We start from the raw sequence: 107039 nt of genomic DNA on the forward strand, positions 1-107039 counted from the left end.
TTTGCAGTGCATTTACACACACGCAACCACACACAAACACACAGACAGGCAGACAGGCAGACAGGCAGACAGGCAGACAGACAGACAGACAGACAGACAGACAGACAGACAGACAGACAGACAGACAGACAGACAGACAGACAGACGAACCCTCAGAAGGACACAGATAAAATCTGGGAGTCTTGCAGAGACTCTGGAGGCAGGAAAATTCTTCTTTTTATTTGTTTGCTTATATATTCTTTCATAAATTCATTATGGTTTTAGTGGCTGTTGAGATATTTTCCAAACCTTTAAAGAAACTGACACAGGTTTTTCAGCCATCGGGTCTTTTCCTGCCAACCAGGCCTTTAGCAGATAATAGCCCTCATAACTCACCACCAGTAGGGAGAAGGCACCATCGAGTGCTGGATCATTTTCTATCTCGACTATAAACTGCACCTTTTCATGTTAACCCTTTGGTATGTTATCAGAGAAATGCAAAAATATCTAAGGCCTTGGGTTCATTCAGGAGGTGAGAATCAAAGTCTGGGAATACTTGTTGGATTTCACATTGGATCAACTGGAACTCATTTCAAAAACATGTATTTGCCCTAAAAAAAAGAGAAAAACTTATGTTAAATTAAACCATAACATCAAACACAAGTGGTGTTGGGCGTTATTGCTTAAAGCAGAAGTAAGCGGAATGTTTGTGTTAATATAAGTCTTAAATAGTTATATCTTCCGACAGCAATCACTTATATAGAGTGTTTGGTCTGAAACACGGGTCTGTCAGTCACTCTGCTCTGCTGTAAGCCGAGGAGAAAACTTTCCTTGTATCCTACAACCTTTATCCAATGAGGAGAGAGAACGGCATAAAGGGGCGGTCCTCTCTGTGTGTGCAGCCAAGGGATGCGTGTGAATGTGGTGACATAGGGACGAGGGCAGGGACTGCTAACTCCATCGGCTGACAAGAAGTTAGCCAAAACGACTGGATCGCTTACCTCTGCTTTAAAGAAGCTACAGTATATGTAAGAAATGTATGGCAAGTAATCATAAAATTACCCAATATGTCACCAGGAATCATGTTCATTTGAAATACTGATCTAAGTAACAACAATAGTACAGCCAGAATATTCGCTTTTTAAATTTAATTTGCAGCATGCAAATTATGTTTATGTTTTGATTGCGTGTTTTGGCTTGTTGCGCCACCCACCGCTTTCTCCCAATCACTAACTCAGTAGCATTTTGGCATCCAGGTTGCCAGTTACCACTGAGCTGCAGCTACAAGCATTGAGGATTATGTCTGATGTTACAAACATTAAAAGACCTTGCTATGACTCTCAAAAACACAGACAGGACAATGTGCTGCAGTATTTTGAATTTGACTGCAGCAACAGTTTTGGCCACATACTCTAGCTCCTTTTATTAGACTAATAATTTACAACACAGATGTTATGTTTATGGCTTCATAAAGATGAAAGGATGATTATTAGTTATTGTACGTCCATCCATCCGTTCATTGTCTATGCTGCATATCTGTGCAGGGTCGCGGGGGGGTGGAGCCACTCCCAGTTGACATTAGGATGAGGGCAGGGTTCACCCTGGACCAGTCTCCAGTCTATGACAGGCCCACATATAAACAAACAACCTCACACGCTTACAGTCACACACTACAGGCAATTTTGAGGCAGCAGTTGTCTTTCTGTGCACGTCTACTGTGCAAGCTTCAAACCTGAAGTGGCACAGGCACAGGGAGAACACGTGAACTCCACCCACAAAGTGGGATCAAACCCTAAACCTTCTTGCTGAGAGGCAACAGTGCTAACCACTTTGCCTCGTGTGGGACTTGACATTATTCTTTGTCAATTTTAAGATGTACATGATAACAATGCTGCCGTGGCTGGTGGTTAATCCCTAAGTGACCGCTGCCACAATATGGTAAAACAAGGACACACTGTTTGTGTTTCATGCATCGTTGCTGTCTGCATTCATTCTTTTAATGTAACATGTGCCCCCTGTTCAGTTAAATGAGGCTGAGCCCATCGTGTCGGATCATCACGTCATGGTCAGTTTGGGTAAATATATACACTCATGAGTGAAAGTGTCAATGCACCATTTCCCATTTCAGTGACTGAGACACACACACACAGACACACACACTGGGCACGTGGTCTCTGGGATTGATTGCTGTCCTTGTTCACCACCACCATCTCTCCCTCCTCCACACACATCTCCTCCCATGCTCTGTCTGCAGCCATGCAGGTGGAGGCTTGACCTAAAATCTTGGGTGATGCATGACTCCATTTTTGCTGACGCTGGCAACTTAAAGGATGTGTGTGTGTGTGTGTGTGTGTGTGTGTGTGTGTGTGCTTCTGAATCTCAGCCCAGCCCTCCTCTGCTGCTTCCTCTCTGCGGTTATAGTCTTTAGCTTTTACATCCAGATTTTTAAGACCATGTTGAAAATGGATACCTTGAATGCAACTTTGGTTTTAGGGTTATTTAAATTCTTCTAATATGGCTTTATTTTACCTACAAGCTGCCAGCATGTTGCAGTATTAAAGAGTCTCTCTGGTGGAAACATTGTTAGCATGTCCATATACTGTAATGTTTTTTTTTTCTTAATACAAGAGATGAAGCAAAGCAAAATGAATACCAAAACAACCAAACAGGAAGATTTTACATGAATTAGCACAATGTGCTAACACCATATTAGCCATGTCCACTTACAAACATACAAAGCTGACCTTTATGACACGCCCTCCGTCCTTTGGTCACAACAAACTCCTAAATACATCTGACTCTGGGTCTAACTGAGGCTCAAATTTGTGGCTGAGTCTCTTGATGATTCCTCTGCTGATCAATCATATTGATACTTTGCTATTTCACCTGTCAATCAGTCGGAAGCGGGGCACAAGACCTGATGTAGATTTTATAATAATTTTCTCACTCAAGCAAAATGTTAATATTGGCAAAGTATTTAACATAGTAGAGAACATATGTGAGGAGAACTTTAAATCTCAGTATGAAAAAAACAAAACAATAGGTTGACAATGTAGAGTTGATAAACTTCATGCACAGCCTAAATGTAGATTTCATATCACAAATGGCCTCTGTCTATATTGAGTGCCACATACTTAGGCCTATACTTGAAATCTAAATGTACTTAACTATCATTAAATAATCTACAATCATGAAAAAAGCCAACACATTTTATTTTCTAAATTAATATAAGCCTCACATCCAAAAATGATTAATATTATCATTCTGTAGTCGCCTAGATATAAAATTATAATCTAAAACACAAAATTGTACATGGGGACTGCAGCTTTGTGAAATTTGTGTTGTATTCTCCTAAATCATGTCACAATATTAAGTGTTCACCAGGAAGGAGAAGATTAATTATGTGGCTAATGAGACACATCCATGCATAATGCGCCATGCTGACTTAAACTCCTCTTTTGATCGTGCCTGGTGCGCCCCTTTGTCTCAAACTCTACTTCCACTGAGCGGAGCTGGGGGGCACCAGAGTCTGCTCTGCAGCCTCCGCTCTCCACTCACTGCCTACTGTATTCCACTGCTCCCTCTCCTCCGTCCCCCCTTTTGTGTAGCTACCCGAATAAATTAGCAGCCCGATCCAGTGAGGGGAGGAGGAGGAGGAGGAGGAGGGTACTGAGAAGAGTAAGGGGAGGGGGGGCTGGGCCTTGTGGCGGAGGAGTCGGCTTTCAGTCTGTGAGGTGCACGGTGCCCTGAAGCGGCGGCTCTGTCTTTAGCGCTTACACACATACACACACACTTCCACACACACACTGTGGCTGAGTGACTGGATGCTGAGGGAAGGAGAAGGAGAAGGAGAGCAGCGTTTAAGCTCAGCGACAGCCAGGCAGGGCAGAGCACTGCAGGGCTGGAGACGGCTCTTTTCTCCCGCAGACACCATTGAGCTCTCCAGCTGATCCAGACGCGCTCACCTGACGCGGGGACGAGGACGCGAGGAGGTCCCTTCTTCATCACTGGAGGAGTGATCCAGTCTAGTGGAGGTCTCTACCGGGGGTTGGAAAAATCTGTGGAATTGACTCTACTGTCATCTTTGTGGATACTATGTGAAAAAAGCCCAGTCCAGCTGGCCAGCGGGGCTCCATTCAACATTTTTGTCCTGGTGGCTTGTCTGTCGTTGAGGGGGGGAATTGGAAAAACCGTTTGCATACTAATCAGGTTTTGGAAGGGATATCTACAAGCGCACATCCAGAGCAACGGACTGGGTCAGATGAATGTAAGTGACAGCATCTTTTTTTTTTTTTTTTAATTTCCATCTGTGTGTGTGTGATTGTGTATGTGTGTGTGTGTGTTCTCGTTCACTGGTGCATCTGATCATGTAAAAAGCACTAAAGCGCAGAAATGAGCCCCGATGGGTGGAAGCTTCTGGTCCCTGCACCCTGCATCTGCACCTTGCATGATGAGCTGGTAGCTGGCCGGGCTACTGTGAAAGACGTGGGGAGACCCTGCCAGAGGGACTACAATGGCTTTGCAAAAGAAATCAATCATTGTGATGCAGCACAGCTTCATATTGATTATTGATTACCATTCACAACCAAACTGGTTGAAGAGCCAGGCTGGGGGGAAAAAAAAGAAGGAAAAGAGTGAATTCTCATTTAAATCCTATGTTAAACATGAATAGGATGTTAGTCAAAGAGTATATAGGCTTATTATGACTTATGGAACTATTTTATAACAGCGAGTCAGTGATTTCTTCCCCAGGGTCTGGAAACTTAGAGCGAATACACTTTGTTTTGGAGGGAGGACAGAACCACTAAAAGGGAAACACCATCTTGAAGCGCACAAAGTGGGCCAACGCAGTTTGAACTATTTCCCGGAGAGACCGACTGATGTGACAGTGTGGGGTTTGAGAATGAGCGCAAGGCACAAAGTATTGTTGTGTGTGCCAACGAGCAAGGCACTATTGGACTGGGCTATTATAGCTACAACAGTTGGTGTCCTCTTTACTGTACGTATGATTAGGAAAACAGAGCAGAGATTGCAGAGGGACTATCCCAAATACAAAGTCCAAGAGGATTTTCGGGTAGTTTTGCTATTCAGCAAATAGATTCTGACACAGCTATATGGTTTTTCCTAACATGAGGTGTATTTATAGCTGCCACTTCTGTCTGTATATGTTTACATGGCCAGAATCTAAAAAAGGGAACCCAGGGGCATATTTAAGCACCTCGCCACAATAGTTATTCTAGTCATATCTGGTGTCCGCTGGCGTCCACAGCTCCTGGTTTTGTGCTGTTAGGAGGGATACGGATCTTTGCATTATTACACTATCCACTTACATGGTCCCGTGCTCCAGCTCTGCAGTATATATACTAGCCTCAGCAGCAGCCTCAGCCTTTGGTTTGCATACAACCAGTAAGAGTTTGGTTTCTTGCAGAGTGATGAGGCGTGCAGCAAGACATTTTCTAACAGGAACCATATGGATATCTGCTGGTGCGCCTGCAACTGAGTAGAGCTCATGTTTGTACAAACAACTTATAATTTACATCAGCTGGGTATAGGAACAGGTTCTCTGTTACAGGAGCAGGACTAACAAACCAAAGATACTTTCATGGTTGTGGCAATAAAAACATTTTGTCATATTTAGATATTTATCTGGGATCAATTCATGACCTCCCAGTATTTTTTTTCTTTCTTTTTTTTTTTTTAGATTTAGCTGAGGGACATTAATCTGAATTTGGGGATGCTGTGTTGAAGTGTGGCAGCTGAGGTGTCCACCTTGACCTCTGACCTCCCTTTACTCATCTTGATTTATTTGTCAATAAGGCTCCATCATGATAAATGCTTTTATTGCTATTTCTGTTTGTGCTGTTAACATTAGAAATGATAAGTGTGTCAAGGCAGAGAAGATGTTCATTCACTTCAGTGCCAAGTCTTTTTCGTCTAGCTTATCAACTAAGTAAACAGAGCTGTTAACCTTGCACTTCAAGTGGTTATATACAGCTGAATGGTTGAGTGTGATACTGACTCTCCCAGGGTCACACGTGCTCTTCTTTGACTACAGCATCTGCTCAATGACTTTATATTGGGGGAGGTGACTGAATAATACCCATTACCCTCCAACCCCCATTCCCTTTATTGTATATCAGCTTATTCGGGGGAGAATGTTGGCACAGCATTTCCCTTTGTTTCTGCATCTTATTCTTCCATTGGAATCATGAAAACTTCCATCAGATGTTTGTAAATCTCAGCTCTAAGCTTCCATCATTTTTTTTTTCAAGATGAAATATAATATCACCATCCACAGTCTTGAGGGACTTTTTTGTTGTTTGTTCTAATGGTATTACTGTAGGGAATGTCCACGCTGACGCTTTATTCCTTTGCAAATCTCAAGCAATCTTGAGAGTTTACTTTAAACTCTGCAGATACACAGTGTAATCAAATTGCGTATTTGCCACCCACATTGACACTGAAATTCAGCTTGCAGTGTATACACCGTTGTCCGCGCTGTGGCTCCCACCAAACCCACATGAGAGGAAAAATTTGTCTTTTTCAGTCATCTTATATTACGTGCATGATTTTTATCCTCTAACTGCCTCGTCATATGATTCAGAATCGTTAATTGTGAACACGAAGGCACCGCACGTGAAATAAATGTGTTGTTGTGATGTTTTTATGTCAAACCATGGAGTGCCGCCAATAGAGGAAGAGAGTGAGGGCCGGGGAGAAAACAGAAAGCATCTTCCCACCCAAATGTTGCAGCTCAAAGAAAAATCTCCCTAATTGTATCCCAGAACTGTTTCTTCCTGGGTTTTGTTTCTTATGCATGGGAAATAAGCGTCTGAGTACAAATATCGGAAAGTGACTCACTGACCAACCCCCCCCTCCTTCTCTCACACTCACACACATGCACACACTAACACACACACATGCCTGACTTTACCTCACTCACTCAGTCATATTCTTAACAATAACCTGTGTCCCAACCAAAGCCAAATCCTGACTCTTTACACCTAGCCTACTGTATAAATGCTAAATGAACATCTTAAGAATAAAGTGCAGTGACCTTTTGTCCTCACTCGTATAGAAATACATCACACGCACATACGGCAGTGTTGAATGGCTAGCAGATGACAGCCAACTAAAAAAACTCAAGTAACATAAATAAGATTGTTTTCCTCTTCCCTGGCTCCACAAGTAGCTAGTGGAAATATTTACACTAACTCCATCCTTCACTCACTGCACGCTGTTGATGCCTGGGATCTATGTTGGTGTTTTTATTTACCTCCCAGACCACCATCTGAGACGTAAAGTAAACCAAATAGTCGATATTTGAGGGGGATTTTATTGGGTTTCAGTTTATAAGCCGGCATGTAAACCGTAACCTGGGCGACGGCGCAGCGGTGCGTGAGGGGAGTAGCGTTGGTTTCCTGGAAAGCCACTTGTATTTTGCATCATCCATCCACAGGAAGGCCTGGCAGTTATTAATAGCGTTAGTAGTAGAGTCTGAGAATAAGATTCCCATTGATAAGGATTCCCCCCCTTCTTTATCCTGATTGCTCCACATTTCATTAACTACACCCTGAGGGTCCCTTGGTTGCCATGACAGCCACAATCACAGAGTCTGCCATCTTGCTGTGATTATAATCGTGAAATTTAATTACATCGCTGTAAAATTGAAGTCGTGTGTGCTTACATGCAAAAAAAAAGTGTCACCTAATATCACACTGGGATTAAAAAGCAGCTGCGTCAGGTAGGTTTCAGTGATACACCATGTATAAAAGAGCTTTTAGCCTACCCAGAATTCCTACCTTCTAAGCATTTACCACCATTACTTGCTGTTTTTTTTTCTTCATTCCTGCTGGAGCCACACGAGCAGATACTGTTTGAGTTATGAGGCACAATGTCATACTTTGCAATGTGTGGTCATAGAAACATGTTTATGTTAAAATAAATTCTAGCAGACCCTGATACATAATCATCCAAAGTCATACCTCATCTTTTAGCTCAGGCTGAAGTCTTTCCCGTGGGGAAATACACATCTCCACTTCTCATGTACACTACGAAGAGCCATGTATGTGCGGCTCTGGAGAAGATATTACCACATGATTGACTCGCCCAATCAAAGAAAATGACTGTACTCTGCTGTCAGATGCGGAGTGATTGACTAGCTGGAGCTCTGAGTCGGTGCAATTCCAAATTTTTGTTTGTTCTGAGGCCCAGATCTGAAGTAACCGCCTTCATCCTTAGTCGTAGTCTTTATCCAGGCAGCAGGGATCCTGATAGTGTAATGATCAGGTCAGCTGGATGGAAAAGACTACAGACACTGGCCAAATTGAAAAAAAAGGAGCTCATTACGATGCATGACAATAGGTACTAGCTGTAAGGCTGGAGGGAGGCTCAAAGGGCTCAGACGTGCTGCAGTGCAATCTTCAAATTTGACAACATATGTTGATCCAAACTGGCGGGCGTAGCCAGACCAGGCTCTTTAGCATGGCTCATGATTAAGATGAGGGATAACGATGGTTGGAAAGCGGGGTTGTTATATTACTGTAGGAAACTGCAGATGGAAGTCCTCTAAAGCCTGGTGTTGTCTCGGGTTCCCCTCCTCCTCTATCCTGTGCTTCTCCGCCGCGGGTTGGACCCGGGACGCCGGCTCCCCTGGTGCCAAAGTGTGGCTAGGTCGTTGGAACTCTGGCTTTCTCGTTACTGCAGCAGAAGCGTGTCTGTTTCTCTCGCATGAAACGTGTGCACGCGAGCAAATGTGTGGCCTGCGCCGTTGATAGAGATATGTCAGTGGAGCTGCAGCTAATGACAGTTTCCAACGGCGATTAATCTCTCGCTGAGTTTCTTGACTGATAGATTAACTGTTTAGACTATAAAATACCAGAAACCAGTGAAAGCTGCTACTCATCGTGTCCCAAACTCAAATTTATTCAATGTACAACCACCTAAAACATATAAAATCTTCAGATTTGCAAAGCTAGACCCAACAGGTGTGTGACATTTTGGCTTGATGAGTGTAGTAATCGTCGCTGATGCATTTTCACTGCATAGAGTGAGCATTCCTGTTCTTTCAGATGCCAGCAGATCTTATTTTCACCCCCCACTGAGTACAGATGACTGGCACGGACACATGTGCGCCGTCCACGCTCATGTTTCTAAATGAAGTGATGTATTAATTTCTTCACACACATGAAGATATAAATGTGGGAAAAAGGCTCTGAGCAAAAGATGAATGAATCGCGGTTACTCCTGCCCATCTGGGCGTTTGATGGATGAGAGGGCGTCTGAGCTCTAAAAAGGCGAGTCAAGAGAGAGAGCGAGAGAGGAAGAGAGGGAGAGAGAGAGCGAGGCAGTCTGTGTAGTGTCTCATGTGTTTTTAATGAAGTAAGCGAGATGATCTGAGCTTCTGGTAACTTCAAACACTCGCACAGAGCTGAGAGCTGCATGTAGGGCACCGCGGCTCAGGTAGAGCAACGTGTTATGCAAGTTAAGGGATTCGGAGGCTGGATGTGTGTGGGTGGTGTGAGACGAAACCAGGAAGGGGGAAAAGAAAAAGTGAAAAAGAGAAGAAAGTTTTTCTCCTTGATATTTTCAAGACTGAAACGAGTGACCTTTACTCACATCAAAAAACAAAACAAAAAAGATCCTTCAATTGATCATCTCTGCTGCGGTAAATTCTTCATTTGGAGCCTCAAACCCATGGAACTTCTATCACGTCTCTGACTTCTTCTTTTAAATTCATGCTTTCATTTGATTGGTGTTAACTGATGAGTATTGACATTCTGTTTGACTCTGCAGAACAAATTAAAACAAAGACAGACAGACTTAATTCCCAGGCTTACCACAAGAAATATAATGGCGTAACGTGATACTAAGGCATTCTCCTGGAGAACAGCTGTCGACGCGCCACTAACCCCGAGAGCTGATCGAGGCTTTATTAACTAATAAGCCAAGTCATTGTCCCATACTCAGATGGAGCTGGAGATGAGTAATTACAGATTTTTGACAGTTTGTCAAATCTGTCTGCCAAAGGGAAAAAAAAACAATAAGACAAAGTCCCAGTATCTCCCAAATCAATCCTGTGTGTTTCTCTTAGGAAGACACCGACCTCCTTCCTGTCTAAATGAATTGTTCTGTCTTCTGGCAAACTCTTCAACAAAACATTTGATCACTTTGATTAATATTTATCTGTTTTATGAAACAATAACATGACCTGATACAGCTTTGTGCCAGTCATAAGTGTGTTCTTCCCCGTACGAGTGTGTAAGTGACAAGACAGATCTTTGGTTTCTCTTCTCCCGACCCTGTTTTGGCTATCAGCGAAGTGTTTTGTCTTTGAACTTTTCCTCTGTTAGATCATTAATGAACGCTGTGACTCTTATGACTCTATGGCTCTGTGTGTGTGTGTGTGTGTGTGTGTGTGTGTGTGTGCGTGTTCACGCACATGGGAACCAAAACCCAATCCCCACAGCGCTAAAACATTCACTTTAGAGTTTTCAGTTTAGAGTTATGGCTGGGTTAAGGTTAGGGTAAAGGTGGGAGCTAGGCATTTAAGGTCAGGATAACTCTCCAGGGGATTCATGTAAGTCAATACACTGTCATCACTGACAAGTGTAAGTGCTACAAAACCATGAAGAGAAGCCGTGCAAGTAATTTAATGAATATTGAAATTGAGATTCCAATGATAATCTAATTATAATTTCATATAATTCAATCAAAATATGGCTAATGACTTTTCTGTGAATTCAAATGTCATCACTTATAGCAAATACCAACCTAATAAATAAGCATAAATGGTATGTCTGCAGCACATTATAGCACAGTATAGAGCCAAATGGAGCCAATAAAAGTTTTTTTTCACATTTCCACACTGACAAGAATATTTCCTCACTTCTAATTTCCTTGCATTAATATTCTGGTTTTCACCGCTGAGTGAAAGATGGAGCTCAGACTCAAACAATGAATAGAAGACCGGTTTGTTTGAGCCACCACGAGGATATTTATCTCAGTTTCACCAGTGAGGTAATGATGTTTGACAGAGAGGCACGGACATGGCTCTGGCTCGACAACATGCCCTTGTGGGATATTAAACATGCCCTGATGGGGAGGGGCGCTGAGTGATGGTGGGTGGCAGCTGACGCTTCACCTTCGGGGACATCTCACCACTCCATCCTTTTATTTAGTTGCATTATCTCACTCTTTCTTGTCCTATTCTTTAAAAAAAAATTACTTTCTAAAAATTTTCCTTTCAGAATAAAAGCTCCTGCACGCACACACTTGAACACACACAGACTCGTTTAAAACACAAAAGTCCCTGCACATTGACTTGGCAGCATGGCCTTGGAGGTTAAGAGGTCAGTGAATCGCCTCCGGTTGTGTTTTCACTTGCCCTGTAATGGTCCACAGGGTACGTTATTTATGTGCTCCAGCACTCATCCGGAGTTTAGGTCTAACTTAGTGTTTTTTGTCTCTGTACCAGTTTTTTGTCTGTTTTTTTTTAAGGAAACCTCATTCATAATCAAACTTTCCAGTAGTTCCACTTCTTCCCTCTGCTCCCTCCATCCATCCCTCCCTGTATTGTTCTCTGTCTCCCTCCGGTCTGCCGGGCAGTAAAAAATCTGGGACGTTTTGTCACAGGGGACCCGGTGCAGTTTGTAAGTGTGCGTGACTATTCCAGCTTGACAGCCACTGTTTGGGTAAATAAACAAATCTGAGTCATCACACCGGCTTTGAATTGTTATGCCGCCGCTGCGACAGAGTTTCAGAGTCTTCGTTGTTGTTTTTCCGCAGCTAATATCCCAATGGAATCTGACAGACTGTTCGCGGAGAGATACAAGAAATATAGTTTGGTCACAGTTCTTTTGCTGCAGCATGGTGAATTGGGACTGATGTGTTAATTTAAAGCATTCATGATGGAGCTACCAAGTATGTGTATGTGTATTTTTTATTGAAAAATAGCACTGACCCTAAAGTGAGGACACGTAACGTACAACTATGACTGTTCTTTTATGACTGAGAGTAAAGCAAAATTTAAACATCAAGTCGGCGCTTAAGCCTCTTTCTCACTGCATCGTTTCCCATCCAAATGAGAGTGTGGAGCCAAACCATGCAAAAAAAAGAAAGAAATCTCACGTTCCAGACACCTTTGGATCGGAACAAAACTTTGATCCGAGAGTGATGTGAGTGTGAGTGTCTTCCATTTTCTTCTCCTGGATCTGAGCTCTTTCCGACTCGGAAGAACAGAAAACTAAAACTGTAATACGAAAAACAAAGTGTGGACCTGAGCCTCAGACTCTTGGTCTCGGTAGGCTCCTGGCACAGATGCTCGCTCTCACTGTGAACTGACTAGTCTCTGCGATGACGTGGTCTCACCTCCCTCCCCCCCCTCCAGCCCTTTAACACACACATTTTCTGCAGCCTCACTGATGTCACTGACATGGACGTTTATGTAGGAAATAAGTAATAAAGTAAAACCCCAGAGCAGTGTTTCATGGACAGAATTAAAAACAAAAGCTTTCACAGCGTTGAGGTAAACTGGGAAAAATGTTACAGCTCAGCTCCTCTGTACCAGAGTTAATAATCTTAGGTATAGTCTTGAATTAGCTTTAAGAAAAAGAACAGATTAGAAAATAATGAGCTTCAAAGCCTGCAGTCAGGCTGGATGACTTGTCACTCCGTGTCAGATCAGCCATTTGAGCCACAGGAAGGAGCGGCCGAGGAACCGCTCCTCACCTCATAATTAATTCACACTCACTTTCTTAGATTGTACCAGTCTCCTCGCACCAGATTGGTTGGGTTTTCACGGGTTGTGAGAGCTTTTACCTCTGTGGGCTTCTGGGTGACACAGTCTTGAACTCTTTCTTCATGTAGTGGTATTAATATTGATTGTGCTTTGGCGCAACACATCCATGTATATTTCAGCGCGAGTGAAACCGTCCAGACGGCGGTCGTCTGGCTGTCTGAGGGGCTGGTGCTGTGATACTTTATATACTCCAACCACGGGGTTTTAATTGAGTCAGTTAGGGCAATAAATTGAAACTGATACCCATCTTTAGTGTAGACTCCTAAATTGACGTGAAAGTAAAAGAGGAACTGAGGAAACAGATGTATATGTGCATAGATGGAGACACAAATATACACTCTGACAACACACACACACACACATAGGCATATGCTCACTGTGCTGCATGGTGACAGCTGGGGTTAGAAGTGGGACGTCTATATCCAGAGATCCGGGGAAAGGCAATTCAAGGGGAGACAGGGGTCATAGTTGTCGTCCCCCTAAACACACACAACCCAAACGACATGAAAACTGAGATGCAAAGCATTCCTCCATCCTCTAACCCCCACCAGGACTCGTGGCGCTCCCTCCCTCTTCACACAAAGCTCTTTTACCACCACAGCCTGTTTCACCACAACCTGCCCAAACCTTTAATTCTCACTCATTTAAAAGATATGGCGTTGCTTCAGCCTCTCTGTGATTATACACTTGCTGAGAACAGTCTTAAAAAAGATTTTTTTTTTTTTACCGCTTCTAAATGACATCAAAACTACAACAGTTAAACGTTTTAACACCGTATAGAGGATATGCATGACACGGATTACAAGAAAGCTGTTGCAGGATCCTCCTGAAATGAGATTTTTGCTGTTGAATATGGAAATGCAAAGTTGCACCCAGTGTGTGTCTTTGGGTGTCTTTTTGACAGCCTTCACCCCCCCGTTGGACTTAAACTGTCAATCACAGGATCTGGCCAGTCTTTGCTCTGGGTGACACAGAAGCTGTTTGCAGGGCAGAATGAGTGGCTGTCAACTGTCTGCAGACAACGCCAGACCTCTCGACCGCCGAGGAGCTAGCTGACTGCAACCTCGTGCTGTTCTGTCAAAACACAAGAAACATAGCTGAGATAGAGGCGAAATGGAGTAGCAGCCCTTTTTTTTTTATTTCTCTAACTTGGAACTTCGTGACTTTGGGTCTTGTTTAGCTTGGCCACGGGTAGCTATGGCGTGCCCAACCAGATCTGCTAAAGCCATTAGAGGGGATGGAGTGAGGGAAGGTGGGAGGAGGGGACATGGGAGGGATACGGAGATAGGGAGGCCTGTTAAGAATTGGCACTGCATGAGGAAAAGCTATTCCTCACTACTGCGATACGGCAGCATAAACACACTCGCACGCATCTTCAGACACACACACACACACTCTACTACTACTGCTCTAAATGGTCACATCCTATAGAAAACACTATGGTTTCCTATTATATGGTAACAGCACTTAAGAGCGGAGGCCCATGTATTTGAGGCTTTGAGGCTTGTGTGCAGCGGAGGCAGATTATGGGGGTGCAATGCCAGATATAATGTGGCTGAGACTGCATGGAGCCCTCTGGGTCCGTCCTGCCTGTCAATGCGGTCGCACAGAGATGATGTCACTTTTTGCATGCACATGTGTTGTGCAGCCGTGCAAAGACACGGATACGTAAAAACACATGTAAGCAGACAGACAGGTTGAAATCTGTTTTCTTTGCAATAGTTCACATACGCTAAGTGCGTCTCTTGCATTTCGGATGAAATTACATACATTTTCACGAGTCGAAAAACCTAATTCATCATAATTAGCAGAATGTTATAAAGAGTGCCACTAGGGGGCGTGTCTCTTTTACTCCACTGACCATCTGTTCGAGCCAGGATCCTTTCAGCAAGCGCTGGATTTTAGCCCCTGCTCTCCCCCCATTCTTCATCAGCTAGCGTTATCCAGGACAAACACAAGTGTGTTGCAGAACACGTCGAAAGGGAGATGATGTCATACGCCGACCGCTCACTGACAGTGACAGATCGCAGCCGTGAGATCAGTTCATCAATATAACCTCTCACTGACACTCGACCAAAGCAATGAGGGAGTGAGGACGTGCACATACGCACACACACTTTGGAAAACGTCCTCTGTGACTTTATTTTTTCAATCAAAAGGTTCACCTACACAGCTCCGTAATCTCTAAAGACAATAAGGCCCTGAAGCCAAATCAAACTGTAATCACGCCTCATAATGTAACTTCTTCTATTGTGTCCTAAATCCACTCTTTCCATTTGTCTCCTTTGTTCTTTTTTTCTGCTCTCAATGGCTTCATTATAGTACTGGGCTCTGGTGCTCATGTAGACGGAGCGGGTTCTCAAAAGGGCCGAGCTCCGTCTCCGAAATCCCCTTTTCAGCACAAGAAGGTCTTCTTTTCATCCTCACACCCTCAATTATCTCAACCAGACCTCTTCCTTTTACTTCTCTGCCTTTCCTCCTCTCCTCCAGCTCTATTTGAAGATCGCCCCGTAGACAAACACTGTGCAACTACGCAGCACAAACACAACAAAAGAAGGGTGTGTACGCCAGCCTGTGCTCGGTCTATAGCTCTGCTTCCCCCTTTGTGTAGGAGTGCAAGCAACTGTCCAGAGCAGCCGTCTGGACCAGATGTAGAGGTCAGTGACTGTAGCAGAGGGCCCAGTATCCGTGTCCCGCTCTCTGTCCCAGTGGAGCTATAGACTTTATTAATCTCTCCTCCTCTGAGGCCTCAGAAACTACCGCAGGAGGTCAGGGTCAGCAGGAAGACTGAGGGGTTGGGTGATTGCAGTAGGATTCATTAGCTATAAAATGATATTTTTAAAATGTGCTCTGTGTTTTATAAAAGAGTGGAATTTGCTCAGCATGTGAACGAGCGCTGTGTGTTAGAAAAGAGGCGCTTTCAATTCTTTTATTTTGTAAGGGCCTGGTTCGCAAGTAGAAGGTATATATTTTATGAGTGAGCGTGAATGCCTCAATTCAATGTATGTGCAAATGCTGCAGCCGGCAGCAGCCTGGTTTTCCCTCTAGAGGTGGCAGACATTCCTAAAGTTAACTGTCCAGATTATACATGCACTGTGGGAGTGATTGTCTGGGTGAATATGGCTGGACAGCAAGGGCCAACACCCTCCACTGACAAGCCACCTCCTCTCTGCTACTGGCTGTCTGTCTGCGTCGCACATTTGTACATTTGATCAATTGTCCCAATTTGTGTAGGCTAATGGAGGCAGGACTCATTCAGATCAATGCAGGAGACTGGTGCACATGCAGCATCCTCCTGGTCTCCATGTGCTGTGGATGACTTATATCAGCGCTGGATGGTTCTGCTCATTGCAGGATGTTTTGCGGAGTTATACGCTCCATAAATCTTCCCTTATAAATACTAGTGGAACATGCATAAACAATTGGTCTCATTTTTGAACATAATGTAAATATTTGCAGACCTCATCAAGGGGGTAAAAATGAGCATCTATCTCGTGAGAGTTTAGCGCAGCCACACAGGTTATAGCCTTGCCAGAACAGTTATGAGTGTATTTTCAGAATTTTATGGTTGTGCACAAAAGTATGTGTGTCAAACCTGGGTCAAATACCATTTGCAAATAATTATTGGTGTTTGTTTTAACTTGGTGGAAGTACCAGATGGTGGTTTTGCTGTAGCATAGCTCAGGCAGTGTCAGGTGAGTTTTTCAGATTGACTTTTTAAACACCTGCGATCGCCAGTGTGCCATCCTCTGAAGCGTCTCCAAGTGACACGCCGGGTTAACTGGCAAACATCAACACATTTTGGAAAGAAATGTTTAACCCTGGACTGGTGTAGGACTATGTGGATAGTTACAGTATGTGTATCTGTTCATGATTATATTCAGCCGTTGACTGATAAGATTGATTTAGCATTAGCATGAGGAGGGTATTATCTTTATGGATCTGTGCATGATTTAGAGTTTGGGGAACATCGAGGCTAAGCTTACAGTCTTAAATGACTGCTTTTCCCCATGAAGCCCCAGCTGAAGCAGCTATATACTTACTTTCCCATGCATTCCATGCGTTTGTGTGTGTGTATGTGTGTGTAGGCATTTGCTATCGTTATCTGCATTGGATTTAAAAATCCTTACATAGGATCTTGATGCTCATTTCAGTGTCTTTAATGTGTTTTCTGTTGGGATTTCGCCGTGTGACCACTCTGGACACTTGAAAATGTTCTCACCCAGCAAATAAAACTTGTGATCCCTCAGATAAATATAGTTTATGGTGCTGTCCTCAATGTGGTTCAAGCCAATGTGGATTCTGGACAGACTTCGGCTCCCATTTTTTATGTTTTTTTCAGATCTCCTCATTCTAGCTGAGGAGTTCTTTCCAAATATTATGTATAGGCATTTTATGGGGAAAAAGCTGAAATTCATCAGGCAGTGTCTTTAATACAGGTTCTGCATTGTAAAAGTGTTAGCACATTGTCATGCAAGGATTTAAGATACAGGCTCCACAAAAGAACAGTTTGTTTCCATTTTGTGCTACGAGAGGAACTGAATTTTCAAGATGTTTTCAGGGAGAGAGTGAAAAAAGTGCTTCAGCTGCTCCATTCACATAACTTAAAATACATCTCTTGTCATTTCTCTTCCTCTTTTCCTTTCTCCCAGGTGTAGCACAACCCAGCCATGCCGATAACAAGTAAAGGGTCAAGACGGAGGCCTTGGGTCAGCGGACCCTGTGTGTGTCTCTGGAGGTGGAAGCCACTCTTTTATTCCTGCATCATCCTTGTCCTTCTTCAGTCCACATCTGTCCTCGGGGCGCTGGAGCTGCAGCTGAATGAAGAGCAGCCTGCGGGGACCATCGTCGGGGACATCAGCGCCGGGTTACCGCCCGGCGAAACCGCAAGTCTTTACTTCATCTCGGACCATGAAGGCACCGGCGTCGGCAGCGACCTCAACATCGACGAAACCACCGGCATCATAACCACCGCGCGCCGTCTGGACCGCGAGCAGAGGGACCACTACAGCTTCATCGCCGTGACAATGACGGGAGTCACCATCGAGGTGTCGATCACCGTCAACGACATCAACGACCACGCGCCCGTGTTCCCCAAAAAGAAAGCTGCCCTGAAGATCCCCGAGCACACGGCGGTGGGGACGAGGTTTTCCCTGGAGCCGGCGACCGATGCGGACAAGGACCAGCTGACCACCCAAGGCTACGCCATCAGAGAGGGCAACGTGGGCCAGGCGTTCAAACTGGAGACCAAGAGAGGCGCTAACAAGGTCCTGTATCTGGACCTGGTGGTCAATGGACAGCTGGACCGGGAGAAACGCTCTTCGTACTCCCTTGTCCTCGAGGCCTTTGACGGGGGCTCGCCTAAGAAGATGGGATCCATGAGCCTGGAAGTGACGGTGACTGACATCAACGATCACGCACCGGCCTTCAATCAGAGCAGATACCACGCTATCATCTCTGAAAGCCTTCCACAGGGGAGCAGCATCCTACAGGTTAGCCAAGTGCTGTCAGTAGTTTGTGTAGCTTCTTATGACTCCACCTGGATCCATTTAACTTCTGTGACCTTTCTTATCTTCTGTAGGTGTTTGCAACGGACGAGGATGAGGGCGATAACGGGCTGGTGCTTTATGAAATCAACCGTCGCCAGAGTGACCCAGACCGCTACTTTGTTATGGATATTAAGTCAGGGGTCATCACCCTGAATAGACCCCTGGACTATGAGCTTAAGAGGGTCCATGAACTGGTGGTCCAGGCCAGGGATAACGCCAGCCACCCAGAGGTAATTGCATTATTACACTACATTAGGCACAATCATTTTCCAAAATGAAACACAAAACAAGAGTCCTCCGCTATAAAGAAACACAATTTGACTTGAGCGGAAACTAAGTAATAAATCATGCATCATTATCTTTTCCCAGGTGACCAACGCGTTCGTGACTATCCACGTCCGCGACTACAATGACAACCAGCCCACCATGACCATCATCTTCCTCAGTGAGGACGGCTCTCCAAGAATCTCAGAGGGAGCCCAGCCGGGACAGTACGTAGCCCGGATATCTGTCACCGACCCAGACTACGGAGAGTACGCCAACGTGAATGTGTCCCTGGAGGGGGGTGATGGGAAGTTTGCTCTTACGACCAAGGACAGCATCATTTACCTGATATATGTAGACCAGGTCTTGGATAGGGAGGAGCGGGATTCGTACGACCTCAGGGTGATGGCCACAGACTCCGGCACGCCGCCCCTCAGGGCGGAGTCATCATTCACCATCCAGGTGATGGATGTAAACGACAACCCCCCTCTGTTCGACCAGCAGTCCTACAGACAGACTATTCCTGAGGTAGTCTATCCCGGCTCCTTTGTTCTTCAGGTCACTGCCAGGGACAAGGACCAGGGCCCCAACGGGGACGTCCGATACAGCCTCCTCAAAGGCAAAAACTCTCACTCTGATTGGTTTTCCATTGACCCAGTCACGGGGATCATTACCACGGCGGCCGCTCTGGATTTCGAATCAGAGCCGGCTCCCAGTGTGACTGTTGTTGCGACGGATAGCGGCCGCCCGCCTCTGTCGTCCACAGCAAAGGTGGACATTGTGCTGCAGGATGTTAACGATAACACGCCCACGTTCTCCAGCAGCTTCTACAACGCCTCCATCAAGGAGAACACCCCAGCCGGGACCTGCTTCCTCGAGGTAAGAGAAACCCTGAAAAACCTTACTCTGTCTTCATTTATCTTCCTCCTTTTTCTCCCTCTCCACTCTTCCTGTCTTCATTTCGTAGGGAAACTGCCGTCTCTAATTCTCAGGGTGTTCAATCTTGCTGCATGTTGGCCACAATACTACTGTCCTACTTACGCAGCCAAAACCAAGTTTTCACTGTCTCCCTCCTTCTCCCATCTCTTTATTCACTCTCTCTTTTCACTCACACCCTCCCCTTAAACCCCCTCTGATTACTCCCCTGGCAAAAGCCTGATTTATACCTCAATATAAATGAGTCTGGAAATCAAAGTCGCGTCTGAAGTGAAAAGCGGTCTCAAAGTCCTACTTCAGAACGGGATGGGTGCACTCAGATGCACTGACACGTTGTGATGTGATTCATAAAAGGAGAGAAGGAGGAGTAAAGAGGACCAGATCCAGTAGAGAGGCAGGGAGTGAGACTTCACCTGCATTCCTGAAGCTACTGTGAGGAGATTTACTCTGGTGCTGGTATGTCCTCTCTCTCACCTCCTAGGGTTGCCACGGCAACTCAGCCAGCAGCATAGGGTGAACCCTCGGTATCTCGCGGCAGCTTGACTGATCTCGCTTTTATCTTAATACCAGCAACTCTTCTACTTAAAATGAAAAAAATAAAAAAAGGACGAGCATCTGTCCGTCCTCCAGGCACCATGACTCGGCACCATGCACCGTTTAGACTAACTGTTTTTACAGGCTGGTTTTTACACCACTGCTGTGGAGCAGATGAGCAGAATAAACGCTTTTCATTTTCTCAGCACTTTTTTTTTTATAAAGCCGCTGCCTAAACTTAAAAATACAGCCTTTACTAATAAAAGGGTTTCGACTCTCCAATCGTGCCAACCGAAGTGGAATTAGATAAATAGTTGAATTTCACATTCTTGCAGGTTCATTTAACATGTCTTTGGAAGGGATGGCTGGTTGGTATTCAATGGAAACTGGCATATGGGCTGCTACTCTGGGAGGATGAGGGATGGGAGAAGTAAGGGAATTAAACGAAGTGATACAGTATGAGACGCAAATAAAGTAAAAAGTAGAGCTTAAGAGCAGTGGAAGGAGTGAGAAAGGAGAAAAAAGAGAGGCCTTAACATGATTTATTGTTTCTTTTTCTATAGATACAGCCTGTCCGTTGCTGAATTCTTGAACCCTGTAATTTGCTCCCAATTAAACTGCTCTGTTAAATTATTATATCCCTCAACCAACTAAATGACCCCCGCGGACCTCGATTCCAGTTGTTGCAGCAGTTGTAATCAAATGTTAGTGTGCTTTTTTTCTAATCCTAGCCAGCAGTGATTCTGGCACTAGGTGCAGGCGTAATCCCGTGCCAGACATCACGGGTGGTTTTCCAGTTTGCCAGAGCGGAGTGAATAAGGCTTGATTTGCTCATTCCGGCACGTTCCTCAAGACTCGCTTGGAAAAGGAGTCAGAACTCTCCAAGCAGGGGCTGTGATTTTGCAGGATAATGGTAGATGGAGTACACTTTTTTCTGGTCAGTGACATATGTGTGGCCTCTAAGACAGGACACACACACACACACACACACACACACACACAAACACATAGATAGTGTGTTAGACCGTAGTCTAATGGATGTTGTTCAAGCTTTGCTCTGTATTTCCTCCGTGTGCCTGCCAACCCACTGTCGAGGTTGAGGAGCAGTTTTTTATTCCACTCTGTCAAGATAGTGACGAAGTGAAGAATTGGGTCAGCTGGTCCAGTGAGCCCAGTTTACATTTTTGAGTGATGTTATTTGGCACCGACGTCTAGGTAGTGAGATTTTGTCACGTTCCTAACGGAGTCGAGACGAAGAATGTTCTCAGAATTGTGCTAATATTTACAATAGATAACAATCGCTTTTGGCTTTTGGAGCTATTATACTGGCCCGCGCTGGCTGATTTCGGACACTTTGTATAAAAACGAGGGAAAATTAGCAAATGTTTAATATCTAAACAAGGAAATGAGCATGAAGCATTGGGTCATATATGCACAGAAGGTAAGGCTTGGTCATTCTCTGTCTCTCTGTAACTGTATGTTTTTCATCAATCTCTTTTTCTCTTTCTTTGTATCTATCTCTTCATGTCTCTTTTTCTTTCTCTCTGTCTCCACTCACACATACACACACATTATGTACATGTAGTGATAGTGTAGGAAGCTTATCAGTTTGAGCCACTATAGTAATCTGTAATGTGCTGCACTGTTTATGTAGCCGCGACACAAAGGAGTTATTTATTTCTTGGTTTCCCCGCTTTCCTCTTCCCCTGCTTCCTTAAAGTATTTCCCAGGCAAGAGAGGTTATGGTGCCTCTGTGTGTGTGTGTGTGTGCACATTCTTCTGATTCATATCCTGAGAAGGTAGAGGTCATGAGAACACTGTGTATTGTGGCTGGTGATGAAAAGCGATGGGCATATCTAGAGTGGATCATGGTATTTGCTTAAAGAAAATCTTATTAGCATGTAAAGGTTGTTTAAATCTGCTCATCTGCATGGGGCCTGTGCATATGAGCAGTAATGTTACTGAGCTGATATAACCACTGTCAGACCTCGTGCTCCTTTTTTTGGGTATAATCTGTATGTTGCAGAGTCTTTTCCCTGTGTGGGTTGTGCCTCGCAGAGTTTTTGTCAAATCCAATGACATGCTCACTTTAAGCATGACCTGGCTGCTGGGAACCCACCGCTGATCTCACAAGCATCAACATCTTTGCTCATGCCAGCGCTCAAACGGCAGCACCAACTGACATCAACAGACAATCTGCTCACTGGAAAAAAAACAAAAAAAAAAACAGAATAAAAATAAATTACAAATAAAAAAGGAAATTGCATTTTTGAGGACACGTCATCGGACCAGAAAGCAGAAGTTTGCACGTGTGCTCACATGTACATGTGCATGCCTGTATGTCATGCTGTACATCTGTGTATGTGTACTTGTGTACACCGTTGAAGCCAAAGGCTTACTGGTGAGCAGGTGATGCATCTCCCCTGTGATGTTCAGCATGTGGTTTCCTGGTCAAGCCTGTTAAACGGCACTCAATCATCTCGACAGACACACACAGATGTGTTCAGCTGGGAGACATACAGAGGGGCGGAGAATGGCCTGCTGGCATTGTATAATGGTAATGCAATGTCTGTTCTAAGAGTACAGTTTCATACTGTGCTTTAAAAAAGAAGTTTTTTTTTCATTGTTAAATAGACATAAGTTGAAACACGAGTAAAAACAGAATCATAGAGGCGTCAAATTTGATGATACTCATGATTTTGCTGTGAAATTGCTAAAACTTGAGATAGGATTTCTTAATTATGAGGGTCATGCTAGTGGAAAAGAGCCATTAAAAGGATTTCAGGTTATTTGACATTGGGGTTTTGCGAGGTAGTTATGAATAGTCAATGTGTTACCCACAGATATTCGGAAATAAAGAGCTTTAGACATTTTAAAACAACGCCCAACAAAACAATCCAATATCCATTTAAATATACGATGCGCTTTATTGGCCCATCAAAACAAGTTGAGCTCTTTCCGATTCACTCAGCCAACCTGCGACTGTGGTGTAATACACAAGTTTATGTTTGGGAATATTGTAGTTCAATAGTTGAAAAAAAAAAAAAAGTAAAACTCAAGGAAAGTGCTGTTTTTACGAGAAGATAAAGAGCAGCAACTCTTCTACATGCAGCGAAACATTAACAGATATTGGATTGTTTTGGCGGGCATCTTTCAAAAGTGCGTGCAACACTATTTTTCCATCTGGTGCATATAGCTCTCTGCTGCCTGTGCTAAATGACAGCACACCGCTCTGATCCAAATCTGCTGAAGGTAACACACCGACTACCTCACACAACCCCGCGTCAGATGACTCAAAATATCCCTGTAAACCTGCGGTTTTTATCCCTGAACACAAATGTGCCACAAATATGACATGGAAGTTGACAATCTTGTGTAAGAGGAGTATCCAGAATAGAAATGAAATGGTTCATCCTCTGGGGAGCGCTGCGGTTGAACCATGCAGAGTTTAACATTGTGAAGCTGATTGCCGCTGATACTATTCCAGCAGAAAGACATAGAAACTGTGCAGGAAATGTAAAAGAAATCTGCCCATTAAATTAGAGCTTCCCACTTGGAGACCACGACTCTCCACAGCTAATTTCATGGAAATTTGGGATAGTTGGTCATGCAGCAAACTGCTGGTCAAGGGGAAATTTTGACCCTGGTGATTCTAGTTCAACCTCACACAGTCAAATGTGGTGAACTCACCTACAGCTGCGATTTCACCTGCAGGCCTTGTAGGCGAAGAAAAAATAGATAACAAAACGAGATGTGAAAGTCACATGTGCGTGTGGTGTGAAGATGGAAATACATATAGAGACAGGTTTCTTTTGACAGGTGGACTTAGTCCTCCTGAACTTCCCACAAAACCACTTGGATAAACAGAGCACGTCTGTCTGTCAGAGCAATCAGGCCTTTTAGTGTGAAGTCCAAAGTTGGGGACGCTGTGGCTGACGTCTATACGTCTCTATAAGGAAAGACTAATCATATTTAAAACGTACACACATGCGTGCACACTGAGACTAATCACATTTGATAAACCAATAGAGCCAGAGACATATGGTGTCACACTCGACGCAGGAAGGTGTTCAGTTCACGCTTCCTGTTACTGCCGACCGGCCTCCTGCTGGTGTTGCGCTGAATACGACCCCTGTGGAAACCAGAGCCAGACCCAAACCACAGCTTCCACTTGGAGCTTGCACGCTCCCCTCCAGCCCAGACTCACAACACACACACTCTAGTTTTTATTAAGCTTGAAAAGTGTGCGGGGAGGATGAAATTTATTGTCCGCTTGATGTCTTCCCTCCTGCTTGCTCTCGTAAGGTGGCAGCTGCGCATTAACGCGGCCCTGCTCTGTTGAAACTCCATTTTGTGTTGTTTTAATTAATCTGTCAGTGGTGTTTAATCCGTCAGGATCGATATAGCTGGGCGAAGGAGAGGCTGCAGGTTGGGAGCGGTCACTGTCACCGTCACCGCAGGCCTCGGCTGGGCCTTAACAGGTGATCAGCGGTGACGAATGGTTGGTTTCACACGCAAAAGGGACGCCAGCGAGATTGAAAATTCCCGTGAATCGTTTCATGCTGTTAACAGCTGGCCTCCGTTCGGATACACGCTCGCTCTCTCATCTCCTCCCTCTCAGCGACTCACACTCCTCTCAGCTGCCGGCGTTGTTGACAGGATGTGTGTGACGAGGGATCGGGATGGTGTGTCTGCTATGTGAGCTATTCTCATAACATCCATCAACGCTTGCTGTGAATTCATCACCTGCTTGCTACTGGAGGATCCAGTGAAAAACCATCTTAAGCCCTAAACCTCCTAGATAATGAGATGGGCTCTGTTTGTTAACATTATGTTGGTAATAATGGAGAGAAGGTCTGACCCTGTGAGAGTGTTTTCTGAGATGGTTATAATCTTTCAGCTTTTCACTGCGTGAACTGTATTGCTTGTGTCTGTCAGTCAGCTGCTTTGATCCAGACTCTCATATCTCAACAGGTATGGGATGGATTGCATGAAATCCTCTACAGACGTGTATTATGTCTAGATGATAAATCCCTCCGACTTTGGAGATCTTCTGACTTTTCCTTTTTTTTCCCACCATCATTTTAACATTTTTTTTGTTAGTTTTGGTTTTAGTCCCTGGATGAAAGATGTGTTGCAATAACTTCAGCAATATCATGGTTTTTCCTGTAGCTGCGTTTATTCAATCTACTGTTTGATGACCTGATGACCCTCCACTTCTGTTGAATACCCGTCCAAGTAATTTCTCAAGGTGTGCTTGCTAGTATTTGGAAACATTATCATTATTAATAAAACATACAATACATCTTTATACTGTATCCCTAGTGCAAACCTTTTTTTTAAAATTTAATTCATTTTTTGGTGGTGGCACCAGTTCAGAGCACAGAGTCTCTACTGATCTTGACTATATCTCATTCTGCTGGAATATTTTCAGTAGCAATCAAAATGTTTCAAAGCCTCAAAATGTCAACCTCTTATCAGACAGATTTCTCTTTGCATTTTTCAACTCTTTGGTGGCTGCTGGGATGTGGCCCCGGGCTGAGTAAATCAATGTTGTTTCTTTTCTTTTTCCCCTCAGAAGCTGTAGTTTGGTTCCATATCACTAGCTGTTGGCATATGCTGTGTTTTAAACCTATCAGAGTGTTCATTCATGTGTGATCTGACTGGCTGATGCCTCTGTGGAGAGGATGGCCTCACGCCTCATTAAGCCCAATACTCTGTACCATATGGCAGTAAGGGGTTTTCTTCTCTTACTCTCTTTCTATCTCTCTCTGGGTTTTACTGATTTCTGTTCCATTTCTCCATCTCATCTGCTAGTGAGTACCTCGCTCACCCTTCTTTTTTTCTTTTTTCTTTGTAAGTTTTCACCTCATGTCTCAGGCCTTTCACCGTTATGGCTGCTCTTTGCATGGTCTTGGCAACCCAATCTTTCCCAAGGAATCAATCTTCCATCAGTGAGTGAAACCATCAAGTATGGAAAGTATTTTCTTCTTTGTAGCTACTTGGCTGTGTGTTGTTGTTGCTCAATTCTAAACACTAGAGCAGTAAGCACCAAACCATACGTTAAGTAGGAATGTATAATGTGATACCCAAAGACACTGTCCAGATCTGAAATGGACTTAAAGCTGGAGATAGGGCAGGACTTTTTGAGGGAGTTTAATTCCTCTAAACAAAATTAATTGTGACATTTATTATTGCCCTATGACCGTCCGTCAAAGTTTGTGCGCATTTGTGGAACGCGCACTCGCAGACACCTATTTTCAGACAGCAACAAGAAATACTATTTTCCGATTGGCTGATGGGTCGCTAATTCAAGACAGCTGTATGGATGGACTAAGCAGAAAACTGCCTTCACATCATCCAATCATAGATTAAATTTATGTGCAGCGAGTTTTATCACTTCTCAGCGTGAGAGATGTCATGTGTGGTGTGTGAGCATGTGAACTTGTCAGTTCAGCATCAAACTTCATTCCTTTATTAACCAAGAGCTGTCTCCATTGGTGGAAACCAACCTCCTTGTTTTCCTTGTTGTTCCTATTTCTCACTTCTTAGCATTCAGTCCTAAGTTAGCACCAGCTAGCACTGGCCTTGCTAGCTCATCTCATCACTTTTCCATAACAAATAGACTCCCCTGAAGAAGCAGAACTGCTTAGAGGACATATTACAACCTCTTGTGTGGTAAATGCAACAATAGCTGAAGCATCTTGGCAAGACTGTGGCTGCTAATGCTAAAGTTGGACATGAAACAATAGCAAAAACATTCTCAGCTCATTTAAAAGTTAATGTTTGTGGGACAGGGAGCTGGTGCAGGTTTCTGCAGGTCAGGGTATGATGTGGTCATGGGAGCGGGAGCACAGCTCTGAATGTACTGGAGTTTATTAAGGACTTCGCTTGATGTCTGGTAGAAAATGCCGTTGCGGTAGTTGAGTCTGGATGTGATGAAAGCATGGATCAGTCTTTCAGCAGCAGAGAAGGAGAGTTATGGGGAGAGACCAGTTATGTTTATTAGATGGGGGGGGGGAAGGCAGTTCAGTAAATTTGATTAACGTGGTGTCCAAAATAACTTAAATGAACTGAAATGATGAATTGTCTTGGACTACTGGAGATCTAATCAGGGAACATTGTTGGATTCATCTGTCTTTTCTCTCCTGCTTATCGCTCTGCTCCAGTTGTCCTGGGCTGCTTTACATTGTGTCTATCTGCCGTCCACACCAGACGTCCGTCTTCTCTATCTCTGTCTGGTCCTCCATTTTGTCACTGTCTCATGTCTTTTTGTCCGATTCCTCTTTCTCATTCAGACAAAGGAACCACACACCACCACCACCACACACGAGCGGCAGGTGATCCTGGGACTCTTCAGAGTTCATCAGGTCACGCTAATCTAATTTCATGACACACTGAGTTAAGTTGGTGTAAATTAGTATGCTTCCCGTGTTTCTCTGGGTCGTATTTGTTTTGGGAGGGGTTCTCCAGTGTGGAGCAGCAGGTGGTCAATAAGTTTGGGGTGAAGGGTGGTACAAGAACTTGTTTCCCAGTGTATCAGATTCAGCAATTTTGGCTTTACGGAGAGTTCAATGTCAGGTTTGAAGTCACAGTTGGATGCGGCTGAGACATTTCGTTCAGAGAGACAGATATGAGTGATTCAAATCATTTGAATCATTTTTCTTTGTTGTCTTTTATTTCTCCAGAACTCGAGGTCATGACTTTCAGTTGTTGTTGGTGTGTGTACGTGTGTGTGTGTGTGTGTGTGGGTGAGTGAGTGTGAGCAGCAGCAGGCTCGGAGCTGTTATCTGGCTGACTCCACTCCTCTGGTGTTGTGTCTGAGTCCCAGCTCGCTCCACACTATTTATTTTCCTCTCAGGGGTCAAAGACAGTGCAGCTACAGATATTTGTGTTCTCAAATGAATCATTCATTTAATCATCTCGCTTGTCCTCTTCTTTTTTCTTCTCACCTCTGGAGCTTCAGACGTGGCGAGAGATGCTGAGAGAGACACGGAGGCAGACGGAGGGGGGGGCATACATTACTTCTCCAGACCGTTGCATCTAATCGTGCCAAAAGACACAATATTAAACAATACCGCCGATCTCGCCTGCTCTATATGAGATCACAGAAATGGCACTGACCAAGTTAAAAGCATTTTATATTCAATATGGTCCACATCACGCCTCTCTCTTTCTTTACATCTCCCAGATGCATTTCTGTCATGCGTGCACCTCATATTGTCTTTTCTTTGGACTTCAGCTTTTTTATAAGGATAGTTCTCACCATGAGATGTCTATTAAAGGTTAGAGCAACATCAGAAAGAGGGATAGAGAATTTCCATTCCCCTATAGTGGAATCTTTTACGAGAGAATCTCTTACTACTTCCCACCTGCCCACACTAACCTCCGCTTCCTTTACTCCCTCCTGTTTGATTACAGCCTGGTGTCGCTGAGTGGTACTGCGGGGCATTGCGCTGTATATGTACTGTTAGATGACATTAACATGTACAGTTGATATTTAAATCCAAATCAATGTATGCACAGAGGAGAGACGAAGCACAGGATGAAACCATGGAGCATGGGCTTCTGGGATAAAACCACAGAAAAGAGACTTATTTTCACTGTGGGCCGGGGGTGCATGTGAGCGTGCGTGTGTGTTTGTGGTTGCTGGCTGTGGTCTGTCAGACAGGGTTTGGATGGACTACAGGAGTGGAAATAACTTTACTGTTTGCATGGGCAACTGCTGTGATTTGTTTCGATGAACTGTACAAATCTCGAACCACGAGAGGCGGGAGGAGGAAAGATTGAAAGAGCGATGACAACGAATGGAGATGTGATCGGAAGAAGATTAAGAAAAAAGTTTGGAGGCAAAATTAATCGACACATGAAGAATTTATTCATAGAGTGAGAATATTAACTTTTCCTTTTCCCTTAACACAGGCAGTTCCATCTTCGTCTTGTGGAGATTCCTCTGCTCTGTCTGGACCCAGTGACCCCGTACATGCAGGACAAGCTGAATATTAATTTAATAAGCAGCTTTCCGATGCAGAATAAACCTCAATGTGTTTTTCCTTTAAACTGAAAACCAGCTATCACTGTGTTTATTGCACTCTTGTATATTCTTTCTCTGAATTTATACCTACTGGGCCAAGGTCTAATTTATCAATCATTTCAGCACAAACCACTATTATATCCATTTGAATGAACACTTGCTGTAATATTTGTAAAGCTCCACTGACATTAACACTAATAATAGACTTATAAATACAGTGAGCCATTCATCAATAATGGCTTTGATTATTTCTCTAAGCTCTTGAGTTTTAACATTCTTGACAAGCCGGACCGGTTTCCGAGTCGAAATTTTGCTTCGAGCGACTTTCGGCTGCTTCAGGGTGGTCTATCCTTTTCTGACCAACCACACTGTAACTTGTTATTAGGGAAAAGAGATTCTTCATCTCTCCTGTCACTGTGACTTACAGGATTCCCACACTGCAGTCTGAACAAAGCTCTAGTAGGGACTACGACAGAGACAGTTTCTTTTTTTTTTAATAGATGCATGTCTCTCAGTCGGATCACGAACGAGGTGTTTGTTTTGGAGTCGCGCGAGGACGCCAAGATGAATTAAGATGAAACAGTAGCCGCTATGTGTTGTTTCAGCCTCACACTGAGTACATTCACAGGCGTTTGGCCTGGGTGATAGGCGTTTGGCGGAGGTTAAGTAAATTAAGACAGATTTAGTCTGTCTTGCTGTTATAAGTGATTTAAGTTTTACTCTGAGGATGAGTCAGATTTAATGTCAATTTAGGAGAACCAACATTTGTGGTGCGCGTGGCCCAAATTCAGCTCTGTGGTTTTGGCCCAAATTTACTGCGGCCTAACACACCCTGGTGTGCAGTTTAGGAAGTTCTTTGTACTGCTTGGAATAAATCTCTTGGTTTTGAAATAACACGTCCATCTCGCAGAATTTAGGAGTAAAAGTGCTACTAGATGATGTTTTCAAGCCAAAGTGCACAGGCGGTGGAGAAGGGAAAAAAAAGCAGGTGTAGGCAACGTTAATGCAGACAGAGGAGCGCTCTGCTAAAGCTCATGACAGAGACGCATTATTGCCATCAAAAGCTCTAGAAGCTGCCGTCGCTTGAAGACGTCGCTCTGTTCCTCCTGGAGGGATCAAAGGAACTGACAACAGGAAAAGTAGCGGGGAGTTGCGCGAGCCGTCGTTAAATGTCAACATCTGGAGTCCTCGCTGCTGTCACTCAGGGCGGCTTAATGTTTTCACATCATGGCTCAGCAGAGCGGGACTGTTGTGGAAAGAGGGAGCAGTCGGTTGGTCGGAAGATGAAAAGAGAGGCGCTTTTTTATTGAATCTGATCTCCTACTCATTCATTTTCCAACTGAGGGCCATCTTGTTATAATGGAGGCACAAGGAGGGGATTTCCTTCAGTCATTCCCCTCGTCAGCCAATAAACCTCATGTCTCTGTGGGTATACGTATTAGTACGAGTGATACTCATGAGGCTTTACCTCAAAAAAGAATGAATGCATCTCAACACAGTGTGTGTGAAACATCCTCTGAATTATTATGTAGAGCAACTGAATAGGAAGACCCAGTGTAAACACAAGTGAACAAATGATTGTAAAAAGTTTCCTCTAAACACCATGGAACCTTGCATGGCGTATCTACAGTACATCTGTGTTTTCTAAATTGCTTTCTACACATACGTACAGTATATTCAGACATAGACATTTATGCATACTCATGCATGGACACACCCACAGACACGTCCACACCGGTGCCCCCCACAACACTGGCGGGCTGGTTGAAAGTATTTAGTGTCTTGCTCCGGGGGATGATTATGGGGGAGCTGCTTGATTGCAAGAATCTCAGAGTGCCGGATCTGCTGCTCTAATACCGGATACGAGGGGCTAATGTGAATCCATGGAAGGATATTTTCTCCTTTCAAAAGCCTTTGTTTCTTATCTAAATAATGGTTCTTTCAAGCTGTGCAGATGGAGAAAGTCAGATCAAAGTGCTGAACAGATGATACTGTTTATTCTGAACGTGTAACGCAGTGAGTCTACACTATGCTGTGTGGTGATGCTAAATGAATTGCAAAAGTCTAATGCTGAGTCATTGACATCATTGCTCTTTAATCTTACTAGGTTTGTATTTCATTTCATTTGAAGGTGCAAATGGGAGATTTGAGAAACAGGTGGAGATCAGTGAATAGTGAACCTACATGTGTGCCCAAGGTTTCCATTTTTGACCAAATATATGAAGCTTTTATATTCTCTTCTTCCATTTGAAGCTTCACATCATATCAACCTTTTTCTTTTTTTATTTACACTCATTTTTCTGCCAGGTGCAGGAATCCATTCATACACAGTGTATATGTACCATTTTATCATGTCATATAAATAAATCATAGCGCACCATAGTGGGCGTACAGTAATAGCCTTATTGCATTGCATAATATACAGGGTGATACGCTTAATTACAGGATTAAAAAGAGCTAAAAGAGCTCATATTGAAATCACACGTCACTCGGTGAACACTGACTGATACAGCAGCAGACATAGGAGGAGGGGTCAGTGTGGTAGGTAGCTGCTATTACAGCTTCTCAGTTAGACTGAACCTGCATTATCATATTACAAAACCCCATTGTGGTGCGTATATATACTGTATGGTACAAAGTGAATAGGGAATTTCTCACTTGAAGGTTTTAATATTTCATAATGTAGAGCTGAAGCTGTTGAATATATGTAGTGAAGAAATGAAGCTCTAGAAAGACCAGGACTCAGCGTATTTTAGTCAGCGAGCGGGGGTTTGAAAGAAAAAAAAAGGAGAGGGAAGTGATGAAAAGACTGGCTGCTCGTGGTGTGAAAGCATGAATGCAGGATGCAGCAGAGGCGCTGATGGTTACCATGACAATGAGAGAGACAGTCGAGGGAGGATGGAGGAGGTGTGGCCAGACCAATTCATCACCACTTACTCCTGTGTGTGTGTAAGCGTGTGCGTTTGTGTGCATGACTTCACCTCTATCTGTCTGAGTACGCCCTTGAAACGGGCTTTTTCCCTCCTGCACACCTTGCCTGCCAACGCATTTACACACACACATTTGTTAAAAGAAGTGGAGCAGTGCAGTGGAGACTGGTGGAGAGAGCAGAGCAGCTGTGCAGCTCCACTAACGCCGAATTTTCCATTGAGAAAGAGAGAAGAGAGAGAGAGAGAGAGAGAGACATTTCTTTCTGGTTTTCTTCTGCCTGTAAGCAGCCTGTCACTCTCTCTATTGTTTACAAGACATTATCTGTGACAACACACAGGCTGAGAGTGGTATCACAAAATGCCACCAGGCTGCACTAGAAATGCTTTTGATTAGATGATAATGGCTGCAACGAGGGGATGCTATCTGTCTTTGCAAATTAGAATAACCAAATGGCTTCAGATTAGACTGTGAGAGAAAGAGAGAGGAAGAGAGGGAGAGAGGGAGAGAGAGGGAGGAATCTTCCTTCCAAAGGTATTTTTCATTGCTGTCAGGGGGAGAGTGGGGTCATGTTATTGTAACTGGGCACAGAGAGGAGCAGGCAGACAGTCTTCATATGAACACTCAGCCACGTGAAGGATGACGGCCATTACTTCATACAGATAGCATGTACGTGTGTGTGTGTGTGTGTGTGTGTATGTGGTGGGGCGAAGCATGATGGGTTTTTCGAAGGGTTGGAGCCATCGTTCAGCGGTAACCATGGTAACAGGACTCTTAGGACCACAGGGAGCGAAAAGAGAAGAGAAGAGAGGAGGAGGGGTGGGGTGGAGGAGTAGGGGGGGAGAGGGGAGAGAAAGAGAGAGAGGGAATTATGGGGAGTGGGGTTGGCGTCTGTATCTTATGATAAGCGGTGATGGAGATCTGGGCCTCGCCGATCCACAATGGAAAGCGTTTTTTTTTGTGCTTTTATTCCCGACAAATCAAAGTGAAACTGAGGGAAGACTTCACAAAAAACAACATGTTTCAGAATAAGTGAAGTAACAGAGTGAGTGTGGGATTACACAGAAAACAGCAGCACACACACACACACACGACTCAAGTGATGCTGGTTGGGTCATAAATAACACAGGGAGATAAAAACAGTCACTTCAGATTAGTTTCCACTTGCAAAAGCGTTTACTCACAGAGCAACATATGCAATTGTTTCAGAAATAGCTTAATATCTTTTTAACAGTTCCCATAGTTCCCTTTAAGTGGACTACAGGAGTGGATTCTATAGGCCAAAAACCCATAAACTTGTTTATTTACCTCACAGGAAACAGGCCGCAATCCTGCACCGCTCTCCTCGTGTAGGAAACGTGCTTTGTTTGGCGTGCGTAGTGCGTGTGCAGTTTACGCTTGTGTACGTGCGAGAGCGCTCAGACTGCTTTTCCAACACCTGAAGTGTGACTTAATGCGAGGTTAACGATCCTCAGCCAGCTGAAAAAGAAACACCATGTGTGCGCTTTATTTGCATCACCTTTAAGTCCCTGTGGTCCGCCGCCGCTTTGAGGTAAACTGAGGTAATGCTTAAAGCCGGCTTTTTAACCCTCGCTTTCCAACAACTGTAAACGCTCGGCGTAAGAGCCAAAACGACTGGCACAGCAGTATAGGTTCGGCCTAGTGGTTTGAATTAGCAGAAAAGTAAATTCCCCCCCCCCCCGTTTAAGGTTTACTCTGCTGCTCTTGCCTGCTTTTGCTCACAGCTTCTTTTCTCCCCTGGCTTATCTAAACTGACGGTTCAGGTTTGCTCCAGCTTTTTAGGCTTCTCCATCCACAAAAAACTTCCCAGTCTGACTCCCTCGATTCAGCGCAGACTCTCCTGACAAGCACACACACTTACACAATATGCACAGCCTCCCAACTGTGGCTCTAAATGGACTCCTTTGTTTTCTTAATTGTCAAATTAAACATGTCACTCTATTTGAATGGGACACACATATGCCAGCTGCCAGCTTCATCCAATGGAGAAATTGGAAGTTGGGGTAGGGGGGGGTTAGCTCTTATTCATTAAACACACCCCGCTAAAAAAACTACTTGAGCATGCTTGTAAAATCTCTTTCTCACTCTTACACACACATATGTGCCTGCTCACACACACATACACACACACAAGCGCACAATGAGGAGAGGATGAAGAAAAGTCGGTGCAGCCTTTTGTCTGTCACAGAGTGCGGCTGGATGGACGACCCCCCCCATCTGGTAACAATCACCTCACAGGCTGCCTCACTGTGTGTGTGTGTGTATAAGCATGTGTAGCTGTCGTGAGCGGGTAGATGTTCAGACAAGCGTGTGTGTGTGTGTGCCCTTGTTGTGTGTTTCTAATTCCCGAGTGCCACTAGGAACCCCATCCATCGCAGACCTGTCTGTGAAATATGAAGGAAGAGGAGGGAGAGACCCGCTTCCAAAATGGAAAACTACAACAGCGAACGGGCACTTTCATTCTTTCTGTCCTTCTTTTTTTTTTTCTTTCTCAGAGGGTGATTATTCTTTTATATTTATTTGCTCAGCGGACGTCTTGTTCTCCGTCCAATCACACATCCTCCATTTTACACATTAGTCTGGCCTTTTCCTCCAGCTGCCCCTCTCGCTCTCTTTTCTTTTTCACAGTGGAGTGGATGTGAACCCTGTCGTGCTGTCCAGACTGCCCACGGCTCCATACAACTCACACCTATATTTCACGCAGCGGGAGCACTTCTCTCCGCTTGTTCCGTGATGAATGCTGCGAGATGTTTTGTAGAGGAAGGATCATTTAGCTTAATTAATGTCCTCCTGCTGCACGGCCCCGAAGACCCATCATTAAGGCTCCCCGATTCAGAGCCGTCTTTATTGGTTTAGGATTCAAAAGAGCCAGGACTTGAACCTTGGCTTGAGGTCCAATCAGTGGCTCGTTTTCTGAGGCAGGTGGAGTTTCTCTGTTGGAACGGTTTCACAGGGAAGTTAAAGAAAGTCTTTTTTAAAAAAAGAACAAATAAATCACAGAGTCTGGCAAATGTAATTTCTCAATGAGCGACTGAGTTTAAGCCATATCCCTCAGTTAGATTTACATTTATTCTAAAAACAAAACAGGTTTCTTATTTTCCCAACCACACTTTTTCACATCGTCTCTTTTTGGGTTTCGGTCGCAGCTCCAATACCACTCAGCCTGTGCAATGTGTAATAAAGTGATTTGGCTGCTTCTTCCCCCTGCCATTTCATTCGCAGTGATTTAGAGGACTGCAGTCAGGTCCATACATTCTCACAAGGTTAGGTTTGATGAATAAGACTTCTTCTGGCACAGCTCTCCTGAGTGTCTGAGAGAGTGAATGTGTGTGTGTATGTGTGTGTGTGTGCGTGTTAGAGAGAGCTTTGCCTCTCTCTCTTTCTTTTTTTTTCGGCTTACATCAGCGAGGCATGATATACACCAGAGAATATCTGGCTGAAATCCTTAATGAGATGCATTGAATCACCGGGGTAACAGATAAATGCCTGAGTCTCTAAAGTGTGAAAAAAGAGAGAGTGTGAAAAAAAAAAAAAAAACGTAAGAAAAGTAACTTTTGAGGTTTTAAAATATTCTGCCGGGATGAAAAGCCTACACTTTGTGCACAAAGGGAAGAGAAGGAGATGAGGACTGAAGGAGGAAAATGAGATGGACAGGCGTGCAGGTGGACGGGCAGAAAGGCTCATATTCAGCCCTACACGCACAATTTCATGCTCTCTCTGTCTCAGTATCTCGGTGTACGAGGTTAATGCAATGCTGGTGGTCTGCGTGGACTTAGCGTGCTGAGTGTTCCATTAATCCTGCTATGTTGCACACTGCCCGCTCCAACACACACACACATGCACGCGCGGGCAAACACACACACACACACGCTGAACATCCAACAAAGATCTGCAGCCAAGATAGAGGAGAGCTGTGGCAATTATACACCTAATAAATCAGTCATTCACTCATTTTTGTATGTATGCCTTCACTGTGCAACCCCCTCCACCTCAACACCGCTGACCTTTACACACACATTCATACACTCTCACACACACACACACATATATGCAGTCTCAAAAATACAGAGGATTGTATAATCACGTTCATTCAGAAATCACCTCGGCTAGAGTGCAGTGCATGCACACACACATTATTTCATGGCTGACAGCTGACTAGCTTATGAAGTGACTGAGCTGTGGAACCAAAAATGTCACAGTTCAGACTTGGTCCACTGTCGGGGGGCGGGGGATTGTCCCCAGGCCGAGCCAGACTCTCCTTAGATTCCAGAGTGGGTATCGCAGACCTGGATCAGGGGCATAAACACACTTTCTGCTTTAGTCATCAAGTCTCCCCCACCTTTTGGAAACCATAGAGTAGAGAGGAGGGGTGGGGTTCTTGTGTCCGAAAACTAAGCCAAAGGTGGGGGCGAGTGGAGGGTGTTTGGCTCAGCAGGGCAAAAACAGGATGACTGTGTCAGATGTACTCGGGTTTCTCAGGTGTGAGAGACAAAGGTACATTTACATCCCAACACGTTTGAGAGAATTACAGCTGACAGCTCCGTCCCCGAGGCTCGGCCACATGCTCCCACCAAATTCATATTCATGGTGAACAAACGGGTCTGTGCTGCGGTGTAGGTGAAAAGGACAGGGAGCAACGTTTTTTTTGACTGACACGCAGCAGTTGCCAGGTTTAATGTCAAGTCGTATTAACACAGAGATTGGAGAGTTAAGGCAGGTAGCTCAGAAGTGTGGAAAATCATCGTAACAAGAAAGTTAGGTACAATAACTTCTCTTGTGATCATCCCACTTTAAATGAATCATAATTCTTGGTTCTCAGCTCGGGCCTCATCAATATTTCCATGCATTACAGTAAAAACGGTTCACTAGCAAGATCTGGGCATCTTAAGGACTTTGTTAAAGGACCTATTTTCTCAGATTTTGATGGGACAAAGTAATTTTCTTAATGTCGCAGATTTTCTTCCATTGTTTAACAGCTGTTGCTTTTGTAATTATAGCGTTTGGGAAAACAGTGTTTTGGGCATGAGTGAATCAAATGGCCTGTACTGTAATTCCCTCGGCACCAATTACTATTCACCAAAAGGAGGGTCAGGAATCAGGTGGAAAGATAATAGTACTGAGACCACAACAAAAGCAAGGAGTAGTTTTTTTTCTTATATACAGTAATGTGTCATTGTTGTCCCTTAGTTGCCCCTTAAGGTACCCTCTAGGAGTCTGGACCCAGGTTTGGGAGCCCCAGGTCTAGGCTTATGCTACCTTGAAGCAACATCGGAGCCAGGAGTCAGGTTTGGTTAGCCAGCAGACCACAGAGCCAGGACAGAGGTAACGTGAGCTGCAGACTATAGCAGACGTATGGAAACAGGGAGACGTTCGTTTATAGTCCAGCTATAGAGATTTAATCTGTACTATTAAGCCGGCCAGCACCGTCCCCTCTGCTGCTCCTCTCTTATGGGAATTTTTTTAAAGAGAACTATTACTTTGATTTACTGTGGACGGGTCTCAAATAGTCCACACTCATCGTCCGTGTCTCTGCGTCTGTTCTTTTTTTTCTTCCCCTCTTACTTTGTCTTATCGTACCTGTGCGCCGAGCCAGACGCACACATGCCTGAGCGCGACCCTGAAACCGTCATATATGGTACAGTGCGTGGTGTGTTTATACGTGCAGTAAAGCTCAGAGTCTCTGTGTTCACACATGGGTCTGTGTAGTAGATCCCTGCAGGGTCTCTGAGGTTAGGGTCAGGATCTCATGTAACTTACCACTCCCTGGTTTTAACTTCAGCCCCCCTCCTTGACCTCACTTCAATGTCCTGATCAATTACAGTTACTATAATCACATCAGGCAACCTCCTCCTCCTCCTCCTCCTCCTCCTCCTCCTCCTCCTCCCCCACCTTCCTCACTCAGCCTCCCTCCGACCCCACCTCCTCGCTCCATCCCCTCAGACCGTTTTGGTCATGGTAAAGTTGGCCGTGCAGCACAGTTGCTTGCCTAATTTCCCTGCGATGAAGGATCTGGACAGGAGTGTAGTTGAATGTTGGCTGCCTGTCAGCTGAGTGCGCTGCGTATCTGCAGTGCCACTGGTTTTGCAATATCGGTATTTAACCATTCTGCTAATCATTTCCATACATGATGTTCATTTTTCCACCCGTTGTCATCTGAATTAGTCATTTTCTGTGCATCGGCGGTTTATTATTCCACGAGAAGACATTCCTTTTAAGTCAAAAAACTAATTTGTGATAAGTAGTTGAATATTTTGGCCATCTTTGCCCCATTTTCTCTTTTGCTTTTTGACTTGCACACTTGGAAGCAATCACACACACGGCCGAACTAACACTCCCACATGTTCCATCGCTCGCCCGTTCCTGTTCGTTTGTTGAATGGTGGGAAAAAGTGAATTATCAACAATGATCTCAGCTCAGTGTAGCACTGTATTCTCCATCTGGCATACAGTTTAATACTGACCGCCTCCGGGGTGAGTCAGCTGTGAGGAAATTAGTCTAATTATTGGTCTGAATTTGCCGCAACTAAATGCCGCAGAGAGCCGGAGGACAGAAGAGGGGACGAGGACAAGGAGAGGACTTTGATCAGGTTTTGGGATGGTCCAAACCCTGAGCGAGACACTCCTTACAAAATTAGATACTCCGCCATTTTCTTTGGTCTTTGTTCCACCCCTGTGTCAATCTAATTGTCTGCCCGTCTCATCCTTTCAGTCCCCTCTCTGCTAAGGGATAGGTTTCACAGACGTATGTAAATATCCACATGTGTGTGTCTGGTTTATCCATCTCTCTGATTGGGTTATAGCCTGGGCCCGGGCGGAGACTGGGGTGAAAACAGGGGCCTGCTACTCATGTGAGGTGGTGAGTTGGGACCCTAAGCCATCTGTCAACCCTGTCGTTCTCACATAATGTACACACGGATGCAAAAGGAAAGTGAGGGCGACTCAAACCTTGAGGCAAAGTTTATGTTACATAATGCTGCCATTTTCTGGAGAGAGAGAGAAAAAAATTTGTCTTGAGTCTAGTCTTTTTCTTGGATTGAAACATCATGAGCTGATTGTGTTTCACAGCCATGATGTCTGTGTAAACTCATTTCATAGAGGATGTCATGCACTGGCATCAGTGATTTTTTTTTTACTCTCTTGAGTCCAAGATGCTGGCTTTCATCTGTCATCAGCGTTATGATGAACATGTAGTTCACTGAAGGCTGCTCTTGTGAGAGGAAGAACAAGAGCAAATCTCAAAGAAAAGGAAAAAAAACAAGCAGAAAGGTAAAGGAAATTTACAACTAGAGCAGAGCTTTTGACACTTTGGATGAAGTGTCTCATGTGCTTTGAGAAGATGAACATGTGCTTGTGTTTCTGCGTCCCTGCTGGAGGCCGTCACAGTGTCAAGTGGGTTAAGAGGTTCGCAGCAAAGTTCATATATTGGGAAATACTGAATGTGCGCTGGGATTTGAGAAGCAAAAAGGGATTTCGCACAGTCACTTGTCTGCTCGTTCATTCACCCTAAAAATCCCCTGCGTGGTTAAAGGCCCCATATTGTATTGTGAAATGTCCATGTCTATTTATGAAGCAGGTTTTAGGTTCTGTATTGGCACTGTGAAAGTATCACAGAAAAATGCATTTGGCCTATATTCAGAAACTGAGCCTTAAAACGAGCCCGACGGACTTCTGTAACTTTGTGATGTCACAAAAAAGCTATTGTTTATATGGTTTTTGGATTCTTAACTACAACTTTATATTTTTATGGCTCAGCACTTCAAACCAAACACCATAAAAGTGCGAAATATAGGACTGTTTAGAGAAATCCTGGTTTATTACAACTTTGGTATTATTTTTACTGCCACTCATGTTCTTTCAAAGATACTTCATTATGGTTGATGGAAAGAGTCAAATTTTAATCTCCTCATGTCCCTGTGTCCAGCTTCCTGTTGAACTGATATCAGTTTCCTTTGTCATAAATGCAGCCTATCGTGTTGCCCCTGTCATAAAGGTAGTCTCACACAGAGGCCCAACTTCCACTCCTGTTGTCATTCAACACCCACAGTAACCTGAGGTCAGCCTTACTTCCACGCACTTGCGTTGCATTTGTATTTAGGCTACTCCTACACTATGTGTGTATGTTTAGTGCATACAGTAAGTGTGTGAGTGGGTCTGTTTGGGTTTGAGTTCATTTTGTGTGCGTGTGTGTGCACTTATATATAGATCCAAGTAAATCATGTGGAGCCTGGCCTGAGTGCAGTGTTTGTGAGTGTGTGGGACCGAGGGAACGGGAGCGGTTGAAGGTGATCGCTCATGTCTGCGGTTGCTGAATGGGAAGCCAGAGTCTGAGCTATGTAATGGTTTATATGTAAACAAATTATACATAATCTCCTCCACTAAGTTTGTGTGTGTGTCTGTGTACAGCCATGTGAGGATGGACATCTTGACCTCTGATTGCCCGTGAATGAAATACGGTGCATCTTCTTGTCAGGGGACAAATCCCTCGCCAACTCAGAGATCAATGTAAACTGGTCGAGAAAACATTTTAGGCTAAATTGCTCATGACATTTACAATCTCTCCTGCCTGTCTCTTTTACTCTCTTCATACAAACACTGGTGTAGAGTGACTGATAGGCTGGTTTATAATGCTGACTGGCTTTCTAGGGTTACCCCTCACCCCCTCCCCTCCCCGCAAACCCACAATCCCTCCTTCATCCCATGAGGTTGTGTTTCACTCTGTTGCTTCAATATTTTATGCCCCTGGTTGCGCCAGCGCCTAAAACATTTACTGGCCTATTGATCATGTGCATGATGGTGCAGTTTGGAGGGACCACCCTCCCAAAACCAGACGCAAAGGCATCAAAGCTCTGACCCTGGATGTTTATACTATGTCTCCTCTTGCTGTGGCATCTGTCTGTGTTATTCAGAGTGCATGGACGTCACATGCACAGCTCTAACCTTGGCAGTGCAAGTAGCCTACCAGGATTATTCACCATCCCTCTGAAGTTATAACCACTCTGGAAGTCATTACATGGAACCATTCCCTTCAGAGATTTCATTTGCTCCAAAAGTGTGATGACAAGTCGGCCTGTTTAATTTCTCCTGGCTCTGTGTGTGTTGCCTGAGCTGATAGGATGCGGTAGACTGTGTGTTTTGAGGAGAGTTTTCTGTCATAAAACCTAAAGATACAGATGGCACAGAAACAAACAGAGCTCAGTCTTTACCTGGGCGGGATTGTTTGCTCTGAGTTTCCAAATCATCCGAATGACAAAGTCAAAGTTGTGTTACGCTTCTGTTTCATGTCTCGCTCCGTCACTTGTAAGCCAGCGAGCTGAGGGAGGCCCTATGATTTGTGAGCTTCAGCACCACAGAGGATCATCCTCAGACATCCTTAGTTCCTTTGAATGACCATGGGGTGTCAAAGATGTAGAGAAAAGATGTTGTTGTCTTGCAGGAATTTCCCCAAGAGGACGAGGAGCTCATAGAAAGAAGGGATTCAAAGCAAAATTATATCCTACAGTCGGCCACCTCTGCGGTTTCCTTACATAACAAGCCCACAGTGATATGGAGAGATTCACAATCTAACGGCTTCTAAAGCTAACGCTAACCATGTAGCATTAGCGGAGCTAGCTCGTCAAAACCCCAGCGGTAAATGAGATAAAACAAACAACCAAAGGAAATGAAATTTATTTGCTAATGGTATCTGACCCACTTCTCTCCCATGGCTGCCTCCTCTGTGTGACTATCGCGTTGCCATAGTAACGCACAAGGAGATGCATGGCCTCATCAGGGAGTCCTCTCTACTGTAAAGCTGACGACCACTTTTTTTCACAGTCATAAGTACTGTAGTTATACCGGATAAAATTCTGTAAGAAGCGCACGTGCACAACCTCTCACAATGACGCACATTAACTTGGTAGTCTCCTTGTGAAACCAGTGGTGCTCTCAGCCAGCTGTTTGATTAAGGCTGTATGAGTAATCCAGATGTGTTCTCTTGTGACTCAGTTCCATAATGAACCCATGAAAAGCCCATTTCGTCTCAGCCTCTGTCTGCGAAGCTTTTCTTCTTTATTATTTCACAGGGCTTTGGTCACGGTTGTTGGGGATTGGTTTTTGTACCAATAATCCCCAACGCCTCTTACCGTCTCGCTGTCACTGCTGGGTGCTCGCTCGTGTCTCCTGCACATGTAGGCCTATACGTTTGAGCACGTGCTCGTACACATTCTCCCACTGTCTGCCGCTGTGGGCAGTATGTACAAATCCCATGTAATTATGATTTGAGTGACAAGCAGACTTTTTTGTCCTTGTTTGTAATGAGGTTGTCCTGGTAAATTGAAATGGCAGATCTGTCAGAAGTAGAGTTAAAGTGGAGCTAAAGAGAAACAAGCACAAAAAGAGCAGATTTAACATTTGCTTGCTTGAAGCCATTTCAAGGCCCCATGATGCGTGTGCTGTCGTATCCTCTACGTGTCTGTCTTTCTGTCCGTGGAAAAGAATACGGGGTGTTGATAAGGAGGTTAAGCAAAGCTTAGATGTGAAAATCAATGCCGTGCAACACAGACACTTGGACGCAAGAGAGAAAACATTTCTGTCACCAATCCTTTTATGTGTGTTGCAAGGGGGGATGTGCGTGCTGCTCCTGAGGCGATACTGTAAAAAGGTTTAATTGAATCTGTCGAGGAGAGGTGTGAAATATGTGTCAGCAAACTGTAGCGATTGTCGAGTCAGACGAGAATAACTGCCCATCCTGTCACCCTGGATCTGGAGGTTTTTTAAAAAGCAAACAAAGACCCAGTTGTTTGTCTGCATGTGTAAGGAGAAATCTAATTTATTACAGACCTGCTTGTCACCTGCTCATCGGGGTTTCCCTTCTTATTAGCTAAAGTACAATAATCCCTCAGGTCAACAAGCACAGCATTGCTTCACAATCACTGTTCAGCCATGTTTATTAGCCAGACCATAGGCTGAAAAACAAGAAATTATTTCTTATAGCTCTGTAAATGTTCTATTGTTCTTTAGCCAGATATAATTTACGCCTTTCTCTTTCACATGTGAATCTGTGCTTCATAGTGTTTTAATGAAAGTTGTTGTCATTGTTTAGAGGTATGTTAGCTTATGACCTCAGTGTTTCCACTTCATAGGAATGTCAATCATTCGCTCCGTCATAGGTGTGGCAACGTTTTGGTTTTTTAGTAGGCCTATATGTCTTCATCAGTTAGACAGATCTAAAAACAACTGTAGACTTGGTAGATGTGTATTCAAATGAAAAATATGAAGTTTTTAGAAGTTAATTAGGGGAAATGAGGCTGAGAAAGAGTGTGTGAAGGCATGTGTGTGTTTTTTCTCCTTGTGCTTTCTTGTGTGATTCCTGCATGATCCAGCTCCTGAGCATATCGTCCTGAGCAGAACTTCCGCTCTTGGTCCTAACAATAGTGGCAGCTTCCTGGTTTATCGCATCATTTCCTGTCTCGGCTCTAATACCGTCTCACGCCGCTCATGTGTCTCGTCCAAGAGACTGGAAGTCCACTGTAACTCGCTAAGTATAATCAAAGACAAGTTGAAGGACAAGGCAGAGCTAATTTCATTCAGTTTGTGATTTTATTCACTGTAAATCTTTTCTTCTGTTTCCTCAATGAACTGTAGGAAAACATGAACTCATGAACTTGTTCCCATTAAACACATCTTGAGAGTGTTAGCTCCCCATAAAATTCAAATGTTACACTGATGCTGCAACATATTCCCCTGTATCTCACATTTAAATGGCATGGTACAGTGTCGAATTGGGTTGTAATTCATTGATTTAGTTCAGATATTTATAGTAAACGGATAAATAGGATGATGAGGATCACATTTAGGTTAGGGTATGGGTATAGCACAGGTACTGTGGTGTTTTATTTGATCTCTAATATGAAAATTCCCATTGTTTATCATACTAGTCCACTGTTAGCCATAAAATATGTACCTGCATACATGGAAGTGCTCTTGGACTCATCTACACACATATGACAAGACTGGATAATGTAATGTTCAGTTATCCCTGTGTCGAAATGACCAGATAAGGTTTGTGTTCTGCTTGCGTATGTATGTTTTGTATGTGTGCGAGTGTGTCTGTGTGTAGAGGAGGGATCTCAAAAGGCTTTCAGAGGGATTATCAGCCATCTTCTCGTTCTTGTGGAACAAAGGCCGCTGCTCGGGTGGTCTGGTCTCAGCGCGTCCAGCAGAACGCGTCAGTCTTCCAGTCGTCAACTCTTAACAGCTTTACTCCTTCTCCCTCATCTATGGTTTTATTTCAAAGCCCATGTAAGGCAAGCGTTCAGAAGTACTCAACAATGACAAAACCACGGTGCTCTGCTTAGCTGCACGTTTCATCATTGTTGAATTAAGTCATGCCAGTAAGGCTGAATCCCTCTGTAGGGTTTCACTGGGAAGTCACTGGATATACCTGGCCCCGAGCCTTGTTTATAGCAGCTGCGGAGTGTGATGAAGCCGGCAAAGACTGCGCTGTGTGCTGCGGGACATAATGCAGGCAGGTCAGAGTAGGACAGGACCTAACTAACACAGTGCTGACAATTTAATCTAGCATCGCTCTTCATCCAACACTCACTCCCATGCCAGCGGGGTATGGAGGGAACTGAACCCGGGGGTAATGACGTGGACTTCCACATTAAACTTGAGCTGGAGTTGCTGCGCTGCTCGCCACAACCTTTATAGTACTACTTTTTGTCATACATTTCATCTTGCTCGGGGACCCGATCTAATGAAAACATTGTCATATTGCCATGTAGCGATGATGCACTGATTGTGTGTAATCTCCCTTGCTGATTTTAGTCCCCATCATATATAATCATAACGACTTTGGCATAATGTAAACGTAGAATCACTTCATTGTATTGAGAGCGTTTGGCTCCATGGTGTAAGAGCTCATCAGAGTCAAGTGAAGGTTTCTCATACCAAAACGGCTCATATAGGATGACAAAAAAAATCAGTGTAAATTAAATGTATCTGTTCCTATAATACTCCAAAAGAGGGGAGTTTAGCAAGTAAAGACCTCAAAAGCTCTTTTTACTTCCAGACTTACAACACTGGGCTCCAGTTTAGGTCAGCCAAGTACATGATTTACAATCTGCTGCTTGCAATGATTTTTGATATCTCCTGCACCTGTCCGCCAAAGAGAGAATCAGACCATTAAGACCTGAACTGAAGATGTCATCAGATGACTCTTTTCGTGTCCATTTGCCCCGAAAAAGTGACTCACGGAGCTCTCATAGTCTCTTGTTCAGAAAACTCCATTTTGCTTCCAGCTGTGGAAATTTTCCCCCCCATGTTCCAGTAAAACCTGAGCAGTCACACTGCTGCGTAGTCTCATTGTGATGGTTGCATTATTCAGAAAGATATTAATTGTGTTTCTTTTAGCCAGGATATAAGTGTTTTCAAATGGTGGGTATATCACATTTTTGATTATTGTATACAGTTATGTATAAATCTCACATTGGCCCAATCAGAAATAAAAATAATAACGTTGATGATGATGATGATGATGATGATGATGATGATGATGATGATGATGATGATGATGGGTAACTTTAAGCAAAGTAATCAACTGCATTTGCATGTGTGTGTGTGTCTCCACTCAGCCTTTATTCATTGTGTCTGAATCTGACACTGCTCAGTCTGCTGCTCTGGCGAAAACACTGACAGAGGGAAACACAGTATCTACTGATGAAGCCAGTTCCTTAATGAAAGGTGCACTGCAGCTGGTGTTCTGCTGCGCTAAGCCTCAATATGACTTCTCATTATGCATTGTGCTGATGGGAAGATTTGCTTTTGCTTCATTGGTTTGCACAGAAATCGTTCACCGATGTCTTGTCGACTGATGTGACTGTGTGTTTAGTCTTACCGTCCGTACTGTAGCCTGACTCTGTTGCTCAGACTTGTACTGTAGTGCCTGTGCACAGGCTTGTGTGTGTGTGTGCATGTGTGCAGCTCTGTGTGCCAGTATGTGCCACAGAGAGGCCTGGAGATTAGCCGGAGCACCGAAGCTGTGAATCAGTGGAGCGGGGCTACAACATGCAGTGGCTGAGTTTACTGCCCCCTAGCCTTCTGTCATCGGCCACACCTAGCGGAGAACAAAGAGAGCGGAGGCTGGCACAGACTGGAGTGTGGAGGAGAGAGCGAGAGAGGAGGAGAGCGGGAAGGGGAACAGTAGAGATTAAAAACTCTGGGGATGAAAAAGGACTTTGAAAGGAATGAAGGCTTAACTGGGTTTTTCTTGTTTTAAACGGGTTTCTTTGGCAGTTCTTTTGTCTAACAGGGCCAGATGATATCGCATGCAAATTTTCATATTTGTTTTGGCCTTAGCTTCACCTGAGTTGGGTTTTGAGCTTCATAAAGGTAAATCTAAGACTTTGCAAAACCTTGTTAATGTCTCATAGATTCAATTATAACACCAGTTTTGCCATGAGATTGAAACAGGATTCACACATGAAATCAAGCTCTTTTTTTTAAGGGAAAAGCTGCCAAAACCACATGCTTTAACCGCCGTGAGCTGTTAACTTTAATAGTTATGAGACTGAAGCTACTGCAGAGTGTTCCTCTGAGCAGCTTTTCTTGAAGAAGACATTCAAAATAAGGCCCAAATTTGTGGAAAAATCCTGAGCGAAAGCGAACATTTCCATCTGCTCATCAGTAAAATCCATTGTTTACACAATGTGAGTGTGTGTGTGTCTATGTGTGAGCGTGTGTGCGTTTTCTCTGTTTTGGAACAGCAGGGGTTGGAGTCAGTTTTAGTTTTGCGGTCCATTTGCAAACCACATCACTTTCGGAGCTGGTTGCAGTTCAGAAACATATTTAAATGTTTATTACGATTAAAGTAAACACACTCGCACACAAGTGCTCTTGCATGTGTTTGTGGGAGGACAATGACTCTGAAGATGATACAGTTTAGATTATTTTCCAATGATGCAGTGCCACCGCTGTGAAATGAATCTGCTGCAGAGGACACACAATGCGCCCTGAAGTAAGTGAAGTCGAATAAAAATCAACCACAAATATTCCAGGGCTCTCTTCTTTGGTCGAAACCAAAATCAGAATGGACTGTAGAGAAAAAAATAACATGTCCAGAGTGGGACACACCCTGTCTGTGAAGTAATGGACAGTAAAACTGTGACCAAAACTGAAAACAGAAAATAAAATGCAAATAAAAAGAAGTACATACCTGAAATGCAGAAGCATGGATGAAGATGGAATTGGACTTCAGGGTTTAAATTCCAAAGTAGCGATGGATTGCAACCAAATTAAATAACAGAAAGGAGAAAAGGGAAAATAGCTCAGCGCAGTTCAGTCATCCAGGATTTCAGGACTGAAAATTGCACATGTTGAGCTCAAGCAAGTGAGAGCAAATCATCAATAAAAGAGTCAGGAGACAGATTTAGGTGACGGGGATAGAACGAGGGGGACACACAGAGGACAGGAGGAAGTGGAAATGTCAAAAGGAAGTAGGCTTTAAGGGTATTACCATGTCTGAGCAGAGATGGGCAAATTAGAGGAACCTAGCGGACGTTTGGCTTGGCCCACCACACATAAGGCGCCATTGTGCATCCACATTGGGTTTGACGAGGCTGTTTTGACTGGCCCCTCGGGGAGCAATGTGTTTAAGATAGAAATTTACAGGGGCATGTTGTTTCTACATGGTCCAAGAAGCTGATCTCCTTTCATGCTTCACTCACAAGAGACACAGGAGGGATATTTAACCTTTTGTCTCACGGAGGCAAAGCTGGAGGTTTGCTACCAAGAAGAACATCCGGTCCACGTTAACGTTCTGCTGCCGAAACAAGTAGTTTTTATCGTATTTGTCTTTATAGATTTAAAAAAAAGAAGCTAACCTATGGTTGAGTTAAGGCTTCGTTATGTGTGTGTGTGTGGGAGGGGGGTCAAGGCGAGCAGTGTGCAGAGTCAACACTGTCTCTGTAATGAAAGTGAAAACCAATAAGACTTAAAAGACAACAGGGACCTCCTCCCCCCTTACACCCCCCCTCCTCCTCTGCCGTTCCCATCCCTCCGTCTCCGCCGCATTCCGTCCCACTTTTCTCTTGCAGTTGTATCAGTTGTCCCTCCATCATCCTTCTTCGTAAGTGCTGATCTTGGCTGAATGTGACACCCAGAGATGGGGAGCTTTGCTGGCTAAGGTGCGATTGCAGCTATCCGAGCACTGGGGGTGGGGGGTGGGGTTGTTGTGGAGGGGGAAAAGCATGTGTGCATGTTGGGGGGATTTTAGGGGGGCGAGAAAAAACACCATCATATGGATCCCTCTTGGAGGTCAAGTAAGTACATTATAGGGTAAGCAAACAGAGAGGAAGCGTGGGCAGGAGCTGGTTTTGGCAGGAGTGCAGTAAAGTGGGGGTGGGGAAAGATGGGGGGTGGGATGCAAATCTGTCATAGCAGGTGCATCATGAAGGGAAATGGTGAATGCCGAGTGCTTAGGGGGTGTAACTGCAGAGGAAACGGTCACAGTTTTAGCCCTCATTACCGGGTTGGAGGTTCTTTATGTTTTGAAGGCAACTCTACCCTCACTGTTCTGTGGATCTTCAGATCTCTGACCCCCCCACTCTGCCCCCGTTTTCCTCCCGTTTCTGAAACCCAAATCCACTCAAACTTGCCTTTGATCTGAGTAATAATCTACGCCAACCCCCCCTCAACTTCCAAGTCCATCCGTCCACCACCACCGCCCCCACGTCTCACCTCTCTCCCAGGCAGCCCTTGGTGTGACCGGCCATGTGATAGCTGGGACCCCATCATTTCCCATTACCGTGTGGCTTAGTGCATCTTAGTCAGCGCCTCCTACCTTGAACCCCCCCGGCTTATGCTGTGCTGGAGGTCTGTTTACCCCGTGACTTCCAGCTAATCCCCCCCCCCCCTCTCTCTGACTCCCAGCTAAACCTCTCAACCTTCATCACCTGTCCTCCCTTCATTTATGGGTGAAAAAAAAGCCACCCCTGGATAGGTTAGGGACAGATGTAGAAGATTCACAGGAAGAGAATTCATTCACACTTCATATAAAGCCGTGAATTTTACACTGTTCTGTCATCGTCTTTATTGCTCAAAGGATTTGGCTTTCAGTGTGTCCCTTTTTTTTAGACTTCCTTTACTCTCCTTCCTCACACCACATCACTTCAACTCTTCCTCCCTTATATATATATAAGCTTCCCCCACACACACTCTCCTTATCCTAACATTTTCCACTCCTCCCAACACATGCTCTGTACCCGACACTCTCCCAGCACATCTCTCAGTACCGTACCCATTAGCGTAATCTCTCTTTCATCCCTTTAACTCCTGACTTCTGTTGACACCTCCTCCGTTCTTCCTCGCTCCGCTATGTGGGATGGAAATGACAGGTGCAGCGTGATCTACGCAGCAGAGAGCGCAGCTGATCACGTCCGCCGGGATGCAGACTCCGACCGGAGAAGTTGGAAGTAGCATCTCTTCTTGCTGCTGGCCGACTCTCCCCGTTTTTTCGCTCTGCCAAAGACGTTGAAAAGTCTGCTCCAACTTTTTTCTTTTTTTTTTCCACTCTCCATCTTTTTTAGAGGGTGACGACATCTTTTTCTATCTCCTGTGAACGTAAATTAGCTCAAACTTTCTGCATGAGAGATGAGGTAATCAGAGCTTCTTCTTTTTTTATTTATTTTTTGCCTTTCTCGTCTCTCTGCTGTGGCTAATCACGTCAGAGATGCTGCAGTAATGATTCAGCACAGTGAGAGATACAGATAGCAGCGCAGATGAAGTGATGAAGCTAGAAAAGGCCCCCTCAATTAATCAGTCACTGGAGCCTCATTAATTCTTTCTTTTGAAGCCAAAGTCTCTATGCTGAGACGATTCAGCTTTAAATTAATCTTCATTCCCACTTATCTCAGCTGCTTCGCCTCTGTTTAAGCAATTAGGACTTTCGGTTTCCCAACATTCAGATAAAGCGACTGTCTAAGTATTCAACATTCTTTTCAGTACCTGTGGTATGTTGTTCTAGTTCTTTTATTGGAGACAATAGAGTAATCTGCGGCTCTGGGGCCTCTGTCTGCCCAGTTCATGTCTGCTGTGTTTGTGTTTGAACCTACTACCGTGCTGCACTGTGCTCGCACTGTGTCGTTGTGTTGAGAAGTCATTTCCCGGTGAACTGACTGATGAAGTGCGGACACGCAGCTGATTTAAGAGCTCTTTCAGCACGTCTGTAGGTGTGCAAGGCTAACCTTCCCTCTCCCTCTTCTTCTTTTTTTTTGACTCACACACTCTCTCTCTCTCTCTCTCTCTCTCTCTCTCTCTCTCTGTCTTTCCCCCCGTTTCCCCTCATCCCGGCCTGATTCTCTCCCTGCAGGAGTTGGCTGTGTCTCTGACCCCAGGGCTGCATCATGCATAGCCAACCTGTTTTTCTTGGAAATTCCACTTGGCTGAGCTAACCGTGGAGGATGGGATGATAATGGCGGGAGGAGGGGATATGCACATGTGTTCTTGTATACCTCTGTGCACACCAATGTGTCTTTAATAGATGCACTAAATCACTGACAACCTGGATTATCAAGTGTGTTTTGGGTTGTTGTTTCTTTCTTTCGCTCTTTTTTTTGTAGTGCTCGCTTTAATCCGATAGGTTCCCCGCTGTCCCGCTGAGCCGTCACCGTCTGCAGTGACTGTCTTTTGTTAGCAGCGAAATCAGAGGGACAGAGAGACAAATGAGAGAGAAAGTTGCCGACCCAAAGGAACAATTAACTTTAATCCTCTCTGAAGGAACCGATGAGAGGAGATAAAAAAAGGGGGAAGTGAATAAAGGGAAGAACAGAGAAAGTGGAGAAAGACAAAGATGATTTAAGCAGCCAAGGTAGCTTTAGACAGAACAGTTTATCCCCAGAATAACTTGGCCGCCGCTTCTAAGCGCGGTCAAAAAGATTCTGGGGATCAGGCTTTTGGTCCTGCATGAAGTGTTATTTAACAGGTGCTTTATAGGAATCACTGATGTGTTTCTCACCACTTCCTCACATTCACCTCGCATATGCAGAGTCAGGAAATTAATTTAACAAGGATAAGCTAGTTTTTCGCCCCCTTAGGCTGTGTATGAATATGTAATCGCAGTGTCTAATATCCTTCCCCCCACACATGCACATGGAGGCTTCTCGTGTCTCTGTGGGTCAATTAAATGCGTGTGTGTGTGTGTAGAGCAGACAAGGGTTTGGCTCCTGAACCTTCAGCAGGATAAAGTTAATCAATAGTGTTCATTAAGATGTAATAGCTTTGAGTACAAGCAGGCCATTCAGCAGTTTGTTTGACAGTATGCCCACAGCGCACGTGTCAGTGTGTGTCTCTGCTTTAATGAGAGTTCTAAGTTTGAACAGTACCTATCAGTCTTGGTATCGTCAGCGCACATCATGCGTATGGCTGCTGCAGTTCGTGACCTGCAGGGTGGTGCACGGGACCCGGAGAGTTCAACACTCTCAACATTGAATTTGCTAACTGCGTTAGGTTTCATCTCTCCGTCGACCCCGATGCTAATGAGTGTTAACATGCACATAAGAACCTCTTTATGTTTCCCTCAACATCCACTGCCTGGGTGACCCATCTCTGACTCCCTGGCTCCTCGGGCCCTGGTCAGACCCGGGTCACTCAGAGGCTAATTCATTTATCACAGCTGCCTAACTGCACAATCAACTTAGCTCTATTGTCAGTCCGAGGTCTAATATTAGCAGCTGTTTAGCTTCGGAGCTGTTGTTGTTCCACCTTTCTCATGCACGCATGACTGCAGAAAATGCACAAGGTCACGGTCATGTGAAGTAATGCACATATTTTTATCCCCCTGCAAAAATGATCACATATACACCTGTAATGCACACGAGTTTTGGTTTTATAAATATTACTGTAAGCTGGTGGAGATGTTGTCTAGATTTAACAGATGTAACATCCGCAGGGAGGCAACAACACTGAGGGAGCATCAGCAGCAGCAGCAGGCAGGAACATCTTCAGAAAATGTCAGTTTACTGTGCAGAGAAACATTTGGCTGAGACTTGTTACCGGCTGCAGCTACAGAGCGTCTGGTTATATGTCACACAGCTCTGCATATAACTTCATTAGCCGATGCTTTCCAAGCAGTTCCATATGAAAGCTGCAACAACTGTCTGTTGTAGAAGTGTTCTGGTTGAAGTTTCTCAAAACTTAGATCCCATTTCAATGTTGACATGAAGTCCAACAAAATTAGACTTGTTTTTGTTTTTTGGTGTTTTTACTTTGATTTGTTGGCCAAGCTACCAACCAATTTAATTGCCTTGTTTGATTAGCCTTCATTACACAAAACTGTTTGTGCTGTAGCTCGTTGGGCTTCATTAAATTAACCGCCTTGATGTAATTGCGCCTGTTTTCAAGTATGGGGCTCTCAATTTGTAGGAAAATCTGTGTATTTAGGCCAAAACACATGTGCACACCTGCAGTAAACATGTGTGTACATTGTTGTTTGTGAATGTGAGAGAAGTCCCTCTTTATCCTGAACTGTGTATATCCTTTTTACGAGAGGATGGGTTTTATACTGTATACTGTAAGACAGTAAAGGGTCATGAGTTCACATTGGTGTGCTGTTTCACTATAAAACTGTGCACAGACACACACAGGGATATCATGATTTTGGAGTTGCGGCGCTTCTCTGCAGTCAACAACAATCAGAGTAACCCAACACCACATGTAAGCTCAGGGCTCAGGGGGTGCTGCTGCTATCTTTTACTATTATCACCTCCCCCAAGGAGGAGGTCGCTAACTGTTTGACCTCAGGAAGAATCAGGGAAAGAGAGAGACTGACATGGAGAAACCACAGGCATGGATGAAAACTGAGACAAAAACCAAAGAAAACTCACACAGCTGTTGAAATCCATTCACTGTGCAGATCTGCCATTTCTCAAAAAGAAAAAAAAAGACTAGTGAGATTAACCCTCCTGTCACATCACACAGGTTTTTGATCACAAACCTCTTCCTCCGTGACCTTTCTCTTCACGACAGACTGAGTTTACAAATAGATTCCCTATAATCAAGGCTGCCGCACTCCTTCCTCTTGTATAAAGATAACAGGTGTTCCCTTCTATTGTGTCAATGACAACATTCACGGACTGTCATGGGTGACCTGTTACTCACACACACACACACACAAACACTCATCTTTAGGGGTCAAGGAAAGAGAGGCGCAGCTGGAAGTTTGTTTCACCTCTGACCCTCAAGACTCACATTGATTTAATCACACACACACATGTCACACATGTGCACAGACTCACAGTTTGTAATGACCCCTCATGTCTGAAGCTAATATTATCAGATGACTATTGGACTCTTTGTGGGACCATATCTGGAAGGCAGAGGAGACCTGGTTTAGTCTGTCCCCCGTAAAGCCCAGCCTACTTAACGATGATAAACACACTCTGCTTTATTAGTGTGAACCTCCCACATAGCTGCGTTTTTTAGTTTACAGGTTGAGAAATAAAATGACACTGGAACATAAATGTTTATCTGGAGAAATTCAGGCTTCAACGAGACTGGAAGCCTGTATGCATTTAAAAAGCCTGCTGCTCCACAGAGGGGGAATTGGTTTCAATCAGATTTACTTTATAAACCCGTGATTTAGTTTGAATTGGAAACATGTCAGGGCAGAATCCTTTAACTCAAGTTTGGCTAGATTTATTGTATTCTTAGCCCCTGGGCAGAGATAATAATAGATAAATAATGTAATAAGTCTTTGAGTTAAAGGCTTCCATCTGGCAAAGTTTGACAATGCCCTAACCACGGCATGGCCGTAGGCGTAGCATACGAGGAATCATTGTGGCATGGACAAATGATTTTTGGACTTTACCTCTGTGTTTGCATGAGGTCAGCCATTTTTATCTGCCATGTTTTGAGCTTTTCGTGGAAGCGCAGGGAGAGGTGGAGAAACGTCTGTGGTTTTTCAATGAGTCATGTTTGGGTTCTCAGCTTGAAGAAACAAGTCCGTTTGTTGTTTTTCAAATGTCCGCAGTCAATTGATACGTCCAAAGATTCCCAAGTTGCTTTGACGTTTCATCGGCTACTTACATTTTCAAAATAGCTCAGCAGTAGGGGTGGGCGATACGGTTGGAAATCACTGTATAACAGTCTTCTAACTGTGATACACCGATATTATTGTTTTTGAAGTGGTTAGAAACAATATGAGGATACACTGTCTTCAAAATGTGATATCATTTAAGTGAAAAAATGATCATATTGAATTACTGCCCAGTCCTAATGTCTAAATGTCCCTGTAACCTGTTGGAAAAATGCCGCAATCACAACTAAAATTCATCATTATTTAGCTGGAGTCTGGTGTTAATTAATGTTCCCCCACTGTCCTTAGCGTCAGAACGCTGTTGACATGGCGACTGACGAGACCATGATGAAACTGCCCCCCGGCCTCGGGGATCACGTCCAGGAAGCTGGACCGAACGGGTGGAGGGCTCCAGAGGCTTAGAGACACTATTTTGGTTTAGTGGAGCGAAGCCGTGCAATCAAAAGGGATAAAGCCTGAACCTTTTGTGTAACGTGTTTAGAAGGTATTGTGTGTATCTCTATTTGCGTATGAACTTGAACCATATTATTGAGAGGGCAGGAGTTTTTCCCGTTGGCCCCAGATTAGAAAAGTTTGTCTAAACACTTCAGACTAATATGGTGATGGTGGTCATACAGTTTATGTAAAGACTGTAAAACATCAGCTTTTATCAGGAAAAACTCGCCCACAGAACATAAACATGAAGATAACAGAGTATTTTCTCAGCAGCGTTTACCTGATTTACTGCTCATTCAAAGTAACATTTTGTCTTCCCTTTGATAAGATTTTTAAAACTTGCTGATGACAGAATCTTATTTGGCATATTTTAGCTCTTAGCAGCTGTCTTCATGATGGATTGTTTAAATCACATCTATTGATCTCATCCTCTCTGAGCTTTTTGCTTTCACAGATGGACTAATCAATACCCATAATCAGAACTGCTGCCCTTGTCTGCCCATATAATACACACACACACACACACACACACACACACACAGAGGCTGGATATCACAGCACATTTGCCAATTTGCAAACCCCACAAACTTTTTCCAGAGAGTTTATTCTTGTGCATGGACCATCTTCCAGCTCCCTGTGTTTCCATGCAGCCATGCTTAACGACATAAAATACAAATTGGAAACAATAACCGTCAACAAGATGCTAACCCTCAAATTCCGAGTGCCCGCTCCCAATGATATCCTCTAAAATTGGTCAAAGAGTCTCACACATACTCGTCAGAAGACAAAATAAAAATCCTGTGGTGTCCCAGCGGAGGGAAAAAGGAACAGATTCCACACTCTCCCCATCTCTTTGTCATGTTTTTATTGGATAAACCACTAAAATGCCCCAAAATTTATATATACACGCTCACATGTCTGCTCCCATTCCTGGAGTAGTGCTGCAGCAGAAACACAGATGCATCCTCCTAAACACACACTGCTGTTTTAGGTAGTTAGAGGATTTCAAATTACCCGGAGTGGTGTCCCCAAGGCAACAGCAGGCCGCTCACCCCCTCAGTCGCTCACCGTCTCGTTGCATCCAACAAACCCGACAGCTCAGACGGCCTCAGACAGCAGCGCCCTCAGTCTGAGCTCCAGCTCCAGCCCGCCTTTGTGCTCTCTGGCTGCTTAATTACTGTTTTCCCTTCATCTCTGTTTGCAAAATTGCAACTGCAAGACAATAAGTGATAATCATCGCTCACTTTATATTACAGAGCTCTCTGTGTAAATCAAAGATGATGGCCCCTGGAGGAAACTTTGCTTTCATGCGTTGCGTTTTCTCCTCCTTTAGCAGCGTTTTGACGTCTTCAGGAAAACATAAAACAGAGGAGCTGCACCGCTGTCAACAGTGCAACAACGTTGAGCCTCATTAAGCTCACAAATGCTTGAATTTGATTGCTGACCAAGGATCACTTACGATGTCGATTTCCCTAATTATGCTTCATGAAAAAAAAAAAAAAAAAAACCTCCCAATGCTCCTGTTACTTCTATTGTATCCAGACTTAAGGCTATTTAATAACCACAACTGTGAATATACGGCGACAATTTTTATCCATCTCCGTGGGTGGTAAACGTGCACACTCACCCTTTAGCTTTGACACCTGACCTCCACCTCCTCATTAGCTTCCCCCGTTAGCAGACAGCGACACTAAAAATCTCCTGGTATTTCACAGATATGTAGATCTGTGGCTAGCAGCTGCTGCGCCAGCCACCAGCGGGTCTTTGCCGAGGCCTCGGACACAGACAGAGAGACGGGCTTGGTTTAAACGGCTATAAATATTTAACAGTAAGTAAAAAAATAGGGTTGATTTCCGCGCTGATTAGGCCAGCTGTCAGTCAGGGCCCACAGGATTCACTTTGAAAGGAATCTTTACAAGGAGGGGAGGGAGGGAGGCACCGGCACACACATTACAGTAGACAGGCACATGCACAATTGCACACCAGGGTTAAGAGTTGCCACATTGCGGGGCTTTGCACAAGATAGGATCACTACCATCTAAATCCCCTGCGTCCCTTATCACTCCTCAGAGTCCAGTAAGGTGATGTCATCCCTCATTGTGCTGCTGCAGCTCTCTGTCCCTCCCTCTAACCAGCTTTTTATCTCCCACTGACCTCTCAGCTCAGAGACCCCCCTCTCTTTTCATTCCCTACCTGTTTTCAGAAGAGATAACAGGTTGTTCTCAGTCTACAGAGTCATCGCACCTCAAATAATTTGATTTGTCATGTACGGATTTAAATCTAAAGGACTGTCCTGTGAGGATAAAATGGTAAATATTAGGCAGTTAATCAATCATCTGAAGACTTAACAGAAAATTGAACTTCCAGCAATTAAGATAATCTCATCTTGAGTTTAATAATTACTAGTTCCAGCTTCCCTAATGGCAGAAATTACTGCTTTTAGAGCTGTATAAAGTAACAACATAGTTCATGCTTGGTCTTTGGAAACTTTTGATGATCTCAGGCCTAATCTCGACTCCCCCGTGACTCAGATTTAACTTGTTACGAAACAGAATCCCGCTCCCCTTATATTTTTTTAAGCTGTTTTTTTTTCTTCTTTTACCAGCAAAACAACATGCACGCTCTGCCACTTGCTGCTGGTCGACCGGCAAAGCAAGTTCCCTGCAATCAGAGTATCGGATTGCTGCCGAGGTCCATCTTTTGTTTTGTTGCTAAGCCTCGAGTATAAGCAGATGCAGAGAGTGACAGCATGTTGTTAAACCAACGTGGGCGAACCGAGCCTTGTGTTCTTTAACATGAGATGCAGCCCAAAGATAAACTCCCTAACACACACCACATGTCTGCATGTTAAACCCCACGGGCTAAAGCTGTAACTCTACGGTATAGTTTACCGTTTAGCTTTGAGTGCGGACCATCCTGCTGCGTCAGTGTGTTTGTGTGCATGTGTGTGTGCAATTATGCACATTTGCGAGAGGCAGAATGAGTGAAAGAGAGTTGCAGTGGCCATCAGCCTTTATTATGATCATTAATGATATTAGCATTCTTTCTTCCAAATATAGAAGTCAATCCCTCTCACTCCGTCTCTTTCACCTCACTCTCCTTCTCTTCCCCTCAGTGGTTTGATGTTCCTAATCATTCCCAGCCGTGAACTCCACATGAAAGACAACAAGCACTTGCCATAATAGGGTGCTGAAAGAACGAGCGAGGGAGAGGATAGAAAAGAGGGGAGACGCTAAAAAAAAAGAAAAAAAAGGGGGAGGTCAAGGAAGGAATGGAGATGGAATAAGAAGCGAGATGAAGCCTTGGTCCTCATCGTTCCCATTTCAAGGTCTCATGTTATCATTAGCCCTGCCTTTTGTTCCTCTGCCAAGCCCACCCCCCATCCCTCCTTTTTTCATTCCCTCTCCCACCTTCCCCTCCCTTCTCTCCCTTCCTGCCATATATCTTAATTGTACCCATAGTGCCTCAACTCATTGGCAACACTGAAGCAGAAATTGATTTGGAGACTTGAGAATGCCTAAAACGAGGAATGCATGCTCACTGGAGAGCGAAGGAATGTGTCAGTGGAAAAAGAGCAGCGGAGTTAAATGAGTGTTTTAGCTCTATACAACACCCCGACACCCGTTACTACTTTCACATCCAGACTCCAAACAATTTCAGTTTGTTGTAAATAACTTCAGCTTGTGTGCAATTATCCAACAGGGATGAATGTGGTTCACAGTTCTCATGCTCTTTTATGGTCATTGCCGCTGCTTTAAAGGATCAGTCAGGTTGTTTATTACAGTTTGGATCTAATTTGCATAGTTTCTACCATTTTTTATATTGATAATAATAAAAATTGTACTTATCAAGTTATTTCCTGGGATTGTAGTGACATCCTTAAGAATTAGTCAGATGGAAGAATAAACACACACAGCTGTGATAAACAAAGTTTTAATCAAACCCACAGATCAGCAATACTTATAAAATGGCAAAATCGTGTTTTAAAAGGGGAAACTGATCAGGTCGATTGAGATACAGATTCAGAGCAAGCATTCAGTATAATTTCAAATACAAGTGAGTTTCAATATGATGGAAGAAACTACAAAAGTGAGTCGTACCTACATTTGCATTTATTAGGGTTTCCTGTGCTTGGCCTGTTTGACCTTGGAGATGATGATTACATTCTAAACATAAGGCCTGGCAGCAGTCAGAAGGAAGAGGTGGATTAATTTTGTATAACTCTTCGTGTTTTACAGGTTTCACTGTGAAAGCCTATAGACTGTCTCCCTCCCTCTCTTTCATGAGAAGCCATAAAAGTCCAGAAGTGCAGCTGCCTTTGCGAATCTCTGCGCAATCTCCCTCTGACACTAACTGATGTTTTACAGAGACAAACTGCAGGGAACAGCGGGGTCTATCTGGAGCAGCGCCCACATCTGGAGAAGATGAGAATAGAGGGGAGGATAGGGGAGCCGAGACAGAGAGAGAGAGAGAGAGAAAGAGAGGAGGGATAAAATCAAGAGTATAATGGAACAGGAGGAGGAAATAGAAAGGAAAAGGGGTAATAAAGTAAACAATCAGAAAACAGGAAAAGTACAGTGCAATATAGTAAAAGCAAATAAAAGCTGACGAGTGGTAGCGGTATAATACATGCAAGCCCACTGGTATCATTAGACAATACCTACTAATCTGCAGCATATCACCAACAGGAGACCACTCCTTGTGTGTGCAGCATTAAACCACTGATGGATGAGTGTGGTCGAGTGTTGAGTTCCAGATAGGAAAGGGTTAGGTGTGTGTCTTGAGATCTTAGTAGACCCTTGGAGAGATATCCACTCTATCCCAGAGCAAATGAGAGCGACAGTGGGAGCCTACGACAGCAAAAAAGGCTAAGTGGAAAGGTAGAGAGACAAAGACACGGAAGGAGAGAGAGCGTTTGTGAGGCAAATGAGTGATGAGGTCTGGATCTTTGCTAATGCTCCAGTGAGTGATTGCTCCTCTTCTGTCCCAGCCAGGGATGAATGGCTCTCTATGGGCGAAAAACTCCAGGCCTAAGTTCTGGCTGAATCCGATACTCTGCACGCTCTTCCTGACTGTTTTTCACATAGTCCTTTACTGGGCTGACCCACTGTGTATAGGACTTACACTACGTCTCTTCACAGATATATAGTAGCTGGTCAATGAACTGCACTATGTGTAAATCAAGGTACTGTATGAAAATCTAAAGCTGAAGGCATGCTGGATGAATTTATGTTGCATGTATTACAAGTTCAGATGGTTGGCAGACGTTAAACCGGAGCAGTGGATTTTAAAGGCGGGCCGGGTTCTGATGATTTTTCCACTGATAAAAGCTCAGAAAAGGCCAGCGCACATGATCAAAGTTCAAAAAGAAACGTCACAGCTGGTTCCACAGATACTACTGCAAAATGATGATCAACTCTAAAGGTGCTATACTGTATGTAAGTTTTGCTATTGCTAGCTACCGTTAGCATTAATAGTGATTTACTTAACAGTTTAGAAGAAACGCATCACCTACTGTAACTTAAGTCCTGCTCGCCAAGAGTTGTCTCCAGTGATGGAAAGGAAAATCGTTTTATCTCTTATCTCTATCACAAGTTAGCCTGCAGGGAAGACATGTTTTTACCATGTCCCTGCCAAAAAACAAAACAAAACTGGAAAATAGCTAAGTGGAATACGTATGTTCATGTTGGATTATTGGATCATTGATCATAGATCATGGATTTCAACAAACTGACATGGATATGACCTCACGTTGACGTTTCATAGCAACAGCTGATTTCCCTGGAGAGAATTAACTGATGGTTCCAGTAACCTTAATCACTTTGTTACCTCTGGTCTGCTCCACGCTGTGTTTACCAGATGTTTTCTCCACACACTTCTAAATTTAGTGGCGTCAGGTGAGATATCAACTTCTCCCACACAAAAGAACCGCTTTGCCCGTTATGCAAGTTTTTTTTTAGCCCATTAACTATAAATGATGTAGCATTGCTACATTTGCCACCTTCCAGACAGCCATTAGTTTCAGTCTATTCCAATAACACATGGAAACCAACTTGCAAAACCACCATTATGGCACTTTAATATAATATTGACCACAACAGGATAAGGATTTCTTTTTATCTTCTGCGGCTTATATCTGTAAATGTTGCGTCATCCAACACAACTTACGGTGGGTAATGAGGCACTTAAGAGGTTCGGTGTCTTGCTCTAGAGCATTACAAAATCAGACCAAACTTTTGACCTTTCATCTAAAAAACAGACCTTCTAACAATCAGACCACCCTGCTACCGACAGCGCACCCTCCTCCAAGAATCTGTGTAAATATTGAAGAGCCATATGGCTTTATAACCACAAATATCACAAGCACAATGCATGCATGGGGTACGCTTAAGAGCTATAGAGACTTAGATGTTGACAGGTATGGGCTGCGGTCTGTGTTTGTGTTGCTATGTAGTGTGTTTATCACAGCGTGATACCTCCGGAGGAGTACGATGAGGAATAGGTGTGCAGAGCCGAGGCTGGCTGGCCCGTCATGGATGAGAGAACAGGAACCAGTGTGGGAGGAATTTCTCCCTGGCAAACACCCTCATCTGGCCCAGATCTCTTGATTTAAGGAGACACAGTCATGTGTGTGTACGTGTATGTGTGTGTGTTTACTAGATTACCTCGTTGGCTTCGAAACTGCTTCTTTTTTATTTTATAGCCGAGATGTGTGCTGTAAGTACAGAATAGGACAACAAACTGCAAGAGGAGTTTTTGGTATCAAAACCAGCATGTCAGTTTGATCCCACCGGCTGGCCCGAGCGGTGGAAACTGAACATTGGTGCTTTACTGTCAGATGGATTGACAGGTGGGAAGTGTACCGATGACAGAGTTGATTCTTATAAGCTCCTGTGTTCAGGAGGTTTGATGTAGTTTTCTTCTGCTTCACGTTTCAAACTCTTGTACTCTGACAAAATCTGTCATGTATTTCATCCACGGAGTTTTGTCTGTTTTGTCACTTTGCCTGTTTTTGACTTGAACCACATAACCTCTGTGCTGTGTGGCGTATGTTGCAGCAGGAAAACCCAAATCATTGCATCTTGTATTTTATAGCCCCGAATGTTTCCAAGTAGACATTTTCTTACAGTAAACCCTCCTTGTGTTTGTATTGCATATTTTCCAGCATGAAGAATCCATACCGCTGAGCGTTTTTGAATTTTTAGAGCGCGTGGAGAATCGATGTCCTGCCGTTCTTCTTGTTCCCAGCCCTTATACAAGACCTTTCCAGTCCAAGCCTCCACTTCAAACTACATATACATACTTTGTTCGAGGCCTGTATTTCACATAAAACTAACAAACACAGCCATGTCTCGTTTGCTTCCTCATCCATAGGAGAAAAATATCTGCTGTGGCTTCGTTTGTGATCTAAAGACTTTAGTGTCGATGAAGTCACCCTGTGACCAGGTGGGCGGTCATGGAGCTTTAAATCGCCTTAATTAGATTTAGTGAAAAGGATGGGGTCATCATATATGCAAGTCTGTGTGACGGAGAGAGAGAGATCATGTACGCGTTCATCCAGCTCTCATCACCACAGGTGGCTAATCCATCACAGATATGAGGAACACCCAGACGTGAGCCCAGATCCTAAAGATAGTGTCAGTCTCAACACTGTACTCTATAGGAAGTCCCAGCAATGACCTAAAACCCCCAGCTGTAAACACTGACCAAATGCAGGCCGTACAGTTTGACCTCCCTCCCCCTCCCCAAACGACCACGACCACAACCGTCGAGCCAGAGCAACAATGTGACTGAAAAACCCAGAACGTGCCGCTCTAATAATCTCATGTTTTAATGTCCTATAGGACCAAGAGAGTGAGTCAAGGTGGTGGTATTTCTGACTGTCTATAGTCAGTAGGTAAATGTAATGGTGAAGACATGTGCTGGTGGGACGGAAGGAAGGTTGTTGCCGGATGTCTGCGATGGTGGTCCTGTGCTCTGTGGGGTTCAAGGGGATGAGTTCAGATGAAAGATTCAGACGTATGATGAAATCATTAACTGACGAGCATAGACTGGAGAAATGTATGTTTTTACCTCTGTCCTTTTTAATTGAAACTCTTATCTTAAAGGGATAGTTCAACATTTTGGCAAATTCGCCTATTGCCATAAGCCCTATAGTCATAGGGGTAGGTTCATTACCTTTAATTATCGGTGCAAGCTGTTTTGAGATCTGTGGGGCAGAGACGCAAGCTGCTCAGCTAACACAATGTAGGTGAATGGTACAGGTCCCCTGTCTCTCAAAACTCATCAAATACACAATTCAACAACTCTAAAACGCTCTCATGTAGAAGTTGCTACACTATTAAATAATCTTTCATTTGGACGCGAAAGAACACGCCTGAAATGTCCTTCGTCATTGTGAAATCAAACGATTCAGATGTTTCCTTCTGAGAAGAGGCTGTATGACAGGGGAGGGGGCTGATATCACGAGCCCCCCTGGATCTTGGCTCGCCTTCAAGGTTTTTGCAGATCTGAGGTAGACTGCTACTTAAAACAAGCACCATAAACGCCACCAAACAATGTTATGGACCTGTGTAAAACTTCAGTCAGAGGCAGGAGCTCAGAGCACCAGAGGACATTTCCCTTTTGTGTTTTACAAGGACATTTTACAGTGTTATTATACATTGTATATTTGTGTGGGTGTGTTTTTGTGTATGTGCAGTAGAAATAAGAATGTTGAGATGAGACGTAATGGGTCAGAGATTAAGGTCAGGAACTCTGACTGTTGTGTAAAGGGTTTGAAGTCAGTTGTAAGAGGAAAATGGAGGCTTATGGCTCTAACAGTCTGTATATGATAAGTCTGCATCTCATTTAGATGTCAGGGGAAAGGCAGGTCGTCTCTCTTGACCTTCCAACATTCATTAAAGTGCCTCTGTTGACCCCTGACCCCAACTTACAACCTGTCAGTGCTCTCCTCTCTCCTCCCCTCCCCTCCTCTCCTCTCCTCTCCTCTCCTCTCCTCTCCTCTCCTCTCCTCTCCTCTCCTCTCCTCTCCTCTCCTCTCCTCTCCTCGCCTCTCCTCTCCTCGCCTCTCCTCTCCTCCTGGTGTATCCATGGTAACACCGCCCCACCTGTTCCTTTGCCAGTTTTACAAACACACCACAGGGGAGATCCATCTTTTTTCTTTTTTCTTTTACACACTCACTATATATGATCTAAAGGAGTGAATTGCTCTCACAGATGCTTGTCTTTTTTCTTTCTTTTCTTTCTTTTTTATAGTGCTCTGGAAATCATAACAAGTAGTGCTATGGTGTGTGATATTTGGACAAGTGCAGATGTATGGGCTTATGAGGTGACTGTATTATGGGACATTATTGTGATAACAGAAAGGCCCTTAGCTCGTATATAATAATCATGACATGTGTAGGTTTTCCTTCACGCAGATTTGGGAACCAGCTCGGTGTGTTTATGTGATCCTTATGGCTCACAGTTCTGGATGGTTCACTGACCTCATGCCTCTTTTCCCTCAGGTGTCAGCCACAGATGAGGACCGGGGTTCCTTTGGTGCCATATCCTACACCCTGGGCTCGGGCTCCGGTAGTGCGGTGCCGACATACTTCACCCTGGACAAGGAGACGGGTCAACTGTGCACAAGTACAACTCTAGACCGGGATGAAGGACTGGACAAGTTTGACTTGACTGTCACTGCAACAGATGGAGTAAGAACACTTCTATCCTTAACCATGAGGAATAACGTGTTTTGTAGTTCTGTACCTTTTAACTTTCCCAAACAAATTCAGTTTGTATTTTTAGGAAATATAACTCACTTTTTTGGCAGGTGTTATGAGAACATCAATACCCCTCTTACGTCTGAGCGATAAATAAGGTACAGTCAGTAGACTAGCTTAGCACGAAGACTGTAACCGAGGGGAAACAGCTAGCGCACCAAGATAACAACCCCCCATAAAACCACATTGTATTGTTTTCTACTTGGGGTTTTGTACAGATTGAGAAAGCAAGATATAAGGTGTTAATTAGTGAGCTTTCAACGTTGTGGTTGGTAGATTGTGTTACTTTTGGAGAGGACGAACTGTTTTGTGGTGGTAGCTTCATAACAAAGCAGTAAGTCTGTTTCCCTAAAAAACATCCCTACAAGGCAATTTATCATAACTGAAATGAGTCAACCTAGACTAAAGTCACTTCTTTGTGTTGCTCCATGACCAAACACTTTAGCCACTGAGTGTGTAATGCTCTTGGATCAAAGCCTCAGGCTGAAAGCAAATTAAAGATGTATACAGCTGCAGGAAAATAAATCTGATCAAAGACACATTCGGGATATGTTTGAAGAAGACAGCATCCTGTCCTGTACCCAGTGTCTTCACAAAAAAAAAAAAATCAAGGGGAACCGCAACAGCATGGCAAAGCAATCAGAGGAAAACAGAGAGCGCACTGGAGGGGAAAAAAGTAAAGAAGTAGGGAAACAGATCCATTTAAACAGTCTATTTCAATTAGCTCCTGCTATCGGATAATATAATTCAAGTTAAATATATCCTTACCTGATCACATTTATACTCTATTTGCTCAAGCATCATCCCAATAGACAAATGCACATTCATAGCATAAATTAATCACATTTGATGAACTTAAGTCTGATAAAGCCTTCTTTCTCTTGTGTGTAGTTGCGTCACGTAACTACATAGCCATTGTTATACTGTTATTTCGTTACAATGTTCTTGTTGTCTCACTTCAGGTAAAGATTGAATTCAGGCTTATAATTCACCACCCAACCCCTGCAATGCATCTTCCCCTGCAGCCGCAGCACATTCCGCGCTTGAGCCAGCTGGTGTCTGTTCCCTTCGTCTCGGCTATCCCTGTTTTTAATGGTCTTGTAAAACTAAAGCCCACAGATGCAGTGTAATGAGTGCAAACTCTTCAACTCGGGGACAAATGCATAGAGCGTTTGGTTGGCTCCACATTTCAGGGATCTTCACCCGAGAACTCATCTCTCTGTCTTCCGTTACAGCTGCTTCGTCTTTACAGTGCGACATAAATCTATTGTCATGGTTCCACAACATGAAAGTCCTGGACTGTCGCCGTCACCGAGGGATAGGAAACAAACTGAATGTTGTCTTTAGGGAAATGCTGTGTGGGAAGGGAGAAAGGATGTGATTTTAATGTCCAGTCTTATGATCTGGCCTCCTTTTATTTCAATAGACTATAGTCTAAAGGTCCATGACATCATTTGAATATTAGCCAGCTGTAGTGACCACTGCTGACATTTCCTGGTATGAAAATCTTGACTCTAATCTAATTCAAATAAATGTTCTTTCTCTTTTCAGGGTGGTCTGAGCTCAGTAGCCCGAGTGCATGTCTCAGTGGTGGACATTAATGACAACCGGCCCACCTTTTATCCAGTCCTCTACACGGTCAGTCTCAGTACTCATAGCGCCCCAGGAACTTCCGTTGTCAAGGTAACAGCCAATGACCCAGATGCTGGGGAAAACGGCAGGGTGACCTACCGCGCAGTACCTGGAGGAGCCTCCACTTTCTTTACCCTCAACAAGGACACAGGTGTGTGTGTGTGTGTGTGTGTGTGTGTGTGTGTGTGTGTGTGTAGCCTATGTGTGTGTATTATGACACAATAACCGGTGAAAAAAGCTTGTATCCCACATGCCTAACAAATATAGATTAAGCTATTCTGCCCTACAAAGCCAAAACATAGTAAGTGCTCATATGGTTGAAATTGTGTTATTACCACATTTTTACATTACACCATTGGAATGTGTCAAAATAACAAAACAAACAAACAAAAAGAAAGTTAGAAACTAAATTGCAGTAATTAGCCAGTTGTGGCTAGCTACTTGAGGTTAGATGATTACAGCTAGCTTCAGCTAAACCATATTTATCACATTTTTCATGTTTCACGGAATTGAAAGATCAGTTTTGCTGTTGTAGTAACTGAGTTTCTTATACCACATGAATCACATAACATGAACCCGTGACTAAAGACATAGATAATACTGGTGAGACAAAAAGCTCACTAGTGATTATTCATGTGATTTCATGTGGTTTCATTTTAATCACATGTTTTAAAGCAGAAGTAAGCAGAATGTTTGTGTTAATATAAGTCTTAAATAGTTATATTTTCCGACAGCAATCACTTACATAGAGTGTTTGGTCCGAAACACGGGTCTGTCAGTCACTCTGCTCTGCTGTAAGCCGAGGAGAAAACTTTCCTTGTATCCTACAACCTTTATCCAATGAGGAGAGAGAACGGCATAAAGGGGCGGTCCTCTCTGTGTGTGCAGCCAAGGGATGCGCGTGAATGTGGTGACGTAGGGACGAGGGCGGGGACTGCTAACTCCATCGGCTGACAGGAAGTTAGCCAAAACCACCGGATCACTTACTTCTGCTTTAACTGAAAAAAGTAGCTTCTAACTTGGTAAAAATTAAGAGGTTCTTTGATTTCATGCACTCTTAAGAAGGTCCAGACAGATTTTCTTAGGTCTAATGAAGTTTTACAATCGTTGTGTCTGTTATCCAATTTAGCTAAAACCTTTAAACCTCAAACTGTTTTTTTTTTCTGTAATTAGCGTTCTCTGTTTTTGTGTCCTAAAAAAAATCAATGGATATGGAGTAACTTTCCATCTCTATTTATTTTTCCTCCTCTGCAGGTGTGATTTCTCTCTCCCGCTCGCTCCATGGCAAAGCCAACACCGTTATCTCCATGGTGATATCAGCCGAGGATGGCGGTGGTCTGACGGCTCCGGTCAATGCCAGGGTGAATGTCAGCGTGGTGGGAGGCTCGGTGGCGTCTCCTGTGTTTGAACAGGCGCAGTATTTCTTCACCGTGACCGAGGACGTTCTGAGGGGGACGGCGGTGGGAGTGGTCCGTGCTGCTGCCAAGACAGGTGAGGACACCCGAGGACACCTGCACACTCATGTCCTATTGTCCTTTCTGCTCTACTGTTTCGTATGTCTGTGTATGTTGTTCTACCCCTACGTCATTACAGACTTGCTTTTTTTTATCAATTAACTTCACATACCTCACCATAGGGAACATGTTTTATGTGCCTTACATGTTTCCATCTTTCTGACAAGTACCAGGACAGAAATGCACTAATGGGCTAGAGAGTGCATGATACCTCTCATTCCAGCAGTTGTACAAATACACATGCAACAAGAGCATGCACACCATTAAGAAACCACATCCATCACCCAACATGTGCTTTACTGGGGATTATTTTCACCGTGGCTGGACCTTTATATTCTCTCACTATTAATGATGGTGAAATGGGTTTGGACGGTGCTTTAAGTCTGAGGGGGAGTCAGGATGAAGTGTTCTCAGCGGTGTAGTGGACAGAAGTGCACTTATCTCTGTCTGTTGTGGCTGTACCAGGCTTTCGGTGAATCCAGACACTCGCCCACTTTGAGTGAACACAGTCCCTCATTAACACTTACATGAGATATGAGCTGGAATAAACACACCGCATCCCTGCCTACTAAAAGCGGGTTTGGATGTGTCATGTGAATTTTTTATGTGCAGAGTATATTCACTCAGATGGAAAGGAGTGAAAATCAACAGCCTCATCTAAGTGGTGAATCATTTAGTAAATTATTTTATTTTATCTTTTTTTATCATTTATTTAACAAAAATGCCAAAGATTTCCACATTTTCAAGTGTAACTTTTTGCTGCTTTCTGTTTTATATATTTGAAAATTGAATACCAAACATTCCTGGAAATTGTGACATGCTCTTCTACTGTTTGTTTTAGGTGTCTCTAAGGATGTCTTCTACTCCATCTCTTCTGGAGACCCTGATGGATACTTCACAGTGGACAGTGCTTCTGGTACCATTCGTACAGCCCTTCCTTTGGACCATGAGACCTGCACCAGTCTTGACCTGGAAATCCAGGCGCGCTCCGGCTCTCCCCCAGCCTACGGAACCAGCCGGGTCCACATAACCATCTCAGACATCAATGATAATGCCCCTACCTTCCTCCCCTCCTCATCTGAGTCCCTCCTTTTACCTGAGATCACCAAAATGGGGACTGTTATCTACCGCATCCAGGCCAGCGACAAAGATTCTGGTCACAACGGTCAGCTCAGCTTCGACCTGGTCTCTGCTGGAGCCGCGGGCAGCAGCGGCCAGAGGACGTTTGGTGTTGACCGAGGAAGCGGGGAGGTTCGTTTGATCGGGAGTCTGTCGTACGAAACTGTGCCACGCTACGACCTTCAGGTGGTTGCCAAGGACGGTGGAGCCCCTCAGCTTAGCTCCACCTTCACCCTCGTGGTCCACATCCAAGCGCAGGACGCACAAGGCCCCAACTTTGACACCCTGACTTACCGCGTGGAGCTACGGGAAAACACACCCCTCAACACGCGCTTCCTCCAAGTCCGAGCCCTCAACAGGGAGGCTTCTGGGAACGGCGGCGGCTCCTCCTCGTCTTCTTCCTCCTCTATTTCCTACCGCCTCAGGCCTGACGGAGACGCTGCTGGTTTTGGCATCATGCCAGATAGCGGGTGGCTGTTTGTGCGCAGCTCTCTGGACAGAGAAGTCAAAGACATGTACCTGCTAACCGTCCTGGCCACCTCGGGTCCAGGGGGGGCAGGGAGGACCGGCAGCGCCACTGTCAGGGTGACAGTGACGGATGAGAATGACAATTCCCCCAGACTGAGCCAGGAGAGGGTGTTCCTGGCCGTCAGGGAGAATCTGCTGGCTGGCACCGGCTTTGGCAGAGTGTCTGCGACAGACAGAGATGCAGGACTAAACGCTCGACTGACCTACAGGCTGCTGCACACTGACAGACACTTCCAGATCAACTCCCAAACAGGTGAACACACCTTTTGCTTTTTTTTAAAAAGAGGATTTTTTTTTTCATAATTCAAAGTTTTTATTATTTTTTCATTATTGCAACAGACAAAACGAACATCAAACACAACAGACAAAATGGAGGTCAAAAATAGTAATAATAGTAGAAATAAATTAAATTAAAAATAAAATAAAATAAAATAAATAACATGAAAAATCTGAAAATAAATTAACTAAAAATAAGACAGGCAGATAAGTAAATAGGCAAAGGCAGGCAAATTAACACATCTGTCTACCAAAACTATCCTGTTTTTCTTTTATGATATCATTTTCACAATTTAATCTGCCCAACATCTTCTCGCACGCCACAGTCTCCATCATCTGTGTTTTCCACATACTCAGTGTGGGAGCTCGGGGTTCCTTCCAACACCTCAAAATAGTCCGTGCACATGTTATTAGGCCAGTTTTTAATATTCTAAAACTATATTTGTTCAACAGGGGTACCACAGTTCTGTCTCCAAGTCTTGGTGATCTGGGAAGTTCGCAATTTAATGATTTGCTCATATAATCTATAACTTTTTCCCATAAGGGGAGCATCTAAAAAGAGGATTTAATGACATTCATTCCCCTTGCTGTTGCTGGATCTCATTGTAATTAATGTACTGGTACTCGATAAACACCACTAACACCACTTGAATGAATTAATGATTTTTGCATGTCAATTAAATTAACATGTTAATGAATCTTTAATCATTGCAAGCTAAGACCTTCGCTCACGTGTGTTCCCTCTCCTCTTCAGGTGAGATCAGTACCCGTCTCGCCCTGGACAGAGAGCAGCAGTCCAGTTACCAGCTGGTCGTGGTCGTACAGGACGGGGGCACGCCACCTCGCAGCGCCACCGGCACTGCTCACATCACCGTACTGGATGAAAATGACCACGCCCCCAGCTTCACACATGCCAGGCCGGACAGGGAGCTGCTCCTTCAGGTGAGAATGAAGGGAGAGAGAGAGATGCAGCTGTTTTAGGGGATTCATGTTTTACAGTGTATGTTAGGTGCCTGCACATGGGCCACTGAGCTCAGCTGCAGTATGTTTTTTTTTAACTTAATTCCTAAATCCTTTAACTAACACTGTGTGATTGCTTTAATGAATATTTATCATACGTGACAGACTCTTAAGTCTTATCCCTGGAGGTTCCAACAACAATTCTCTGTTTCCTTTCACATTAGTTATCGTGTCAGAGAGGAAACAGGGACATAACAAGGAAAAAATAATTAATATAGGAAGATATGAAACACCAACAATGTTGAAGAAAGACATTAATATGGCAGTGCTTCTCAACTGCAGGTGATGGAGGGGCTTCCATCGGGGACAGTCCTCGGGACGCTTCTGGCTAAAGACCCGGACGAGGGAGAGAATGGGACCATATATTACTCTTTATCAGGTAAGTGTTGTAAATCCTCTTACACACACATTTCTACAGTACATTGTAATCGCCTCCCTCAACATCCACATCATCCAGTTGGTATGTTTGTACAGTATTTCATCCTGCTTACATTAACTCTGATATCTGTTCATATCATATCTGCTGCATCGTCTGAAGGCCCCAGAGCAGAGCGCTTCTCCCTCAACCAGAACAGTGGCGAGCTGAGAACGGCTTCCCCATTAAGATGGGCAGAGCGGGCCGAGTACAGCTTCACCGTGACAGCTGCTGACCACGGCACGCCAGGCCTCAGCTCCACCTGCCAGCTACGTATACAGGTAAACACACACACACACAAAAAAAGGAATTTTCTAACCATGTGCAGCCTACATGCACAAACACTTACATGTTTGTCATATCAGAGAGACATTCAACAGTTTTTAACAAAGGCGACCAAGCCAAAAAGTGTCGCACGCACACATTACCTCAGTCCTTTTGCATTCCTTGCTGCGAGTAATTTCCTCAAACTGCTCACAAAGCGATCAGTATGACTGGCGAAGGAATTGGAAGAGCGGTAAATATGAGAAGGAGTGAAACTGAACCTGGGCCTGTACAAACAAAAATCATCTATCCAATCTAGTGTGTGTTTCCTGCTCCGAGGGTTAGTGGGGTAACCAAAACCCAAGGTGAGAAACCCCGAGCTGCAGGAGGAAGCCGGTTCTTTTCTGAGTTATTGTTCTGAACTTTCTGTTGGAGGGTCAATCCCCCGCATATCAACATACAATATCAGGAATTCGACATCAGGAAAGAAACCGGTCTGCCACTGAGGCATTTTGCCAGAGAAGGGTGGTGGTTTGCTTTGACTGTGGAGCTTTTAGCTTTAGTGTTTTTTATGTGATGTGATTTCAGAGAGGAAAAGGATGCTAATTACCGCAGGCGCACTCGCCTCAGATGTAGCTAGCACCCTGCTTGTGCGACACTGAGATTAGACAGAGGGGAAACAGGCACCTTGGAATCAAATGCTCCCAGATGAGATTTGATGAGAGCCAGCTGCAGCGAATCGCACAAAGAGAAAGGGAATACACTGCTGTACGGTAGCAGGCAGTGATATGTACAGTACGCGCACACAGACACAGATGGACATGCTCGCTGTAACGGCACATTTCAAACACTCTCATGAGGTAACATTCCCACATAATGATTTTGAGATAACATTTCAAATGACTGTGGGTGAAATCAGACACGGGGATATTGTTGTACACCACAAGTACTTTGCCACTCATGCTAGCTGGCTCGTATGCAAAAGGCACCGGGTAAAGGCAAGGAAAAAGTACAAGTAGTACCGTTTCTGGCACTGTTTAGTAAAAGCTTCACTTCAAGATAACTGAAATCCTGTGATGTTTGATGGTTTCTGCCAACGACTTTAAAAGAATTCAAGAGTTTCTCCACCTGTAGTCCTGTCACGTAAAGATGCCATGAACACCATGAACCTCAATGAAATATAATGAAATGCAATGAGTTTTCAATATCATTTGAAGTTCAGAATGACTGCCCCGTTCTGTTTTGTGGTGGACTGGGAATGGCTTGCTTTAACACTACAAAGAAACACAGAGAGAAAGAAAACATGACATGCTTCTATTTTTGATCTTTCTGTAAACAAAGGGAGTTGTCAACATTGAAATATGGCTGCAAATGCCTGCGTAGGGTTAGTCATTTCAGTCAGCACATGAGGCTGAATTATCCTCTTCTTCCAGGTTTATCCCTTCTATTCATGCTCACCGACACTAGAAAAAGATGCAATTCACTGCAAGAGATCTTGGTAACGAAAGCACAGGGTGGTGTGTGTGTGTGTATGGATTTTTTTTTCTTTTTTGATGATGAAACCAGATCAAATCTGCTTATGTTTGCTGTCTCCAGAGTTCTTTTGATCTGTCCCAGAGCGACACTGAACCCTGAAACTTGCTCAGAGTGGCGAAAGCCCCCTGGCACGTGTTTGTTCCCTATCTGACCACACGGCTGCAGATGGAGGCTGCGTTACTTGCTCTGCATCATTTCAGCTGGAATATTTACAGTTTTCGCTCCCATCACACCCTCCATTATTTTGACACAGATCACAAATCCCGTCTCTCATCTCCAAGCCAGAATGCCACAGTGTGAAGATATTTACTGGAGGAATTGAACATAAATGCCTTCAAGCACAATGAAAATGCCTGCGAGGGTTATTATAGTAATAACAACAAAACAGATACAGGCTACAGCCCAAGGCTGTGTTTAGGGATGGGCTGTTAGAGAGCAGTATAGCTGCATTGTCTGCAGAATACCAGAGGAAATAAGATCCAGTAACATGAACAGCACAGCGCTCGCCTTGACACTTTGCTCCTACGCCTAGTACAGTAATACTTTTTATATCTATAGATTGAAATGTTTTCAAGGTTTCTCTCACTCTGTTGTGGGGATAAGGATGATTAAAGACAAGAATGTAAAGTAGAGTGTGAAGAGTGAAAGCAATCTGAATCATCATGATTAAAGGGGACATATTATGGAAATATCACTTTTTGAAGGCTATTTAACATATATATTTGGGTGTTTGTCTTGCCTTCCGGCCCCAAAATGTGAGAATTGACAAAAAAATCTGTAATTTTCATGCTCCCTAGGTTGAAATCCACATAGTTTTACGAGCTCAGTTGTCTTCCAGTGATGTAACTAGGATTCAAATTTGCATAACCCCACCCCTACCTGGGACCGGTAGAAGGGGCGGGGCAAGTAGTGGTTCATTTGCATTTAAAGGGACAGGCACTGAAACCAGCCATTCTGAACAGGGCTGTTTTGAGAGGATGAAAAGAGCTGTGATGTTTGATCCTTGGGGGATTTTGACCAAAGCATGTCACAGATATGTCTTTAAGACACTTAGGAACTATTTTAATTTGTGGAAAGTGGGCATAATATGTCTCCTTTAAGTGAAGTAAGTTGTTCTTCTTCTTCTTCAGGTTCTCAGCTCCTCCAAGTCCACCCCCAAGCCCAACATGCTCTCAATGACCCTGAACACAGTGGAAGGCGCCGACCCGGGCTCCGTCATCGGCACCATCCGTCCTCATGACAAGCAGGACTCGGCTGTCCTGGAAGGCCAGGTGACCTACCTGGTGGTGGGGGGGACGGACCGGGACGGCACCTTCATGGTGGACCGTTTGAAGGGAGACGTGTACCTGGTGCGCGAGCTGGACTACGAGAAGGGCTCGAGGTACACTCTGCACATCGAGGTGTCCGACTTCTCCCAGGTGTTTCCCAGCAGCCACCTGGTGCAGCTGGATATCAATGTGCAGGACAGCAACGACCACGCCCCTCAGTTCACAGAAGACCCCGTCACCATCGTGGTCCCAGAGAACATGGAGCCAGGGGCCTCCATATACACCTTCCAGGCTGTGGATCAGGTAGGAAACTGAAATTACTCACCTGCTTTTTGATATTTCTATTTATTTACCGTTTTTTCCATTTTCCTTTTTTTTATACATTGCAACCACACACACACACAAAAAGAAAATAACATACAATAGGCTGAAGCCAGCTTATATTTGCCTACTCACTCTCTGAAATTGAATTACTGGTGACAGCTACAGTACAACACTCATCACTGTGACTTGTATTCCAAAGTTGGATGGCCCTCATTTAAAAGACTAGTTTTTCTTACTGTGCACCTTCAACCTGGAACTCTATGCAAAATCATCTGAAACTTACCTCACTTTTACCAATAGGGCAATTTAAATAACTGAAGGATACAAACTGGAAGGCTGTTGTTCTTTACCTCGAAATGATTTCCTTGTCTTTAGGAACACAATATCTGAAAATTTTAATGCATAGATCTTATTAGTGGGTTTTCTCGGTACGGTTTCGGTATGTGTTTTGTGGAGAACTTTTTTTTTCTCCCAAAATAATGTTTATAATTTATCTTTGTTTATTATTCTCAGACATTTCTTATATATGTTCTGTGTTTCATATTGTAAATATTGTAAATGAGATTGCTCCTCAATATATCTCCGAGTTTACATAAAGGTTATGAATGAATGAATAAATGAATGTGCTTTCTACTTTTATAGGATGGCAGTGGACCCAACAGCGAGCTGCGTTACTCCGTGGAACACTACTGGCCTGACACTCCTGATCTACTGACCCTGGACCCCTCTACTGGAGTCCTGACCCTGGGGCAGAAGTTGGATCGAGAGTCCACATCCTCCCTGTACCTTGTGGTGCGGGCCACGGATCAGGCAGAGGATCCCTCTCAGAGGCGCTGGGGTTCAGTCACTGCCCGAGTGTTTGTGACGGACGAAAACGACAACGCTCCGGTCTTCAGCTCTCCGTCTGCTGTCAGCGTCATGGAGGACCAGCCTGTGGGGTGAGTGACCGCTCCACCTTCATGCACACTTCAGTCGTGACTTTGACTAGAGTTCAGTCATTAGATGCCAAGCCTACAATTGGGCTAATAATAATCATCTTTATTGACAGATTTGTGATTTTGTACGTGATGGCTCGAGATGACGATGAGGGTGAGAATGGCCGTGTGTCGTACAGAATCCAGACGGGAAACAGCGCCGGTCGCTTCAGTCTGAACCCCAATACTGGTAAGTTTATTTTTATGCTAACACAACATAAAAAATAACACTAAAGTCATATAACAAGGCATTGGGGGGAATTTCCCCTATTTATACCCAATTTACACTCCATCAAGTCAACGTTAGGGTAAAAATCACCACATCATTTCATGCACTCTCGTCTGAAATCCTGTTTTGAATGATTTAACACTCCAGGACGTAGTAATAGTATGTGGCCTATTTTCTATGGGGTTTCATGATTGATAGATAATCAGCATCCCACCCATGGACGCCCCCTGGATGAACAAAACTTTCCAGGAGATCGTAATTATCCACCAAAGTGCTGCGTCTACGGGGACTCAACTGCTAAAACACTCATAACCCTCATAACCCTCTTTTACTAGATGGTCTTTCAATGCCTCTGAGTAATATTTCACTTGAATGATGCTTTGGTGTTCTTTCCCTGACGGATTTCTTCATGGGAACAGATCTTTATTTGGGCTGGGGACGCGGACGGCCCTTTGATATCTTATATATATGTGAATGTGTAATCTCTTCATCAATGGAGCAGGGTGGTGTGGGTGTGCACGGCCCTGGCTGAGGTGGGATTAGGAACCATGAGACAGACCTTTAATGCAGCTTCCAGATGGAAGAAAGCCTTTACTTCATTACTGTCAAGTGTCTGGTGCGTTAGGAGGGGCTGATTCCACTTCTGGTTTGTATCTCAGACGGGGTGGTGCTTATGGCTTAAGCTTATGGTTAATATTAGCTGTAGCAACGGATTAGCATTGGATTGTGGAGACATTTGCCAAACTGCCAGGCTAATATGGGGGGTATCATTAGCCTGATTACTGCCTATAAATTATACGTCTAGTCTGCCAATAATAGATTTCTGTTATTTCATATTACAGCTGCTTCCTATATGTCTCCGCGTTTCTCCTCAAGTTTCAAAAGTAGATAAAACATTTTGTTCACGTTGTTTGAGAACATTACATATACTTTTTATGGATGTGGCACTGCATTAAATGGGAACATGATAATATGCACATTTACCTGACATTCAGCATGTACTGTAGTATTAGCAGCGTTCCCTTTATTATTTATGGTCGTACTTCCTGAGATATTTTGTATTTTTGCAGACCCTTTGATCACAGCTACAATTTACATAAACTTTAATGCAAATTTGAAGTCTCTCCCACAGAGAGCACCTTTATCATGTGATTGATACTACATCGGTGACACTAAATTGGCTGCAGTGGGGGATGATATAGTGCAGCCAGTGTTCTGCATCTGTCTGTGTTTTTGGCCAAGGCGTGGGAGCAGAACTTCACAGAGAGACATCAGAGCCACAGCCTCACCGAGCAGTCAGCGCATGGTGTATGTGTTTGGCAGTTTGCTGTGGCATTAATGCGCTACACACACACACACACACACACATCTCCCAGGCGCAGCATGCCAGCTAAACTTGTACACTTGCGAACTAGTACACACACACTCATTTCATATTTCCTCTCACGTTGGCTGACCCTCCTCGTAGTCAGGGTGATGACAGAGGGTGTGGGATATAGACATAAAAGGTAGGAGAACAACTGGAGCCAGGATCAGTGGAAGTCTGAATCACAGACTATCTGAACCAACTCCATTTACATAAAATACACACACCGGCTAATGCTGAACAGATTTAAAGGCGAACAGATACTGTAATGTTGCAGAGGGAAATGGAAAAAAGCAATAAGTTGATTGTAGGGGAGGTCATAGGTTGATTTTCGCTGGCAACCATGCAGTTCCAGGTTGTCTGGATACTGCATGTGTTTACTTACATTCCTGCACTTGTGCATTGCAGTAATAATATATTTGAACTGATAAAGCTTTGCAGCACAGTCTGATTCAATCCAAGGTTTAAGTGCCAGAGGTGAAGAGCTGGCATGAACTAAGTGTTGTATCTTGCTTACTGTGGAAACTCTCATTAAGCAAAGCTGTAAAGGTTTTTGTTTTTACTGGTCCCCGAGGGCTGCAAATACTGCCTCCTCAGGTTCTCCAAATTACATGTTCACAAAAACTATCTGAACGCATTAGGACACAAACTTGCGCACACGCGCTAGGAGACCAAAATAATTCAAACAAACATAAATTTCGAGTTAAGTACTCAAGGAAAGTTCTTATTCTCTGTATTTTCCTCTTTCCTAGGTTCTCTCTCCATTCTTAAAGCTTTGGACCGTGAAGAGCAGGAAGTCTTCAATCTGACTATTGTAGCAGAGGATCATGGGATACCTCAGCTGTCCACCTCTCAGGTGCTGTGTGTTCAGGTGATTGACGTCAACGACGAAGCGCCGGTGTTCCAGCGAGCTGAGTTTGAGACCCAGGTGTTAGAAAACCGAGGACCCGGGACGACAGTGTTGACGGTGACCGCCACTGACAGGGATCAAGGTTGGTTTAAATGCGTTATTACAACATATGGGATACATACAGTCAATAATGAGGAAATATGGGCATACTGGAGGCACCACAAGACTGCGTGGGGATGCCTAACAGGGGACTTTTATCACAGGAAAATCAAACTGTACTCGTACTGTATTTTACCCAGATTTCCTGCTTCATAATGCCATAATATATTAAAGTCTGCAGATTCAAATAACACATTTTTTCCTCTTAAGAGAATTGTAGATCATTTCAAGAAGAAAGGCTGTAGAACAAAGTCAAGATATGAAAGTGTTAGAGGAAGAAAGGTTTCAAAGTGCAGTGGAGGAGGAATAACTTAAAAGGTTCAGCTAATACACAGCACTTACGCCTCCGGTAGGAAGGCCAGGGAACTAAACGAGAGACATAAATGTGTTTGAGAAACCACATGACTTTAAAACAAACCACAAGCCCATATTAATGAAAATGTGTGGCTACAGTCATTGTCCAGAGCCTTATGTTTCTGGAGCTTTTATTAGGGTTTGCTAACGGCTCCATGCAACATGCAGCTGTGGATTCATCATATCATTTCCTTATTACATTTAATGTAGCTCTTTTTTTGCTTTATTGCTTGTTTTGTAGTGTGCCCAGCCTCTTACTTGGTTTTATGTCTGCCTTGTGTTTTCTTGTAGGTTCTAATGGCCAAGTGACATATGGTGGTGTGACCGAGGAAGGCTTCATCATCAACCCTGTGACAGGAGTCATCACCACCACCAAAGAGCTGGACGCAGAGCTGCAAGTTCATTACACTCTCACTGGTACTAAAATATCTATTGTTTCACACAACTTTATTTGACCTCTTCTATACGGATGGAGCTCGGGCCCATTTATTCCCACGGAGCATCTCCAGTGCACCAGTTAAAACGTTTGTATGGGATCCAGCATCTAATCATCTTAACTATCTCTTATCAGTGTATGCCAGAGACGGAGGGCTGCCTCCTAACTTTGCCAAGGCCGTGGTCCGCGTGGAGGTGCAGGATGTGAACGACAACGCTCCGGTCTTTGCGAAGCCGTGGTACGGACTGGATGTGCCGGAGAACCAGGCCCCTGTTGAGCTTTGTTTTCTCAAGGCTACAGACCCTGACTCAGGTCCTGGTGGAGAGCTGGAATACAGGATTACTGGTGAGAAACAGTGTTGTGTGTCTATCCCAAGAACTTTATTAGAATGGATTTAATGAGTGATTTAGTTTACCGCAATTACTGCAATTGCTGTTGTGCGGTCTGACTGCTGTGTGAAATAACAATGTCTTGTGAAAAACAGTGAATTTTTTCCATTTTTGGTGTTTTTCAGGATAAATATGGTCACATTTATATTTATAGATTGTTGACAGATTATTGCAGTTGACACTTTGACATGGTGATATTTGACACTGCACATACAGTGTGCAGAGATGGGATATATTCAGCATTTGGAGTAATGCATTGCTTTTTGAAATGGCTCTGTTTCTTATGAAAGATCACAGCTGCATACAGTACGTCTATAGTAAATACTGCAGCTTCAGTTATAGTGCAGTCTGGAGAACATTCAAACTTACATAATACGGAGTTGGCACAGACGTTCTTGTCTTAACAATTTTTTCTCTCCTCTGCCACGTGAACTCTTTCCATTCAGCGGGAGACCCTCATGGAGATTTCCAGCTGCATGCCAGCACAGGAGCCCTGTCTACCTCGCGCGGCCTCGACAGGGAAACAAGGGCAGAATACACTCTGGAGGTGGTGGCCACGGACCGAGGCAGCCCTGCTCTCAGCACCACTGTCACAGTGGAAGTCAAAGTGTTGGATGTCAATGACAACAGCCCTGTCTTTGGCAAAAGCAGCTACTCTGTGGAAGTATCAGAGGATGCTGCAGAGGGCACACAAGTGTTGGAGGTGAGCAGACACTGGAATGACGAGTATCAGAGGTCTCACTGTCATATACTAGATTTTTCTAGTAAAGAAATGTTGCTAAGTGGTATTAATTTAATCATATGGCTTAATTTGCTGTATGATCTGTTTCCAGGTGTCAGCCACAGATGCTGATGATGACCTGAATGGGAAGGTTCTGTACTTCCTTAGCCGAGAGACACATGGAGCGTTTACTGTGGATGAGAACACTGGTCGTATCACCACAGCAGCACCTCTGGACCGGGAAAAATTTGCGTCATACAACTTCCAGGTGTTTGCTGTTGACCTTTCACCTGCTGCACCCAGGAACAGCTCTGCTCAGGTACATACGGTTCTTGAAAAATGCTCAGACTTTATGATTCTTGTAGTGACGTCTCTTTTCCTCGAACCATAAAAGAGTCACTCACTGTTGCTGATAGTAGTTTAGCTTAGTTTGACGCGTGCATGGTGCTAGTAAACCAATTGCCACAACGAAGTTTACCATAAAAGAAGGGATTTATTTGTACAAACCAGTGGAACAATACCTTCCTGGCACAGCACAGCATGTCACGGTCAAAGAAGTGTTTGCTTCCCAATCAGCAACACCTGCCGATAGCTCAGCTCAGTTTAGATTAGCCTCGCATCACCAGGCTCTTCAGACAAGCGAAGAGCCTGGTGTCTGTTACCTCCGAATTTCATCTGCATTCTGGTTCCTGTCTGTAGCGGATACCGAAATCACCAAATTCACCAAAATAAAAGTGTTCACCAACATAAAACTTATAAAATAAACATTAAGTTGTAATACAATAAAAGCAAAATGTTAACTTAATGGCTCGGGGACTTTCTTGTAAATTATAATCCTTAAATTAAAGAGTTTTACCGCATTTTATTAGCTCGGTGCTTTTATTTTGACTGAAAGGTCTGTCTCTCTCGCCCTGGATCCGTTTTCCTTCCCCAGACTAGTTTAAATAAGCCCCCGTGAACGTATGCCTTACCTCACTTCCTGTGTAAGCGGAAGTTATAAACACTAAAATACACACCAAAATAAAAGCCGAAAATGGTTCCTACAATTCTCATGCTGGATTTAAGAGTATTGTTTGTGTTTTTTATGCTCAGTAACATCCCCACTTCACTCACATGTGATTTTTTGTCCTCCTAGGTGACAGTGACCATCCTGGATGTCAACGACAACACTCCTTTCTTCATCCAGGATCCACTGATCATTGAGGTGTCCAGCAGGCGTTCTCAGCGGGTTCTAGCCACCATGAAGGCAGAGGACAAGGATTTCGGAGCCAACGGCTCTGTGTTTTACCGCTTCGCTATGCCAGTGAAGGGTTTCAGCATCAACTCTCTGACCGGGGAGATCCAGGCCACCGAGCCGCTGGGAGAACTCACCCAGGCTCAGAGGACGTTGATCGTGGAGGCCATGGACCAGGGGAGCCCAGCTCAGTCTGCACAGGGTGTGGTGGTGATTTACGTGAAGGAGGTGGAGTACAATGGCATTCGCTTCTCCAGGAACGCCAGAGATGTCAGCTTACAGGAGAACGCTGCTAAAGGTCTGACATGAATAGATTATTATGAGGGATCAATTTGAGATTTCTCTGCTGTCAGAATTAAAGATTTTTTATTTTTTGTTGTTTTCTTCCGACATTCAGGCACAGCTGTGGCTCAGGCTCAGGCTCAACACCCTGATGGCACACGCAGAGGTATCAGCTACAGCCTCTTCAGTGGGAACAAAAGGCAGGCCTTCACCATTAGCTCCTCATCAGGTAAAACTCACAGTAAAAGTTATATAGACTGCGAATTGTCAGTAAGTTTGATTGGATTTGATCACCTCCCAATCCCATTTTTTTTCCTGCAGGTGAAATCCGGGTGCACAGCTCCAAGGGTCTGGACTTTGAAGACACCCCCAGACTCCGTCTAGTCGTGAAGGCTGAAACTATGTCTTCCACATCTTTTATGGCTTTTAACTTGATCCTGCAGGATGTCAATGACAACCTTCCTCGCTTTCAACTGCAGAACTATGTTGCCTACATGAGGGAAGCACAGGGATATGAAATGCCAATCATACAGGTATGAATACATGTAAAACCTACACAAGAAAAACACACCGTTTCTTGGTCCATTGGTGATGCACTGAGGGTAGAAGTTAATTCTCACTCTTCCTTTTTTCATCCCTCCCCTCCATCTCTGTCCCAGGTGGTTGCTGAGGATGTTGATCAGGGCCAAAATGGTCAGGTGACCTACTCCCTCCAGTCATCAGGCATGAGCGGCCTGTTCAAGATCGACCCGATGACAGGAAGCATCACCACGGCGGCCATCATGGACCGGGAGATATTTACCCAGACCAAGTGAGAACAGACCTGTGGCTCAATAAACCGTTCTATGTGCACACTTTGAGGATAGATATATATTCTACCTGCAATAACTGTTACTGCATGGTGAAGTATAGAAAAAAAGTCCATTACATTTAGACACACAGGAAACATACTGTCTATAGGAGGAAAAAATTAGACCTAGCACATTGTGAATCATATTCACTCAGCTAGGATGTGTTTAGATAGCTGGTGTGGAGGCTGACATAGTCTGCTGAAGATATAAGCACCATTACAAACCCAGATCTGCATGCCAGATGTATCAAAGCTGCAATTTCCAACTCTTGGTGGCTGTTACTCATAACATTTTGTATGTTTCATAACAACATGCTGATATGCAACTGAAGGTAATAATGTAAAATCAAGACATATGCATATGTTGACATTCCTTTTACACTTTCCCATCATAAATGTAATGAAATACTTTATTTTGTCCTTCAACAGGTTGGTAGTTACAGCAACTGATAGAGGAAGTCCAAGACTGGCTGGTTCAGCCACATTGACAGTGATTATAATTGACCAGAATGACAACAGTCCCACTATTCCTTTGCCCAAGGAAGTCCGCATTCCAGAAAGTAAGTATTTTATTTGCCGGAAATTTGCAGGAGATTTGTGCTTTCTGGTTATGTATCTAAAATAGGTTACTTTAAGGAGGTAGATTCAGTTTACAAAAGGAATTCTGTCACTGTGCACATCGAAGGATGTAAAGCTAACATCGTTTTGCTTAATGTCTCTCTCCATCTCTCAGATACATTGATTGGCACAGAGATCACCCTTGTGACGGGTAACGATGTCGACTCGAGCCCCGCCCTCTCCTACACCCTACAGCTGGACCCCACAGCCATGGGCAAGTTTGGGATCCACCGCTACAGTGGAGGCGTGTCACTCACTGCCCCTCTGGACTTTGAGGAGAAGACGTGGTACACCGTTACTGTCAGAGCCACAGACAGCCAGCACCAAACCGAAGCTAACATTACAATACTGGTGGAGGACATTAATGACAATGCCCCTGCATTCACCCATGATCTTTACCAGGTAGGTTTTTTTTGTACAAACACAATTTAGACTTTCTGTCATGCAAATCTTGCAAAATCCTACAAACACTTTTTAAAACAGCCACTTGACATTCATTTGTATCACAAGTAATCGTTTTGACTTTTTTTTTCTTTAATGTACATTATGGGATTTCCTATGTGAGGAAATTCACAGAATATATACGTATGCCTTCAAAGTTTAGGTCTTCAAGTTTGATGGGGAATTATATTCACTTCATAAACTGTTTCTGTCCATAGAGAAGTGGAACATTTCATTCGTATATATGTACACATTGTAAAAAAACAACAACACACAAGTACTGTACATTTTCAGTATGTGCGCAGTGGGAGTGATAAAAGTTAACTACCTAATATTGACTGGGGAAAAGTTTTAGAGATGAGCGTGTATAATATTTACTACTCTGTCCGAGGAAATGACCTCAATATGAGCATTAGTTCAGGAAAAACAGGAACTACAATATAAAATGTAATGTTTAGTGCGTGTTGACCTCCTCACCATGAGGATTTTATTACACTATTTACAGTATGAGAGCTGCTGTTTTGTTTTTTTGTACAGATCGCTCAAGTGTTGTTTTTAATGTCATTGCACCACAGGTATCTCTGGCAGAGCACACCCCCCCAGGAAGTGCTGTTGTCACAGTAACAGCAACTGACAGGGACTCTGGAGACAATGGAAAGATCACCTATAGAGTGATGTCATCAACACAGGATGGTTTCTACATTGACCCCAACAATGGTAAAGCAACCGTTTAGCTTCCCTCCACATATTTTTGGCTCACTAAACAGGTTTCCACTGTTAATTGAAAGCAATGTGTTGTATATTACATTTTTGACCTGGAGTAAAAGCAGCATGTCTGACTTCCTTTCATTGCATTCATATCCAGGAACCCTGTTCATCAGTCACAGAGCTGAGTTCGACCCTGAACGTCCGTCAGTCAGTATTGTCATTGAAGCCCGTGATGGAGGTTCGCCTTCGCTGTCGTCCCTGACGACGGTCCAGGTTCAAATCTCTGACGTCAATGACAACGCTCCTGTCTTCCATCAATCTGATTACAGGTTGGTCTACACTCATTAAATACTAGGTGTTTTGTGGTGTGACTACATCAGCTGCTTTTACATATGTAATATCCTTCGATCTGCAGGGCCACAGTCGCTGAGGACACCATCCCAGGGTCAACGGTATTGACGTTCGAGGCCTTTGACAGCGACCTCTCTCGAGAAAATTGCGGCTTTGACTTTGCTATCGCCAATGGAAATGAAGGAAATGTGTTCCAGATTGAGAGCAGTGTGCGCTTTCTGGAAGGCCGGGGCTTTCAAACCGTCGGGACGCTGCTGTTGGCTGAGGGGCTCGACTTTGAAACTAAGCCGCTTTACAACCTCACTGTGGTAGTTTCAGACCGGGGCGTTCCCCAGAGGAGCTCTAGTGTTGCTGCGGTGATATCCATTGGTGATGTCAATGATAACCCTCCAGTGTTCAGCAGAGCAGAGTACACCGTATCACTGAGCGAGGGAGCTGCTGCTGGGACCGAGATCATACGACTGACTGCTACAGGTGGGCTAAATGATTTTCTTTTTGCCTAGGTATCTGATTTCCTGCCTTTCTCACTTGTTTGCTTTTTCTCTCTGCTAATTGATTGTCCTCTGTTGTTGTCTTGTTCTCAGACCCAGACTCAACCCCCAATGCTGAGGTCCAATACACTATTAGCTCTGGTAATGAGGTCAACTTATTTACCATGGACCAGTGGACTGGAGCCTTGCGCCTTCAGCGAGCACTCGATCGCGAGCACCAGCCCACGCACATCGTCATCATTCAGGCCACAGACGGACATGGACACTTCGCACTCGCTCCAGTCGTCGTTGAGGTCAAAGACATCAATGACAATGTCCCGTTCTTCCCAGTGGAAGTCCTTACAGCAAGTATCAGAGAAAACCAACCAGCAAACTCAGCTGTGACCGTTCTCCACGCCATAGACCACGACACAGGGGTTTATGGCCAGTTGAAGTACTACATGGTGGAGCGGTCCAGGGTGGGAAAAGACAGCTTCATCGTGGACCAGAACTCAGGAGAAATTAGAAGCAAAATTGCCTTTGACTTTGAGAAGGTCAACTCCTTTAATTTCGTAGCAATCGCTGTAGATTCAGGCAACCACTCCGCCACTGTGACGGTGCAAGTGTTTGTCACAGGGGAGGATGAGTACGACCCGGTCTTTGCATCCCCTGATTTCAGCTTTGAAGTCCCAGAGGGGGCCAAGAAAGGCCAGAGCATTGGCCAGGTCCAAGCCAATGATGAGGATGGAGGGGTGGACGGTATTGTCCTGTACTCTCTTCCCACCAGCTCTCCATTCTTTGATGTCAACAAAACCACTGGGGCGATTTTCCTCAAGCTGGACAGCTCAGGCAGCAGCAGCAGCAGCAGCAGTGGGTCGGGCCGGTCTAAAAGGGAAACCAGACTGATGACTCTTGACGTGAAAGCCCACAGTCCTCTGGATTCATCTCGCACCTCTACGGCCCAGGTCTCCATCGACGTCACAAACACCAACTTCGGTCTGGCTCCCGATGTCAACATCCTGCTCATTAGCATCATCGCCGTGTCCCTCGGCTTCATTGTGTTGCTGGTGGTCATGGCCGTGGTGGTGTTCCTGGTCAAGTCACGCAGGAGAAAGAAAGGGCAGGAGGCAGGAAACAGAAACGCTGCGTCAGGAACTGCTCTGCAGAAACTGGATGACTGCAGCTCTGGAGGACCTGGAGGGGACAGGATCTACCACCAAGCCTTGCCTGGCTACGCTGGAGATCAGGGTACAGCTGGTGGTGGCCCATACACTCGAGGAGGCTCTTTGGATCCATCTCACTCCAGTGGAAGAGGATCAGCTGAGGCAGCAGAGGACGATGAGATCAGGATGATAAACGAGTACCCCCGCGTCGCCTCCATCACCTCGTCCATGCAGGAGCACATCTCGGCCAGGGGACCAGACTCTGGAATCCAGCAGGATGCTGACCAGCTCTCAGATATTTCCTGTGAGCCTGCAGCTTTGGAGGGCAGCACCTGGTTCAAAGGAAAGAAACTTGGAGGCAGCCTCAGTGGGACCTTGCTCTCCGGCCAGCTCCCGGTCTATAGAGATGAGGGAGGCGGGTACCTGGGAGTGGGCCGGGGCCTCAACATCTCCCTACCCAAGGATTATGCCTTCCCTGAGGACGGTAAACCTTCGGTGGACGGTTCCCTCACAGCTATTGTTGCCAGCGATGAGGAGCTCCGTGGAAGTTATAACTGGGATTACCTGCTCAACTGGTGCCCACAGTTCCAGCCTCTGGCCAACGTCTTCACAGAGATCGCCAGGCTGAAAGACGAAACCGCCCAGCAGAGCCAGAACCCTCGCCAACCATTCCAGCCAAAGCCCAAAATGGATCCCAAACCCAGGATCGATCCCCCGCCGCTTATCACATCTGTGGCTCACCCGGGGGCCATGTCAGTTCCACCCAAGGTCCCCGTCATTGGACGGACATTCCCCCACTTGGCCTCACTCCGCAGGTCCCCGATCAGTCACGAGGGATCTATTTCATCAGCAGCGATGTCCCCCAGCTTCTCCCCTTCTCTGTCCCCGCTAGCGGCTCGATCTCCAGCTGTCTCTCCCTTTGGAGTCAACCAAGGGCCCTCGGCATCCATGATCAGCACCAGGGAGCCCTCGCTGGACCAGAGTCCTGATCATGAGATGAGAATATGATGGAAAACTTAGGAAACTATTTAAGGAAGAACTTTAGGACAGACAAGCTAAACGAAGCATGGCAGAGCACCGCTCTGGCTTTTTTCATGGAACTTAAAAAGGCAAAAGGAGTCGTGAGTTGTATTGTTCTTCTCAAACGTCATAGTTTTGATCGTAGAAACAAGGTTTCACAAATGTTCAGTATTCAAGTGTCTGAACCAAGGAATTCTGGACAGTGGACACAAAGAAAAAAAAAGAACCTTAACCTTCTTGTGCTAGAACATTTGCGTTCTCTGAAGTACTTCTGTTGGTCTGCAGTGTTAAAGGAACACACAAAAGTGGAAGGAACATGTGCCTGGGTTGACAGGACCAGCCCACTCTTCTACAGTGACGCAGGTCTCCATGAACTGATCGGGGTGAAGGGGTTCACTGACCTCTTCATGTGAACGTGCATTCACCATGCCCTGCAGTCAGAGATCCCTTAGTGTATAGATAGATTAATGTGTAGTTTTCATGTTACCTCGCTGGCTGGCCAGAGAGTTAAGGATCTCATTCCTCTCTTTGTGTCTGTGGACATTTTTACACTCCAGTATTAAACTCATCCAGCGGCTGCTTTTGAAAAAAGACCGCTGGACATGTATGTGAAGCCCATGGACAGACGGTGTGTGTGTGTATGTGTGTGTTCACAAAGACACTGATTCATTGAACTGCCAATGCATCACACAGTGGAAGAGCAATGGAGATTGTTGTTTTTTCTCACCACTTAAGGTGACACGTCTTTTGATTTTACTTTTATTTTTATATATTTTTATATGAAATTATGATTTCAGATTTTTCAGAAATGCCATTATTCCACATGGAGAGGTTATTGTTTTTGTGTATTTGCATATATGTATATTTGTATGTATGCAGACAACATTATGTACTGTATGTGTCTCCTAGGTTTTTAGAAACTCGTGTGACATTTCTGTTGTGTGTGTGCGTGTGTGTGTGCGTGTGTGTGCGTGTGTGTGTGAGAGGGAGACTTTTGTGTTTTTATCATTATTTATATGAGAAGAAGACTTGCTGCCCCATGTCAACAGTAGAAAACCAAGCACAGCTCACACTAAGCTGCATTGTTACCTTTTCTTTTTTTTGTCAAATTGTAGATCGATCCAAATCTAAAACAGCAACTGGATGAAAACCTGTGAAGCAATCGATATGCCTGCCTCTCCAGCAGCTCAGCACTGTGTTGTTATGTGCGGTTATGCACGACAGCACATCCCCTTTGTTTTTCAGGGACGGCTCAGTTTGATGATCACCTCTGTGTCTTTTGAAAAAAAAAAAAAAAGTGCTTCCTAAAGTTACAGTTACATCAGTCATTAACCTAGATGTATTTTACTGTGAAGTTGTTCATCTCAGCACATTGAAAATAACATGCAATGCACAGGCTGGGATCCTCATAGAAGGATAGTGGCATAACATGGAGAAATGTAACATGTGAGCCAGACAAGTGGGAAGCAGAAGCCTGAATGCGTGAGCCCTGATGAATGTACAAGGATTTAGCAACCGGTGCAGTATTTATTTCCATGTTAACTCTTTGCTCTGTGCATTTTATTTCCATGATTCACACATGAAGGATGTCACTGACATGATGAGGTGTTTCTAGGTTCCATGTGTGTAACTCATCATCTGCACCGTCTCTCTTTCCTCTCAGCATATTGATCCAGTTTTTAGCAATCTGCTAGTGCAGCGAGAGGCAAAAAGGCTTCATGAATGTCTTCTTCATTCTTCCATGTGCATTTATCACTCTGGCCTGTTTCTAATCTTTGGGGGTAATTACAGATTGGATGTCCTCTTGTTTCCAAAAGATGGCTTCTACCTCTGTTCTTTGTTCAACACAGCCCTACAAATCGCCTCATGCGAAGCCAGCACTGGTTCAGCGAAGAGCTACACATGCCATGAGCCTAACTCCAGCACAACATGTTCTCGCCTCATAATCATGCTGTCTCAGAAACATTTCTGTATTGGAGGACCTCCATTTGGAGTTCAGTCTGATATGAATGCCAGTGACTGATCAGTGGAGCAATGGCAGAAAAAAAAAGAGCTGTACATGTATTTAAAGCAAATAATAAATTCCTACTGATCTCTTTTGACAAACTGGAGTCAGACTTCATCTTTTTCAGAACTCAAACCAAGACTTTGAGTGAGGGATTTTAAAGTTTAACACTGTTCTGGTTATCTGGGCTGTGAAGGGGGACTTTGAAGATGTGGGATAAAATCCAGTCATTTATGGGGAGGCTATTACCAAAGGCCTGTCTGTCCTTATGAAGACAGCAGAGCTTATGACGACAGTAGACAGTGAAGTGACACCACGTTATAAGGACACAGAATCTTATGAGGACAGTTGACCCTATGAGGAGACCAGATATATGACAGAGCTGTATGTCACTATCATTTTTCACCTGTTGTATAACTTAACGGGTCCATGCCTATGTTCCCACAGCCCTATTTTCCCACAGCCTTATGTTCCCACAGCCCTATGTTCCCACAGCCTTATGTTCCCACAGCCCTATGTTCCCACAGCCTTATGTTCCCACAGCCCTATGTTCCCACAGCCCTATGTTCCCACAGCCCTATGTTCCCACAGCCTTATGTTCCCACAGCCCTATGTTCCCACAGCCTTATGTTCCCACAGTTCTAAGATTTTTCTCAAAATTAGGCCCTATGTTCCGACTGGACTCTCTCTATCTGGCCTGTCTAGCCTCTACCGGGTCTTTTTACTAAACTTAACCAACTCTTTTCTTCATTGCCTAAACCCAACCAATGGTGGAACCAAAGGGCTGTTGGAACATAGGGCCTAATTTTCAGTGACAACAAAAGTTAGAAATGTGGGAACACAAGGCTGTGGGAACATAGGAATGACCCCAACTTAACTAAAAACTATGCAATATAAATATTGAAAATCAGATCAGAATTAGATGTATAGAAATTAGAAAATAATAGTATAGTAGTAGTACTTGGATAAAATTAACAGTATTGCAAAATAAATACTATTACTTTTTGATTTTAATTATATTTTCCATGATGTTAATTCGTTTTACTGGAGTTTGATTTCCCATCCAGAAGAATGTTCATTTATAATAACACCCTCCCGGATCTGTTTCTTAACAATAATTACGTTGGGCAAAGTTGTGTGGGAAACAAGTTTTTTCTCTCACATCATACTGTACAGCAATGTGTAGGCTTTAGTAGTATGGCATAAACCTGAGATCTAGTAGCCAATATCCAGTCAACAGTGAATTCAGTTCTTCCAGCTCATATAAAGGCATATAATGTTGACATAGCTGAATAATTACAAAATGTTTATTTCATATGGAGCACAGGCATGTTTGCATAGCTGCTGGGGATTTCTGCCTCATTTGGTCATCACACACAGTCGTGCCGTGCGTTATGTACAGAAGGAGCCGAACATAGATTTTGACAAGGTGTAAGAGAAAGAGCCAGAGACAGAAGCTCTTGTGGTACAAGTGAGACAAGCAAGACATATTGTGAAATGAGTGGTGATGAATTGCACATTTGAAATACAAACTGTTGCATTTGAATGTTGACATAATTGTGTGTCATATATATATAGTGAATGTTATTACGTTTACAGTCAGCTGAGGTACAGCCCAGGGTGTGGTTAGACATACATATACAATCATACAGTTGTAGTTCATCTGGCTAATTTAAAAATGTATTAACTTAATTCTAGTGAAAAAAAAAAGTTGATACCTTCATTTTACGTTCACTTCAACACAGCTGTGTTTACGTACAGCCTGCTGTCCCAAGACTGCTTTTGCAACCTGCTCTTTCCCTAACCCCATGCAACTCCAAATAATCACAAAAACTCACACGCACATGCACACGCAACCTCACAGTCTGAGGCTACTACACTAGTGACACACATGGCCCACAACATTCTCCCCAGCTGATTTTGGCCCTGGTCCAGCTCCTACAGGCACATACTTGGCAGGTTTTTTAGTTGCAAAATCTGGGAGAAATCTGTCTGAACCAGGAGTCTATCCCCTGAAGACCTCGGGAAGATTTGAGCCAAATATGAAATCCCTGGTACAATATGATATTTGAGTGTGTTTTGGTTGTGACATATTGTGAAGGTAATCTGTGGGAACTGGGGAGACACAATTGAGAGCAGTGCTACTTCTTCAGGAAAGCGTGGCCACTACTGTGACTCGGTATCGGAAAGTGGCGAGATGGGCTACAACCCTATAACCTCTAACCCTGGACATTAGGAATGAATTTTGATGCTGAATTGCAGCGGTTCATCTGGACAGGTAAGTAAACAGCTCCTAATGCTAACATGCTATAGTAATAGCAAAACTTTCAATCCTTTCAATATTCTCAGTAATGGTGTAATTATAATTTGATCAGAATATACCCACACCACTCTGACAAAGATTGGTTTAGTTTAGTGAGTTTTAACATCATTTTTTCTAAATTATACTTGTGATTTAGGACCAAGTTTGGAGGGAGTAGGCTCATCATCATGTTTCTGAGTCTGTTGAGAGAGACCTCTGGGACTGGGAATACCAATATAAAAGTCTAGAGGCAGATATACAAATATACAGAGTAACACTAAATCCACAGGGGCAGTTTTCACTTTAATTTCACATCACATACAAGAGATTGAAAAGCTCTGCCTGCTCTTCCATGCTGCTGTGAGAACTCGTGTTCCACCCCGCCACACCTCCTCATCAGCCTCATGGCCTCCACCTGCTGTTCCCACCTGCACCTCGTCACCAATCAGTTCACCATATAAGGAGCCTCAGTACAGACACTCATGCCAGACCTTGCAGTACTCATTCAGACTGTCCCTGACCTTGCCCTGGTAAAAAAAAATAAAATAAATAGAGCCTTTACATCCTTTACAACCTTGATTTTCTTCTCCTGGTTCTTGTCCTCTTGTGGCTGTGTGGTGTTGACCTGCTTCAGTGTCATTGGGAGAGCCCAGTACTATTGCCTGCCAAGTGGGCTACTAGCCTGACCTTCTGGTTCAACCATCCCCTGCCTGTCCACAATTTCCTGTCTGCCTGCTCGGTTTGCCCCCCCCCCCACCGCCTGCTCACCAATTTTCCGACTCAGTTCCTCCAACCGTGTACCCAGTCTGCCCACCTGTTTTCACCGCCTGTCCTGGAACTCTGTTTACTCTTACCTGTTCTCCAACTCTACAAGCTCCAAGAACAGAGAACCGTCGGTTACCTGAGCCAAGCCAGTACTTACTCTCACCCTTACCCTGAAATCTGCCATATCCTGTCCTTCAGTTACTCTGCCAAGTCTAAGAAAGGTCATTACCAACTACTTCCTGAGTTGCTGCATGTGGGTCCTACATTATTTCCCATTACATGGTGTTCACTTAACTGCTCAGTTGCTCTTACAATACAATTTAGTTTATCACTTTTCTGTTCTTGAGAAAGCATTACTTTTAATAACATCACTGTTGAAACCTAATTGCCAGAAAGGTCGAGTTGTTGTGAGTTTTGAGCAGAAGTGAAAGGCTGAAGTGAAACACAATTATGCACTTTGATAAACCTTATTCTCCTCAAATGTCAGCACTCTCTGTTAAGGGGCATGTTTTCTTTCCTGTGGTTCTGGGTAATCTGCAGCTGCACTCTCTGGGAATCAAGCCGGTAAACATCATATTAAAGTTGGCCCAGGCTGTAGTTAGTATCCAGGTGCTCTTTCATCCTGACTTTGAGCGGTTCACCATCATTAAGTGATGGATCAGTGCATGCACGTGAATGTACAGCTACTACAGAACCAACTAGCCAATGCATGCAGCTGTTAAGTATGAATTATTGTGCATGGTATATTAGAGGAGAAATATTGCTGCACTGCATCAGTTTATAACAGTATTCATGAATGTAGGTCAGTGCACAGAAGGAGAGAGCAGAATAAAGAACAGAACAGAAATAGGAACAGCCCTGAAAGTAACAATCTTTATTGTAACTTTTAACTGAGGTGGAGGTACTGCAGGGATTTCTTCAAGTGCCAGTTTTGCATTGTGTGTTTGATGTTAGTTCGAATAAAAGAATCTGCAAACATCAGAAAATATGACTAATTTTCCCCCGAGGTTCTCCATCCTAATGCTTAAATTTAATTCACTCTGATGAAATACTAATGAAACTAGGCTTTAAACTGAAGTCTGTTTTCATTTTAAGTCTACTAGAACCCATCTTGGATGACTGGTCAATACTGTATTGCAGCTTTAAATAAACTCATTACTTTCCCCTAAAAAGTAAATGGAAAAAGTTAATTACGCAGATGGCAAACTACACTGATCATGGCAGTATATTTAATTCCACCACAGGAATAGCTTTCATTTGAGTTGCCCTCTGTTCTCTCTCTGTCTCTGGAAAAGTCTGAAAAGGTTTTAAAATATGGTCATTTAGGAGGCACTTTATGAGAGATCATAATCGCTTGACCAATATGAGGGACTAAAAGTCATATTTCAGCCTCTGCTGACTCTTCATTGACTCTTGTGCACAGAAATGAAGTATAACCAACTCAACCACCACTTTAAAAATCCTTCCCATCAAATATATTTAAAAAGATAGGGTTAGGGTCAGAGTTATATTTCATTACAAAAAAAAGTCAGTTTAGTTTGTACTCCCAAATATGTCACCATTTTGCATTTCATCGATGTGATACTCCCATGAAAGGTTAGATTAGAATACCTTGATTCTCATATCTATTCATAGTGTCCCATTCACTCAGAAATCTCTTTGAACAGATTCCCAGAACTACAAACAAGACCTGTGGAAGTTGGCTAAAGTTTCTTCTGCACCAAGGTCAGCCGGGCCCCAGTGGCTCTGCCCACCACCCCACCACCCCAGGAAATTACCATGAACACATTCATCCCTACACAACGTTATTTAAAAGGCTCACTGGTGCCAAGATCCAGTTTCATGCTGTTTATCAGTTGTTATCTCTGCTGGCAAAGGAAAAGCTTCTCGCTGTTTTCCACTGGTGGGTTGTTAGGGAGATGTGTGTCAGCGTGTGTTATGTACGCATGTGTGCACAAAGAGTGTGATGTTTGTGCACAAAGTTGCAGGCTGCTCCTTCCCGATTGTGGTCTGTTTGCACTTTGATACCGTCATGTGGTGGAGTTCCAAATATCAGCTTTAGTTAAATATGCCTCAATTGATCACAGTGATCCAGCTGGAGAGTTTCGTTATCCCAAAGATTTACAGCGTTCTCTCATCCAACATTGCAAAGGCGAGCTCTAAATTTACCTAAAATTAACTTAACTTAAATCAAGTTGATTTCTGCCTCCTTTTTGTGTTGCGCCACTTGCGTGACATACAGGATTCATGGAGGAAAAACAGTCACTGGGGCTCTTTGGCTCGTGGCCTTTGAACGGCTATTTTTAGTGAGTTTTCACGTTTTTTCTGTGGCATCAAGCGGAGAAAAAATGACAGGAGAAAGGAGCCAGCTGAGTCAGTGTGAGCCTGGTTCTCATTTGTGCTGACCTTGTGTTACAGGACTCCCTCACTTGTGTCACTCACACTTCACACGCTGCAGGACAGAGGAGGGAGGAGAGCGAGGTGGAAGGGAGTACGGCAGAGATGGCAAATGAGACTGTCAAGGAGAAACAAAACATATTTTCCTAATGAACCTCTCTGGAATCATATTCTTTGTAATGCAGCCAAAATAACAGGTCAATATTTGAACTCTGCTACACTGTTAATTAGTGAGAAATTACAAGAATTGAAGGCAATAATCCCTCTTGGAGTTTGGTGCCATTTTAGCCTTTAATTGCCATTCTGACTGAGTGTTTAATGCACACTGTTTGTACGTTGTTTAAAAATAGCACTATTAATCAAGTTTTTTAATGCTGAAAAAATAAATTGTTCTCTGGATTGCAGCAAGGAACAATCAGTCTGCAAAACCAAAGTATAGAAAAAGGCAAAAAAAAAAAAAATCCCCACAGCCCCTGAATGTGTCTGCGTGAGAGTGTGCAGGTGTCAAATACTCTGGTGAGACCCTGAAAGTTTCAGTTTATGGTCAGTCGATCAGTCTGTGGCTTTTGAGGCTGAAAGTACCTCAGGCAAAATATGAAATATGAGCTATGTCAAATTGAGCCATATGGACAATTGTTACAACTATGTTGAGACTCTGTAGCATTTATGCTGTTAGTCACTGTCGAGCTGCATCCTTAGACAATCATGAAAATATCAAGTAATAACCAATAACAACAGCTTCAGGTTGAAACGCTGCACAATCAAACATTGTCTTATAGACATTCAGAAAATGATTTACATTACGGTTTAGAATTACTTTTTTACTTTAAACATATTCCTAGATGAAAAATATTCTAGTAACAAATGGGTCTCAGTAATCTGCAAAAAAAAATTTTTTACATTTTAAAGGGGACATATTATGGAAATATCACTATTTGAAGTCTCTTTTCCACCTCCCCAAAATGAGATAATTGACAAAAAACGCAGGCTCCTTAGGTTGAAATCCACATGGTTTTACGAGCTGTTCCCGCAGTTGTCTTCCAGTGATGTAACTAGGATTCGAATTCACATAACCCCACCCCTACCCGGTACCAGTAGAAGGGACGGGGCAAGAAGTGGTTCATTTGCATTTAAAGGGACAAGTACTGAAACCAGCCGTTCTGAACAGAGCTGTTTTGAGAGGATGAAAAGAGCTGTGATGTTTGATCCATGGGATATCTTGACCACAGCATGTCACAGATATGTCTTTAAGACACTTCAGAACTATTTTAATTTGTGAAAAGGGGGCATAATATGTCTCCTTTAAAGCATGACCATGTAAATATTGCTCAACAGAGACCTCTGTGGTCACAAGTGGCAATTACAACTAAATGACAAAAGTATCTTTCCCTGCATTAGCCAATATTCACTTAAATCAGTTGATTTAATAATGCAGCATAAAAAAAATACTTTATCAATCATCATGTGAGTCAAAGAAACAGTCTTTTGTTGCACAGATAGCCAATCAATTAAAGTTAGCATATAATCAGCTAGCCCAGCCATATGTGAATGTACACTGAATTGTCAAAGCATCATCACAGTAACATACATTCCCTGTCAAATGTTTGCTTTTCTCTTCAGGGATCTTTGATGGACAACTATTAAGGTTTATTAAAACAAATTTAAAAAGGATATTACTTTGTAATCATGAGCTTACGAACTTAAGTAGATGATCATCTTTCACAGCCACTGCAGTACAGAGGTCTACCGATAATCTGACTTTTATTGCTTTTCTTTGTCAGTAGCAGTTTAAGTATTCTTGCGTCTTGTAAGTGAAATTGCCACTGGAATAAAGTCAGCAAGAAAACCAGGTACATCATCAGACAGCAGAGCTCCCAACAGATTAAAGCTTTGACATCATAATCCTCCATAGTCTCCATGCACTGTCTTTACTGATTGTGAAGAATGAAGAGCTGTAGGTCATGTATTCATGATCTCATGCTCTGAGCCTGAATGGGCCATTCAGCCCTGCACAGGTTGTGGTGCCGCCAGCCAACACATTACAGGGTGGGGTGCCTCTCTAGTTAGTAATTCTTTATTTGCATGAATTACGGACCACGGTTTCTGAGACGCAGTTCAAAGGTCATGTGGATGGCAACCAGTTGGAAAGTACGGAGGAAAAGGGAGGAAGGCTCTGTCTGCCAAGATTATTCAATCTTCCCTGCTCTGCACAAGTCCTAATGGACTCCATACCTTTCTTTCTCTCTCTTTCTCCCCCCCTCGCTCATCTCTCTCATCTGTTTCTCCCTCTCTCTCCCACTGTGCATCTCTACAACGGGCAACTGCAGCAGGAGAGCTGGTCCTGGTCCGACTGGCTGTCAGCCTTCTTAGTCAGTGAGCATTGTCAGAATGTCAGCATGGCTTAGTCGGAGTTCACAGCGAGGTTCGGCGTCCTTACTTGCCTTTTTTTTCTCCTTTATTTGATGTATTTTTTGTCTTGTTTCTTTTATATCCACGTGTCAATTATGAAACCTCACCACTTCTCCATCTACTTTTCCTCCATCCACACCACTGTCACAATAACCAGCCCCCCCCTCATCTGCTGTTCTCTCCCAGCCTCTTCTCTGCCCTCTGTATTTGTGTCCACGATGTGAGCCAAAGGTCTGACACAGATACCGAACTTAAGAAAACACTCTTGGCCCTCAATCAGGAAGGTTAAACCAACACCATAGGCAATGAAGGAAAGGAATAGGACAACAAAAACCACTTCTTTTCAGTGCTGCAACACCAAGGCTTTAAAAGGAAAAAATTGTAACTGTGGTGCAGGCAAAATATGTTTCACATTACAAGCCATTATGCTGATTTATGATTGATAGATTGATAGACTGCGAGTCAAACTTTTTCTTAAGTGGAAAAATTCAATCTATAACGCTGCGCTGAGGTTTTTCAGCATTTTAAAACACCACAGTTGCCCATTTATTTCCCCATGGCTCCGCGTATCACGTTGTACACGTTTTTTCCACCGTGTGCTCAGCGTATCCCAAAGCCCTGTGAGGAGGTGCAGGTCGCTGACCTCCCCTCGCTGTCAAGGAAACGTTAAGGCATTATCCGCCGCAGATTTTTCAAATAAAAACAATAATGTCCAGCTTTACTTGTGGGGTTACAACTGACATTCCTCCCAGATTATTTGTCTGCTACTCACTCCTGAGTAAAATCTCACGCATGTAAAACCTCCGTAATGGATTCAGTGAGAGCAGAACAAATCGGCGAAGACATCCGATATCTGAGCATCCACTTATTGTTTTGCATTTTGGCCGTGCAACGTGAAAACAATCACAGAAAGCAGTCACACTGTTCTATACAAGTTCTTTTTAAATTAATTTCCCGTTTTATTCTCATCTTCCATGTCTGAATTGAAATTATGCAGAGCAACTCAAGCCATGCATAATTTGTTTCCTGTAGTGAACCATCTTACAGTATTGTTTTGCAGAAACTTCTGTTCCTTCACTTCTATTATGACTCCTCTCTAATTACTTGATTTATTCGCTGGCATTCGTAAACAGCTTCTGTCTTCGTTTAAATTCTCGGCCTGGCCGGTGCGTTGCCCGTCACTCTCTCCAAGAGACTATGAGAAGTGCAGCTGTTTCATGGCTTGGGTAATAGTGCAAAGTGCTCCGATACAGAAACAGTCGACACAGTGGCGTAAATATCGACGGTGCAACCGGTGCAGCTGCACCGGGGCCCAGGCGCCGTCAGGGGCCCATGAAGGAAGAGAGAGAGAGAGAAAAAACAGCTGTCCAGAATTGCCACAGGCCCCTGTTTTTGTGAATGGCATAGCTCGACGCGGGTCGGTATAAGGTAACGCTGAGTGGCTGGTATGGGAGGAGGAAATTATCATTTATACAATCACCTTAATACCTGTCAGTCAAGATGAGCGGCGGTTTGAGCCCAGCTCAGGGCAGGCTGGTGTTGATATGGAGCCGCTGTCCGTGGTGCTTAAGCGCTGGTTTGCAGGGTGAGTTTGTGGCCAGTCACCTGTAACTGGGGTTGCCACGAGAACTGATACCTCTACATGCTGACACGCAAAAAATACGCCAGTACCTGCATTTTTTCTCGGCAGACTGTGTCGATCCCTGTCGGGACTGACGCGGACAGAATACGCACGTGAGTCTGAGCAGCGCGAGGTCTCAGTGCGGCTGCAGTCGAGCTCGCGGTCCGTGTATGTGAATGCAGCCGGACCTCGAGCCTTCTGCTCAGTGTGCGCCACAAGTTTGAGCTCATGTAAACATGACAACGTGCCACACGTCTTTCTCCCGTCAGTTGTCATGATGGAAACATGACGCTCTGACAGTGGTGCGGCGTTTGGATCATAACACATCCATGGTTTGGACCAGAGAAAAAACAAACGTGTGTAAATGTAATACATATGTGCTGAAAAATGAAACAATGTGTCATTTTTGCACCAGTTTGTGTAGCAGTTCTCTCAAGTGGCTGTGTGCGTGTCCGTGTGTGTGTGTCCGTGTGTGCGTGCGTGCGTGCGTGCGCGCTTGTGTTTAGGGCAACAGGTATAGGGCACAAAAAAAATATTTGCACCGGGGCCCATCACCATGATGTTACGCCACTGAGTCGACAGTTATATATCCGGAGATGTAGCCAGCAGTTCACCCTGTAATCATCATAATTCATAAGCGTTATGAATATTACTTGATAACAGGCCATAGTGGGCAGTTAGGCAGCTCTCTAATGCTCAGTGCTGTTGTTGCACTACTTTTATTGACTTTGACACTCGAATCCTTCAAAAACAGACCAGACAGTGTGCAGCCACGGAGATGCCGCTTCGCATCAAACCACATGAATCTTAAAATGTGAAACTACCATGTGTTTATGATGATTTGCATTTAAAAGCCGAAGCTATGTTGGTCAGAGTTCTGCTGAAGCTGATGGTTTCTCTCATTCACTTCGTTTTCTACACTTTATGATTCATGGTTCTCGCCTACTACTCTGTCTTTCTCCAAGCCATGTCTCCCATGAGTTATATTCATATTCCGCAGCAGCTATTTTCATCCAAGGGCAGTGTTCATTGCAAGCACAGGAAATGGTGTGAAGTTCATACAATGAAAAGCAAAGAGACATTTTTTTCTTTTCTTATTCTAAACTTGGAAATGAATGAAACACTCATTTAAAATGATCTTAAAAGAACACATACTGTAATCAATCAATTGATTTTTCAATGGGGCTAACAAGTGCCCTGCCTGTGCTCACACCAGAGACATTTATGGTATGTAACATGTAGAAATTCAACATCTGTGTCAAATTTCAAAATGGAAAAAGTGGTATTTTGGCACACTTCGCAAATCCGAACGTGTTCCCAAACTTTCTCTACCTCACTCTTCGGCACGGACGGGTCTTTGGTTGAGATGAGTCTGCCCAGAGTGGTGAGAGGTAAAACAGGGAATTAGGGAGTATTTACAGTAAGAGGCAGATCAGTTGTATGTAGCTTTTTTGGCCATGAAGCGTCGTGGATCAGGCTTATCACTGAGACAAGCCAACTGCTTGTCATTTCGGCTTAAAGCATTGGAATACTTAAGTACTCTAGGCACAGAAAATTTTGCTCAACACTTTGTTTAGATTAAGTTGGACGGAAGAAGTATCGCTAAGCAGCATGGCTTATATCCACTATTCACACTTCAATAAATTAACCGGTGGGTTTTTTTTTTGACAGACACATTTACAAGCTGTTGAATCATGTTCCCTTGCAGAATATTGAGTTGACAGCTGAGGAGACTGGGACTGATCTAACAAAGCGGCATAGCTGGCACTACAATATGAGATTTAAGCTTTAATTTTGATAAAAAATTTACTTTATTTTTTTTTTCTTGTCTGTGGGTCATTTTCATTTGGGTTACATCCAGCACTTGCACTACTTAAACACATAAACGTTGCTCATCTCCCCAAAAAATATTCCAAATACAAGACAATAAAGATAATAAAAAAGGACAATAATGGAAACAAAGGGAATAACATTTTTCTCTATGAATCACAGTTGGTGATATATTTTCCTAAAATCATTGCTCCTCCCGGTGGATTGGTCCGTAGTAAATCAATCAGACACTGGAAGTCTTATCAAGCATTTGAAACTGACTAATTACTCATTTTTAAATGTACTACTGTTGGAACATTTCAACACTCGATCTATTGTCGGCATGTGAAGAGCTGCTGACAGTTCAATCAGCCATGTTGGATTTGCCAATTGGAAAGCTTGTTTACAGTCCAGTAAATCAATGTAGTCCAGCTCAGCTGAACAAAACCCAGGAAAGATGTGATGCGATATCAAAAGTACAATTGTGGGAAAAAGTCTTTTGCTTTTTTTTGACACAGGTAAGAATAAAGACAGTGAAACGTGGCATCGCCTTTAATACAATCAGCAGGGAAATAGTGATGTGGTCCAGAGTACTCATTATATGATAAATCATTACGGCAAAAGACAGCTACGAGGTTCTTTGAAAAGGACTGAGTCACTGCAGCTGCCAGTAGTAGTAGTAGCTGAGTCAGGATACTGTGGCTCCTGTGTTTGATTAGAGCTCAGTGTCTCAGGGCTCCACATGTCTCCCAGGGTGTCTCTCACAGGCTGCAATGTGAAGAAAATAAGAAGAAAAAAAGAAAGACAATCTGTTTTGGCCAGTATGAGTAATGAAACCACATTTCTTCTCTCTTGCACGGAAAGGAGCAGGAGAGGGTGGGATTGCGGCACTGTAGGGACATAAAATCATATAAATTAACAAGATTTAGGTTTTGTTACTTCCAAAAATGTTGTATTCTGGCTGATAAACACATGGATTACTTTTGCTGATTTATAGTGGTGTTAAACTTTGCATGATGTTTAATCCATAGTCATTTATGTTCTTGAGGGGTCAAAGGATCTGAATGGATTGTCCCAGTCAAAGTGGGTGGCGTTGCTGCAGCTATAATGAGTCATATTTGAATGAGGTAGGTTTTTTTTGTTTTACCCTCATAATGAATGGTCGGACTGTGGAAGAATTGGTTTGGCTTCTTAACCGACGACAGCCGCGGACCACATAATAGAGATATCAGGCATACTGAGCTGTGAATGATGAAGATTTATGGGGGCGCTGTGGATATCTGCGAAGTGTCCCCCATGGCTCCCACGTTTCCTGTCATGTCCAGAAGGTAGACTCCCTCCATTATCTCAGCATGTGATTTCATGCTCATCACTGCCACCTCCCCTACTGTGTCCTCTCCTGTTAACTCCCTTTACCTCCCCTCCCACCCCCCCCAAAACTCTTACACTTAGAGATTTAGACAGATGCATCAGGGTGTTGCACCTTTCCAAAGCCCTTTTCTATCATACTTACAGTGCTCTGTCATTATGAATTATATCTGCTGTGGAAAAACACAGGCTTAAACGCTCGCTGATTGGAGAAAAACAAGAGCTGGCTGAGTCTGGCGGCAGGGGAGGGGGGAAAGAATGTCACGATAACTGTGATGGTATTTTTGCAAATCGCTGTTAGTGTAACTGTGCTGCCGGGGATGTTTGATCTGTTATTATCTCCTCTGATTCACAGTGATCGCTCGACATCGGTTGGTTTCCTCTCACCCATATTCTATTTCAAAAGGGCTTTACACAGTGAAACGTGGCACTGGTCAGTGCTTCAAGGTTTGTAGGCCACTCCAGTAAAGTGTCAGTATGAAAGATGCCTGCATAGTAACTCTTTTCTTTGGAAAGACAGGGAAGATTTTGGATTTGGGCTTTGTTGGCTAAATTGTTAAGCATAAACATGACTGAGTGCCAGGGGAGTGGATACACAAAGAACAGAGGTCTATGTATCTATTGATTAAACTATTTTGTAGGTCTTGCTGACATAAAGACAGTTGGAAGGATATCTATATTTACTCAGCTGACAGTCTAAACTCTCACTTGTGACAGAAAAAAACACTTTTAAAGCCCCTTCCTTATGTCCTAAAGACCCACCCAGTATTTCATTTGAGTTTGTAAGATTTGTTACTGCTACATAGCCGTTAGCATTAACAGCTGTTTACTCATCAGACTTCAGCATCAGACGTCATTGCCTGCCAAGAGCTGTCTCAGCGGGAAGCAACGCCAATGTTAACTCTTGTCTCTATCACATCTGTTCTGTAGTTAGCATGCTAACAAGCTAGCTCCAGGCTATTACATCATTTTCCGATAGCGACTCACTGTAGCCTCCAGTCTGCCTCGAAGACGTGGCACTGCTCACAGGGCATACTGTTATAACCTCTAGTCTTGTAAATGTAATGAATGTCAAAGCCAAACAACAATCACATCACCCACTCTAGGCTAGAAAACATGTTTGGCAGTAGAGAAAACATAAAGGCCAGTCAAAACCAAGACTTTATTAAGACTTGTATAACTTTACAACATTCACAGATTAGAATGGTCTGATTTTAGCTGTTAACGATAACAATGACCAACAGCTTGGCCCGGGATCAGATCCTGACAAAGTTGTGAATAGAGAAAAGAGAAAGAGTTTTGAATCTTCTTGCAAACTACAACTCAACACCCTCCGTGGTGCCCTGCCCTGTATTCAACAGAAGAGTGAAGTCCCACCATGATCTTGTCACGTCTGTGTCAGGGCGCCATATGTCTTTGGTATCGCTCAGCGCTCGCAGCTTTAGAGGAACATTCAGGTCTGTTCAGCAGCAGTCAGAACACCAGCGGTCAGCACATGCGGTTGCCATTTGTAAATATATTACTAAATGCTAAATACTATCTCCCCTCATATTTCAGAAAAACTACAGGAGGGATTTTTGACAGGAGGCAGGAGGTTTCGCCCCCCATCCCTCGGTGTACAACCTCCATCCGCCTCCTTCTCTGGCTTCTCTTGGCCCCCGCTGTGTGAGTCGTTCAGGTTGTAAAGGATACGGTTTGCGGTTGTACATAGCTCAGATGTACTGAATTCCTGGCAGTGTGGCATGTCACTTGGAGTGAACAGTAAGATGTCAAGGCCAGCGAGCCATGAGTGAAGGAGGGAGAGGGAGAGAGGAAAAGTAGCCCAAGAGATTGTGTGTTGGAATAAGATGGATGAGGTGAGAATTCCATTTCGTTACAGAAGCTGGTCAGCGTGAACCTCTCTCTATATATTCATAAGAATTTCTGCTTACTATATGAATTCTTCTTGCAGACCTTCAGGTAGTGAATGTCAGGGCTCTGTGTTGCAGCATTTTAAACAAATTCTACCGTATACCTGAAGGTGCTGGATTTGTTACTATAATAGAGATTTTATCACAACTACCACACTTTTTGTTGTGGAGTTAGATTACAAGGAAAATATTGAGTATTGTCATTGGGCAACATGAAATATGTCTAAATGTCAAAACAATTGCTAAGTTTGCAACATCAGCTGAAGTCTGTTTGATAGATTTGCACAACAGCAGCTTTTCTACTCATATCAAATGGCCAAATACTAAGTTACTGTAGTTTACATATTTGCAATGTGTATCAAAAATGCATTTAATGCTTGTATTAAAGCCTATCATCCAGCGATAAGTCCACCAACATATACCTGATCTCTTGTCCCTACCCTCGGAGACATAGGGGCCTTGAAGCAGCAGCATATTAAACACTGTCTGGTTTGGTCAGGACACAAAAAACACCTGGTAAGGGTTAGGAATAGAGTAATAGTGTGGGTTAAAATAAATTGATAGTAATACTTCCTTAAGGTTTGAGGACCTTTATCATTATATAATATAAGAAAAAAGCACCATCTTGTATAAGTCACCTCATCCATCCAACATAACCCTAACCCTAACCTTCCTAAAATTAGGGATCAGATTAGTGGCCATAATACGGTCAGAGGTTAGGGTCAGACTGATCAGTGAAAAATGGCTGTTTGGTTGTTGCTTTCACAGACCACCTCAGAGGTCTTTGTCAACAGTCTCACTCCACAGATCATGAAGGTGTAAGCCACATCTTGCACCACTTCAGTTAGTCAGCCATCAATCTACTTCACCATATGCTAACAGAGACTCAGATATCACAAGGTTAAGGTTTTGGAAGGTTAAAGTGCCTGAATACAAATCATGTATATGGCAGGAAAAATCAAAGAGATAGCTCAAATCTGATATTTAATATAGCACGCATGCAGCTTTAAAGGTTGTAATTTTCCATTTTGGTTCCAATATTTGAATTATTGGTCCAGATCTTCCAAATGCTAACAAGCCATCTCCTCCACTAAGCTACTAAACTACACTGTTGCATCTTTTAAAATGGTAGGGGAGAGGAGAGCAGCCAAAACCAAGGTTGGCATCACACACTTTAGCTCTGGCCCTTCACATGGAAAAAAAATTAAGGGGTGGAGGACAATGTAATCCTCAAGGCAGAAAACTCCTTGGTCCAGACTGTGAAAAATGCATACCATGAGGTTGATGCTTAAACAGAATCCAAGTCAACCGAACCCAGTGAAAGGTATAGTGTGTGAAAAGAGCTGCTGAGTGTGAATTCAGACGCACGGCAGCACAATTACTTTGTGCTTTTTGTTTTCCACTGAATAATGAAGGTAGGAGAGTCTGTTCACAAAAGAAGGGCTTGTGCCATTAATCACCGACTAAAAATAAATCTTACACAAGCACAACTCTAAGTGATGGAGAAGGTGACCAAAACAGTGATTCTCTGGAGAGTACAGCTAGAGATGTTGAAAACAGCTTAATCATCTCCGACGCTGTGTGTATGTGTGTGTGCATATGGCTATACAATGCACATACAGTATATTTGTTTCAAAGAGCCAAACTGTAGCACTATAAGTCATGGCACAGCCTGTGTATGTTTGGAGAGCCCAACAGGCGCTGATTGCAACTTTATTTACAGTTAGCTATAAATACATAAGGATCTTTTTACAGTCAACTCATGGAGACTCTGAGACATCCACACTCTTCCACTCTCAGGCCGGCTGGATGAATGGGAGTGTGTCTGTCCTGTCAGCTTGAGGATGCAGATGGAGGACATACAGTATAGAGACTTGTTTTTGATACTTGGCGAGCTGAGATCACGCGATGGGCTCGCACACTCTCTGCAGCCCGATGCCAGAGCACATTGTGCTTTCTCATGAAGACAAATACTACGGGTGGTTATTTTGCCTGACTTTGCCTCTCAGAGGTCACTTTACAGATGTGTATGTTGCAAACATCATTCTTGTCATCTAAAAGGGGGGAAAAAGAGATAAACTGCCTCGCCATTGTGAGCCGTTACTCTAAGTTATTGTGTACCAGTTCGGCAACTGTCAACTGACCTCTCGTGAACCTCACACAGCATTGTTTAGCTGCAGCACTCGGCCAGACGTCGTATTGTTTTTGCTTTTGGGGTTTCTCTCACGCTCAGCCTGTCACTGCTGACTTTCTGTCTTTGCAATGCTGCCCAGCTGACCTCACACAGCCAGCTCACCCTCGGTTATGAGGCTTTATGCTCTCTGCACGTCTTTGTACACACTGCAGAGAGACGCTCAAATGTCTGTGTACATGTGCGCATACCTACGTTCAGGATTTGTGTGTATGTTCCTATCTGTGGTCAAAAACCTCTTGTTGAAGGACCAGAACACAGGTTGAAGAAAACTGGAATGAGCTCAGAAACAGCGAGCAGAGCAAACTCGTGTCCAAGACTTCAAGTGGAAACTATTCCAGACTCAAGTCCCATCTGCTTTCACTTTAGAGTCTGAGTCCTAAACTAAATAAAGATCCCTCCTGAACACTTTTATTGCCCTTCTCTTTCTATCCATCCTTCTTTCTCGTCCTACATCTTCTCTCTGTATCACCATCCCTATAGCACAGATTGTCTTTATTGTTACCTTGTTTGAGCGTCGGTGTTGACTTCAATGCAAGTGAGTTGTGTTTACTCCCCTCTTTCTCACTGGTTGCGAATAAATCTGTCCTGTGGTGTTATGAGTTAAAATGTCCCCAGTAGAGGCCAGATCTGATCCTGCTCATGTGCAACACTGAGGTTTGTTTTTACTTGAGCACTGGAAAGATTTTTACCTGCCGCTTAAATGTTGTCTCGGCCTTTATGTTGTTGTTATAGGTACATATCTGATGCCCAGTGTTTGTTTTCTCCCTCCATTGTTTTTTTTACTTTCCTTTTTGGATTTAAATATAGGTGCAGTAGTTAGCGCTGTCGCCTCAGCAATAAGGCTCTAGGTTCAATCCCCGGCCTGCAGCCTTTCTATTTGGAGTTCATCCACACTAGGCTGATAGGTGATTCTAAATTGCCTGTAGATGTGAATGTGAGTTGTTTGTCTCGATATGTCGAACCTGTGATGGACTGGTGACCTGTCCAGACGAACCTTCCCTCTCCTTATGTCAGCTTGGATTGACTGCTGCCCTCTCCCATGGATAACAGTATTGACAATAGATAGACAGACAGGTTTAAATATAACCTGATTGTTGTCCGTATTATTGTACAAATGAATGTTCCACTTCAAAATTAATAATGAGGCACAAATAGCTTCTTAAGGAAAAACAGAATTTGAAGTGGCTGTAATCGTTATTTTATAATAACACTTGACTTTACAGAGATTTGCTGCAGCTGTCTTCTGTGAAACCGCTTTAACAAACCCACTGTACGCTACCAGCTCCGCTCCAAACAGCAAACAGACACGCTCAGCAGTGAATGGCTGCAGAACACAGTGGAGCATTTAGCAGCTAAAGAGCCAGATATTTCCCTCTGGGAGCTGGCAGACATCAAAAACAGAGAGTGAACATCAGTCATATATTTACCAGGTGG

General features: G+C 43.9%; 1 protein-coding gene across 1 annotated transcript; it reads left to right on the forward strand.

The window, feature by feature from the left end:
• Window positions 1–3665: 3665 nt before the first annotated feature.
• Window positions 3666–88931, forward strand: dchs1b (dachsous cadherin-related 1b). The gene is made up of 29 exons (XM_085798506.1): window positions 3666–4246; window positions 17431–18270; window positions 18360–18557; window positions 18697–19470; window positions 64057–64245; window positions 65866–66097; window positions 67201–67437; window positions 68302–69360; window positions 70138–70325; window positions 70686–70782; window positions 70942–71099; window positions 73749–74189; window positions 74853–75148; window positions 75259–75374; window positions 77532–77771; window positions 78434–78559; window positions 78714–78923; window positions 79414–79670; window positions 79801–80007; window positions 80824–81220; window positions 81320–81433; window positions 81526–81737; window positions 81864–82015; window positions 82484–82614; window positions 82788–83074; window positions 83689–83830; window positions 83979–84150; window positions 84237–84646; window positions 84757–88931. Exons 2-29 carry the CDS (start codon window positions 17449–17451, stop codon window positions 86811–86813), a joined length of 9921 nt encoding a protein of 3306 aa, XP_085654632.1. The 5' UTR covers window positions 3666–4246; window positions 17431–17448; the 3' UTR covers window positions 86814–88931.
• Window positions 88932–107039: the final 18108 nt, after the last annotated feature.

Source organism: Trachurus japonicus, chromosome 14 (genome assembly GCF_045865225.1).
Source record: "Trachurus japonicus isolate A0001 chromosome 14, Traja_1.0".
NCBI classification, from domain to species: Eukaryota; Metazoa; Chordata; class Actinopteri; order Carangiformes; family Carangidae; genus Trachurus; species Trachurus japonicus.

Excerpts from the sequence above, each read along its gene's own strand:
- dchs1b (XM_085798506.1), top strand. The coding sequence starts at position 17,449 with ATGCCGATAACAAGTAAAGGGTCAAGACGGAGGCCTTGGGTCAGCGGA. Across the intron at positions 70,783-70,941 it reads CATATATTACTCTTTATCAG|GCCCCAGAGCAGAGCGCTTC; the intron begins GTAAGTGTTGTA and ends CATCGTCTGAAG. Across the intron at positions 75,149-75,258 it reads ATGGAGGACCAGCCTGTGGG|ATTTGTGATTTTGTACGTGA; the intron begins GTGAGTGACCGC and ends CTTTATTGACAG.